At 37.3% G+C, this 144,179-nt stretch overlaps 8 protein-coding genes across 13 annotated transcripts in view; 4 read left to right on the top strand and 4 right to left on the bottom strand.

Annotated features, from left to right (window-relative positions):
• Positions 1-5,158, top strand: part of LOC138321948 (myogenesis-regulating glycosidase-like) — a 10,090-nt gene extending 4,932 nt beyond the window's left edge. Inside the window, 3 exon segments of the mRNA XM_069265995.1 lie at positions 1-470; positions 472-535; positions 884-5,158. The exon segment at positions 1-470 is cut by the window's left edge and continues 925 nt beyond it. Coding sequence (XP_069122096.1) covers positions 1-470; positions 472-535; positions 884-1,149 — 800 coding nt within the window. The 3' untranslated portion in view covers positions 1,150-5,158.
• A 15,896-nt stretch (positions 5,159-21,054) lies between these two features.
• On the bottom strand, positions 21,055-21,873 carry LOC138322341 (uncharacterized). The gene has a single exon (XM_069266379.1). The coding sequence runs from the start codon at positions 21,871-21,873 to the stop codon at positions 21,055-21,057; it is 819 nt and encodes a 272-aa protein (XP_069122480.1).
• A 7,628-nt stretch (positions 21,874-29,501) lies between these two features.
• On the top strand, positions 29,502-36,005 carry LOC138321947 (myogenesis-regulating glycosidase-like). 2 transcript variants are annotated; one of them, XM_069265994.1, is made up of 3 exons: positions 29,502-29,780; positions 33,178-34,924; positions 35,130-36,005. In XM_069265994.1, the coding sequence occupies exons 2-3, from the start codon at positions 33,205-33,207 to the stop codon at positions 35,384-35,386; spliced, it is 1,977 nt and encodes a 658-aa protein (XP_069122095.1). In that variant the 5' UTR covers positions 29,502-29,780; positions 33,178-33,204; the 3' UTR covers positions 35,387-36,005. The 2 variants fall into 2 exon arrangements, with proteins under 2 accessions (XP_069122095.1, XP_069122094.1); XM_069265993.1 differs by having other exon boundaries at positions 29,502-30,553.
• Positions 36,006-40,217: 4,212 nt separating this feature from the next.
• LOC138322340 (uncharacterized) lies at positions 40,218-45,032 on the bottom strand. The gene is made up of 2 exons (XM_069266378.1): positions 44,930-45,032; positions 40,218-41,995 (listed from the first exon to the last, which is right to left on the bottom strand). Exons 1-2 carry the CDS (start codon positions 45,030-45,032, stop codon positions 40,218-40,220), a joined length of 1,881 nt encoding a protein of 626 aa, XP_069122479.1.
• A 3,157-nt stretch (positions 45,033-48,189) lies between these two features.
• LOC138321935 (tudor domain-containing protein 5-like) lies at positions 48,190-101,389 on the top strand. The gene is made up of 22 exons (XM_069265976.1): positions 48,190-49,538; positions 50,576-50,727; positions 51,732-51,788; positions 52,094-52,286; positions 52,569-52,696; positions 53,322-53,430; positions 53,848-53,924; positions 54,360-54,553; positions 56,257-56,404; positions 56,851-56,912; positions 57,618-57,687; positions 58,066-58,146; positions 59,228-59,371; positions 88,839-88,963; positions 92,132-92,246; positions 92,719-92,798; positions 93,071-93,127; positions 96,870-96,972; positions 97,178-97,290; positions 99,198-99,325; positions 99,496-99,644; positions 99,789-101,389. Exons 1-22 carry the CDS (start codon positions 48,521-48,523, stop codon positions 100,521-100,523), a joined length of 4,038 nt encoding a protein of 1,345 aa, XP_069122077.1. The 5' UTR covers positions 48,190-48,520; the 3' UTR covers positions 100,524-101,389.
• Positions 62,693-82,455, bottom strand: LOC138321937 (tripartite motif-containing protein 2-like). Of its 3 annotated transcripts, none has more exons than XM_069265981.1 (2): positions 82,086-82,455; positions 62,693-66,492 (listed from the first exon to the last, which is right to left on the bottom strand). In XM_069265981.1, the coding sequence occupies exon 2, from the start codon at positions 66,478-66,480 to the stop codon at positions 64,249-64,251; it is 2,232 nt and encodes a 743-aa protein (XP_069122082.1). In that variant the 5' UTR covers positions 66,481-66,492; positions 82,086-82,455; the 3' UTR covers positions 62,693-64,248. The 3 variants fall into 3 exon arrangements, with proteins under 3 accessions (XP_069122082.1, XP_069122081.1, XP_069122080.1); XM_069265980.1 differs by lacking the exon at positions 82,086-82,455 and adding an exon at positions 81,854-82,074; XM_069265979.1 differs by lacking the exon at positions 82,086-82,455 and adding an exon at positions 70,923-72,342.
• A 607-nt stretch (positions 101,390-101,996) lies between the features above and the next one.
• Positions 101,997-116,533, bottom strand: LOC138321934 (serine-rich adhesin for platelets-like). The gene is made up of 9 exons (XM_069265974.1): positions 116,483-116,533; positions 112,450-112,575; positions 112,000-112,140; positions 107,449-111,799; positions 106,337-106,534; positions 105,641-106,029; positions 103,794-103,871; positions 103,431-103,574; positions 101,997-103,235 (listed from the first exon to the last, which is right to left on the bottom strand). Exons 2-9 carry the CDS (start codon positions 112,549-112,551, stop codon positions 103,122-103,124), a joined length of 5,517 nt encoding a protein of 1,838 aa, XP_069122075.1. The 5' UTR covers positions 112,552-112,575; positions 116,483-116,533; the 3' UTR covers positions 101,997-103,121.
• Positions 116,534-137,266, top strand: LOC138321939 (serine--tRNA synthetase-like protein Slimp). Of its 3 annotated transcripts, XM_069265985.1 has the most exons (18): positions 116,584-116,665; positions 116,797-117,100; positions 117,537-117,899; positions 118,227-118,331; positions 118,635-118,730; positions 119,213-119,287; positions 119,664-119,709; positions 120,418-120,478; positions 121,639-121,780; positions 124,778-124,813; positions 124,946-125,042; positions 127,371-127,448; positions 127,564-127,616; positions 127,768-127,874; positions 129,119-129,212; positions 134,201-134,308; positions 135,807-135,862; positions 135,974-137,266. In XM_069265985.1, the coding sequence occupies exons 3-18, from the start codon at positions 117,555-117,557 to the stop codon at positions 135,996-135,998; spliced, it is 1,524 nt and encodes a 507-aa protein (XP_069122086.1). In that variant the 5' UTR covers positions 116,584-116,665; positions 116,797-117,100; positions 117,537-117,554; the 3' UTR covers positions 135,999-137,266. The 3 variants fall into 3 exon arrangements, with proteins under 3 accessions (XP_069122085.1, XP_069122087.1, XP_069122086.1); XM_069265984.1 differs by lacking the exon at positions 116,797-117,100 and having other exon boundaries at positions 116,534-116,665; XM_069265986.1 differs by lacking the exons at positions 116,797-117,100; positions 129,119-129,212; positions 135,807-135,862; positions 135,974-137,266 and having other exon boundaries at positions 116,534-116,665.
• Positions 137,267-144,179: the final 6,913 nt, after the last annotated feature.

Here is a 144,179-nt window from a genome sequence, read left to right as displayed (position 1 = left end):
ACTTTGGCATCAAGTCATTCAATTTCCATGGTTGTGAATCAAACTTTTTACCTAAGATTCATAAAACACACAGACTGCTAGCAAATCCAGGAACATTCACTACAGAGTTTGTATCACAAGTGAGTCCGACAGCTGGGGGTCTAGTACAGGTAAGCTGTGGCTATCGCAGCCAACAGTTTCCTGTGTACACAAAATCATCGCGAAAAGAATCTCATTGGTCCCATAAAAACGGACTGCGGAGTGTTATTCCTTCGATATTGACTCTTGGAATTCTTGGCTACCAGTTTGTTGTGCCTGACATCATCGGTGGAACGACATATAGTGTAAATAGAACACTAACCATGTCCAAACCTGAACCAGAATTATACATTCGTTGGATGCAGCTAACAGCTTTCATGCCTGTCATGAAATTTGCCTTCACACCATGGGACTATGATAAAGATGTTGTGGAGATATTTAATAACATGATGGAAGATAAGAAAAGAGAAAGTGATTCCATTACTGCTGAAGGCAATGAGAGAGGCTGAGATGACAGGTTAGTGATAATTCTGTAACCATGTCTGGGCATCTCTGTAACAATATCTGGGCATCTTTTTAACAATGTACATCTTGGCAAAGTTATACGGAACATTTGTATTTTATTTCTAATAATTAGTACCATACATTTACAACAACAGGAGTAAAGTGATACTTCAGTAGAATAGCTTACTGCACCAAAGTTCATATCCAAGTTCAATTAATTTAGATCTGAATGAAAATTGTGTTATCCATTTAAATAATTACATATTAATGATCAATTTATGCAGAGTTTATATCATTGTACGTATGTAAAATTGTTACTTTTGCTGATTGTTATGTACTGCATATATAAATTTTAATTCAGGTGCCCCAATCATCCGTCCAATCTGGTGGGGCTCTCCAAGGGATGAAAATGCACTTTTGGTGGATTCTGAGTTTATGGTAGGAGACTCCCTCTTGGTGGCCCCAATATTGGAGAAAGGTGCCAAAGAAAGAGACATCTACCTGCCAGAAGGAGACTGGCATGACCAGATCCACGATCAACATGAGCAAGGGAAGCAGTGGCTTAAGGCACACAAGGTCAAACTCACAGAAGTGGCTTACTTCACTCGCTCTCACGTACTAGCATAATTAAACTGGCTTAAACTTATGTTGTTATACTAGTCAGGATTTGTATTCTGTTCTTAGAGTTACTTCCCTTGGTTTTTACTCTGTCAGTACTTAGAGTTACTTCCCTTGATTTTACTACGTACTGACACACATTGATATATACTGGAGTGAAAGACAGGGCTCGAATTTTACATTTTTGTCACTTGCTAAAAATAGCAAGTGCCCTAAATTTTTACTTGCTAAAATATATATTTACTTATAATTAATATCCGTATTCAAATTACAGTTTTTCCTTTATTTTTGCATGATGATGTGAAGTGTATATATAAAGTACATGATGTATATCAACAACATTATAGTAAGAACTGGGTCCCCATCTTTTCCATTAAAATAATTTTTCACAATCATCATGCCATTTTTACAGTTGTCCCTGATAAAAAACCACTTGCTGAAATAAGCAAGTGCATATTTTTTTCACTTACTATTCTGGTATATCTACTAGCAAAAAGCAAGTTAAACAGCTTGAAATTCGAGCCCTGGTGAAAGAGGAAGGGATTTAACTGATGGAGTGATACAGTGAAACAAAGGAAGGTAACTCTTAAAGATCGGAATGTTAGTCGGCATTATAGCTTTAAACTATTGGTGTTATTATGCAAAACTTCAGAAATGAAGTGGTAGTTGTAAATTTGTGTTTATATAGGTCATGTAGATATAGAAATCTGTTTAAACTGGATAAAAATTTATAACTTTAAATGTATTTGAAATTGGATCTTTATACTTCATAGAAAAAAGTCATTTCCTACAGATTTTTTTGGTGAGTTGACTTCAGATTAAAAGATGAAAAAAAATCTTTATTTTATTCTAGTCCTGAAGCTTAACAATTGATAGAATAGCAAATATGTGTTATGCAAATTAGACAATAGAATATTTGAGTGTGTGCTTATAGTTTTAAGTTATATGTACAGGTGTAGGTACATCTGTAGTCATTAAACAGCAGTTCGATGCATAATTAAAAAAAAACGAAAACAACAAAAAGCCAAAGTGAAAAAAAGCAATTACAAATACAAACGAAATTATAATTTACATACTATAGGCAGCTTTCACTTGTTTTAATGATAAAAAACAATGTTGTAATTGGTTTAAATTGTTGTACTATATACATGTGAAAATATAGCATCAACCCATGGCTATGTTGTACAAAATTATGTAAAGAGAAGAAGAAAGTAGACTCAAAATCTAATGAACTTGAACAGATTTACTTATAACATATGTATTTTTAAGGAATAAGCTATGTAGAGAGATAGAGAGACAGAGAGGAGAGAGAGAGCTAGAATAGTCATTAATGAAAAAGGCTGGTTTTTATAGCCTTTTTAATGATGCTTATTGATAGGAAAAAAATATCATTGAATTTAGAGTAATGTAGAGTTTACAGAATTCCATATGTTTGTGCTGAGTTTTTTTTTGTGTATTTAAGTTGTTTCATAGTGTAAATATAGTTATTATTGTTTTAACCAAATCTTGTGATATTTATGTGAATTACACCGTATGTATATATAATTTTTACACAATGAACAAAAAACTGTATGTGTAAAAATTGTGATATATTTTGTGTTTATATGTGAACCATATAGTATGTGTAAATGTACAGTTGTGATGGACATGTTACGATGTCTGACAATGATGAGACTTGGTGACTGTCCATCCCTAATTATGAGGAAGGCTATATAAGCTACCATACTGTACTGTATAACAGGTTATTTTTGCCACTCGCTGATATCGTCATTTTTACCTGAGAAATTGAAATTTAATTTTTGCCACTTGAAATTTTCGCCATTGGAGATCAAGTGTTTAAGTTAAAACCATGAGCTGTGTATTGGGGTCTTTGGTAGGTGTTACATGTATAGTGGGGTAACAGTTAAGCAATGATGTATCATAGCAGAGATTTAACCACTGTATCGAACAATGTATAACGTAAAACAACATGTGTAATTGAAGTATATATTTTCTTTTATTTAATTAATTCAATTACCGATGTTCAGATTAGTCGCAGGTGAACCGGCATGTTTAGATTATACATTAATGAAAATATTTACAAGTCTTACTTGTTATCAGATTACGTATATATACGTATATATGCATAATGGGATATCAGCTAAATAATTCCTATATAACTCATATTCGCCAGTTTATATTTTGCCAAGCTATGGTATAGCAAAAATTATACACTGATGAAAAAAACCAGTAATACATTAACTATGGCACATCTTTTAACAATGTTTTATTGATATTTTATGAAAAAATTACTTGAAGAATTGTTTCCATATCGTGGCTTCCTATTTCTAAGGAAATCAAGATTATTGATGATGTACATTAAAGATTTTTTTAAAATTTCTTATAGGGACAGTTCAGTCTAGGGTTCATTAAAGTACATTTCTTAAAGGGACAATTCAGTCTAGGGTTCATTAAAGTACATTTCTTATAGGGACAATTCAGTCTAGGGTTCATTAAAGTACATTAAAATTTGCACATATATCGGAAACAAACCAGTTCTAATAGAAATTACATTTAAGTTGGTTTTATTGTGATATGCCAGAAAAGCCCACTGTAGTGAAATGTATGTGAAATGTTCAAACTCGCTTACTGTCTGCCATTACACATAGTGGTCGGATGTCTTGTTTGGTTTGGTTTGTTTATTTTTACGTCCTATTAACAGCCAGGGTCATGTAAGGACGTGCCAGGTTTGTTGGTGGAGGAAAGCCGGAGTACCCGGAGAAAAACCACCGACCAGCGGTCAGTACATGGCAACTGCCCCACATGGGATTCGAACCCGCATCCCAGAGGTGGAGGGCTTGTGGTAATATGTCGAGACATCTTAACCACTCGGCCACCGCGGATGTCTTGTATGCCGAACCCTGGCTCTTGCCAGTGTAGTAAAGAAATGTTTGTCTAGAACTTCTCAAATCGCTCCTACAGTAGTGTGTTTATACCTTATTAGATGCATGTTCTTTTCTAAAAATAATTTCATCACCTCCTCAGTGGTTATGTATTGTATTTGTTTAATGCGTGTGCGTACATGTTGTACCTGTTTAATCGTAATGATCAACGATTTGGAATTTCAACGGCATCAATCAAAATACTTAACAATGCTTTGAACTTTGTCAATATTTCTTGTTATATTTCTCAGAGGGAATGTAGAACAATACATTTATGTCATATTTTGTTTCGTGGTTATGTAACAGAACCTCACTGAATTGTCCCTTTAAAGGCTCACTACATATCAAAAACAGAAATCAAAAATGTATCAATAACACTTTAAACATCTAACTTTATGACCTGAGGTGAAGTTACAATACCAAACAAATTCATACAAGAATCCCTGTGTAAATCAGCTATGATAACAAAGAATGTTCATTTGGCTAGTTTGTCACGTGGCGTAATGACAGTTAACTACTGTACGGTAATTAAGGCAATGGCAGGAAATATCAGACACCCGGAGTTGTGAAAATTAACATTTAATTTGTCCATTTGATATTGTAATGGAACTTATAATAATTAAGTATACTCAGGAAGCCATTACTTTTTGGGACTCGACAAAATTATCAACCTGATTTTACGGTTACATTTTAAAATAAAAAGCCATTTTGGTTAAGGCGTGTACCTTTAAAGCTTCCTATAATTTCCTGTGAATGTTTCTGTGGTAAGATCTGTGATTGACGAGTGTGACATTTACTGGGTATAAATCTTTGATGATATTAACTTTAAAGTAACCAACTACTGATTAACATAATTAATTATACTAGAGCAGAAGTTCATCACAGTACCATATTATTGTTAATTCATCTCGGATGTAAGTTCATCACAGTACCATATTATTGTTAGTTCATCTCGGATGTAAGTTCATCACACAGTACCATATTATTGTTAGTTCATCTCGGATGTAAGTTCATCACAGTACCATATTATTGTTAGTTCATCTCGGATGTAAGTTCATCACAGTACCATATTATTGTTAGTTCATCTCGGATGTAAGTTCATCGGTACCATGTTAAGTTCATCATCACAGTACCATATTATTGTTAGTTCATCTCGGATGTAAGTTCATCACAGTACCATATTATTGTTAGTTTTCATCTCGGATGTAAGTTCATCACAGTACCATATTATTGTTATTATTCATCTCGGATGTAAGTCCATCACAGTACCATATTATTGTTAGTTCATCTCGGATGTAAGTTCATCACAGTACCATATTATTGTTAGTTCATCTCGGATGTAAGTCATCACAGTACCATTCTCGGATGTAAGTTCATCACAGTACCATATTATTGTTAATTCATCTCGGATGTAAGTTCATCACAGTACCATATTATTGTTAGTTCATCTCGGATGTATTTATCATTGCTGTTACCACAACATGTATGTACCATATATATATATATGTCGTCTCAACACAGTTTATTTGTGAATTTTTAGCCCAACATCATCAGATGGTGGGCGATTCAAATCGCCTTTCATCCATGGTATATGGTTTGTCCTTTAACAATTCTTGTTACCTCAATTTTCAGAAAGTACCAAATGGATCTTTTTCAAATTTGATATGTAGGTTCTCCTAAAGCCTTGGTTGCGCATATTGCATTTTGGGACTGATAGGTCGACAATATTCAAAATATTTGAAAAGCAGAGAAAAGATCCCTCTGTCATTTTTCAGACATAGATCATTCATTGGTGGGCGCCACGATCCTTCTGTTATATGTCAGACATAGATCATTCATTGGTGGGCGCCACGATCCTTCAGTTATATGTCAGACATAGATCATTCATTGGTGGGCGCCACGATCCCTCTGTTATATGTCAGACATAGATCATTCATTGGTGGGCGCCACGATCCTTCAGTTATATGTCAGACATAGATCATTCATTGGTGGGCGCCACGATCCTTGTTATATGTCAGACATAGATCATTCATTGGTGGGCCACGATCCTTCAGTTATATGTCAGACATAGATCATTCATTGGTGGGCGCGCCCTCGTATATTCAGACGATCCTTCGCACGATCCTTAGTTATATGTCAGACATAGATCATTCATTGGTGGGCGCCACGATCCTTCAGTTATATGTCAGACATAGATCATTCATTGGTGGGCGCCAAGATCCCTCTGTTATATGTCAGACATAGATCATTCATTGGTGGGCGCACGATCCCTCTGTTATATGTCAGACATAGATCATTCATTGGTGGGCGCCACGATCCTTCAGTTATATGTCAGACATAGATCATTCATTGGTGGGCGCCACGATCCCTCTGTTATATGTCAGACATAGATCATTCATTGGTGGGCGCCACGATCCCTCTGTTATATGTCAGACATAGATCATTCATTGGTGGGCGCCACGATCCCTCTGTTATATGTCAGACATAGATCATTCATTGGTGGGCGCCACGATCCTTCTGTTATATGTCAGACATAGATCATTCATTGGTGGGCGCCACGATCCCTTCTGTTATATGTCAGACATAGATCATTCATTGGTGGGCGCCACGATCCTTCTGTTATATGTCAGACATAGATCATTCATTGGTGGGCGCCACGATCCCTCTGTTATATGTCAGACATAGATCATTCATTGGTGGGCGCCACGATCGATCCTTCTGTTTATATGTCAGACATAGATCATTCATTGGTGGGCGCCACGATCCTTCTGTTATATGTCAGACATAGATCATTCATTGGTGGGCGCCACGATCCTTCAGTTATATGTCAGACATAGATCATTCATTGGTGGGCGCCACGATCCTTCTGTTATATGTCAGACATAGATCATTCATTGGTGGGCGCCACGATCCCTCTGTTATATGTCAGACATAGATCATTCATTGGTGGGCGCCACGATCCCTTCATTGGTCATTCATTGGTGGCGCCACGATCCCTCTGTTATATGTCAGACATAGATCATTCATTGGTGGGCACCACGATCCCCTCTGTTATATGTCAGACATAGATCATTCATGGTGGGCGCCACGATCCCTCTGTTATATGTCAGACATAGATCATTCATTGGTGGGCGCCACGATCCCTCTGTTATATGTCAGACATAGATCATTCATTGGTGGGCGCCACGATCCCTCTGTTATATGTCAGACATAGATCATTCATTGGTGGGCGCCACGATCCCTCTGTTTATATGTCAGACATAGATCATTCATTGGTGGGCGCCACGATCCTTCTGTTATATGTCAGACATAGATCATTCATTGGTGGGCGCCACGATCCCTCTGTTATATGTCAGACATAGATCATTCATTGGTGGGCGCCACGATCCCTCTGTTATATGTCAGACATAGATCATTCATTGGTGGGCGCCACGATCCCTCTGTTATATGTCAGACATAGATCATTCATTCGCCACGATCCCTCTGTTATATGTCAGACATAGATCATTCATTGGTGGGCGCCACGATCCCTCTGTTATATGTCAGACATAGATCATTCATTGGTGGGCGCCAAGATCCCTCTGTTATATGTCAGACATAGATCATTCATTGGTGGGCGCCACGATCCCTCTGTTATATGTCAGACATAGATCATTCATTGGTGGGCGCCACGATCCCTCTGTTATATGTCAGACATAGATCATTCATTGGTGGGCGCCACGATCCTTCTGTTATATGTCAGACATAGATCATTCATTGGTGGGCGCCACGATCCCTCTGTTATATGTCAGACATAGATCATTCATTGGTGGGCGCCACGATCCTTCTGTTATATGTCAGACATAGATCATTCATTGGTGGGCGCCACGATCCTTCAGTTATATGTCAGACATAGATCATTCATTGGTGGGCGCCACGATCCCTCTGTTATATGTCAGACATAGATCATTCATTGGTGGGCGCCACGATCCCTCTGTTATATGTCAGACATAGATCATTCATTGGTGGGCGCCACGATCCCTCTGTTATATGTCAGACATAGATCATTCATTGGTGGGCGCCACGATCCCTCTGTTATATATGTCAGACATAGATCATTCATTGGTGGGCGCCACGATCCTCTGTTATATGTCAGACATAGATCATTCATTGGTGGGCGCCACGATCCCTCTGTTATATGTCAGACATAGATCATTCATTGGTGGGCGCCACGATCCCTCTGTTATATGTCAGACATAGATCATTCATTGGTGGGCGCCACGATCCCTCTGTTATATGTCAGACATAGATCATTCATTGGTGGGCGCCACGATCCCTCTGTTATATGTCAGACATAGATCATTCATTGGTGGGCGCCACGATCCCTCTGTTATATGTCAGACATAGATCATTCATTGGTGGGCGCCACGATCCTTCAGTTATATGTCAGACATAGATCATTCATTGGTGGGCGCCACGATCCCTCTGTTATATGTCAGACATAGATCATTCATTGGTGGGCGCCACGATCCCTCTGTTATATGTCAGACATAGATCATTCATTGGTGGGTGCCACGATCCTTCAGTTATATGTCAGACATAGATCATTCATTGGTGGGCGCCACGATCCCTCTGTTATATGTCAGACATAGATCATTCATTGGTGGGCGCCACGATCCCTCTGTTATATGTCAGACATAGATCATTCATTGGTGGGCGCCACGATCCTTCAGTTATATGTCAGACATAGATCATTCATTGGTGGGCGCCACGATCCCTCTGTTATATGTCAGACATAGATCATTCATTGGTGGGCGCCACGATCCCTCTGTTATTCATATGTCATTGGGGGGCCACATAGATCATTCATTGGTGGGCGCCACGATCCCTCTGTTATATGTCAGACATAGATCATTCATTGGTGGGCGCCACGATCCTTCTGTTATATGTCAGACATAGATCATTCATTGGTGGGCGCCACGATCCTCTGTTATATGTCAGACATAGATCATTCATTGGTGGGCGCCACGATCCCTCTGTTATATGTCAGACATAGATCATTCATTGGTGGGTGCCACGATCCTTCTGTTATATGTCAGACATAGATCATTCATTGGTGGGCGCCACGATCCTTCTGTTATATGTCAGACATAGATCATTCATTGGTGGGCGCCACGATCCTTCTGTTATATGTCAGACATAGATCATTCATTGGTGGGCGCCACGATCCCTCTGTTATATGTCAGACATAGATCATTCATTGGTGGGCGCCACGATCCCTCTGTTATATGTCAGACATAGATCATTCATTGGTGGGTGCCACGATCCTTCAGTTATATGTCAGACATAGATCATTCATTGGTGGGCGCCACGATCCCTCTGTTATATGTCAGACATAGATCATTCATTGGTGGGCCGCCACGATCCCTCTGTTATACATGTCAGACATAGATCATTCATTGGTGGGCGCCACGATCCTTCAGTTATATGTCAGACATAGATCATTCATTGGTGGGCGCCACGATCCTTCAGTTATATGTCAGACATAGATCATTCATTGGTGGGCGCCACGATCCTTCTGTTATATGTCAGACATAGATCATTCATTGGTGGGCGCCACGATCCTTCAGTTATATGTCAGACATAGATCATTCATTGGTGGGCGCCACGATCCCTCTGTTATATGTCAGACATAGATCATTCATTGGTGGGCGCCACGATCCCTCTGTTATATGTCAGACATAGATCATTCATTGGTGGGCGCCACGATCCCTCTGTTATATGTCAGACATAGATCATTCATTGGTGGGCGCCACGATCCCTCTGTTATATGTCAGACATAGATCATTCATTGGTGGGCGCCACGATCCTTCTGTTATATGTCAGACATAGATCATTCATTGGTGGGCGCCACGATCCCTCTGTTATATGTCAGACATAGATCATTCATTGGTGGGTGCCACGATCCTTCAGTTATATGTCAGACATAGATCATTCATTGGTGGGCGCCACGATCCCTCTGTTATATGTCAGACATAGATCATTCATTGGTGGGCGCCACGATCCCTCTGTTATATGTCAGACATAGATCATTCATTGGTGGGCGCCACGATCCCTCTGTTATATGTCAGACATAGATCATTCATTGGTGGGCGCCACGATCCCTCTGTTATATGTCAGACATAGATCATTCATTGGTGGGCGCCACGATCCCTCTGTTATATGTCAGACATAGATCATTCATTGGTGGGCGCCACGATCCCTCTGTTATATGTCAGACATAGATCATTCATTGGTGGGTGCCACGATCCTTCAGTTATATGTCAGACATAGATCATTCATTGGTGGGCGCCACGATCCTTCAGTTATATGTCAGACATAGATCATTCATTGGTGGGTGCCACGATCCCTCTGTTATATGTCAGACATAGATCATTCATTGGTGGGCGCCACGATCCCTCTGTTATATGTCAGACATAGATCATTCATTGGTGGGCGCCACGATCCTTCAGTTATATGTCAGACATAGATCATTCATTGGTGGGCGCCACGATCCCTCTGTTATATGTCAGACATAGATCATTCATTGGTGGGCGCCACGATCCCTCTGTTATATGTCAGACATAGATCATTCATTGGTGGGCGCCACGATCCCTCTGTTATATGTCAGACATAGATCATTCATTGGTGGGTGCCACGATCCTTCAGTTATATGTCAGACATAGATCATTCATTGGTGGGCGCCACGATCCCTCTGTTATATGTCAGACATAGATCATTCATTGGTGGGCGCCACGATCCCTCTGTTATATGTCAGACATAGATCATTCATTGGTGGGTGCCACGATCCTTCAGTTATATGTCAGACATAGATCATTCATTGGTGGGCGCCACGATCCCTCTGTTATATGTCAGACATAGATCATTCATTGGTGGGCGCCACGATCCCTCTGTTATATGTCAGACATAGATCATTCATTGGTGGGTGCCACGATCCTTCAGTTATATGTCAGACATAGATCATTCATTGGTGGGCGCCACGATCCCTCTGTTATATGTCAGACATAGATCATTCATTGGTGGGCGCCACGATCCCTCTGTTATATGTCAGACATAGATCATTCATTGGTGGGCGCCACGATCCCTCTGTTATATGTCAGACATAGATCATTCATTGGTGGGCGCCACGATCCCTCTGTTATATGTCAGACATAGATCATTCATTGGTGGGCGCCACGATCCCTCTGTTATATGTCAGACATAGATCATTCATTGGTGGGCGCCACGATCCCTCTGTTATATGTCAGACATAGATCATTCATTGGTGGGTGCCACGATCCTTCAGTTATATGTCAGACATAGATCATTCATTGGTGGGCGCCACGATCCCTCTGTTATATGTCAGACATAGATCATTCATTGGTGGGCGCCACGATCCCTCTGTTATATGTCAGACATAGATCATTCATTGGTGGGTGCCACGATCCTTCAGTTATATGTCAGACATAGATCATTCATTGGTGGGCGCCACGATCCCTCGGTTATATGTCAGACATAGATCATTCATTGGTGGGTGCCAAGATCCTTCAGTTATATGTCAGACATAGATCATTCATTGGTGGGCGCCACGATCCCTCTGTTATATGTCAGACATAGATCATTCATTGGTGGGCGCCACGATCCCTCTGTTATATGTCAGACATAGATCATTCATTGGTGGGCACCACGATCCCTCTGTTATATGTCAGACATAGATCATTCATTGGTGGGTGCCACGATCCCTCTGTTATATGTCAGACATAGATCATTCATTGGTGGGCGCCACGATCCCTCTGTTATATGTCAGACATAGATCATTCATTGGTGGGCGCCACGATCCCTCTGTTATATGTCAGACATAGATCATTCATTGGTGGGCGCCACGATCCTTCTGTTATATGTCAGACATAGATCATTCATTGGTGGGCACCAAGATCCCTCTGTCCATTGACCAACATAGATCATTCATTGGTGGGCGCCACGATCCCTCTGTTATATGTCAGACATAGATCATTCATTGGTGGGCGCCACGATCCCTCTGTTATATGTCAGACATAGATCATTCATTGGTGGGCGCCACGATCCTTCTGTTATATGTCAGACATAGATCATTCATTGGTGGGCACCAAGATCCCTCTGTCCATTGACCAACATAGATCATTCATTGGTGGGCGCCACGATCCCTCTGTTATATGTCAGACATAGATCATTCATTGGTGGGTGCCACGATCCTTCTGGGATCTCTGTTAATATGAGAATTATTTTACAACTGATGTACAATTAACTTCCAACAAATTTTAATATATAGATGTTCATGTATGGGTGTATGTTAATTTGTAATGAAAGAATTTGAAATATCACTCAACAATCACAAAATTTACCATACAAATGTGGTTTTTATCAACATCAATAAATTGCATATGATGCAATGGACTTCCGACTTCAATATTTGACCCTAGAAAAAACCATGTCAACCTTATAAGTTACCCACTGATAAAGATGATGAGTGTCAAGTAAGTGTAGTTTTTGTTTATTGAGGAAAAATACTAGTTCACGGTTGTGGGTGAGGTCAGGTATGAATGTTATATGTCATTGACAAGGTTGAAAGTATATTTTTCTCAACACCAAACTTATTTGTGTATGAATGATGTGACTGACATATCTTTCTAGTAAATTTTATGACACTATCATAATATATGATAGTTTAGAAATTGTTTTTAGGTCACCTGAGAATAAGTCTCAAGTGACCTATATATTCTAATCGTCTTTTGTCCGTCATCTTGCATCGTCCGTTGTATGACAATAAACAATTTACATTTTCAACTTCTTCTCCTATACCACTGAACCAAATTCATTGAAATTTTGCAGAAACCTTCCATGACTAAAGGTCAAGCAAAATTGTGAATTATATATGGTCAGGGCCAGCCCCACAGGGACCTGATGGATGGGACCAAAAGGAGTCAAATAGGCTAAAACTTCAAAAATCTTCTCCTGAAATTCTAGAAATGGTAGAATCAAGTACTCTTCATAGATGGAAAGGTCTTGCATGTCTTGTAAGGTACTAATTGTGAGCATTATATACATGTACAGTGGTCATTTGTTATAGGAAATGAGTCAAAGGTTGTCATAATTATCACTATCAGATGGCCATTGAATCCTATTAACAATTTTTATCTATGACTGACCCCCAGGGGCCTTCCGGGTGGGGCCAAAAGGGCTCAAATAGGCTAAAACTTCAAAAATCTTCTGAAAATCTAGAAATGGTAGAATCAAGGACTTTTCATAGATGGAAAGGTCTTAAGGTACTTTACAAAAATTGTGAATGATATGACCCTGGGGTCTCCCGTTCCCCCTGGGTAGGGGGGCAAGTTTACTATAGTTTATATAGGGAAAACACATTTTTGAGCATTATTTGTTCATTTGTAATAGGAAATGAGTCAAATATTGTCATAATTATTATTATGGGTTGGTGGTGGAACTTTGTTGACAAAATTTCCCTGACTGACATGTGCACCCAGGGGTCTGAGGGGCAGGGCCAAATAGGTTTTACATTATGTAACCATTTAAGCTTCAAAAATCCTCTTCTCAAAGTCAATAAATAATTCCCTTCACATATAGAAAACTCACAAGTCTTTTCAAACAAAATTGATTTAAATAAATCTGGGGTTCTGGATGTCTCACCCTTGGGGAGATGGTAAACTTTATTTAGTCCACAAACCATTTTATTGGATAGTAATTAGATACTACATGTAAACGTTCATGATGGTCCTGACTTGACATTTTTTAATACCAAGGTAAAGCAATACTCAGGTGACCTTCAAAGGCCTCATGGGCCTCTTGTTTAACTCTACTGCCTAGAATTATTTATGTGAATATGTGTACACATGTCCAGGGTAAGTCCATAGATAATATGTAAACTCATTATAAATTATTATTATTATGTAGATAGTCGACAAAGATTTTTATTTGCATTGAAGTATAATTAATTTTTCTTTGTTTTCATACCAAATCTGGCTTTCTGATTGGTCAATATTTTTTTTGCATACCACTATGAAAAAAAAATCCGAGAATGGCGCGAAACCCCGACGTTTTCGTGACGTCACAATAGAGACATTGACGTTGCGTATTGTATTCGGAAAAAAGAATCCCTTATGAAAAACCACTATAATGTTAAAAAACAAATTTTATCAAATAGAGTTTAAAATTAATTATAAGTATTGACTATTTTTTAATTTTATCGGGTTATGAAAAAAAAATTGTTTGCAAACTTGTGTGAGAATCCGCTACGCGGATTCACACAGTTTGCAAACAAATTTTTTTTTCATACCCCGATTAAAAATGTGAAAGATAAAATTGTAAAAAAAAATATATTTACTGTTTGATGACCATGTCAAAATGATTTGTAAAGTATAAGCTGTACACTGTTAGAAATAACCTGGCTTTGCATTGCTTGGTCATCTTACTCAAATTGTACCAGAGATGACGTGTAGCCAGGGAGAACAGGATATGAGGACAGTGTGGTATGGTGCAGATCCTCCTGTTGAAGATGCTCCACCGCCGACAGAGTATAAATGATATTCATCATTTGAACAATAATTGGTGTTTATTCGTATAGATATGTGTCTAATTAACACAAAAAATAATATAAAATAATTTGTTTCACCTTTGCTGCATGCGCAATCAGTACTTCATTCTATATAGGCTATAGTGACACGGATTTTGGGATACAATTAATTATTTTTCATATTTTTAACTTAAGTAAAATTGGAAGCTCAAACTTTTCAATGGTGGTAATGGTGTAAAGTAAGTAACTTTTGTAACTGAAGAAAAATACTAAATCGTCTGCTCCTGTTTCTGATAGTGAAAAAATACCATTTGTCAGCGGTGGAGCATCTTTAAGTGTTCAGTCGTATATTGAGTGTAGTTCCACATCCTTGCAATGAAGTTAGGAGGGTATACTGCATGTATACAATGATTGACAAACTACTCATACAGTGTAGAAGTGTGTGATCAATATCAGAACAAAATACTGCCACTTAATTTAGAGTTATGCCCCTTGGTTACAAAATGATCGTCCAACTAACTCTCCTAACTAACTGGAGGAATTTCAACGGAACTTGGTGGCAATAATGCTTATACACAGTGTAGATCAGTGTTATAAAGATATACTTTACTTCCAATATTTTCAGAGTTATGCCCCTTTCTCTGGAAATGATTAACCATCATTTCTTTGTTTTAGATAAATGATCTGAATTTAAATTGGCCTGCTCAAAGACAGTTCTATTTTATAATTACCTAATTAGTCTGTACAGCTATCTATTGTTTATAAATTAAAAAAAGACCACGTTTCTTTAATATTGTTTTATACCAGGAGTGAATGAAAGGTCAGGATGAAATTCTCATATCAAATATGTATATGATATGATGTATGTAATTACTATATGCATTGTTTACCAGAACCTTACTACTTGACATTCCTGTTTGATTTGGTTGTAGCTGAGGAGTGTTTTACACGTTTATACAGAAATTCATGTCTACACTATGTCTGATCTCTATTTTTTCATAAATCACAATTTTTTAATAAATCATCAACAACAGTAAATTCTTATCAGTTTGTTTTATATAAACAGGTTATCGTGAGTTTTGTTTATTTTATTTTTTTTTTTTTTTTTTTTTTTTTAATTTTTTATTTTCAAAAGGCATTTCATCAATACTATACATATATATACAATGTGAAGTAACATATATAAGTATCAAACTAGACTTCATTGATCTGCACACATTCATAAATAAGATTTGGAGAGATATTAATGTATAGTACTGAGTTTTATGGCTGGGAGACAGAGGTAAAGCAAGAAAGTAGTGGAGTGAGCGGTAGGGGGACTGTGATCGGAGAAACAGAGAGAGAGCAGGAGGGGGTGGGGGGTGGGGGGGGGGGGGAGATAAGGGGTTTGATAGTGTGCATCTTAAAACTATTTGTAAATAATAAGCGTCACATCAATAATTTTTCAAAACAAAAATATTTAAGTGGTGGGAAAGTTAATAACATGAATAAAAAGTTGATGTTGGTATATGAACAAAAAAAAAAAAAAAAAAAAAAAAAAAACCGTCAAGGTTAAGCCAGGTTTACTATTTTCATCCACTTTTTCCATTCAAAATTTAATTTCTCTGTATAAGCTTGATCTTTTCCGTATGCGATATGTTTCTGTACAGCATGGAGATCTTTGATGCAGTTTACCAATCTCATTACATTCAAAGAATTTTGAAAACATCTAGTTCTATAAATATACTGTTTAATCACAAGGATAATTTCATTATCAATCCTATTGTATATACCATTTTGTCTAAAAAGTCCAAAAAGCATTGTTTCTTTATTGATTGAGAATGGTAAGTAAAGGATATCCAGTAGACACTCAAAATCAGTTAAAAAAGCTTGTACTTTGGTACATTCCCAAAAAATATGAGTAATTGTCTCCCTTTCTACAGAGCAGAACACACAGTGAGGATTATTAGAGAGACCTACTTTACAAAGATAAGAATTTGTTGTTAAGATGTGGTGTGAAATTCTGTATTGTAGCCACTGCAATTTAGTATTATGAGTAATTCGAAATGGAGTATTATAGATCTTTTTCCATGTCTCCTGGTCATAATCAAATAATTCACCCCATTTACTCTGGCCAGTAATATTCGTTTCATTTTGAATAAGAATTTTATAGAAATCTTGAGATCCACGAGTCCTTTTCAGAATTATTTCCAAATGTAATGGTGTTGATGGAAAAATAACTTGTGTATTACTATTAGGAAAAGGGTGTATATTAAGGTAGTTTTTAATGTTCAAGATTAATCCATGATATTCGAGAAAATTACAAATTCTACCATGAATTTTACAAAATTCGTTAAAAGAGAAGAATGATTCATTAGTGTTATCTTTAATCAAATCCTGTATATACATTATTCCTTTATTAAAAAGTCTTTGATAAAAAATAGTTTTGTTCCCTAATTTTATATTTTCATTATACCATATAGGTGATTTTAACACATTGAATTTATACTTATTAGATTTAAACAATTTACTTCTTAAATTATACCAAGCTTTCAGAACATCAGTCCAAAAGACATTTTTTATCCTTTTCATGATTAAGTTTAAATAATCACTACCACAATTGGCTAATAGATTAAAATTAACTTTAGTTTTCAGAATAGTACACCACTTACATTCTGATCTATAGATTCTCCTTATCCAACTTATTTTAAGTGCATCAATATATGCCCGTAGGTTAATCATTTTCAAGCCACCCTCTAGATATCCTCTTGTAATAATTTCCCTCTTGATTTTATCGCAGTTGCTATTCCACAAAAAATTAAAAAGAACTGAGTTCAATTGTTTGATAAACTTATCGTCAGGATTTGGTAAAGAGATAAAAAGATGATTCAATTGTGAAATAAGGAGTGATTTAATTAGTGTGATTTTACCAAGAGGTGTGAGACTTCTTTTACTCCATCCCTTAATTAAACTCTTAATTTTAACTAGCTTTTTATCATAATTCAGTTTCGGAATTTTGTGCAGGTCTACATGAAAATCAATGCCAAGAAGTGTAAAGGTATTGACGCCCCATTTTAAGTGTAAGTCAGGAAGAAGTGTATCTGCGCTATATTTTTTACTACCTATCCAGATTACCTGAGTTTTACCCATATTAACTTTCAGTCCTGAAATTTTTGCATACAGGTTTAGCTCGTTAACTGCGGATTTCAAAGATCTCTCTGATCCATCAAGTATCAATGACGTATCATCAGCATATTGTAAATTTAATATATGACAATTATCTATGTTTATACCTACAATTTTTTTATCATTTCTTATACGAATTGCTAAAATTTCAGCACAAATAATAAAGAGATATGGTGCAATTGGGTCACCTTGGCGACAGCCCCGCCTTAACTTAAAAAAGGAAGAAAGGTTTCCCCCTTGATTAACTGCTGAAGATGCATTGCTGTGAAAGATTCTTATCCATTTTCTAATATCTATTCCAAAATTAAAATATTTTAATGATTCATCAATAAATTCCCATGAAACAGAGTCAAAAGCTTTTTCAAAATCTATAGTTAGTAACATTCCTGGTATATCATTTACCTCAGCATAATTCATGATATCATATATAAGTCTAGTATTTTCCCCTAAATAACGTCCTGATATGAAACCGGTTTGATCAGAATTAATAATTTTACTCAAAACTTCTTTAATTCTATTAGCTATTGACCCAGAAGCAATTTTATATACAGTATTTAAGAGTGAGATTGGTCGCCAGTTTTGAATGAAATATCTTGATTTATTTGCTTTTGGAATACAAGTAATGATGCCTTGACACTGAGTAACTGATAATTGTCCATGTAAAAAACCATAATTAATTGATCTAACAACAAAAATACCTAACTGTTTCCAAAAACATTTAAAAAATTCAGGTGTATAACCATCAGAGCCTGGACTCTTGCCATTTTTCATTTTTTTCAGTGTAGCTGAAGCTTCCTTAAAGGTTAGAAATCCTTCAAGACTTGAAGATTCTATATTATCTAATTTTTGTACATCAAAATCTTTTAAAAAATCTTTAAATTCACCTTTTCTATATTCTCGTCCTCAGAGTATAAATGTTTGTAAAATTTTTCAACTTCACTCAAAATTTCGACTTGATTTGTTATAATTTCACCATTGTTTGTTTGAAGTTTGGGAATTATTTTGGATGTAAAGTTTCTGTTTTCAAGATTAAGAAAGTAATTTGTTGGTTTTTCTCCCTCTTCAATCCATAATGCTTTTGCCCTTATCATGCTTCCTTTTATTTTTTTCAATCTTATCTCCTGAAGTTCATTCTTCTTATGAATGTATTCTTCACAATCTACCATATTGTTATCTTCCAATGACTGAATTTCAATTTTAAGATTATTTTCTCTCAGATTATTTTGTTTTTTTTTATGAGATGAATAGGAAATGGATCTGCCCCTGATTTCCATTAATAGTGTTTCCAAAAATAGTTGATCATTTATCATAAATTGCAAATCTTCATTCAGAATGTTAGAAATATTATTAATATTATATACGGGTAGACAATATTGAGATTTGATCGAATGAATTGTTTCATTAACTATATTCAAAAAATCTTGATCATGTAACAAAGAGTTATTAAACTTCCAAAGTCCTTTTCCTTTTTTGAAATCATTAAATTTTAATAAGATTTTTGGAAATGAATGGTCAGATCTATAACCAGATTCAATTGAAGTTTCTAGTACACTTGACAGTAAATTTTGTGACACAAGGAAAAAATCTAATCTTGATTGCTTTAAAGGATTGTGCTTCCGCCAGGTGTATCGTCTTACCTCTAAATGTTGTTGTCGAAACACATCAGTCAGATTTAGGTTTTCTATTAACTCAAGGACCTTTTCACGAGCTTTTGGGTTGTTAATGTTTTTATAACTTTTATCATAATCTAGTTTTGGGTCAAGAACAAGGTTAAAGTCTCCACAAATGACATACTTATCGTTAACAAACTCATTAATAGTTTCTTCAATCAGATTGAAAAATGTTGGAGTATCAGAATTTGGACCATAAATTGTTATCAAAGTAATTTTCTCACCTTCAATTTCTAAGTCTAAAGCTAAAAAGTTACCTGTATTATCTTTCTTCTGTTTGAGAACTTTGAAATCAAAATTATTATTAATTAAGATAGCGGTGCCTCTCGAGTTAGATTTAAAAGAGTTAAAAAAACATTTGTAACCCCATTCATTACAGATAAAGTCCTCATTTTCCGCAGTAAAATGGGTATCCTGTAAACAGTATATACTATATTTTTTTTCCTTCAGGTATGTAAAAAAGTCTTTGCGCTTAAATTTATCAGATAAACCATGACAGTTACACGTTAATATGCTAATACCTTCCATTACCTTTTTGTTTGTAAGATACCACGCAGTATTCTAATAAAACAACATATTCGTAAACTTTTTGAAATGCTTCCCATAACGTATGGTCGATCGTAATAGTACACACTATCAAAAGAATAGGAAAGAAGAAAGTGAAAATGGGGAGAAAGAAGGAGTAAAATCATAATGAATGGTCAGTAGAGACCATTGCCTACCAGGCAAGTCATCACCGCTTGTAAAATCTCCAAAACGAAAATGGAAAAAACACCACAACACTATCAATCAGACGCTTGAACTAGCTGACATATAAACGGATTCACGTAAAGCTTCTATATGATACAGACGTTATACTAAAAAACGAAAAGACTTCGGTATCAATATCCGGCCATTAATAATAATGATAAAAACAGAGTACAGAATGTTATTGTACCGCCATATAAAAATAATCGTGTTCTGTCATTTTCATAGCACATTGTTTCATAACATAAAATACAATTAACTCGATTCGATATTATAGATTAATGACCTGAGACAATAAATTCAAGTGGAAGAAAAGCATAATTATATATACATATGTATAACACATTATTCTAAGCTTATGTACATGCATAAATGTAATAATGTTCTGATAATTCTTACATTGGTCTGGTTACATTTACACATCGGATCATTTTGATGCAGTAATAGTATTAATTTTTTTTATTCATTAACTAAATTTATGCATGCAATATTCAACTTATATTTGAAAAAAAAACCATATAGTTTCATACACGTAGTGCCGGCTACAAGTTTTGTTATTTATTAAATCTCTGCACCAATTTTCTGCTTCAGATTATTTCATACACCTGTATACATACAATATAACCACATGTTTACATACTAAATATATACATGGACCATAAGCATAATCAAAGTTTTGTACATATTATATTGATAGTGACTTATATTTAGTAAACCTTCGCAGCTAAATAGAAGACGAAAAAGTTCTTTGAATGAATTTACAGTTCGTGTATCGTCAAGTACATGTATACTCACGTAAGATGAGTGTTTGAGTCCTTTATCACTCACACTAATTCTTGTTGCCCGAACGCGAAACAAAGTTCCCGTCGTCTAATAGGTACTCGTCCGTTAGAACCGTGTTCATCGAGATCCTGCGTATAGTCTCTTTTCCTTTAAGTTTCGCGAAAAGTTTACCATCTACAGACCAAGTATTTTCCACACAGTCTAGGTCGTATGCACGTTTAAGGATTCTCTGGTTTTCCTGTGTTAGGTCCTCGAAAATATATATCTTCTTTCCTTTCAGTTTTCTTCGCGCCTTCAGAACTTCGAACTTTTTTATCCTTCTTGTGAACTTACATATTGTGGATTGTGGGCCAAGTCTGTGTGCAATGTCTATATCTGTGGATTCAATATCCACATTCAGATAATCTCTGAAGAATTTCGCACACTTGTCTATGCAGGCTTCTGCAGTCTCATTTCGGTCGTTCGGCAGGCCGACGATTCGCACGGAATTTTTTCTTCCTTGCTGTTCCAATGAGTTGTCTTTTAATGTGAGCTGCACAATTCTTTCAACAGATAGTTCCACACTATTTTCAAGCTGTTCGATTGTGTCTCGAAGTTTGTCGTTTTCTGTCTCGAGTTTTGTATATTTTAGGTAACATTCAAGTATGCGTTGAACCATTTCTCTATTTTCCTCTCTTATTTCTTCTCTTAGTTTGTTCATTTGGAACACTAAATCGTCCTTAGTCATGAGAGTGGCCAAAGTCTGATAAATATGTTCCAATTTCTCATCAGCAGAACCTGATAGACTGAGAGTCGATTGTCGCCGCTCCGTACCTGTTTTCGACTTGTTGTTTTGTCCAGCATTCGTTTTCTTGTGACTCGACATGTTCAGTTTGGAGACGTATAAGTTTTACACAGAGTTCAAATACACGTGCAGAATATGAATAAAGTATAAATGTACGTACACGTAATTACTGCCTGGTGGCGATGGTCTCTACAAGAGGTGTTCAGTGAAGCATGGAGAACTCAGGTAGATATCACAACAATCTTTTCCAAATATTGAAAAAGATATATACTTTTTCTTGAATCTGTATGATCACATTTTACTATGGGTGTCCAACAGTCTTGATGCTACAGTCTTTTCGTAGAAATAATCCGTCTTATTAGGAAAGTAGCCACATTTTCTACGGAGAACAAACACCAGACTGAACACTTCTTGACCTTGACCGGAAGCTGGGGGGGGTAATCATCGATCACCCTTGGAAAGTTTGGGGAATTGTAATTAATCATTTTGATATTAAAGGGAGATAATCGTCAACTATTCCGGTAATCATCGACCACCTTGGTTAGTTTGGGGAATGGTAATCAATCACTTTTGATCTTAAAGGGAGATAATCGTCAAACTATTTTTGGCTATGTAATAAGTAATGATGTCGTGTATATTTTCTATCAAAAGCATGTTTACAATTATTGCACTTATTTTTGCTACAAAATGTTTTAATATACATATATGTACAATATATATCTGCAAGTTGAACACATGGGAATAACGCTTTCTTCTACATGTTAATTAATTCAGAACATCAGGGATATTGTGGTATTTTGATATCTCCACATATATTCTTAATTGAAATTAATTGACATTAATATGATGAGAGATTCTTTAAAGTCATTTGCAAACAAGACATTTTGTTTACCACAAGTTATCTGTATTACTTGTATCACATCTGATCACAAATTAGTCGACAGATAACAACATCAGATTGGATAAGGAATTACATGTATTCTATTTTGCACCGTCTCCGTTCAATTTGCATTTAGATGTTTGTTTCCATATTTCAGACCAGTCAATGGATAAACGTAAAGCACACTAGCACTATTGCATCACAAACTGTTATTTAGACAGAAGACAAATATCATAATAGAGCTATATCATCAGTGTACGATGCAGGTAAGTACACTTAAAATAATGATGGCGTTTTATCACCAGTTTCCTTGGCTTTATTGGATTTTATGCGATCTTGATTTAGGAATCCTAAAACCAATTGCATGTCCTGGAAAGCTTTATGTAAATAACAATTGGGTTAAGAAGAATACTTTATAGTAAACTTGAGGTAAGATTATCACCTACACAGACTTCTCGTAGCCATCCATCTTCCTAGCTAGCTATCAGTCATAATCGCATTCCAGGAGTTATAGTTTCCTGGTAAAGCTCTAAGCGTTAATTCCTAGGAAATGCACACAGGGAAACAGGGATTTCCATATCTATGTGAGGCAATTAGCTTCTGCAGGAATGGACATCTGCTGTTACTAATTTATTAGGAGCTCATGTTTTTGGACCTTTAAGAAACGAGAAGAAGCTAGACATTTTGACGGTTGATCTGTCCGGACTGTTTTCACACGTCCAGGAAGCGTTTCCTCTCTGTCACGTAATGTTTGGCTGACCGATCCCACGGTATCCTCTCCGTCAACACCTATAATATAGAATACTAGTAAATAATCAAATAATAAAAAAAAAAAAATAAAAAAAATGACATTTACATATTGAAACATGGTTTTTGACGAAAGTCATTATTCAAAATGTATTCATAGATTTGATACAATCATTTTTCTTTAAAACAAAACCAACTCATACAAAGACTTTTTGATGGTTGGGATGTAAGCGTCTTTGAGGGGAAGAAAATCTGAGTGTCCTGAGAAAATTGCAACGTAAACTGCATGCGACTTTAAGCATTTTCTTTTAGAAAATGGCTTTTGTTTTCACAACCATAACCAGGAGAAAAAACAAAGCACTTGTCCTTGATTGACGTTGGCAAAGGTCTTAATACGTGTAAAAATTCGATTCAATCGACAAAACCTTTCATGAACCAGGCTGATATTAAAGAGTCAAAACCCTGGGACCGTCTTGTAAAAAAAATGACTTGGTTTGGTAACCAAATACCCGATTTTGAAGAAGAGCAGTATTGTATAGCGAAAAGACGATATGGTCGTTTCAATTTTCACATTGAACAAATAGGACGATCAACCCGCTAGATTTATTGTGATCTTCGGCTGCATGCTTCAGTTGAAACAGCACTATAAAAAAGTCGGCAACAGTTCCAACTTATACAAGAAGTGACACAACACTAACATACACTCGCATTCTCCCAGGTACACACGGACCTCGTGCAGCAGTATACACGACAAGAACACACCGGCATACATAGCGGAGGCCGTCTACTAGATACATTGACCATAGCTGTTATTAGGAACGTATTAATAAATCAAAACAAACAAAGCAAAAGTGTGGACCTTCGGTATGGGCCATGGCGTGGGAAACTTGATTCGTTGTTGGACAGCCATCATTACGACAAGTTTGGTCTGTCTGATCAGTCGAACATGGTTGATATGACGCTATCCACTCCAGAGTGATGTCTAGCAACCGCTCACGCTGTCGTCCCGCTAGTACGTTCCTGGAGCTTCAATAAGGGATGTCGTACTCGATGGTCCAGTCACAGCTGTAGAAGTATGAACCGGTCCTTTGAGTATCTTACAGGTATTAATACCAGCCCGGATAGCATGATGTATTAATGCTGAATTAAAGGTTTGCATATTGTACAAACAAATAATGGTCCATTCAGTCATACATAAAATGGAAAATCTGGATGCATGGGAACGGGCATTGTTCTACAACCCCTGTATCAAAAGATATGTCTTTCAACCATCACCCACTGCCAATCAATCATTGGGGGCAACTTTTGAGCAGACCGGATAAATGACTTCGATTTAGTGACTGATCTATTAGATGTGTTGTGTTTTTGAATATCAAGATTCTTTACAAATGATTATTTTTGTAGCTTACTTTTTTTCCTTGAGTGTGTGTAGATAAACATCCATTGTTTAGATAGTCCAGAAATGTATTTGTCATTCATGAGTAGATAAAATGTTGTGGAATTGGAATGATATAATAGGTGTCAAGTCATAAAAATAAAAGTAACTATCTTTTATATCAATCTGTTAAAAAAACATCCGTTCAATAGAATATCTGACAATATCCCATAAGGAGGTCAGACATCCAAATGACCTTTATACCGACGTGTACTTTCTGAGCAAATGCAGTTTTTCACCTTACAAGCATCTATTGAAAACGTCTTTTCCGCCGCCCTAGTAATTACAAGTATACAATTAGCTTTGTTAGTGCACTTCGGGCGAGATGAACACTTCATTACACGGAAAAATAATTCTGGACTCAACTTTTTTCAAAACTATTTACGTGGCCCAGGTCATATGATTCCTTCTGGTAGTGTCCGATACTTTGGATTAAGCCATGTTTTCCAAACTAGCTCATTTAGATTGGACGCCGATACCCACTAATGGGCAATGAAAATCTCCAGATCCTCATGTATGCAACGTGGAGTGTAGAATAAAGGAGTCTGTATTTTCAGTAAAATGTTCAGTAGGTTGAGCTTTCGCTGCAATTGGTTGTTGAAATGTCATAATTCCACCTCCATTTAGGGAGCAGTGGAGAATTATATGTTAGAGCTTAATGTTCTGTTGTATGTCATCAGTTCACCTTGTTTCAAGTGTGTTGTGTGGTGTTGAAATGGAATTTTGTTGAACGACCGCTTGTTGAAATGTTCGACCATTAATTTAAGTGTAAATCTTGACGAAACTGCATTTTTCTACACAGACCTGTGAGGAATTTGTCAAAAAGTCGCGATCGTCTGAAAATAATATTCATATGTAGAAGAACAGGCAAAATACATATTCCTGTCGAGTGGCCCGACCAGGAATCGAACCCGGCTCTAGCGACTGAGCCAAAGAAGCATGCTCCATTAGCTGAGTGAGAGAGACCGTATTTGACACTATGTACAAGTCACACCGACCCGCTCCTTTTACACTACTCCCCCTGTTTTTCTTGAGATTTCCTAAATCTCAACCCGAGACTCTTTAACCACCTACCATGGGTTATTTAGTTGGGTGCCAATGTAGAAGAACAGGGAAAATGCACATTCCTGTCGAGTGCCCCGACCAGGAATCGAACCCGGGTCTCCGGCGTGGAAATCTTTGGCTCAGTCGGTAGAGCCGTAGAAGCATGCTCCGTCAGCTGAGTGAGAGAGACCGTATTTAACACTATTTACAAGTCACACCGACCCGCTCCTTTTACACATAAACGAATAACTATCGGGTCTAACCAGTCAAACCGTATAAGCGAAAACGACCCCAATACTAATCCCGAATGCTGAAGTATATTGTTGCCAGAGAATTAGATACAATGTACTTATGCCACTGATTTTTTTCTTTGAATTATTAATATACATGTATTCTAAAAAACTTTAACCGCTTTAAATATATTCGAACGAATCAATGATATCATATAAAATTTACATCGATGGCCTAAGATGAGGTAACAACACCAAACAAATGCAAGAGTACTTGCGTAATCTATGTACTATCTAAATCTCTGGTAACAGTGAAGATTCATTTCGCTCTTTAGTCATCTGATGCAGTGATAGTCAGCTAATCCGCTAAATTAAAACCTGTCTATATTAATAGTTTCTCCTAATACATATTAGGCAAAAAAAAGTAAGAATAAAAAATAAAGCCTAATTATATCGGCAGGTTTAGCGGACTAATAGTGAACTACATGTTGCGCGTGATACTTGGTAACAAGGTTGAATGACTTAAGTGCCTGGCCAGGTTCGATCAACTCTTTCAGCGGATGTTATTTATCAGAGTTATGGCCCTTTAATTTACTGCAAATGTCATTTTTCTGTAGTTTCTGTGTAATAACAAACAAATGTTAAAACTAATATTGTTAAAACTTGGTAACAAAGTTAAATGCCTTAAGGGCTTAGCCAAGTTCGATTGCCACTTTTGGCAGATCTTAATTAGCAGAGTTATATTGCCCTTTGATTTAATAAAAAAGGTCATTTTCTGCCACTTCCGTACAATAACTGTAATAAATATTAACCGATTTTCTTCAAACTTGGTAACAAATTTAAATGTCTTACTTCAGTTTATTTTTTCATGTTTCAACCAAGGTTGAACCTAACCTCAATAGTGTTTACCTACAATATTTCCTGAAAGCGGGGGATGGAAATTACACGAATTTGCTTGTTACGTCTTTATTTCATTCTGTGTCAGAACTCCTCGATCAAACCCAAACATAGTGTTAATTACTTTTTACGTCTTTGTTTCATTCTGTGTCAGAACTCCTCGATCAAACCCAAACATAGTGTTAATTACTTTTTACGTCTTTGTTTCATTCTTTGTCAGAACTACTAGATCAGACCCAAACATAGTGTAAATTACTTTTTACTTCTTTGTTTCATTCTGTGTCAGAACTCCTAGATCAGACCCAAACATAGTGTAAATTACTTTTTACTTCTTTGTTTCATTCTGTGTCAGAACTCTTAGATCAGACCCAAACATAGTGTAAATTACTTTTTACTTCTTTGTTTCATTCTGTGTCAGAACTCTTAGATCAGACCCAAACATAGTGTAAATTACTTTTTACTTCATCGTTTCATTCTGTGTCAGAACTCTTAGATCAGCCCAAACATAGTGTAAATTACTTTTTACTTCTTTGTTTCATTCTGTGTCAGAACTCTTAGATCAGGCCCAAACATAGTGTATTACTTTTTACGTCTTTGTTTCATTCTGTGTCAGAACTCCTAGATCAGGCCCAAACATAGTGTAAATTACTTTTTACTTCTTTGTTTCATTCTGTGTCAGAACTCCTAGATCAGACCCAAACATAGTGTAAATTACTTTTTACGTCTTTGATTCATTCTGTGTCAGAACTCTTAGATCAGACCCAAACATAGTGTATTACTTTTTACGTCTTTGTTTCATTCTGTGTCAGAACTATAGATCAGACCCAAACATAGTGTATTACCATTTACGTCTTTATTTCATTCTGTGTGAGAACTCCTAGATCAGGCCCAAATATATACACGTAGTGTATTACTTTTTACGTCTTTGTTTCATTCTGTGTCAGAACTCTTAGATCAGACATAAACATAGTGTATTACTTTTTACGTCTTTGTTTCATTCTGTGTCAGAACTACTAGATCAGGCCCAAACATAGTGTATTACTTTTTACGTCTTTGTTTCATTCTGTGTCAGAACTCCTAGATCAGGCCCAAATATATACACGTAGTGTATTACTTTTTACGTCTTTGTTTCATTCTGTGTCAGAACTCCTAGATCAGACCCAAACATAGTGTAAATTACTTTTTACGTCTTTGTTTCATTCTGTGTCAGAACTCCTAGATCAGACCCAAACATATACACGTAGTGTATTACTTTTTACGTCTTTGTTTCATTCTGTGTCAGAACTCCTAGATCAGACCCAAACATATACACGTAGTGTATTACTTTTTACGTCTTTATTTCATTCTGTGTCAGAACTCCTAGATCAGACCCAAACATAGTGTATTACTTTTTACGTCTTTGTTCCATTCTGTGTCAGAACTCTTAGATCAGACCCAAACATATAGTGTATTACGTTTTACGTCGTTGTTTCATTCTGTGTCAGAACTCCTAGATCAGACCCAAACATAGTGTAAATTACTTTTTACGTCTTTGTTTCATTTCTGTGTTGGAACTCTTAGACCAGACCCAAATATAGTGTATTACTTTTTACTTCTTTGTTTCATCCGTGTCAGAACTCCTAAATCAGACCCATGGGTAGCTACATGTACGTACATGTATACTGTTGTTGCGGAAAAGATATCACCTTCTGACTGACTTTGATTAGAATGTGATATCTTTTCCGCTACAACAGTAGCTAGCCCATGGGCCTCTTGTCTTATGATACTGTTTTAAGAAACCTCAATTCATTTCTATTGAAGTACCGATTAGCTTGATAGTACAGTACAGAGTATACAGATGTATGTAAGTGACTAACCCAGAGTACAGTGGAATCCGGAGGTACAACCTGTCGACTCCACATATTATTATAAGCTGGGCCTGTAAAGACATTGCCATCACAGGGACTTGTAACGTAGGTTGTGAGAAAGTCTGCTGTGTATACATGTGTACTATATACTATATAAAAGGACAAGGGAACCAACGGCTCGCTTGGAAGAGGTACAGCTGCCTCTACAAAAGTCGCCCGCATTCCGTCAAACATGGATAAATATGTAAATATTTAATACCGATATATTCTTAAATAAATTTGCGACATGGAAAACACAACTTCAAACACGAAATAATATACCTTTATTTCACTATGAACGTGGAAAATGCAGTCAGATATCACCGATGTCGTTTTGCCTGTCCAGTAAACAGGTCGGGGAGAAGTCCTGATTTGGCTATCATAGCCAAATACGGCTATAATAGCCAAATATAGCTATATAAACAGTGGCAAAACGCATTGATTCTTCAAGAAGAGGTATATGTTGCAAAAAGCGAGAGTTTTTGGCGCTATGTACGTTATCCTTGTCCTAAGTTGACACGATAACAAGGTTAAAATGAAAAACTCACCTGTGCATTTTTCTGTAATATCATCGTTTTCTAGCAGGAAATTGCAATTGTTGTCTGCATTTGCTTATTAACCAATTTCTAATCCATCTGAAGGTCACAATAACTTGCACATGTTCTCCCACATTTGTGCCAATCGAGTCAGAGTCGCTTCAACCGGAAGGGGATTTATACGACTTTTTTTCCCCTTTTTGACCGGCGGCCGAAAATGTCAATGGGCCGACTTGGGTATGGTCCGAGTTCTCCTTCAGTTAGAGTTACTCCCCTTTGTTCATTCTGTTATCATGGCGATAAAAACCAGGGATTTTACACAAAATTGCACAGGTGAGTTTTTTGTTTCAACATCGTTTTTGTAATAACTAAGAACATGGATCATATTCCAATTTACTGTAAAACTCGCTTTTTGCTTTAAATACATTTTTCGGCAGATTCCATGTGTTTTGCCACTGTTTATATAGCTATATTTGGCTATTATAGCCGTATTTGGCTATTATAGCCAAATCAGGACTTCTCCCCGACCTGGTAAAATCTAGGTCAAAAGCACTCATAGGCCTATTCCCTTGTAACAAATTTTGTATGCATTCATTTCTCTTTCTGGTGATATTTTCCCATTGCAAATACAAATAGGCTATCTCTGATAACTCTTTCATTAATCCAATCCAACAGCTAAGCGAGGAATCACACTTTTTTTACCCAGCACTCGACTCTTGTTCGTATAATCCGCCATATTGTAATTGATGATGGGTACCTTTTTGGTGTACTCACCCTTACCCGATACTACACTGAAATTCTGTACTCAGACTCTGTATAAATTAAGTTTCACGGTTTAGGTTCTTAGAAGAACCTTTATTTGAGATGCATATATCATTAATTGAAGAATCTAACTTAAATGGAGACTCTAATGTTGTACTTGACCGTTACCACATTGATATTGTAGCTTTTAGTGTACAGACACCGGGTATATGGTGTTTCCAGTCCGGGTCCGGGTATGGGGTACACAATATCCACACAAACGTGTTTAACCTAGATTTCAGTGGACATGCAAAACGACATCGGTGATATCTGACTGCATTTTCCACGTTCATAGAGAAATAAAGGTATGTTAATATATTATTTCGTGTTTGAAGTTGTGTTTTCCATGTCGAAAATTTATTTAAGAATATATTGGTATTAAATATGTACATATTTATCAATGTTTGACGGAATACGGGCGACTTTTGTAGAGACAGGTGTACCTCTTCCGAGCGAGCCGTTGGTTCCCTTGTCCTTTTATATAATATATAGTACACATGTATACACAGCAGACTTTCTCACAACCTACGTTACAAGTCCCTGTGCATATATCTATGCAGCTAGAAAGACACGTCCACTATAACACTGTCATTTGTCTTTATCTCCCTCCTCCGCATCTTCGATATTCCAGGAGTTACTATCACTATTGTTATATCCACCCCTGGCCCCGATTTCTCGAAACCTGACTTACGTCAATTTTTCACATAATAAGTTACATAAGGAGAAAAACTTAAAGGTCCACTACCTTTCCGAAACGGCTTTTAATTTTCAAAATGGGAATGAAAAACGAGATCAATAATTTTGTAGAGTCACAAAAGTTATTTACTTACCGTTAATACTACACTCATCATCATCTTATGAAGAAGAAAAAATTAAAAACAAACAAAATGTTAATTTTCATAACGCGAGTCGTCTTATGTTTCCCGCCGTCGTCCTTAAATACTGCGCGGTAGTTGAATATTACGGCACCTGAGGGAAAAACATTGAAATGAATAGCCACAGTTATCATATATTTTGCAGGAAATTATGCTTATATTCGGTGTTGTTACCTCATCAAAGCCATGGATATGTATTTTCTTATGTTATTAATGTTTTTAAGCAAACCTTTAAATTTTGCTCCGGAAAGTTAGCGGGCCATTAACTTCTGCAAATTTGTCTCGGAACCTTAGAACGAATATACGTACCCGGCCTACTATACCTTTCGGCCTGTGTTATAGTGAAACTGAATGTTTTGTATGTGACAGCAGATGAAGCAGGTAGTTTGGCAATTTGATGTACAACAAAAGAGTCAAAAACAATACACTGTACTTCTTTGTAGGCTACTGATTGGTCAGTTTCTTTCCTCTTGAAATGCCTTCAGTTTTACTATTATATCAAGTCATAGTCCAGGGTTGGATATAACGACAGTGAGAGAGTATACCGGGAGAAAAAAACACCGATCTACGACGAGTATCTGCAATTGACCATGTGATTCGATTTCACGACCCAAAGGTTAAGGACACTTGACCATCGGGACATCTTAAAAAGTCCACAGATATACATGTTTTAATAGTAACGGCGAAATCCATATATATGTACAACGTCCCGAGAAGAGAGACTTTTTATAGCCGACCTATGAGATTGCAGCCGAAGCCTCGCTCATGCATATTATATCAGCCACGAAGCCAGTAACTGTATGAATTTTTAATTAGATGATCTTCAAGGTGTTTGTCATTATAGGTCTTTTATCGTCTTAATGACGTTATTTGTAGATGTGTAGGATGATTTCGAAAGGAAAATGATCGTTCTTTCCAACGGTAGTAACAGTTTTTAATGACATTGTACTAGAAATGTGTTTTTATAGCCGCTAAAGATAGGCGGGTTAGAAATTTGAAGTCTAAGGCTTTCCACCCTTCTCGTATATAGTACCATATGAAGAGTATGATTTCTATCATATTTTAATCTAGACCTCTAAAATGTCTAATAATGGTCTTACATGTAGGTCACTCTGGTGGATCCATGGTCATATAATAATCTGTAACTTATTCTCAGATCCCTGTGATTTTGACCGCAAATTCATTTAAAGTTTATCCACAGGTATATCGCAGACAACACAAGTTAGCATACAGGTACATTATAGCAGAAAATACTTTTCAGAGCTGTTAACAAACTGTCAAACGATAAGACCTTCGGCGACTACTAAAAGTAGTGAGATAACGATACCTTTACAACGACCAGTCAATTACTGCCAACGCAAACTATATTATAGTTTGGGTGCTAGGGGACAAATGAACAGGTAAAAAAACCAGGTAAAACGTAAATTGGATGTAAAAATCAAAGAATTCTTGAGTATTTCTTTAGGGTATACTCACAAGCATTACCGATCTCTGCCAGGTCAGGCACGGGTGTTTGGCTCATATAGACATTTTTCTCGATATATATATATATATATATATATATATATATATATATATATAATACTGTGTCAGTATTATATATAGAGAAAAAATGTCTATAGAGCCAAACGCCTGTAGGTCAGGAGACACCATTACGTGGAGTGTACCGGTTAGTTTAAAACATATCTGTATTACTAGAACAATGGGATATGGGCACGTGGCTAACTAGATACTAGGGATAAACAGACCCTGAAAAACAGCCAGGGAATCATCTGTTGTTTGGCAGGTAATATTTTGTGTTAATGACGTTTTTATTCGATCTAAAATCTGATCGGACCAGTAAAACAACGTTACAAAAGCTGATATATTCAAACGTCAAGATAGATGGTTTGTAAGTCAAGAATCGTGTCAGATAATCGTTAGCATGTGGAAAATTTCTTTAAAAGACATTTTACTCTAGGAAAGTTAAGTTCAATATGTTCAATAATGAAGTAATTTTCACGAAATCTGTTTTAATAAATGCAATTATACAGTTGTTTATTTGTTTATTGCAGTATTTTGGGCTATACTTCAAGGTAGTGATGGGAAGAAGAGCAGCCTTCCTGCTGTTCATAGCTCATTTGGTGACGTCGAGTGACCACGTGGCAGACGTTGAAATAAAGGACGGAACAGAAACATGCAGTAAAGAATCGTGTGGTGGAATGGAAATCCTGATGGACAACAAGAACCACATCATCTTCCGCGATGATCCCTGGTCTGTCCAAGTGTCTACAGCGGAAGTTCTCACGGAGGCAACAGACTGTTTGAATGATGTTGGTATTGAAGGGCTGCGTCTGTGTCGCTACTGGCCGCGTTACGGACAAGTTGAGGTACAACAAGTATCAGGACCTGAGAATCTAGTCTGTCACCAGGTCACGTGGGTGGCGGTCAGTCGCGATTTCCTCCCGATCGACTGTATCAATATGGCGGATTCGCACTGGTACGGAGGGGCGGAAGTTCATAATCAAAGATGGCCAATCAACCAAGTTGAGCTGCCCATGCAACCATTCGTCTCTGAAGATTTATATATACGCCATAAGTCATTCGGAAATGTCTTAGAACCTTTATGGTTTAATTCACAAGGACTTGGAATATTGGTAAGTGATGCCTCGCCTCTCCACGTCAGTGTCAATGAAAATCAGTCGGGTAAAATTTGTTTCCAGTCCAAGGCATCACCGGCGTACCCTGGCAGTAACAGCAACCACCTAGAGTACACGGTGTGTAAAGGCAAACACGTCTTAGATATTGTTACATCAATGTCAAAGATGGCATTTAATCGTCCTTTGGGCATTCCCGATGTTAGAATGGTGACTAAACCGATATGGTCAACATGGGCCAGGTACAAATCTCTCATCAACCAATCAACGGTGCTGGACTACGCCCGAGAAATAAAGGAACTCAACTTTACAAACAGTCAGTTGGAAATAGATGATATGTATACTACAACGTACGGAGACCTTGACTTCGACCCTGAAAAGTTCCCGGATCCCAGCGGTATGATCGAGACTCTTAAGGAAATGGGCTATCGTGTGACATCCTGGATTCATCCGTTTGCGAACCTTGAGTCGGAGGTGTTTCTGGAAGGCGTTAAACACAATTACTGGATAATGGACAGCAGTGGACATGTGCCCGCCTTAGTGAAATGGTGGCAAGGTGTCGCTGCTATAATCGATACGACAAACCCAGAGGCGGTCCAATGGTTTGTTCAAAGACTTAAAGTCATGCAACAAGAATATGGCATAGATTCTTTTAAGTTTGACGCCGGCGAAATGACGTATCTTCCATCATCTTACAAGACATTCAAACCTTTGAAAAATCCTAACTACTACATTAAATCATTTGTAGACATGGTCAGTGAATTTGGTGACATGATTGAAGTTCGATGTGGCTTTAAAAGTCAGAACCATCAAGTATTTGTGAGGATGGCCGATAAAGACTCGAAGTGGGGATATGACAATGGTCTGAAAGCTCTGATTCCTGCCACACTAACGCTGGGTATCCTAGGTTATCCATACATACTACCCGACATGATCGGCGGAAATGGATACGGGGAGGTACTGGCGGTCGATGCGGTACTTCCGGACCGTGAACTTTACATTAGGTGGTTAGAACTGACGGCCTACCTTCCGGCTATGCAATTTTCCTTTGTTCCGTGGGACTACGATGATGAAGTGGTAAAGATTGCGTTAAGATACGTCCATATACACGAGAAAGTCGTTGCACCTATGTTAATGGAAGCTTCAAAAGAGTCCCAAATATCCGGTAAGTAATGGTACAGCCAATGAAAGTGAATCCATTTAATTGAATAAGGATAAACCCTAAAAAAGAGAGGCCATGCAGATGTCGGATGTGTTTTTATCGCTTCACTTTCGTGTTTGGTTCAGTGGTGATTTGTTGATATTTAACTATATATCAAAATTTAGGTTCTTGATTACAAATACCAATAATCCAATCTGATAAATTTTAGGTGCGCCCCTGATCCGGCCCCTGTGGTGGGCGGCCCCTGAGGACCAGACTGCCCTTACCATAGACTCTGAGTTCATCGTTGGGGATGATCTCCTTGTGGCCCCTATTCTAGAGGCGGGAAAGAGAGAGAGGGACATTTACATCCCATCTGGGACGTGGATGGATTTTATTACTGCTGATGTTCTGGAAGGAGGGAAATGGCTGATGAATTATAAAATCGAATTGGATGAGATCGCAACTTTCGGAAAACTCCAATGAAACGTTACTACATTGAATTTTTAATAAGGACACAACAGTTGTATACATTCAGAATATCATCGGATCAAGGAATTTCCAAATAGGAATTGGGATTATTATGATTTGTTAAAGCGTCAGTGTTTTATGTAGACCCTTGTACAACACCTCGTCGTCAAATAATAAGGGTTAAAGCGTCAGTGTTTTATGTAGACCCTTGTACAACACCTCGTCGTCAAATAATAAGGGTTAAACCAGTAGTTTTGCAAATTTACAAATGAAGTCTAATCTTGAAAATATAACTTTAAAAAAAAATCCGTTTTTGCATTTACTGTGTTGGGAAAAATTGACAAACACAAAAACTTCTTTTATTTACCTACTGACAATAGACTGTGCGAGTTATTCCCCTTGTAGTCATGCAGTGGTTTGTACGCAGATTGGTCAATATATATACATTGTCACTGCACAGTGCCTAGCTATATGTTGCTACTATAAGCCCAATGAATGATCATTTCCAATATGAACATTGTCAGTTAGGCTCTGGCTCTCAGAGTTCAAGAGGTCACGAAAAGACTGGATTTGTGTGAGAATTCACTTAAAGAATATTAAAATATTCTTTAAATTTATCAATATGAAAATGTATTCCAATTAAAATATTTTAAATGGATTGAAGTGTTGTATTTATCTTTGTACATCCGCTTAATTGATATGACTATTTCATCAAGTGTTATTGTTTAGTCGGTTGTCTATGGTAATACACCGGGGCACCCACAATTTCCTGCCAATTCACAGACTGTTCCATCAAATGATATTTTTCTATATGCAGACATATAAGTTTTAGGCAATTTTTTTTTTAAAAAGCCTAATAATATAGGCAGGTTTAGCGGACTAGGTTAAAGTAAGTGAGCTACACGATGTTTAAATGGAGTTTCTACAAAGTACGGGTCATGACACCTCCAAAGGAGATTGTGGATGAACACAGTTCTGGGTACTGTTTACCACCACAAGCGTAGATTTTGTGATTTTGGCTTGGTTTTTTAGGTACCCATTAGAGCCGAGACGACATTTCGACCGGACAGGGAAATGTCTGCCTAGCATATTTTTCGTAAATTTCCCGATTCATCAAGCCATAACTTCGTCAATACTTGGCAAATTTTGTTCATCAAGCACTCAATGGAAAGATAAATTATTTCTCTTTAAGGTAAGATATCCGTCAATGTTGTATATAACCTATTTATTAAAATGATCACGGTTTTAAAAAAATAGGTCGGTTTTTCTCGACCGCCGAGTTCATACCCTTGATACTATATATATATATTGGTATACTATTGGTTAAAAATTTTCGTGCCAGGTCCCTGTGCGTGGGTGGTAGTTTTAGGGGCCACTCACTTTAATTTCCCCTGCGAACCATTGATAAATCAAATCCGCCACGTGTATTGATAAGTTTAAACATTTTCACCGCAAGTCGGCGGTGCGGCATTTTCGAACAATTATGATTTTAAATCAACAGTTTTTATATTACAACAAAAACAAACAATACGTCTTTTTTTGCTCTTCCGTATACATTTATGGTAATTCAGTCGACCTGATGTTATAATCATAGATATACCAATTTAAAATGCCATAATCATGTTCTAATTAAAACGAATGTATCACCTGTTTCATCTGTCCCAGTTTTCTTTTTCTGACACAATTAGAACGATGAACAACGTTAACTGGATCGGAATGGTGGCCGTTTGGTGTAGCCCACACTCTAGTCGTATAACTATAACGTTTGATATTCACGCTTGCATAGACATTAATAAATATTCTTACAGACATTGGATATTTATTATTACATGAATGGAACTTGGAGACTTCAAGAACATTACTAAAAAATCACTAGAGTGTATGTTTCTGTAAACGGAGCTAACATCCAGACCCATTTTAGATACTCCTGGGGTTATACTCACAAACGTATTATCCAACCCTTGACCTTTTGATGTGCAAATGATCAAACTACCTGTGTCTTCCGGTGCCTTCAGTTTTACTATGAGATAGGTCTGGTTCCTAGATAAGTCAATATTATTGTTAACTCGTAGATTGTTGTGTTGTTTGTAAATTTGGGCAAAATATGCAAAACATGTATACTCTCTTATTGCAAGTACACAGCTAGTCCGCTAAACCTGCCTATATCATCAGGGCTTTCTTTATTTATTTTTTGGCCTAATATATATTAGACAATAACATAGACTAGGCAAAAAAAACCTAATAATATAGGCAGGTTTAGCGGACTAGTACACAGGGCTCAGTGCATCTTTATGTCACCAAATAACCACGCAATTATGTTTCCTAGTGTTATGGCATGTAGTAGGAGCGATAGTTTGACCGGATTCGATTTTACAAAGGCATATCCATCGAGTCCTTTTGAAAAATAATTAACATTTGTTTGATTATATAAGAGCTGCTAAGGTAAATATGTATAGAATTCTGATGAAATCATGTTCATATTTTTTCGATAGTAAACCTTTCCTATTCTCTTTATCGACCTGCAGCTTTCTAACCCCTGAGGATCACCCTCATCAGTTGTAACATATCTGTCATGGACCTTGGAATAGCAGATCGATCTACACATCCTCTCACTCATGCATTTTTATTGAACTTGTTGTATTCCCGAATACATTATTATTGTATTATTTTCCTTGGCTACTTTTTATCTATCGAATTCGCCCTTGCCTGATAGCCTCTCTGTCCACATCATAAGACATATTACACAGATTTTATGTTATGAATGTTAAATTACATTTGAGGTCCAAAAAGATTCAGTAATTACTATACATGTTGTCCTTTAAATGGTTTTCAAGCAGGATTTCAAAGTCTTTCGTGGTTTCGCGTTTACGGCCGATTCTGGCAAACCGTTCCAGACATTACCAACCACATTCATCATCCCTGTTGTTGGTGGATATTTGTATCTTTGGTGTATATTTTATTGTTTAATATCTTTACCATCGTCGGAGACCCACGGGCGATCGCACTTCACTACGCTACGTACACATATCATCCGGTGATAAGTGTAGCGTGAACGTAGTATAGTGCGATCATCCGTGGGTCTCCGACCATGCATCTTTACTAGCACGGATTTATATTTCACTAAATTTAGACTTCTGTGTGGTACAAGGCTTTTTGGTGTATATGTATCTCGTCGATTCTTTTTCCTCTTGAAACAGATTATTATGATACGTGTTAATCAAGGTCTTGAGGTAATCTCTATACATCATAAATAAGTACAAATACATGTAGTATCATACACAAAATGTATGTCATCATTGTAACAAGCCAAACTATCATGGACCTGTTAATCCACATCCTCGACACTCCAGGGGTTCCGATCACTGACGATCTCTACACCCCTGGACTATCTCATCGTAAAACTGGAGGCAACAGAACCAATCTGATTTAAATACAGATCCTTATTATCACTACGTTAGATAAGAGGATCTGAGAACATCCCATTAGGGGTCACGTCAAGATGACCTTTTGAAATGGCCAATCAAATTGGCACTGCCAGAATCTTGACTGGGGACGAAAGAGTTTGAAAAAGCTGTCCAAATTATTTTCGTGTATGTAGTCATCTCGCCCGGAGTGAACAACAAAGCTAATTGCATATGTATACTGGGGCGAAAAGACGATTTCATTTGATGTTGTAAGGTGTAGAAACTGCATTTGCTCTGAAGTGACCCCTTATGGGATATTGCCAGATCCTCTATTGAGCGGAGTGGTTATAAGGATATGTATTTCAATCAGATTGCAACAGAACAGAACAGAACAGAACAGGTAATTTAGTCCTTTGATGTACATCAAAAGAACCGTATAACGGTACACTGTGGTTGACTATGTGGCTTTGAAGTTGGGCGTCGCTCTCTGTAGTCTCCAAAGGAAATCTTTGCTGGTCTGTGATTGGTCAAATGTTTTCCGCTGAGCTGCCTTCAATTTTACTTTGAGAAAGTTCAGGGGTGTAGAGATCGTAAGTGATAGGAACCCCTGGAGTATCGAGGATGGTTAATCCACTATCACCGCTATCGGTGGCGATAATTACAGGAGGTAGTAGTAATAATCACTAGTATCACAATGGTATACAGGTATGATAGAAATCAAAAAATATCCCAACCCCTCTTTGTAAGTGACGATATAAATCCAAGTTAATTTTACAAACTTACTTCAACGTGTTCTGTTAAACAGTTACTGCCGTTGAACCCTATATCTGTGAATGACGAAAGTACTATACTTATGGCAAGCCAACATGACATTTATTAAAAGAGCAATGTCGATCCTTAATTCCAATGCATATATATAAGATATCTTGATTGCGATATAGGATAGCTCATATAGCATATGAGATATCTCATATATTATATAATATATCTTGATTGCGATATAAGATATCTTATATAATATTTGAGATATCTTATATATATATAGGGTCAAAGAGGTAATATCAACAGGATTTTCCAGATGACACGGGATCCAATCAAACGTAAGTCTGTTGGGTACGAATTACTTTCAAATGGTAAATATGGGACAAGGAAGTAATTCCAACCGTGTGGACCAAACAAAATTGTCAAATTTTCGAGGCGATATGCCCCTTTATCAAGACATACAAAACGAACACGATTACATAATAGGATACAAACAGTAATGCGGGACAAAGTAGACAAATATTAAACTATATAGCACAATGGAGCGCAATTTACCCTTCGGCAAGTGGCAGCCGAAGGCCGGATCTACAAAAAAGTCACTAGGTATCTTCTTATATAATTATATAAGATATCTTATATAATTGATTAAAAAGGGATAGACCTTGCTCCTTCAAAAAATGTTAAATTGGCTTGCCATAGACTATAGTCGACGGAGATTGAAATATGATAGGTGATTCTGAAGTAAGTGAGTGATGAGCTGGAGAGAAGGGAGTGATGGTGTGGACGATGTGGTGTGGAATGTGATAGGTGATGTGAGTGAGTGAGCTGGAGAGAAGGGAGTGGTGGTGTGGACGATGTGGTGTGGAATGTGATAGGTGATGTGAGTGAGTGAGCTGGAGAGAAGGGAGTGGTGGTGTGGACGATGTGGTGTGGAATGTGATAGGTGATGTGAGTGAGTGAGCTGGAGAGAAGGGAGTGGTGGTGTGGACGATGTGGTGTGGAATGTGATAGGTGATGTGAGTGAGTGAGCTGGAGAGAAGGGAGTGGTGGTGTGGACGATGTGGTGTGGAATGTGATAGGTGATGTGAGTGAGTGAGCTGGAGAGAAGGGAGTGGTGGTGTGGACGATGTGGTGTGGAATGTGATAGGTGATGTGAGTGAGTGAGCTGGAGAGAAGGGAGTGGTGGTGTGGACGATGTGGTGTGGAATGTGATAGGTGATGTGAGTGAGTGAGCTGGAGAGAAGGGAGTGGTGGTGTGGACGATGTGGTGTGGAATGTGATAGGTGATGTGAGTGAGTGAGCTGGAGAGAAGGGAGTGGTGGTGTGGACGATGTGGTGTGGAATGTGATAGGTGATGTGAGTGAGTGAGCTGGAGAGAAGGGAGTGGTGGTGTGGACGATGTGGTGTGGAGTGTGATAGGTGATGTGAGTGAGTGAGCTGGAGAGAAGGGAGTGGTGGTGTGGAATGTGATAGGTGATGTGAGTGAGTGAGCTGGAGAGAAGGGAGTGGTGGTGTGGACGATGTGGTGTGGAATGTGATAGGTGATGTGAGTGAGTGAGCTGGAGAGAAGGGAGTGGTGGTGTGGACGATGTGGTGTGGAATGTGATAGGTGATGTGAGTGAGTGAGCTGGAGAGAAGGGAGTGGTGGTGTGGACGATGTGGTGTGGAATGTGATAGGTGATGTGAGTGAGTGAGCTGGAGAGAAGGGAGTGGTGGTGTGGACGATGTGGTGTGGAATGTGATAGGTGATGTGAGTGAGTGAGCTGGAGAGAAGGGAGTGGTGGTGTGGACGATGTGGTGTGGAATGTGATAGGTGATGTGAGTGAGTGAGCTGGAGAGAAGGGAGTGATGGTGTGGACGATGTGGTGTGGAATGTGATAGGTGATGTGAGTGAGTGAGCTGGAGAGAAGGAAGTGGTGGTGTGGAATGTGATAGGTGATGTGAGTGAGTGAGTTTGAGAGAAGGGAGTGGTGGTGTGGACGATGTGGTGTGGAATGTGATAGGTGATGTGAGTGAGTGAGCTGGAGAGAAGGGAGTGATGGTGTGGACGATGTGGTGTGGAATGTGATAGGTGATGTGAGTGAGTGAGCTGGAGAGAAGGGAGTGATGGTGTGGAATGTGATAGGTGATGTGAGTGAGTGAGCTGGAGAGAAGGGAGTGATGGTGTGGACGATGTGGTGTGGAATGTGATAGGTGATGTGAGTGAGTGAGCTGGAGAGAAGGGAGTGGTGGTGTGGACGATGTGGTGTGGAATGTGATAGGTGATGTGAGTGAGTGAGCTGGAGAGAAGGGAGTGGTGGTGTGGACGATGTGGTGTGGAATGTGATAGGTGATGTGAGTGAGTGAGCTGGAGAGAAGGGAGTGGTGGTGTGGAATGTGATAGGTGATGTGAGTGAGTGAGCTGGAGAGAAGGGAGTGATGGTGTGGACGATGTGGTGTGGAATGAGTCCGAGGGGGTCTGATGAGTAGAAAAATGCAGTCGTATCTAGTATGATGTGTAATGTAGACTATTTAGGGGTTTTCACCTACAAGACCTATTGTTTTTTTGTTTTGTTTTTTTTTTTATTATTCTTCTGCACAGAAAGTTTTATACAAAGGATCTCCGAAATGGTACAGTGAAATGCGTTCAAGCGTCCGGAATTGCCTTTCGGATCGTTCAAACCACAAATCACGTGAATAGTTTCAACCAGTCGTACGCGCGTTTATCGGCTCGGGAATAGCGTCAGTCAAACTGTGGGCGGAGTTTAGTAACAGCGATAATCTAACTGAGGGCGGAGTTTACCTGTTATAGCTGTTACACATTCAAAAACTTTCGTAATTTCAATCATTAATACCGCAACAATTTGGCATACAAAATCGTAAAATAAAAACAGCATTACGTGTATGTATATAGTCATGACCTACAGGTACATAGCCATAGTCACAGGTTAAAGTGAGTGGAAATTTGGTATTTGGTATCTTAACTTAATAATACTATTTTATTTGAAATCACATGAGCTAGAGAGTCGTTACTTTATACATGTACATGTATATTCCAAACGTCAAATTATGCTTTCTTGAACTACAATAGAGGATTTTTAGACACAACTTATCATAGGTTTGAATAGAAATCTACATATTTATAAGCATACTTTTAAAGGGACTAAATCGCTAAAAAATCATGTAATAAAAGATAAAAAGAATTATAGGACTAAAATTAATCGTAAAAGTTGTGTACTTTGTGTTAATAACAATATTTAAAAGTTTGTATAGCAATTTTGTTCAAAATGGAGAAAAACTGAAAATAAATAGGACCGACCTAGTCACTATTTCATATTATTATCTTTCGGCGAGTGTAAACAACCCCTATGTGCATGCGCGACGCGTGAACATTCCAAACATCCGATCGCAGGAAATCTCATCTGTCTAATTGACATATCTACTATCGACTGAAAACACAAATTTATCGACTACAGGTTCCTGATTACTGTGTTAATCTAATAAACGTTGAAATGTATGCAAAAGTTTTGTGAAGAGTTTCTAAGTGTAAATAATCCTATACTGTACAGGTTTTTGTAGCCATAAAGAAGGGTTTTCATTATATTATATGGTTTTATACTTGCTTCTACCATTATTTTATTTTCATTTGTCATGATATTATGTACTATTCCGCTAAACCTGCCAATGTCATTAGGCTTTTAAAAAAATGGCCTAATATATAGACTTTATAATAAGGAAAAAATGACAAAAAACTAATAATATAGGCATGTTTAGCGGACTAAGTAAATACGTGTATTTCTTTTATCATTATATCAATATTTGACATTCCGTATACATTGTATATCCTTAGTTGTAATGTCTATCCGTCTAATGGGCATTCCCTATATATCTCTAGTTATAGTCTCTGTCCGTCAAATGGACTTTCCTTATATAGCCCTAGCTAGCTATAATATATATCCGTCTAATGGAAATTCCCTATATATCCTTAGTTATAGTGTCTATCCGTCTAATGGACATTCCCTATATATACCTATAGTCTCTATCCGTCTAATGAACATTCCCCTATATGTCACTAGTTATATAACTTTTTTACATCTGACTTACTTAAAAAAATCAGCCTAACTCTTATATCTAAATTTTATGTGTAGTTTTATGTATTCAAAGCAAAAATATACCTTACATATACATTGTAGACCTATGTACATATATGTTTGCTTAATAATGTACATGTACACCTGTATTCATGTATAATATATACATAATTAACGGGTGAAAATACCTCTCACTTCTTGTCATATTTCCATCAAATACTCTAAAGCTTCATAGAACTATGCTGTTTTACTTGGCAATGTAGATACAGGGGCGTAGGAAGCGGGTGTGGGAGGTGGGGGCGGGGTTGGAAGGGGTCGGGGGGGGGGGGGGGGATTGCCTCCCCGTTTCCCAGGACGAGGGCAAACATTGCTTGTTTTCGCCGACTGAAATGTTCTAAAATTGCACATTTGAAAGATAAAAAGGGTCCTCCTGCACATTTTCGTGAACTAGACTTAAAATGTCAATCAGGGGATTCTACGTACTATTTGAAAAATGTCTCTTAAAAGATTCATCTGTTTATATGACTTAGTAAAACAATTAATTCATTATTATTTTGTGTTAAACAACAATGTACCGATGGTGTGAAGCCAGTATGTTCAGATCGAGTTGCATAGATATGACGGCATTCACAATTACCAATTCTTAATGCAGGTAAATTTAAATAAAAAAGTATTATGTTAAGAACGCTTTAAAATATATCGTAAAACTCATCACAGCCATTCTAAATCTAATATTTCTACCCGGGGGAGACCCTCTTCAGACTCCGCCTTCAGGCGCTCCCACATTCATCAAAATGCATCGTAAAATTCTAAATCGTAATGTACTTCCCGGGAGAGACCCCCGGACCCCTCAAACACCAAATTCTCGCGTCTTCGGCGCTCGCAAATTCATCAAAATGCATCGTTAAACTCATCTTAGCCATTCTAAATCGTAATATTTTTTTCTTGTAGGAGATTGTCGCCCCCCCCCCCCCCAACACCAAAATATCGCACCTTTGGCGCTAGCATGGCAATTTGCGTATTCATTAGTTTTCGTTTATCGACGCCACTGTCTATAAATGTGTACATGTACTGTACAAGGATTCTACTCAACGATATATGAAAAAAGTTTATAAAGTATATATGGTTGTGTGTTGAATTAAAGAATCAATCTCCTCCTGCGGGTGCGGGACGAGGAGGGGGGTCCAGATATTGAGGACCTTTGCACACCCCCCCCCCCCCCCCCACCCCATTACGTTTCTTTCTACGCCACTGAGATACGCTGTAAATGTATCGGCTATTACGCTTAATCAGGCCAATGTAACCGATAAAATATAAGTTGCCTCTTAGTGGTGTTATTACATCTATATCCATTAGCCGGATGAGATTTTCAGCGACCTCGATTCCGAACTCAATGATGCACTCGGTTCTTTCCGTTGTAAACATTCAATGCCGACAGATACAATTTCTTGTTGTGTTTGGCGATATTTTAACGTTGATAAACATTGCCAATAGTTCAAATTAAATGTTGTAATTTTGAAAACTTTCTAATTTCAGGTATAAGAACGTTTGTAGGAAGTCAAAAACCCTAAGAAATCTATGTAAATCTAATGATTTAGTAACTTTAAACATTACGATTCAAACAACTAACAATTAGACGTGGGATGTCTGCTTCCGGATGAAACATCTACATTAGGCCAAGAAATGTCTGTTTAGGGTTACCCAACCGACCCTAATTTTTTACCCCCGACCCTGATTTTTTTCTGTACCTAAAGGGATACTCCAATTAATAGTTTTACTCTAGGCCAATCTAATCTGTTAATACCTTCTTCATTAGTCAAATCTCCAATTATTCATTGTTAAATAAAGAGTGAAGAGTAAAAGACACTAATGTTTAATCATTTTATTGATAAATAGGAGCCATATATCTGTTTAGTAAACAGCTCGCTATTGCATCTGAACTTGACAAAAAAATATATAAATATATATAAAAAAATTTAAAAAATCGCTACCTACCGACCCTTTTTTTTGCCAATGTAGCCCTAAACAAATATATTTTTTGAGCTTATATATACAGCTACAACCGTGTATGTTCTAGGGAACGTTTTACGAAGCTATCAAGATATAGTGTTGTTGTCTTTCGATGGTTATATGGTACTATTGAATTAAAAAAACATGTTTGAAACCTTTTATCCCCAAGTGTATGCTAACAATTTTTTGGTACAAAGGTGTGACCAAGTCAAATCAGTAGATTTCTATGAAGTCAACATTGTTTGCGCTACACTACATGGAGTCTAACCAATCGAGGTAACTTCCCAGAGATTTCATTGGCTGTCGTAACAAAATGTTACAACATTTGAGGGAGGAGTCTAATCCGGACGCTTGAACGCAGTTCACTGTAAATGATATGCCTTTGAACATATCACCATATTGTAGGGCATGAGTTGAAGGTGTGACAGCAGCATTTTTTTAATGGTCAAAAATCCAATATAGCCACTATATGGCCTTACTTCCGGTTTTAAACTTATGTCAATATCCCGTTAACGGCTTGACGAATTTCTTTCTGTTTTGAATATACTATGTAGAATTAAAAACGTAGCAAATAGATAATACACTTTTCTGTAAAACGCCAACTTCCGGTTCGAAATAAGTGTCAAAGTTCAAACGTGGAATTTTTCGAGAAAAAAAAACATTAAAAAATCTTCTCAAGTTCTAGAAGACCCCGAGGCCTAATATTCAGCATGCTGACATAAATGGCTAAAAAAAGTTTGTTATTATGAATGACTGACCTTCATTCAAGGTCACATGGACCAAAAATCCTAAAATATTCAAATGACTTCTTGTGAAGTTCTAGATGGCCCAGAGACCTAATATTAGGACTGTAACATGATGACATAAATGCCTACAAACTTTGATAATATGATCGAATTTGACCTTCATTCTAGGTCACCAAGATAGGCAAAAAATCCTAAAATCTTGAAGCGAATAGTCGGAAAACAAAGGCTAAAGTCGGTAAAAATGGTATACAAGTACTTTTGGAAGGCCATAGAATGCATTTAGACTTTAGAAGACATTTTTCCTTTGCCCGACTATTCGCTTAAATGTCTTCTGGAAGGCCTAAAACTTAATTTTAGGCCTGCAGGATGCTGACATAAATGGCTACCAAGTTTGTTAATATGAATGACTTTGGTCTTTCATTCAAGGCCTCAAGAGCCAGAATATCCTAAATTCTTTTATATCTACTTCTTGTCAAGTTATGAACGGCCTAGAGACCTTAAATGGGACTTGTAGCACGTTGAGCCAAAGGGCTACCAACTTTGACCTTGAACGAAATAGTTTGAAAATATCACTGTATATCATCACTGTTGTTACGGTTATAACTTATCAACATTTAGGTACGAATTAAATTATACTCTGAATACACCTACAATACTAAAAGTGTCCAGAAACGCAGGGACGACAACTCTGATTTTTAGTAAATTTATTTTGATTTCGCATAGATCTACTGCCTCAAGGACGTAATAAATCCTTCACTGCGGAGTGCCTCATTGTAAAACCAGAAACATTTATATGTATAAATAAATATAAATTTATATATGTATAAATAAATATAAATTTATATGTATAAATGTTTCTGATAAAATGTATCAAAAATTTAAGCTGAGTCGCAAGAAAAATGATGTACATGTAAGAAGTAAACATGAAAAAGGATATATAGTCATTGGTGATCTATATACCCAGTAACATGAATAAAGTGGTATTTTGTTTTATCATACAAATATCTATATATGCAATAAAATGAGTATTGTACATGAATCACAAATATGGCAAAACATGAAAATTACGTATAGAAACGGTCCTCGGATATAACGAAAACCATTTAGCATTTTTAAAAATACAACAGTTTTGTATATTGTTGTATCATTAGAAATTAAGGACAAAAAAATCAACAGGATTGAGACTACATTCACCCCATTCTCGGTAACCCAGGCGATATATACACTAACGTTGATAAGTGTAGCGTAGTGTAGTGCGATCACCCGTGGGTCTCCGACGATGCATTCACCCTAGTATTACAGAAAACATATTTTTTTATGATTTTTTTCTATTTTCAGTCAGCAAATGAGTACGGATGGTATATTTCTAGTCCGCTAAACCTGCCTATATTATTAGGCCTTTTTTTTATTTATTTTTTTTTTTTTGTTTAGCGGACTAGTATATTTCAAGCTCAAATATCTAAAAAAAGTAGTTCGACAACACCCATTTTTCTATACAGATTTGAAATCTGCATGAAAAATGCAAGAAAATAAGACATATTAGAAAAAAATGGCATGGGTTTTCTCAAAAGTATAATAAATTGATATTGGAAAATTTAAATATGTAATGTTTTGTAATGCAAACCTTTAATTACATCATGGACAACTAATTGTATACACGTAGTATAAAATGTTCTACATTGTCCAGCCTAAAATTGCTAAGATACAATTTACAATATAGGCTAGTACACTAACGTACACATTATCGTTTCTAACATCGTCTGGTTCCGGAAATATATTCGGTTCCGTTTTTTAGAAACCCCCGTTAGTGTGTGCAGACACACTTTCGTATTTTTATATATTATGGCAAGCAGACGGAAGATTGCTCAAGAAAGTGATATCCGAAGATGTAGTCATACAAGCTTGACAGCTGTGTTTTCTAGTGCTATTATTTTGTTTACTGAGTTCTACACATGAATTGCATAACTTTGTTGATGAATGTATCGCATTAAACTTAAGATTACGTAACTTGTTTGTAAACTTCATAAACTCATAATACACGTGGTCACGCGCATCCAAACTGAAAGTAGAAAGTGGCGGGAAGCACTGTCATAAACTAAGTGCTGTTATATGATGTGTTAACATTATTGTTTATGCAGTATATAGAGTAGCTTCATAATGGCAGATAAGGCACAGAAGAAGGAGGAAACGAAGAAGCAAGTGAGAGCTCTGCTTCTATCCGCTCCAGCTGCACTAACAGTGAATGAGTTGAAAAGAGACTACCATGACTTTATGGGCGACCCTATCCCATACAGGGAGTTGGGCTATACGACCCTGGAAGATTTACTTAAAGACATGCAAGATGCTCTCAGGGTGTCATGGAAAAATGGTGTTATGTGCCTGGAACCAGTGGCCCAAGAGGCTTCTGTCCACATACAGAAGTTGGTGTCAAAACAGAAAGTAAATAATAAAAACAAATGGGCAACTCTGCGACAGGGCGGACCATCCGTTCGGACAAGGAGGCCACCACCACCCAGATTCCATAGGACACACAATAATAATAGATTTCCCCAACAGAACCGCCCACCACTGATTAAGCAGCTTCCTCCGCCTAGTATCTCCGCTTACATACGAAAACAGATTTCAGAACTTCTAAAGTCTTATCCAAACGGCTTGCCCCTGACACATTTTGACACTGCATTTTCACGTCGCTTCGGTGTTCCACTCAGCCCAACAGGACTTGGGTTTAATTCCATGAAGGAACTTTTAGCCTCTCTGCCTGATATTGCCAAATTAAAAGAATTTCTAGGTGGTGAGTGGCGTGTAGCACCGGCATATGTCGAACAGAATAGATCACAGGAACCGATTCCACGATACAAACCTCCACGTGCGTCTGACAGGAGGTCAGAGACAAGCAAAGGATTCCAAAGACAACGTGAACAATCTAGGAATTCCAATACAAGCAGTGCACCATTTAGAAATCCTAATCAAACATCAAAGTTAGACAAAACGAAAAAAGTTGATAAATCAAATGTAAACTACCAGCCGGCTGGAATAGAAGATGAAGATTTTATGTCTCCACAAGATATTCAGTGTGAAATAGAAGATTTTATTGCTGTTCCAAGGAAAGAAGTTACAGGCCATATCTCTCCTGTTGACAATAACATCTCTGTTCCTCATGCCCCACGAGGAAGAGGTAATAACAGATAACTGCAATAAGTAATATCTTATGTTGTAGTTACTAAATCAGTGGCCAGCAGGAATGTCCGATATTAGTTCTGGTGACGTTGACCCTTCTTGATTTAAGTGTTCCTTTCTTTCCACATTCAAAGTACAATGTAATCAAATTATCTTCTTTTGATGAAGCGTTGTAATAAATCACGAGACAAAATTAACAAAAGATTCCTTCACCAATATTAATTAAAAATACTGTAAACAACTGATCACAGGTTATGTATTAAAAATTGTGAAATTCAATTGACTTCAAAATGATTAAAATGCATATTAAATACAGAACTAAAGAGGTCTCTGATTGCAAAATTAAATCATCCTGGAAAAGTTGTTATATGTAAAAATGTAAAATTACTTATATGTGAAAACACAAAATTAGTTATATGTGAAAACGCTAAATTAGTTATATGTGAAAATGCAAATTTAGTTATATGTGAAAATGCAAAATTAGTTATATGTGAAAACGTAAAATTAGTTATATGTGAAAAAGCAAAATTAGTTATGTGTGAAAACGCAAAATAGTTTTATTAACTGTTCATGCCTTTCGCACCTGAAATGTATCTAGCCTCTTCTCATTGATCCAATCAAATATAGGACTTCTGTTAGTCCAAAAGACAGATCTAAAAAATTAAAAAGCTTCTATTTAGTTGTAACCATGTTCTTGAGACACAGGTCTATCACTAGTAAGTAAGTAACTGCTCCAGTTTAGCACGATTACCTGACATTGAATAACCATTTTTGTAATTCATTTATATTCAGACTGAATAGGTACACGAATATGGAATGTTATTACAGTGTGTAAGAAGGCAGCTATTATTGTATTAAGAAAATAAGAGATGTTCTCGTACTGAAGCTGCTAGAGATATATACACCAAATATTTTTTTGTAGTAACCACTTGGGCAGTTTAACATCTAGAAAAGTTACTGTATAATTCCGAAGTTACAAACTTCATAGAATTTTTGGTATATGTTCATAAAGACGTTGAGATTTAATGTTTGCAGGAAGAAGAAGAACTGGAGACCGAGGGGAGGAATCTCGGGGCCATGACAGTATATCGAGTGGCGGGTCGATGGAGGCAGGCTCCTCTCCTAGATCTGGTGACAAGTTTGATGTCAGCATCATAAGTGAAGTGGTTCAAAACAACATTCAACAGGTACTAATTCATCCAACTTTCCATTGCTTGTATAACAGTTTGCTTTGTGTGTGGTTTGGGAGACTTTTTACAGTATTTTTGTGTTGTGTCTCCATGTAATAACTAATTGTGGACATTTTCCCCAGTTTTAGTAAGACCGATGTAAATACAAGACACAGTATGGGTACTGCAGTATTTTCTTTAGTATACCACAGATTTAGTAGACACATTACATACAGCACTGACAAAGAAAAACTTTTTTTTTAGAATTATCTGCTCCTCAGTGTATACAATTTATTTTGTTTTTTTACAGCATTAGTAAAAGTATATAAAAATCACATTATTTTGAATTTCTTTGAAAAAAACAAGATGTTTTGCTTACAAACACATGACGTCACAATCAGAATCAATGCTGTACTGTACGTTGAGATAACTCTGTATGACATCACAATCCATGCTGTACTGTACGTTGAGATAACTCTGTATGACATCACAATCTATGCTGTACTGTATGTTGAGATAACTCTGTATGACATCACAATCCATGCTGTACTGTACGTTGAGATAACTCTGTATGACATCACAATCCATGCTGTACTGTACGTTGAGATAACTCTGTATGACATCACAATCCATGCTGTACTGTAAGTGGAGATATTTCTGTATGACATCACAATCCATGCTGTACTGTAAGTGGAGATATTTCTGTATGACATCACAATCTATGCTGTACTGTAAGTGGAGATAACTCTGTATGACATCACAAATCAATGCTGTACTGTAAGTTAAGATAACTCTGTGTGACATCACAATCAATGCTGTACTCTAAGTGGAGATAACTCTATGACATCACGATCAATGCTGTACTGTAAGTTTAGATAACTCTGTGTGACATCACAATCAATGCTGTACTGTACGTTGAGATAACTCTATGACATCACGATCAGTGCTAAACTATAAGTGGAGATAACTCTGCACCAAATACAAAATTGATATTTTAAAAGCATGATATCATCTATCGACAGATTCTGGAGGAGAATCGGACAGGAGTATGGGCGATACAGCTGCCAGTTGTCTACATGGTATGTTCCATTACTTCTCAGGTCAACTGTATTATAAATGGTCAAACAGTTTTATCTGGGCTGTGAAGATCACATTGACCTAAAGGTTGTAGTCAAGGTGATGTGAGGTCAGACATGATATTGAGCAAAGAGGGAGAATGATTAATCTTCTGTGACAGTTAAAAATGGAAGGAATAAATGCCTGGTAATTCCTTTAATATATGGTTTAAAGTACATCTTGTGCAAGACTATCTTATTTCAATAATAAGATAGCTTATTTCTTTAATAAGATTCATTAATATTTGAGTCCTAAACTTTCTATATAGAAACGGTATGGGAAGGAGCTATCCTTCCGTGACTATGGTTACTGGAGTTTGGTAGAGATGTTAGACTCGCTGCCTGGCGTGCTGCGGTTAGAGCGTCCCACTGATAATGGTGACTGGCTGTGTTTTGATGCTCGACTGCCTGTACAAACAAAGCAAGTGGTTCAAAAACCGGAGAAGGCTCCACCAAAACAAGGTCGGTGTTCTTTAATGAATATACAACATTTTTGACTTCAAATTTGAAATTTAAAATTGCATAAACTAATCAAAAGTAACAATTCAGGCATTCAGCTAATTTTACTGCTAGATTAGAATGAGAATTCGCAGTAACGTGGTTGAGTACTAAATGTGGAATTGAGTGCACAGAGTTCCAGCGGTAAAGAGAAATATTTCAGATTGAGATGGTGTAATGATTTTCAAATAAGTTTAGATAAGTTTATGATATTGGACATTCTGACATAGTCTTCTATCACCATAGAAACAGTTTCTAGAGGAAGATTCAGCAGCCGAGGCGACTTTGACTCTCAGATGGAGGAAAAGATAAGACAAGTTTTGCAGTGTAAACCTGAAGGCGTTCTACTCTCAGACTTCCCTGGCTTTTATAAGGTGGGTTGATCTCATACAGATCAAAATGTATGTGTAGTGTTACATGGCGTTTTCCCTCCCAAGATTTTCAGCCAAATCTTGGCTTTTTATCAACAAAGCTGATAACTTTGATCCTGTTTGATACATTAATTACCTCTTTCAAGAGAAAGTAGTGAAGTACGATATTCACCATAATTAGTGCCCTCCCCCTATAAGCATCTATAAGAAGGCCTGAACATATTAAACTGTGACAGATAAATATGCCATGAGATAAAACATATAAGTGATTTTAAGTGATTTTTTTCTTCTTTTACTGCAGCATAACTTTTTTATCCCCCAAATAAGCATGCCCTTTTGTACAATTCTTTAGTGTCCTTGGAGCTAATTACAGCAAATACAGTATGTAATTAAAGTACTGAAGACATATACTTTTAGTGGTAAATGATCATTGTACAGCACTTTGTACCACAATTCTTGTGCTAAACTGTGATAGCCCTAGTTCTGTATGTGATTAATGTGGTAATTATTGTGAATGTGTTAATTCATAGTTGTGCTAACTTTTACTTATTGACTTTAGATTGTTGTATATCTACTGTTGACTAAGTCATTTAGATTGTTGTGTATTTACTTATGTTGAATGTTCCAGAAACTAACAGGAGAGGTGTTGCCGTTTAAAGAACTGGGCTATGAGAAGATCGAGTTTTTCATGATACCCCTGGCTGACAGTGTTGTACACTTAGAATACAAGGGAGATGGTAAATCACTAATGTTTTGTTTGGTTAATAAAAATTGAAATGATAAGGATGTACCGTATTTGGCCTAATAAGCGTCCAGGGCGTTGAAAAAATGAAAAGGTGCTTAAGAAAACAAAATTATTGCAAACCTATACAGTTTTTATAGTTTTGGTCTTATTCCTGTACAATTGAATTGAGGCCTCAAAAAGGGGAAGGGCTCTTATAGCGACATGTTGATTTATTGGATCAAATATGGTCTGTGATTATGTTTGAGTACCTTTTGTCACATTGACTTGTTGTAAACCCACAACTATCAACTATCACTTCAAACGTGTCTTTAAAGCAAGTTGTCAAATGTTCTTTCAGTTAAATACTTACCTAAGCATTTCATAGCTATAATCTTTATATCTATATATAATCTCTATATATACTTTTTAGGTTGTATGTTGGTGTATGCCCTTGACAATGGAAAGCCTCCCCGCACAGATCTCCTCATCAACACACCAAGAGAGGAGGTTAGCTGTAATCAGTATCACACTTGTTCAGTCCTTGTGACAGAATGTTAATATGTTAAAATAAAACAGTATAAACCTTGATCAGGTTATAGTTCAAATCTGGGTATCAAATGGTTTGTGTTCAGATCTGTAAGACAGCCCAGTTGGACATCACAAGTTTTGAGATCAAATATAGTACATGTCTATACACAGTGTGAGAACTGAAAAGATTACTTCTGTGTATGGAATTGAAATATCTACATCACCTTTGAACCCAACAATATATTAATGTATTCCAATTTATGGATGCATTTCTTTAGTATTAATTCTATATGATTGATTAAATTTTTCAATGATATTCTATAATCCTGGGGTGGTGTAGATATTCATCAGAAATAGCCAGGTTTTGGTAGACTTTAAATAACCTGTGTTTTCTGCTTGTCTTTTTGTGCCCAGGACAAAATGAAGAACAGGAACGTACCATCAGATGCTGTTGGCCCAAAGGTTTACTATAAACCACAAGAGTTACCTCCCCTCCACGAGTATTTTGAAATCTTTGTGTCCAATGTTGTATCTCCTGGTCTGTTCTGGATACAGGTCCGCGGTAAAAAGTCCACCATAGCCCTCGACAAGTGTATGAATGATTTGGAGTAAGTAAAGAAGATATACTGTACTGTTGATGTTGAATTTATACCATTTCAAATGTTTCGCCTTTTAAATGATAACGAAGATTGATGGTCTGCAGTTTGATATAAAATCCTGTAAGTGTGTATGCTTCAGCTATGCCAAGAATTTCCTGACGTCATGCTTTACATGCAGCATTATCTTATGCTTGTGTCGATATCTTGATTGATATTTATTTGGTATAAATCTTTTAAGATGCTCCATCGCCGACAAATGGTATTTTTCTCTGTCAAAAACAGGAGCAGACAAATTAGTATTTTTCTTCAGATACAAAAGTTACTTACTCAACACCATTACCAACATTTTTAGCTCACCTGGCCTGAAGCTTATGTCATGGCGCGGCGTCCGTCGTCCGTCGGCGTCCGTCGGCGTCCGTCAACATTTCCTTTAAATCGCTACTAGTCATAGAGTTTTAAATCGCTACTAGTCATAGAGTTCTGAATGAATTGTAACCAAATTTGGCCAGAAACATCCTTGGGGGAAGGGGAACAGAACTTCTATAAATTTTGGCTCTGACCCCCAGGGGTAGGAGGGGCGGGCCCAATAGGGGAAATAGAGGTAAATCCTATAAATCGCTACTTGTCCTAGAGTTCTGCATTGATTGTAACCATATTTGGCCACAAACATCCTTTGGGGAAGGGAAACAAAACTTGTATAAATTTTGGCTCTGAGCCCCCTGGGGGCAGGAATTTTGGCTCTGAGCCCCCTGGGGGCAGGAGGGGCGGGGCTCAATAGGGGAAATAGAGGTAAATCCTATAAATCGCTACTTGTCCTAGAGTTCTGCATTGATTGTAACCAAATTTGGCCACAAACATCCTTTGGGGAAGGGAAACAAAACTTGTATAAATTTTGGCTCTGACCCCCCTGGGACCAGGAGGGGCGGGGCCCAATAGGGGAAATAGATGTAAATCCTAAAAATCGCTACTTGTCCTAGAGTTCTGCATGGATTGTAACCAAATTTGGCCAGAAACATCCTTGAGGTTAACAGAATTTGTATACATTTTGGCTTTGACCCCCTGGAGCAGAAAGAGTGGGGCCCAATAGGGGAATTAGAGGTAAATATTCAAATTTCTTTAGAAAAGAAACAATGAACTTATATTCAGAACATTACATAGCATTACAAACCAGGTGAGCGATACAGGCCCTCTGGGCCTCTTGTTTCTAATAGTTATAAAAAAAAGCGGCAATATTTTGAGTATTTCCGACAAAGAAAATCGACCATTTTCTGACCTGTAAACGTTTTTATTAATTTTTGAAGTCCTCATATCGAATAACATTTGGAAATGATAGCATCACTGTATAGTTTGATTCATTTTGAAGCAACTTTTTTACCAAAACATTTCTCAAAAATAAATATGAAAGTAAATAAATCCAACTTTAAAAACGTATTATCAATCCAGACTGAAAACTTCAAAAAGTGCCATTGAGATGGTGCATACACTTGACAGATGTTGCAACAATGTTCCTGTTGAACATTATATACTTTCCTCATGGAAGCCTGGTGATGCAGGCTACTAGTTTGCATGTGGTAAAGGGATAACTTATGCTTTGTCGGTGGTGGAGCATCTTTAATAAATAAATCTGGGAAGTTTTGATTTTTGATGCGTCATTGACAAGCAAAAATAACTATTGAGAGTAGTTTGATATACAGTAACCTCATTTGTTACAGGAAGTTATACTGTAGCGCTGAGGGTGACCAGTACAAAATACCAGACTATCTACTGACCGTTGGTCAGACTGTGGCGGCCGTCTTCCCTGAGGACAACAACTGGCACAGATGTGTTGTCACCGGACTTAATGTGGACAAATACGTGGAGGTGAGTTACACCAAAACAAACGTTTCAGCCTACCTGGACGGAAGAGCCGATGAGCTTATGTCATGGTGATCTATCCATCATCCTGTCAATATTTCTTTCAATTTCTACAGTACCTGTTCATAAACAATGCTGTGGAATATTGCCAAATTTGACATTTCTACTATTCATAAACAATGCTGTAAATTATTGCCAAATTTGACATTTCTACTGTTCATAAACAATGCTGTAAATGTTGTCAAATTTTACCCAATAAAAAGAATCCTTAGGTAAAGGGAATCAAACATTATAAAAACAGTAGGTCTGGTCACTCTTTCAGATGCTAAATACTTTTGTGTTTGTAGTGCCTTATTCAGTGTGTTATTGTACACCAATTAATACACTTGATAGAACAACAGATTTTGGCTGGGGTACTGAAAAGCTTGACTATATAAAGTTTTTGTTTACAGATGTACTTTGTTGACTTTGGGAACACAACTCTTGTACACAGAAAAAATATTCGCCTTCTTCGGTAAGGGATGCCTCAGTCCAACGTCTTCAGATATGGAGCCATTTGAAATTATTTGCATCCGTAGTTCAGTTGTTCCATCTCTCTCTTTAGATGTTTCTTGTTGCCTGTATTTCTTTGTCAGAGAGTACTGGTGGGATACCTTCAACCGGCTAAGGCTAGTCCAATTAGGAATGATAAACCCAGAGGTTGTGGGATGGACCTCTCAACACCAGGGTAATAAAGAACCTTTAAGATTTGATTCCACCATACCTGGGACTTGAAAAGTAGAATCCTACAACCTCTAAGTTTATCACTCATAATTTTGACTTGCCTTAGCCAGTTAAAGATATCTTTATCAAAATCATCATATCTAGGTTTTTCCTTGGTCTTTTGTTGTGTTGATCATATTCTACAGCAAATTAGACCCACACCATGTGCCCACCCAGAGGAGAAATAAAGGTCAAAATTGGTGGGGTTCTTATTTGCAGACAATATCCCTTATTATGAATATTTGTAAAATTAGATGGGTCTGTAAAAGTAACTGTTTCAGATATTATTTACCATTGTTTTGAACATGTTTGAAAAGTCCTAAACAAAAGCTTATGTCATTCTCAAAGATATTCGTGTTTAAGTTGAAAAATACATCAGATTACAAAAAGAAAAAGAAAAATTGCTAGTATTGATTATGGGGTATGTTGTAGTAAAATGCTGATTTTATTTGTACAGTTCCAATCAATTGAAGTTACCAGCTCAGGCTATACAGGCTCGCCTTGCTCACCTACAGCCCCACGAGGAGGTAGATATCTTATAAACCTACAATAGGCTACACAACAGACTTTCAACAGTTCAACATGTTCTATAATTCAACTTATTTTTCTCAGCGATAGTATTTGTTTTCAATCCTAGCGATTTGCCAAAGACAATTTTAATCACACAATTTACAATTTAAATGCTTTATTTGACTTGTAATTAAACCGTTTTTGCAGTGATTTATTTTTATTCATAATTGCCCACAAAAGATGTGAAATTGAACACGAGGCATGCGAAAATAATTTGGTTCAATTTAAAAATTTAAAATGAGGGGCTAGGTTTGTCAGGTTGACTATTCTGACATAAGTAAACATGTAATAAACATGCCAACCTTGGAAGTAATGGTTTGGTTATGATTTTACAGATGTGGACATTGAATGCTAGAAACAGATTGCTGAGCTTAGTCAAGAACAGACCTCTCATTGCTCTGGTTAACTTTGAAAAGGTATGTATATCACATATAGACTCAGATTTAAATTTAAATAATTTTTGTTTTACTTTAATGATAGTGTTGAGTGATATTGAATTCCTTGTTTTTACCCCAGTTGGTGCCTGTTTATGTTGACCTTTGTTTTAGGATTGTGTCCTGTCACTTGTCCTTGACCTTTGTTTTAAGATTGTGTCCTGTCACTTGTCCTTAACCTTTGTTTTAGGATCGTGTCCTGTCACTTGTCCTTGACCTTTGTTTTAGGAATGTGTCCTGTCACTTGTCCTTGACCTTTGTTTAAGGATTGTGTCCTGTCACTCGTCCTTGACCTTTGTTTTAGGATCGTGTCCTGTCACTTGTCCTTGACCTTTGTTTTAAGATCGTATCCTGTCTCTTGTCCTTGACCTTTGTTTTAGGATCGTGTCCTGTCACTTGTCCTTGACCTTTTTTTTAGGATTGTGTCCTGTCACTTGTCCTTGACCTTTGTTTTGGGATTGTGTCCTGTCACTTGTCCTTGACCTTTGTTTTAGGATCGTGTCCTGTCACTTGTCCATGACCTTTGTTTTAAGATCTCGTCCTGTCATTTGTCCTTGACCTTTGTTTTAGGATCGTGTCCTGTCACTTGTCCTTGACTTTTGTTTTAGGATTGTGTCCTGTTACTTGTCCTTGACTTTTGTTTTAGGATTGTGTCCTGTCACTTGTCCTTGACTTTTGTTTTAGGATTGTGTCCTGTCACTTGTCCTTGACCTTTGTTTTAGGATCGTGTCCTGTCACTTGTCCTTGACCTTTGTTTTAGGATTGTGTCCTGTCACTTGTCCTTGACCTTTGTTTTAGGATCGTGTCCTGTCACTTGTCCTTGATCTTTGTTTTCGGAACATGTCCTGTCACTTGTCCTTGACCTTTGTTTTAGGATTGTGTCATGTCACTTGTCCTTGACTTTTGTTTAAGGATCACGTTCTATCACTTGTCCTTGACCTTTGTTTAAAGATTGTTCCTGTCACTTGTCCTTGACCTTTTTTTTAGGATTGTGTCCTTTCACTTGTCCTTGACCTTTGCTTTAGGATCGTGTCATATAACTTGACCTTGATCTTTGTTTTAGGATCGCGTCCTGTCACTTGTACTGGTAGACACCTCAACCAAGGTTGATGTGGTACTCAATGATTTACTGGTCACTGAAGGGTACGCCCGAGTGGAAGAGGACAACTTCCTTACAAACTTCACAGGCCCAGCTGGACATAAGGAGGTCAGTTTTATAGTACCAAGTGACCTAATCATACTTTGTTTTCATGAGCTGTCTGTCTTACATTATCTGTCATCATATATACAGAGTTTACATTTTAGATATTCTGAAAACCTCCAGACCAAAATCATGAAATGTTGCAGAAATCTTCCATGGCTAGAAGTCAAACTAAAGTGTAAATATATCGTCATTTTGTGCGAATGGATGTCTAACACTTATTGCCACTAGCTCCCAACTCTTGGTTCTAATGGCTAAGTGGTTAAGGTGTCCAACACTAACTGCCACTAGCTCCCAAACTCTTAGTTCTGATGGCTAAGTGGTTATGGTGTCCAACACTTATTGCCACTAGCTCCCAACTCTTGGTTCTAATGGCTAAGTGGTTAAGGTGTCCAACACTTATTGCCACTAGCTCCCAAACTCTTGGTTCTGATGGCTAAGTGGTTAAGGTGTCCAACACTAACTGCCACTAGCTCCCAAACTCTTGGTTCTGATGGCTAAGTGGTTAAGGTGTCCAACACTAACTGCCACTAGCTCCCAAACTCTTGGTTCTGATGGCTAAGTGGTTAAGGTGTCCAACACTAACTGCCACTAGCTCCCAAACTCTTGGTTCTGACTGCTAAATGATTAAGGTGTCCAACACTCCTATCCACCATTTTGATGAAAACCCTAAAGTGAGACAGTTCTAGAATACAGTCTGCTATTGTCAGCTGGTTAGGCTGATGGATGTACAGTTGATGAGTGCAGGAACCCACGACCATCTTTTCTAACACATTTAATTTTTACATTAATAGATAATATGTAATCTATGCTAAGTAACCAGGAATATCGACTCACAATATCAATTTCACACCTGACTTCATTACCAAATGACTGCTGTTAGACTATAGACCTTGTGGGGAGAAAGCGTGGATATTGATTCATTTACCTTTATATAGACAGCTTTCCTTTGTGTCAGTATGTGTGAATAATTATTTTTATACCAATATGTGAGATTTTATTATCGTGATTGAAGTTATTAATGACTCACTAGTTGGTACCCACAAGTAATGATAATCATTATTCTCCTACCAGTGAAGTTTTCATCTCTTTCTGCCAGAGTTTGTCAGTGTTCTACCGACTTCATTTCCTCATAAATTGTCATCAAACATACATATAAAGAATCAGGTTTGAGTTTGTGATATCAGGGTTAAGATCACAGATATCACGGATACTATTTTTAAGGGCTACCAAATTTGTGCAAATGACCTTGACATTCTTTCAAACTCACTTGTACCAAATAAGCTAAAATCTTCAAATAGTTTCTCAATAACTATTAATACTCACTAGATGTGTTTTCCCTGAAATATACGAATTCTGAATACCAACAAAATGTTAGAAAATTCATTGACATACATGGGAATAATTGTTGAAAGATTTATAGGAATTACTGAACCTCAAAAATTGACTTCCGCAATTTTTGCTCCATACAGGAAACTGCAAAATATTGACCGCAGTATTACTTCTGTTACAATTTCAATGGAAGTTGATTATTGATTGATTAATTTGTTCTAATTGATCAATATTTAGTTTACCGATCATTGACTGATTGATTTGTTCTAATTGAACAATACTTAGTTTACCAATCATTGTTTGATTTGTTCTAATTGATCAACACTTAGTTTACCAATCATTGATTGATTTGTTCTAATTGATCAATACTTAGTGTACCAATCATTGATTGATTTGTTCTAATTGATCAATACTTAGTGTACCAATCATTGATTGATTTGTTCTAATTGATCAATATTTAGTGTACCAATCATTGATTGATTTGTTCTAATTGATCAATACTTAGTTTACCAATCATTGATTGATTTGTTCTAATTGATCAATACTTAGTTTACCAATCATTGATTGATTGATTTGTTCTAATTGATCAATACTTAGTGTACCAATCATTGATTGATTTGTTCTAATTGATCAATACTTAGTGTACCAATCATTGATTGATTTGTTCTAATTGATCAATATTTAGTGTACCAATCATTGATTGATTTGTTCTAATTGATCAATACTTAGTTTACCAATCATTGATTGATTTGTTCTAATTGATCAATACTTAGTTTACCAATCATTGATTGATTGATTTGTTCTTATTGATCAATACTTAGTGTACCAATCATTGATTGATTTGTTCTAATTGATCAATACTTAGTTTACCAATCATTGATTGATTTGTTCTAATTGATCAATACTTAGTTTACCAATCATTGATTGATTTGTTCTAATTGATCAACACTTAGCTAACCAATCATTGATTGATTTGTTCTAATTGATCATTACTTAGTTTACCAATCATTGATTGATTTGTTCTAATTGATCAATACTTAGTGTACTGATCATTGATTGATTTGTTCTAATTGATCAATATTTAGTGTACAAATCATTGATTGATTTGTTCTAATTGATCAATACTTAGTTTACCAATCATTGATTGATTTGTTCTAATTGATCAATACTTAGTTTACCAATCATTGATTGATTGATTTGTTCTAATTGATCAATACTTAGTGTACCAATCATTGATTGATTTGTTCTAATTGATCAATACTTAGTTTACCAATCATTGATTGATTTGTTCTAATTGATCAATACTTAGTTTACCAATCATTGATTGATTTGTTCTAATTGATCAACACTTAGTTTACCAATCATTGATTGATTTGTTCTAATTGCACAATACTTAGCTAACCAATCATTGATTGATTTGTTCTAATTGATCAATACTTAGTGTACCAATCATTGATTGATTTGTTCTAATTGATCAATACTTAGTGTACCGATCATTGATTGATTTGTTCTAATTGATCAATACTTAGTGTACCAATCATTGATTGATTGATTTGGTCTAATTGATCATTACTTAGAGTACAGATCATTTATTGATTTGTTCTAATTGATCAATACTTAGTGTACCAATCATTGATTGATTGATTTGTTCTAATTGATCAATACTTAGTGTACCAATCATTGATTGATTGATTTGTTCTAATTGATCAATACTTAGAGTACCAATCATTGATTGATTGATTTGTTCTAATTGATCAATACTTAGAGTACAGATCATTTATTGATTTGTTCTAATTGATCAATACTTAGTGTACCAATCATTGATTGATTGATTTGTTCTAATTGATCATTACTTAGAGTACAGATCATTAATTGATCTGTTTGTTCTGATTGATCAGTTCTATGTGTATTTTTGTGTATTCTATCATCACCATGTTAATAGTGGGATAAGTTTGACGTTCTGTGATAATCAATCTACAAACAACAAATAATACAGTTAGGACTGAAAGACTTTTAATTCTTCACTATTTCATGGCATGAAATATAACAAAATATTCTAACAACAAACATAACTAAAAACATCCTGAAATAATACACAGATAATAGGTTTTAATGCTATTACATTGAGTCTAATCCAAATTCTACAGGTCATGAGTGCAGATTATCAGTTGTCAGAGCCAATACAAACACCACCTGGATAGGTTAATGAACAGGAACTTTGACAAGGCCAATTATGATAAACGTTCGGTTATTAGTTAGAAATTGATTAAATATTGATAGACCAGTTTGAATTATCTGAAGCATCAACAAACTAAGATGAGTTTGAACGATAACAGTTGAAATCAGTCATTAATAATACACATGTACCTGAATATGCCTGGCAATTTGATGTAAGACAGAAAAGTAATTGGTATGGTCATGCACAAAACAATTTGTTATACAAGCTTAAAATTCAAAAATAGCCTTTGATTAATTATGCAAAAAAGCGATAACTTGATTTGTGAAGGTCCTCAAACAGTATAGTCCTGAAGAGAGATACAGAATGAGATATCTCACTTAAGGATATATCAATTACTACAGAATACAATTCAGTAGTGGTTTGACATTCTGCTGGAAGATTTCAATATTGTCAAGAATCAGTCGTTACTGCAGTCTGTACAGAAAGAATGGAGAGAGAAACGGTTAAATTTGTCGTGATGAACTTAAAAAAATGAATTGAGAGATCACTATATATATTATATCAGGCACTGTACATACACAAGGTACTGTATAACTGATCATCCATGGGGGTCAAAAGTTCTGCCATTTTACCATAACTAAAAGTTAAAATGAGATCTTTGAAAGTGTAATTTTCATGATTTCAGGCATTCAGAGTCAGTATGACTATTATTTTGCAATTAATTTGAAGGATTAAATTTTTGTGTTCATAGCAGTGTTTTGTATCCAGCTATACAATATTTAACAATGAATACTTTTAATGAGGTATATAATGCTAGATAAAGCCATGACAGAGTTGATAATATACCAACTGTTAACTTCTGATGTGACTGCCTTCATCAAACGTTATCAACTAATTTAAACATTGACTGATGATGCTAACTATTATAACATGGACTAGTATCATAACAACCACAACTTAATTTGGCTGGTAGAAAAATCAGAAAAAATTCAAAAAATTGTATCCTAAACTAAAATGTTATTCAATTTGGTTCTATTTGCCGAATTCTTTCCTAAAATTAGATTTAATTTGATTCCAATGTCGTGATCGTAAGAGAAATAATCCGTTTAATAGCATAAGTGCTCTAGTTTTTGCAGAAGTGATCTTTTGAAAAAGAATTCCAGATTGTGCTTAAAAGTTGTTTCCTTAAAATTTAGAAAATCAATATTGTAATTATAGTTGAAATCTTTGAAAGGTTGGTGAGCTTTTCTTTTCTCTTATTATTTTGCCATTTTGAAATCAAAATGATAAGACACTTATTGTAAACAATCCAAACTTTTCAGTAGTAAAGATAATACATCAGGAGAGATGTTTATATCACAAAACTGGGTAATTACAGATACTCATAGAACTTAACACTACCGTCGGTCATGGCCGTCATCAGTAGTTTATCCGGAGTGGCACCCACAAACCGCGGGATATCATCCATATAGAAGGACTTCTTCAGATCACCTTTAGAGCTGAGGATATCAATGCGTCCTTCGCGTTTGTCGGTGACAATGACATTTCCGTACTTGTCAAATGTCACCATATCTGGTCCTTGATACACCTCCTCCTCTGTGTCTGTATTACCGTACTGAAACACTAGTTGTCCATCCTGGTGGAAACTGATGACTGAGTGACTGCCCGAGTCTGCCACATAAAACTTGCTGCGTTTGTCATCACACACAACACATTGTGGCTTTTCAAGTAGGTACATACCATCCTCTTGAAAATCATCGTTTGTGATTCGCTTCGTCAGATGGCCATCTTGTTCAAACACTGCAACATTTCCTCCGGACTTTGCAGATTTGCCGTGACTCTTGCGAATCTGTGCGTAGCGATTTGATGTTATCATCAGTCTGCCATTCTTATCGGCTGTCACAAAGTTTAGTCCAAAGCTCTCCACATGAAGATCTGCTAGAGCATGCCCAGAACCATCATTTGTAAGGACTCTGACTTTAAAGCGGTTGTCTCCCCTTGGTACAGTTAGGGCCACTTTGCCATCACTTGACACCGAGTGAATATTCCAGCCATTCTCTACAGGAACCTGTCCTCGAAGGATTCCGTGTTTCTCCAACACGTAAATGCTCTGGCGGTTGTTAGAAGTTGTTCCAATAATGATGTCGCCATTGTTGTTGACGCCCATGCCCTTGAAACATTCACGCTGTATTCCTGGGGGAAGGACAAACTCACGTTTTGGATTTTCCAGATTGTATCCTAAGTCTGTTTCATATTCTGATTCCACAACCTCTTCACTGAACTTAACATTGCGCATGTTTTCCGAGTTGTTGCTCACTCCCAACATATCGGTGTCAGAGCCACTCTGAGATTGACTCAGCATACCATTGGCAATTGCTGAATTCATAATCTCCACTAACTCTGGGTCATTGTCGCTGCCATGGCCAGAGTCCAGAGCATGTGACAAGTTGTAGCTGGCAGACAACGAGTCTTCCAGACCAGGTGGCTTTGTTTCTGGGGCACCAACTTCCTTCAGCTCCCCGAACATATCACAGATAGTTTCCACGGTAACATGAGGCTCTGTCAGCTTCAAGTCCTGTATTTCCTTAGTCTCTGGTAGTAGTGGCTCTTCGCAAAGTTCACGGATTCGAAATCCAACTTTCTTTCTCATGTAAACTTTTTCTTCATATGTTCCATAGTTTCTGAGTGTTTCAGTGAAACCCTTCACCCCTTTGATAGCTGACAAATGAGTCTTGATATCATATTTCTGGTTCTTTATTTCCTGAAGCTGCTGATGATGACGTTTGCCTATTTCCTCGAGAAGCAGACGTTCATAGTTCTGTATCAAATCACACAGAACTTGAGTTCTCCTTTTGACATTGTCCTTCAGACTCTTTTGTTGTTTATCTGCTGCCAGCTGCTTTTTGTCAAGATTTCTTAACGTTTCTTTCAAAATGTCTTCATCATTGTCTAGTTCAGAGAGTGGCTCCTGAATTTTCTGTTCAAAATTACTAGCAACTGCCATGAGTTCTGTGCATCTGTGTTCTCCATGACTGGCTAGGTGACAGTCTGCACAGATAGACATATCACAGTCAACACAAAACAGGGCGCCAATATCAATGGGATCATAGTTACTACAGCAGATAGGGATTATCTCCCCTTGTTTAGGATTAGATGGTGTTCTCCGGTGATAATCGTCCATGGATTGTGTCTTGTGGGCCGCTGTTTCATCCTGAGAATCATGAGAATCCGTACAAGTGTTACACAGGAAGTTGTCACAGCTTACACAGTAACACTCCGCTTCCACAAAATGTCCACCGTTTTTACAAATACTGCAGAGTGTCTCACATGTGGCCTGTTCTGTGACTGGGTTCAGCAGTCTCATCGCTAAAATGTTGCTGGGTAAATTCTCAACAGCCTCCGACGACAACGTGGTTTCAGTAGCGCAGGTTGGGCAGGGGAAGTAACCCTCGTCATCGGTGTTCGCCTGGATGTGGTCCTCAATACATTTGAGGCAAAATGTATGGAGACAGGGTAAATACTTAGGTTTCTTAAGGTCATCGTCGCACAATTTACAGCACAGGAACTGACGAGGAATGACGAGCTCGCTCTGCTCCGTCTCCATGATGCTGTTACTCTGAAATATACAAATAATAGCTCATATAACACTAACTTAAAAACACATTGGTGCAAAAGAATTGTCTATCATTGCTCATCCTACTTAAAGTTTAACTTGTAAACAGGATTATTCAGGAAAATATTCACTAGGCTTATTGAAGCATTGTATGCTACCTAAATATTTTCTTAAAAAGTTAAGCTTAAAAAACCGGATTTATTCAACATAATGTTATTGCCCTTTACAAAAAATAATTATAGAACCAGATGTTTCAGAAAAGTTATTGAAGTCCCCTTTAACACAAGTGTGTCACAATTTAATATTCACATATTTTTTTACTGCCTCAGTCACCAATTTTTTGGTTTTATTAGCTTAACATCCTATTAACATCCAAAGTTATGTAAGGATGTGCAAGCTTTGTTGGTGGAAGAAAGCTGGAGCATCCAGAGAAAAACCAACGGCCAGTACCTGGTAACTGCCCCATATGGGATTCGAACCCGCATCCTAGAGGTGGAGGGCTTGTAGTGATATGTCGAGACAAACTGAAATCTTACAAAGATCATAGGAAAACAATGATAGTACAGGTAACAATTCAGGAAGGAACTTCGTATTGTACCTGTGCTAACTTTGTATTGTACCTGTGCTAACCTTGTATTGTACCTGTGCTTACTTTGTATTGTACCTGTGCTAACTTTGTATTGTACCTGTGCTTACTTTGTATTGTACCTGTGCTAACTTTGTATTGTACCTGTGCTAACTTTGTATTGTACCTGTGCTAACTTTGTATTGTACCTGTGCTTACTTTGTATTGTACCTGTGCTTACTTTGAATTGTACCTGTGCTAACTTTGTATTGTACCTGTGCTTACTTTGTATTGTACCTGTGCTAACTTTGTATTGTACCTGTGCTAACTTTGTATTGTACCTGTGCTAACTTTGTATTGTACCTGTGCTAACTTTGTATTGTACCTGTGCTAACTTTGTATTGTACCTGTGCTAACTTTGTATTGTACCTGTGCTAACTTTGTATTGTACCTGTGCTAACTTTGTATTGTTCCTGTGCTTACTTTGTATTGTACCTGTGCTAGCTTTGAATTGTACCTGTGCTAACTTTGTATTTTACCTGTGCTAACTTTGTATTGTACCTGTGCTCTCCTTGTATTGTACCTGTGCTGACTTTGTATTGTACCTGTGCTAACCTTGTATTGTACCTGTGCTAACTTTGTATTGTGCCCGTGCTAACTTTTTATTGTACCTGTGCTAACCTTGTATTGTACCTGCAGTGCTAACTTTGTATTATGCCTGTGCTAACTTTGTATTGTACCTGCAGTGCTAACTTTGTATTGTACCTGTGCTAACTTTGTATTGTGTCTGTGCTAACTTTGTATTGTACCTGTGCTAACCTTGTATTGTACCTGTGCTAACCTTGTATTGTATCTGTGCTAACTTTATATTGTATCTGTGCTAACTTTGTATTGTACCTGTGCTAACCTTGTATTGTACCTGCAGTGCTAACCTTGTATTGTACCTGCAGTGCTAACTTTGTATTATGCCTGTGCTAACTTTGTATTGTACCTGCAGTGCTAACTTTGTATTGTACCTGTGCTAACTTTGTATTGTGTCTGTGCTAACTTTGTATTGTACCTGTGCTAACCTTGTATTGTACCTGTGCTTACCTTGTATTGTATCTGTGCTAACTTTATATTGTATCTGTGCTAACTTTGTATTGTACCTGTGCTAACCTTGTATTGTACCTGCAGTGCTAACCTTGTATTGTACCTGCAGTGCTAACTTTGTATTATGCCTGTGCTAACTTTGTATTGTACCTGTGCTAACTTTGTATTGTACCTGTGCTAACCTTTTATTGTACCTGTGCTAACCTTGTATTGTATCTGTGCTAACTTTGTATTGTATCTGTGCTAACTTTGTATTGTACCTGTGCTAACCTTGTATTGTACCTGCAGTGCTAACCTTGTATTGTACCTGTGCTAACTTTGTATTGTACCTGTGCTAACTTTGTATTGTACCTGCGCTAACTTTGTATTGTACCTGCGCTAACCTTGTATTGTACCTGTGCTAACTTTGTATTGTGCCTGTGCTAGCTTTGTATTGTACCTGTGCTAACTTTGTATTGTTCCTGCGCTAACCTTGTATTGTACCTGTGCTAACTTTGTATTGTACCTGTACTAACCTTGTATTGTACCTGTGCTAGCTTTTTATTGTGTCTGTGCTAACTTTGTATTGTACCTGTGCTTATTTAATGTTTTACATGTATCGACACTTATATCAAACAACTATCAATTAAAGTCTGGTTTATAATTCAGTTGTCTCCAGGGACTCCTACCGTCATGGGGACGACCACTGACCTAGATCTAGCATCAGGTATTCTTCAATATTGGTCGGCAATTAATGCATGGCTTTGACAGTATGGCTTGGAAATTGATTAAAAGTGTTACTATTAACTTGGGGATATTGTTGACTGTGTATAGGATATGTGTTAGATTTATAAAGTATCTCTAGATCAGTTTTCAGACTAGTGTAGGCGTTATGATATGAATGTTAAAGCATATATTACTGGTGTATGTGAGGGTGGGTGTGTGTGTGATCTAAAATGCCAGTAAAGGTAAAACAAGATCTTGGAGAAACGCCAGCTGTCCTTTGTCAGGGTTCCTTTTAATACCAAACTTGAAATTTGTACATCTTAGAGTTCATGGATACAATAAAACACCTTTATAAAGAACATCCAATGTGATGACGTAGTGATTTTCATCCCTCTACAAGGTTCCTATACTAGGTCTATAATATAACAAACTATGTATATAACAAAGAGATTTCATTGGTCCCTATAGGTTCGTTATAACCGTGTTTCACTGTACATTGAAATTGTACAAGTTCCCCACTGAACCATAATAAACAACAAATTAATTCTATATTAAGACACAAGATGTACTGGCATTTTATGGCAGATTCTTGGAAACAGAACTGCACTGGCCATGATTAGTGAACATTGTCTGTGATATTGGTTACTTTGGTAATTAAGGTGTTGATATTTGATTGGAGTAGAGAACCCTGTGACACATATCTAGGACTAGCAGGTGATTAGGTAGGTAATGGTGGTTTGGATGAGATTCTCCAGATTAGCTGTGAATCAAGATTGATAAAGCATATATATTATTGATATACAAACCGAAAGTTCATTAAGTCTCCCAGTTAATGTCAGTCAGGTAATTACTGCCACTCGTCTTTGTATCCAATCATAGCAAGTCTAGTATGATATACATGGTGATGGTAATAGTGATTGAGTTGTAAAGTCACATGACTGTATCTATAGAAAACTACGAGTTACATTCTATAGATGTGGTAATACAGCTCCTTTTTATTTCAGTAATCAATAATTGTTTCTGGTGTATAGTTGCTGCATCCATTAAAGCAATTGAGTAAGTGAAATATTGGATTAAGAAAACATTTTCAAAATATCTTAAAGCTAAACAATTTATAGACCTTTCTAAATAATCATATAATTCAGAAATCTTTCGCTATCTACTTTTCCCTAATTATAATCCTATAACATGTAGAAATTACACATTAACGAGGTCCCTTCTATGTTTTCCTGTAAGTAGGTATAAAATACTCAAGTGAGATATTTATTAGAGACATGTTTGGACATTTAAAAATGTCCGGAGTATATACAGTTGTGTTATCAGATGTCAAACATTTAAAACAAGTCAACATAAAAGACCTTCCATATATAGAATGGTTGGCTGTGTGTAAATACTCTGTATTGTTCATTGTACCTCTGTAACCCTATCGGTTTACATTACGGTTTGGCCGACAATCTTAACTGGCGACAAACTCTACTTTTCCTCTAGCCGCAAGTCAACAACTTAATTTAAGTGGTAAGGTTTAAAAGTCTTTTTACAAATATTGTATATGGATGATATTTTACACTCTTTATTTCTGGTATAGGATCAGATGGTTTGTAGTATGTATATACTATTATCGTACGTACTGAATATTTGTCTAGATTTTTAGTCTACCATCATCATCAGATAACCACTTTTCAAATCTCCTTTTGAAAAAAACTTTTTATCAGAATACAAGAAAAATGTACTTATCAAAAAATATGTCCAAAAATATTTTTCAAAGAAACAAATTATCTCTTCAATAGGAAAGATCAATAAAAATCTCTCTAAAAATATTTTTTAAAGAAACAAATTATCTTCTGAATAGCAAAGATGGATTTCAAGACTTTTGCAGACGTTAATTACCTTTAAGTTCCACCAGTTCCTACCACACTGGCTTTTACAAAGCATGAAATATGGATGAATATTTCAGAGATAACAAAGATTCATTCTCACAATACTATTAGATATATAGTGTTTTACAAATGTGATAAGGAAACATAAAATATTTATCTAATTTTGATGGTTGAACCTGCAATGTGCACCTTACCCGTGAGAACAGTCTCTGCCCTCCCTCCTCACTCACACTACACATCCTTATATATCCACTGACGGGATGTAGGTACCAGATTGATCACTAAGTAGTAGTAGTTCTATAAGGCCTCAGTCACACTATACATCCTTATATATCCATTGACGGGATGTAGGTACCAGATTGATCACTAAGTAGTTCTATAAGGCCTCAGTCACACTATACATCCTTATATATTCACTGACGGGATGTAGGTACCAGATTGGTCACTAAGTAGTTCTATAAGGCCTCACTCACACTATACATCCTTATATATCCACTGACGGGATGTAGGTACCAGATTGATCACTAAGTAGTTCTATAAGGCCTCACTCACACTATACATCCTTATATATGCACTGACGGGATGTAGGTACCAGATTGATCACTAAGTAGTTCTATAAGGCCTCACTCACACTATACATCCTTATACATCCACTGACGGGATGTAGGTACCAGATTGATCACTAAGTAGTTCTATAAGACCTCAGTCCTGATCATGTATCAGAAAATCTCCATACAACTCACATCCCAAAAGTGTGATCTCTACTCCATTGTTAGGGAGTGGGATAAAAGACGTGTAGACATCTAACAAATCAAAATTATAAAAAGTATGTTGTGTTCATCTGGTGTTAGACTCAGGCTACCAGAAATACAATAAACATCCCTCAGAAATTAGTCAAACTTTGAATTATGACAAATTTGACAGTTCAATTCTTCATAGCAAAGCTCTAGGTCAATCAGGGCTCGTGAGAACTGAACAGGTATTCCTGATATAAGTAAATCTCCATTAACATGTCCCAGCTTTGTTTCGCTTTGTTTCCCAGCTTTGTTTCCCAGCTTTGCTTCCCACTTCCCAGCTTTGCTTCCCAGCCTTCTACATTTGCTCTGAGAATTCTCATAGTATCACACCTGGATGTGGTAAGTTGTCTCCTGTACTTGTGGGCATTAGCTTAGTGAAGAAGAGCTTCGGATGGTGATCAGTATTGTATCCTACTATTTATTCTACCTCCAGATAATATTATCTCTGTGCTTTGTGATCGCAGGTTCTGATGTCATACAAAGCTGTGTAAGTATAATCCTGGTCGTAATATTTAAATAAAATCATCTATGGTAATATAAATGTTTCTCCTTTGAGACTACAGTCAGCTCAACGGTAAATAACTCCGTGCTATTCTCCGGTAAATGGCATGCAGGCTCCGTGCTATACTCAAGGTATTGGATATATACATTTATATACCTAGCAGTGTCACCGGTGGGACCCTCCGTCAATACTGTGATCAAATGGTCAATACCACTCTGATTTCTCTCGGTGTGTGGAGGTAGACTGTGCATGAGTTTATGTCCATACGGGGCTGTGTGTTAAATAGGTGTTTCACACGGAAAGGGAAAGTGATCAGTCAAGTAAAGGGAGATTTCTACACAGAAAGGCTATCAAAAACGGATTGGATTTGCTCCAAGTCAACAAATTTATTCTAAAGGACATATACGAAGTGATGATAAAAGTACTGTAAAGGCCTTTAAACATATTTACTTAACAGTACGCTGACTTATCAACGACAGTAATGGCTTATTTACACCGAGACCCAATGAACACTTCAAACCGTTAGATCCCATGGGATCCAGAGAACCTGTGAGGTGCTGAAACTGATCTCTCAGTTATTAACAAGCTTTTAACCAAAGCAAGCCCTCATTAACAGTTATTAAACTCCAAATGTACTAAAAGTTGATTACGAGAAAGGCTACAACTATAAGTCAATTATGTTACTAATGTGAATGAAGGGTGGAACAAAATGGATTTGGCAATTTCTGCAGAGTCATCTTCATCTCAAAGTAATGGGATCTTCAAAATTGTACCGTTGGAGTTGTTTTAAGAGCATTAATCCACTAATGATAAAAAAAGTTAAGACAACCAAAGTCAGACATTATAAAGCATTACCAGTACTGAGTGTAAAGGTCACGAAAGTCGAAGATTTCTAAACGAATGATTTCTGGCTCTGATAAATTATTAATCTATAATTATCACTTTGTGGGGGCTTACAGAAACAGAAATGTTATTTCATAAATATGGATTAAAAGCTGTTTGAGATCCCGTACCCTGATACAATGTCAGTATTTCAATTGTCAGCGAAGCCTGGACAAACAGTCAGCGTGTGGTAGTTATATCAATATATACTTAAACGATAATGTGTGATCCACATAAATAATATAGTTATTACTACTTAATGTAAGTCCTCTGTTACACCTAACTAGGCACATCTTGTGTGTAACTACACACTTCATTATACTTCACACTGGCTGCAGATAGTATAAATGTCACCACACATTGTGTGCTTCGATCCCCAGTTTTTGTTCGGCTAGGTGATTTGAGCAATGGTTTGACTCGGACAGTACTGATGTCTGACAGTGTTGTAGTTCAATATTGGACAAATTTATAGCTGTTAGTCATAGAGACTGGTAAAATTAGTGATTAAAGACTTATTGTAATGGTTGAGAGAGATTTCTATAGGAGAGGGATTAACATAATCCTGTAATACTGCTAATCTGCAGGTAAACAACTGTAAGGTGACCAGGTATTGTTTAATATTGTGTCACACACTTGTCTGAAGTTAGAAGGTGTAAGTCTCCTAGTCGTGTACAGTTTATAATGGTAGAATGACCTTTAAAATGATACAAGGCTATCTTTATACACTGCCTGCAGGGCAAGGAAATTACCCCACATCCCCAAAGACAGTCTTTTTAAGAAAATGTCATACAATTACACTGCTATAGAGAGGGTTCTGGATTAGACGAAAATGCCATACAATTACACTGCTATAGAGAGGGTTCTGGATTAGACGAAAATGCCATACAATTACACTGCTATAGAGAGGGTTCTGGATTAGACGAAAATGCCATACAATTACACTGCTATAGAGAGGGTTCTGGATTAGACGAAAATGTCATACAATTACACTGCTATAGAGAGGGTTCTGGATTAGACGAAAATGTCATACAATTACACTGCTATAGAGAGGGTTCTGGATTAGACGAAAATGTCATACAATTACACTGCTATAGAGAGGGTTCTGGATTAGACGAAAATGTCATACAATTACACTGCTATAGAGAGGGTTCTGGATTAGACGAAAATGTCATACAATTACACTGCTATAGAGAGGGTTCTGGATTAGACGAAAATGTCATACAATTACACTGCTATAGAGAGGGTTCTGGATTAGACGAAAATGTCATACAATTACACTGCTATAGAGAGGGTTCTGGATTAGACGAAAATGTCATACAATTACACTGCTATAGAGAGGGTTCTGGATTAGACGAAAATGTCATACAATTACACTGCTATAGAGAGGGTTATGGATTAGACGAAAATGTCATACAATTACACTGCTATAGAGAGGGTTCTGGAGAAGACGAAAATGTCATACAATTACACTGCTATAGAGAGGGTTCTGGATTAGACGAAAATGTCATACAATTACACTGCTATAGAGAGGGTTCTGGATTAGACGAGGGCTGGTTTGGACAAGTTGTTCTGTGTATGATAATTGGTCATAATGGACAGAAGGTCCAGGTCTATAGATGTGATGTAACTGTCTGGTTCCTTGTCTGCATGTTGGTGCTTTAAATCAGGTATTGGTATATTTTGATCTGCTAAAAATCTTTATGATATACCACACAGGAAATTAACGCTCTTGTGATATATTTAAAAATTCTTGAGCAAATTAAAGAAATTTACATAATTTGTAAAGTGATATGGAATGATTTTAGAATTTGTATTTTACTTTTCAAATGACTTTTACGCAGGTTAGATTTAAATGATTCGTACATCTATGTTAACGAAGTAAAATCACCTGTGATACTGCTGTAGTTCATCTAAGTCAGTGAAAACAATGTCTGCTGATGACCTCACAAGCATATATGGAAAAATAGAATCTGCACTGACTATGGATCCATAAAAGATGTTAAATCAATACTTGTGTGTTAACAGTAAATTTGTAAATATAGATTTACTTGTGGTGTGAATGTGAGCCAAGCAATAGGTACTGGGATACACCTCAGCCTCTCTGGTCCAAGTACAGGTAGCGCCCCGACAACACAGGAAATCAGCTTCCATGTAAATCAATATATATATATAGATATAGAGCCATTGAATATTGTCATGGTTGGCCAGGTTTGACTATACAGGCTAGACCAACATGTTATTCTCTGATTTTCAATAAGATTCGTCCCAACATGTCTCCTTTTTTTTCCCCCACCAATAAACTGGAGAGGAGAGGGTGTGTATATACAATTTTTGTCTGTTCTCCTGTGCCGTCATGTCCAGCTTTGATAAGAGGGGCATGATCTGATATAATAGTATGAAGACAGGTTTACTGGTTGTATGTCACATTGGTAGCCCTGAACATCACTTACATTGTGATTGAATAGTCGATTAGTCCGATTATGATAAAAAAGTCGAATGGTACAAAGTAATTGGCATGATAAAATACAATTAGAAAATTAAATAAGACGATGGGTAATTAACTAATGTCAATTTAATTCCTACCGTGATGATATTAGACAGGCTTATCAAATAATTTAACTCGATAAGAAATGCCCATTGTATAGAGGTTTCAGACCCTATAGAGGAACACGAGCATAAAACAACCAGAAAAAGCATGGAGACTTCTGAACGTTGTCCACCATTGTGTTCCCTGTCATCACACTTGGCCATGATGGACAGACCAATCCAATTAAACATTTCCTGTTATAATTAGTCCAGGTACATGTTTTATTATAAACACTCCCCTGGTATTAATTAGCTGTCAAAGACTATAGACCACTGTCTCAGTAAACCTAATGTCTGTCTATACATTTATCATAATCCTTGTCTCATTGGGTGTCAATGGATGAGTCAATAGAAATATTACTTATTTCATAGTTTAATTTCTGCTTAATACACGGCTCAGCAACTGAAGCATGTCATGTAAGATTTCATGTTTGACAGATAGATTTATTTGATCCTAACAAGTTACCTGTATAATTGATAATTGTACATGTATTATTGTTTCCAGCACCTGATATGTATACCAGTACCCCCTGTTATGTTTCCTAATGATTAAATTCATAAACTAATTATACCCACCCACCCCCACCTCCTGCATTGAAGTTAGATCCCTAAAGCAAGACACTTTACCCCTGGTAGGAGTAGGACAAGACACTTTACCCCTGGTAGGAGTAGGACAAGACACTTTACCCCTGGTAGGAGTAGGACCAGACACTTTACCCCTGGTAGGAGTAGGACAAGACACTTTACCCCTGGTAGGAGTAGGACAAGACACTTTACCCCTGGTAGGAGTAGGACAAGACACTTTACCCCTGGTAGGAGTAGGACCAGACACTTTACCCCTGGTAGGAATAGGACAAGACACTTTACCCCTGGTAGGAGTAGGACCAGACACTTTACCCCTGGTAGGAATAGGACCAGACACTTTACCCCTGGTTGGAATAGGACAAGACACGTTACCCCTGGTAGGAGTAGGACAAGACACGTTACCCCTGGTAGGAATAGGACAAGACACTTTACCCCTGGTAGGAGTAGGACAAGACACTTTACCCCTGGTAGGAGTAGGACAAGACACGTTACCCCTGGTAGGAATAGGACAAGACATTTTACCCCTGGTAGGAATAGGACAAGACACGTTACCCCTGGTAGGAGTAGGACCAGACACTTTACCCCTGGTGGAATAGGACCAGACACTTTACCCCTGGTAGGAATAGGACAAGACACTTTACCCCTGGTAGGAGTAGGACCAGACACTTTACCCCTGGTAGGAGTAGGACAAGACACGTTACCCCTGGTAGGAATAGGACAAGACACTTTACCCCTGGTAGGAATAGGACAAGACACGTTACCCCTGGTAGGAATAGGACAAGACACTTTACCCCTGGTTGGAATAGGACAAGACACGTTACCCCTGGTAGGAATAGGACAAGACACTTTACCCCTGGTTGGAATAGGACAAGACACGTTACCCCTGGTAGGAGTAGGACAAGACACGTTACCCCTGGTAGGAATAGGACAAGACACTTTACCCCTGGTTGGAATAGGACAAGACACTTTACCCCTGGTAGGAATAGGACAAGACACTTTACCCCTGGTAGGAATAGGACAAGACACTTTACCCCTGGTAGGAGTAGGACAAGACACTTTACCCCTGGTAGGAGTAGGACAAGACACTTTACCCCTGGTAGGAATAGGACAAGACACTTTACCCCTGGTAGGAATAGGACAAGACACTTTACCCCTGGTAGGAATAGGACAAGACACTTTACCCCTGGTAGGAATAGGACAAGACACTTTACCCCTGGTAGGAATAGGACAAGACACTTTACCCCTGGTAGGAATAGGACAAGACACTTTACCCCTGGTAGGAGTAGGACAAGACACTTTACCCCTGGTAGGAATAGGACAAGACACGTTACCCCTGGTAGGAATAGGACAAGACACTTTACCCCTGGTAGGAATAGGACAAGACATTTTACCCCTGGTAGGAATAGGACAAGACACGTTACCCCTGGTAGGAATAGGACAAGACACTTTACCCCTGGTAGGAGTAGGACCAGACACTTTACCCCTGGTAGGAATAGGACAAGACACGTTACCCCTGGTAGGAATAGGACAAGACATTTTACCCCTGGTAGGAATAGGACAAGACACTTTACCCCTGGTAGGAATAGGACAAGACACTTTACCACATAGAGCAAGACAATTTACCTCAAAGAGTAAGACACTTTACCCCATAGAACCAGAAGAGCAAGACAATTTTCCCATAGAATAAGACACTTTACCCTATAGAACAAGACACTTTACCCCATAGAGCAAGACACTTTACCCCATAGAGCAAGACACTTTACCCCATAGAGCAAGACAATTTACCCCATAGAGCAAGACAATTTACCCCATAGAACCAGAAGAACAAGACAATTTACCCATAGAGCAAGACACTTTACCCCATAGAGCAAGACACTTTACCTCATAGAACAAGACACTTTACCCATAGAGCAAGACACTTTACCCCATAGAGCAAGACACTTTACCCCATAGAGCAAGACACTTTACCCCATAGAGCAAGACACTTTACCCTATAGAACCAGAAGAACAAGACAATTTACCCCATAGAGCAAGACAATTTACCCCATAGAGCAAGACACTTTACCCCATAGAACAAGACACTTTACCCCATAGAGCAAGACACTTTACCCCATAGAACCAGAAGAACAAGACAATTTACCCATAGAGCAAGACACTTTACCCCATAGAGCAAGACACTTTACCCCATAGAGAAGAACAAGACAATTTACCCCATAGAGCAAGACACTTTACCCCATAGAGCAAGACACTTTACCCCATAGAGCAAGACACTTTACCCCATAGAGCAAGACACTTTACCCCATAGAGCAAGACACTTTACCCCATAGAGCAAGACAATTTACCCATAGAAGCAAGACACTTTACCCCATAGAGCAAGACACTTTACCCCATAGAGCAAGACACTTTACCCTATAGAACAAGACACTTTACCCCATAGAGCAAGACACTTTACCCTATAGAACAAGACACTTTACCCCATAGAACAAGACACTTTACCCCATAGAGCAAGACACTTTACCCATAGAGCAAGACACTTTACCCATAGAGCAAGACACTTTACCCCATAGAGCAAGACACTTTACCCATAGAGCAAGACACTTTTACCCCATAGAGCAAGACACTTTACCCATAGAACACTTCCTAGAACAAGACACTTTACCCATAGAGCAAGACACTTTACCCCATAGAGCAAGACACTTTACCCATAGAGCAAGACACTTTACCCCATAGAGCAAGACACTTTACCCCATAGAACCAGAAGAACAAGACAATTTACCCCATAGAGCAAGACACTTTACCCTATAGAGCAAGACACTTTACCCCATAGAGCAAGACACTTTACCCCATAGAGCAAGACACTTTACCCAATAGAGCAAGACACTTTACCCATAGAGCAAGACACTTTACCCCATAGAGCAAGACACTTTACCCATAGAGCAAGACACTTTACCCCATAGAGCAAGACACTTTACCCCATAGAGCAAGACACTTAACCTCATAGAATAAGACACTTAACCCATAGAGCAAGACACTTTACCCCATAGAACAAGACACTTTACCCCATAGAGCAAGACACTTTACCCCATAGAGCAAGACACTTTACCCTATAGAACAAGACACTTTACCCCATAGAGCAAGACACTTTACCCCATAGAGCAAGACACTTTACCCCATAGAACAAGACACTTTACCCCATAGAGCAAGACACTTTACCCCATAGAGCAAGACACTTTACCCCATAGAGCAAGACACTTTACCCCATAGAGCAAGACACTTTACCCCATAGAGCAAGACACTTTACCCCATAGAGCAAGACACTTTACCTCATAGAACAAGACACTTTACCCCATAGAACAAGAACAAGACACTTTACCCCATAGAGCAAGACACTTTACCCCATAGAGCAAGACACTTTACCCCATAGAGCAAGACACTTTACCCCATAGAACCAGAAGAACAAGACAATTTACCCATAGAGCAAGACACTTTACCCCATAGAGCAAGACACTTTACCTCATAGAACAAGACACTTTACCCATAGAGCAAGACACTTTACCCCATAGAGCAAGACACTTTACCCCATAGAACAAGACACTTTACCCATAGAGCAAGACACTTTACCCCATAGAGCAAGACACTTTACCCATAGAACAAGACACTTTACCCCATAGAGCAAGACACTTTACCCCATAGAGCAAGACACTTTACCCATAGAACAAGACACTTTACCCCATAGAGCAAGACACTTTACCCCATAGAGCAAGACACTTTACCCATAGAGCAAGACACTTTACCCCATAGAGCAAGACACTTTACCCCATAGAGCAAGACACTTTACCCCATAGAGCAAGACACTTTACCCCATAGAACCAGAAGAACAAGACAATTTACCCCAAAGAACAAGACACTTTACCCCATAGAGCAAGACACTTTACCCCATAGAGCAAGACACTTTACCCCATAGAGCAAGACACTTTACCCCATAGAACAAGACACTTTACCCATAGAGCAAGACACTTTACCCATAGAGCAAGACACTTTACCCATAGAGCAAGACACTTTACCCTATAGAACAAGACACTTTACCCCATAGAGCAAGACACTTTACCCTATAGAACAAGACACTTTACCCCATAGAGCAAGACACTTTACCCCATAGAGCAAGACACTTTACCCCATAGAACAAGACACTTTACCCCATAGAGCAAGACACTTTACCCCATAGAGCAAGACACTTTACCCCATAGAAAAGACACTTTACCCATAGAACAAGACACTTTACCCATAGAGCAAGACACTTTACCCCATAGAGCAAGACACTTTACCCCATAGAGCAAGACACTTTACCTCATAGAACAAGACACTTAACCCATAGAGCAAGACACTTTACCCCATAGAGCAAGACACTTTACCCCATAGAGCAAGACACTTTACCCATAGAGCAAGACACTTTACCCATAGAGCAAGACACTTTACCCATAGAGCAAGACACTTTACCCCATAGAGCAAGACACTTTACCCCATAGAACAAGACACTTCCATAGAGCAAACTTTACCCCATAGAGCAAGACACTTTACCCCATAGAGCAAGACACTTTACCCATAGAGCAAGACACTTTACCCATAGAGCAAGACACTTTACCCCATAGAGCAAGACACTTTACCCATAGAGCAAGACACTTTCCCCAAAGAGCAAGACACTTTATCCCATAGAAGCAGAAGAACAAGAATAGAAGCAGAAGAACAAGACAATTTTTCCCTAGAATAAGACAATTTTCCCCTTGGAGCAAAACACTTTACCCCATAGAGCCAGAAGAGCAGGACAATTTACCCCTAGAATAAGACAATTTTCCCCTAGAACAAGACACGTTACCCCAAGGTATAAGAAACTTTACCCCATAGAGCAAGACATTACCCCCATAGAATTAGACATTTTACTTCATAGAACAAAACACTTTACCCATAACAAGACACTTTACTCCATAGAACAAGATACTTTGCCCCATAGAACAATACACTTTACACATAGAGCAAGACACTAGAAGAAGACACTTTACCCCATAGAACAAGACACTTTACCCCATAGATCAAGACACCTTAACCTTAAAACAAGACACTTTTCCCCATATAGCAAGACAATTAACCCTATAGAACGAGACACTTTACCCTATAGAGCAAGACACTTTACCCCATAGAACAAGACACTTTACCCTATAGAACAAGACACTTTACCCTATAGAACAAGACACTTTACCCTATAGAACAAGACACTTTACCCTATAGAACAAGACACTTTACCCCATAGAATAAGACACTTTACCCCATAGAACAAGACACTTTACCATATAGAACAAGACAATTAACCCCATAGAACAAGACACTTTACCCTATAGAACAAGACACTTTACCCTATAGAACAAGACACTTTACTTCTATAATTTTAGATGGTATATGCTGTTCTGTCCTCCCCTACGATGTGTAATAAGTAAAGTTTGCCACCAGCGGTTTAATAGTTACTGTCTAAAATGTGCTCAAAGTATCAAGACTAATCATTCAAATCAGCCTTACAATCAACAAAGAGATTTGTTTATCAAAGTTTGATAGGATTGTATTACAATTATTTACCCTCCCAATACTACCAAACAAGTGTTTTACAGTAGGGTCATTGGCGGCCACTGCTCCTTCTATAACCCTAATGAGCTGGACTACAGAGAATTTCCTTTTGTTCTACACAGTAAAGCTGTCCTTGACAAAATATCTTATAGGAACTCACCTAAGTTAGAATACTTTTATAATCCGTCAAATACTGGACATGGGAATATTGGAATATTGAAGCGGACAGTGTAGGATTGTCCTGGCAGTAAAGTCCAATGTCAACAATACAATGGCACATGAAGCGGAGCCCTGTATGTGGTGGGCAGCCTGGCTTACAATTCACAGGTTGATCTCCTCATAAACTCCAATTTAAACATTAACTAAGAATGGTGACAACAATCCTAACATACCTGTAAGCTGTCGCTCAGGTGTGTCCAGGTATATGCAATCAGGCGTGGCTCAGTGTGGGGGTATTGGTCCGATATAGATCTGTCCCCTCATGGATTTGGATCAATGCCTTATAGAGAGTTGGCTCACTGGGTTTTCATAATGTGCTAATATGTCAGTTCAGACATACTACCATATACCAACTGTTAACGTTAGACATTCAATCACCTAGATAAAAGATCATTTGAAATTGCCACTAATCCTGTGTATGTTCTTGTGTCGGTATGCGATATGTTTGTATTGGTGACGACCAATTTTTCACTGCCTGCGTACTCTATTTGAGTGTAGACTTTCATTACATACACAAGTTTGCTAGTCTACATACTGGCTGCAAGGACGTTTAAACTCACAACAATTAATAAATATTGGACTTTTCCAATACACACGGTATGCTGCTCCAGTGTTTTGTGTATACCTATACTTAGGCATTGTGCTAAAAGTCCATTGTCAGATCAGTATCAAGGCAGGTAACTCTGTCACTTCATTGTGAGTTAATACAAAGAATAGTATTATGTAACAGGAGAGAATGTAGTAGCCAGACCGGGGCTCAAACCTGGGACCTCCGAATACTAGACACTAAGAATTCTAGATCTATAATTTTGACTTTCACCAGAATGAAGATGGTTGGGATCAAACTTTGTTCAATTTTTGTTAATTAAAGTTTTGTGATAGGTAATTAATGGAGTGAATAGATTTAAAATCAGTTTGTAATGAAAGGCATTGATCATCACATTGTAAACATTGTAAATTGTGTTCTATTATTGTTATAGTACTGTGACACTTAAGGTCAGACTCTAACAATTAGTTTTGAGATATCTGCACTTTACATTTCTATAAAGTTTGGATCTTTGTGCTGTCACTAACTGCTTTGGTTTACTAGATGGTGAATGGTTGTCAAACTCTTAAGTATTTTGCACTCTCTTTACCAAAGCAAATAAGTTCACAAATAGTTAAATAAGTATATATGAGTTAAATTCAAACAGGGATTCTTTATCTTATAGGTGTGGAAGGCACACTGAACAATGTCTGGGTATGGTGTTTGAAAAAATGGCTTTGAACAATGTTTTAGGAGAAAAATGTGAATTGGCAACGCCAGTCTGGTGTTTGAATTTGAACCTTCCAAACTTTATGTGTGAGCTACCTGTCAAAAACATTCAAACACAAATAGGTTTGCCACATGTGTAAGATGTTTTGTTTTAAGTCAGCTTTACATAGGTTTCATGTATAACATGGGCCTGTGAGCCTACTTATAGTGTTTCCTCTAGGCTCTTGTTTTTGTGAAGTTGATAAAAGTTGTCCCTGGATCTTGCGTTAATCTTGTTTCATTAACCACTTACAGCTATCGGAACGCCCAGCCCTGAGTTATTTACTCAGCGGGAGCGAGATTGATGTTATTGACTAGCAATCATGTATTGGAGATCAATGATAAGAGAAAGTGGGTCACATCAGGTATTGGCTTTCTATGCATACCTGTACCTGTATACATATTGGATGCAGTGAAGGAGATCAGAGAACGGAGGTCGGGTAAATTAGTGTGAATATTTTACATCAGATATAATAAACTCTTTCTAAGTTAGGCTTAGAGGGACAAAAAAGGTTTCCCTTTCACAATTGTTCATGATTTAAATTTTAGCCATTATTAGCTCACCTGGTCCGAAGGACTGAGGTGAGCTTATGGGATACCGCAGCCTCCGGCGTCCGTCGTCCGTCGTCCGTCGTCCGTCAACAATCGACTTCTTCTCCATAACCGCTGGTCGGATTTCAACAAAATTTGACTGGTAGCATCCGTATTGACCACTAACTGAAAATTGTACAAATGATGGGGCTGATCCCCCGGGGGCCTGAGGGACGGGGCCAAAAGGGGTCAATTTGGCTATTTCCATATAAACGACTTCTTCTCTGAAACCAAGCATCGGATAGCACCCATAATGCAATGGTAGCATCCTTATAGGGTGGGGATTCAAAATTGTACAAATGATGGGGCTGACCCCCCGGAGGCCTGAGGGGCGGGGCCAAAAGGGGCCAATTTGGCTATTTCCATATAAATGACTTCTTCTCTGAAACTAAGCGTGGTATAGCACCCATAATGCAATGGTAGCATCCTTATAGGGTGGGGATTCCAAATTGTGCAAATGATGGGGCTGACCCCCCGGGGGCCTGAGGGGCGGGGTCAAAAGGGGCCAATTTGGCTATTTCCATATAAATGACTTCTTCTCTGAAACTAAGCATGGTATAGCACCCATAATACAATGGTAGCATCCTTATAGTGTGGGGATTCAAAATTGTGCAAATGATAGGGCTGACCCCCCGGGGGCCTGAGGGGCGGGGTCAAAAGGGGTCAATTTGGCTATTTCCATATAAATGACTTCTTCTCTGCAACTAAGCATGGCATAGCACCCATAATGCAATGGTAGCATCCTTATAGGGTGGGGATTCCAAATTATTCAAATGATAGGGCTGACCCCCGGGGGCCTGAGGGGCGGGGTCAAAAGTGGTAAATTTTCATATAAATGACTTTTTCTCTGCAACTTAACATGGGATTACGCTCATAATGCAATGGTTACATCCTTATAGGGTTTGGATTCAAAATTTTGCAAATGATGGGGCTGACCCCCCGGGGGCCTGAAGGGTGGGGTCAAAAGGGGTTAATTTGGCTATTTCCATATAAACGACTTCTTCTCTGCAACTAAGAATGGAAGAGCACTTATAATGCAATGGTAGCATCCTTATAGGGTTGGGATTTGAAATTGTACAAATGATAGGGCTGACCCCCGGGGCCTTAGACGGCAATAGATGCAAGGTCAAAAAGGTCAATTAGGCTACTACTTTCATATAAATTACTTTGTCTCTGAAACTATGTATTGGATAGCATATTTGTATGGTATCAATAGCATCATTGTATGGTTGTGATTCAAAATTAAACTTTGGGAGTCAATTTTGCTTGTTTTTCTAATTGTCAGAGTCTTGTGATAATTACTAACAAAAAACCAGGTGAGCAATACAGGGTACTAATATTGGTCCTGTAGCATGCTGAGATGAAGGGCTATCAAGTTTGTTCAAATGAATGACCTTGACCTTCATTTAAGGTCACAGGGGTCAAATTGGCTAAAATCTTTATACCACTTCATCTCAAGAACCAGAAGGCCCAGGATATTCATATTGAACCTGCAGCATGCTGAGATGAATGGGATACCAAGTTTGTTTCATATGAATGACCTTGACCTTCATTCAAGGTCATAGGGGTCAAATAGGTTGAGATCATTAAATGACTTCTTGTGAATAACTAAGAGGCCTAGAGACCTGGTATCGGGCCTGTGACATGCTGGGATGAAGGGCTACCAAGTTTGTTCAAATCAATGTCACAGGGGTCGTTTAGGCTAAAATCTTTAAACGACTATGTTGTATTGTGTTAATTGAGTCCAATGATCGTTACGCAGAAATGTTAACCTTTGGTGACCAAAAAGAGGTAGATTTTTTACTCAAAAGCGGTAGCATTGCACGCGGCATTTTTCGTGGCTTGTCAGAGATATATAAATATCAGTAATATGCAAAATAATTACAAAAACATATTTTGTGAACAAATTACGTTTTAACTTTGATTATCACCATAGGCCTTGGTGGCTCATTTTGCATTTTTTTAATGTTAATTAAGGCTTACATTAAATTTAGAAGATGCAAAATGCCAATAAATATATTGTATACTTTTATTTCAATGTATTTATCACTTTTTTTTATCCCCTGCCCAACGCAGTTGGCGGGGGATATACATATGGGTTCCGTCCGTCCGTCTGTCCGTCCATACGAATGGTTTCCGGAGCATAACTCTAAAACCAGTAGAGATATTTCCACGAAACTTCATACACACATTGGTCTTATGGTCTAGTAGTGCCTTTTGCTATTTTAAGGTTTTCACTTTTTGTACTTTTTTCTGTAACCATGAAAACATTGCTGAAAATGGCAGATTTTTGTGTAAGAATCGTTTCCGGAGCACAACTCTAAAACCAGCAGAGATATTTCCATGAAACTTCATAGACACATTGTTCTTATGGTCTAGTAGTGCCTTTTGCTATTTCTAGGTTTTCATTTTTTGCACCTTTTCCGTAACCATGAAAACATCGCTGAAAATATCATATTTTTGTACCAGGTTCGTTTCTTCAGCATCACTGGAAAACCGGTTGAGATATATGCACGGAACTCCATAGGCACATTAGTCTTATAGTCTAGTAGTGCCTTTTGCTATTTTAAGGTTTTCACTTTTTGTACTTTTTTCTGTAACCAAGGAAACATTGCTGAAAATGGCAGATTTTTGTGTAAGAATTGTTTCTGGAGCACAACTCTAAAACCAGCAGAGATATTTCCATGAAACTTCATAGACACATTGTTCTTATGGTCTAGTAGTGCCTTTTGCTATTTCTAGGTTTTCACTTTTTGTGCTTTTTTCTGTAACCATAGAAACATTGCTGAAAATATCATATTTTTGTAGCAGTTTCATTTCCGGAGCATAACTCTAAAACCAGCAGAGATATTTCCACTTCATAGACACATTGATTTTATGGTCTAGTAGTACCTTTTGCTATTTTTAGGTTTTCATTTTTTGCACTTTTTCCTGGGTTTTTTTCATACACATAAGTCTCCACAATCAAAAATACTTCAGCTTTGATATCTCCATTGGCGGGGGATCTGAATGACTATGTCCTTGTTAAATATACATTTTGTCTATTTTTTTTCCACTTTTTTTTAATACATGCTGGACTCATTTTCTTTTGATTTATGTAACAAAAAATACAAATATTTGTTTCTAAAATGTTCACCAATATTCTAGAGAAATAATCCCCCTGCAAAAAAAAAAAATGTTTTTTAGTGAATTCCTGAAATTTTATACCAAAATCTGGCTCCTTTATTAGAATCACCTCATTCCAAAATGGCGGCCATTACGATTGCAAAGTTTATGACTTTCTGCAGACACTATACGCCTATTTTACATTAAAAACGTGAGTAAATCATTTCAATTATAAGTAATGTTTGTTTTTGAAATGAAGCTTACTAGTTTTAAGCACAAATTTTATTGAAAAGCCAGATGATTGTTTCCTTACGGTAGGCCTACATAATACACATCGTTGACTCAGACACGTGAAATAAGTGTCAAAGTGACACCGCCAAGGTGGAACTAGCCCCAGGCTGTTAATTAGCACCAGTGGGTGTTGGTCAGGGTGTGTTCACACCTTCTTTGTTACTTAATGATCAAGCCAGTCCCGCTACACTGTCTGGTATGCATTTTGAAGCCACTATGGCAGCCCCACCCGACTATAAAAATTTCAGAAATTGGAAGAAAAAAAATAAAGAAGATGTTTTGCAGAAATCGGAATATTTGGATATTAAAGCGGTAGGCGGAATATCAGCTTCAAAAGCGGTAGACTTCCACCTGAAACGGTAGGGTTAACATGTCTGCCGTTAAGAGGCCCTTGGTCCTCTTGTTCATAGGATATTTATTCATGGAGCTGCTGATATGGGTTATACAAGCTGAATTAATGAACATGTCTATAGATATAAAGCATCTTAACTGTTTAACACATTCAGTTACCAAGAACAGAATACTTAACTTGAAAGATTTCGACTGATTTACTGAACAATGCTTGCCAAATGTTGACTAGCCAAAATCTTTTGCGAGGGTTAAAATATCCTTATTTACCTGGCAAACCGATAGGTTTTTTTCCCTCTACTTAAAAGGAAATATATGTGAATTGTCTCCCTTGACGCCACCTCACTTTTGGCCTTCTGTTGAGCACTTGCCCCTGTGAGGCAGGCTCTGGGTTCTGTCCCCTGGCCGAGACACACCAAAGTCTATCAAATTGGTAGTTTATGCTCCTGCTTAACATTCAGCATTAAGGGAGTATAGGAAGACTGTTTCACCAATCAGCTGTTGTTACAGTATAATGTCACTGAATGGGGTATGTGTTTTGCTTTTTGTCTTCAGCTACATGCTTCAGTGATATAGTAAAAAGTGCAAGAGTTCCACTATACAAAAAGATGTGTACCACAAATATACCACAGTCTCACAAAACACTCACCTCACACTTTACATACGTAATACATTGCATACACGGAAGACTGTCCTTAAATGACCCTGGGTGTAAATAGGATGTAAATTAAATAAACTAAAACAAATCAAACGTGATACCAGTTGTTCATAAGCGTTATCAGAAGAACCTTGTGAGCCTGAATTGATTCTCTATAATGTGTACATGAATATGGGGCTATTGGACACTCTCCCCTGTAAAATTGAGCGTAAGCCTTCAAACATCCAAGTTAGCAATTAGTGTTTCGTAGGAAGTTAAGAAATGGTCTGGTATGTGCTGCTGTGATTGTGTCCTTAGTTATACACTTTACCTTAGGAAAAGACCCTTTACACCTAGTATAATAAACTTTAGAACAAGACCCTGATATTTTTTGACGGTTAATGCTGTTCTGTCCTTCCATAGAATTCCAGCTGTTTTATAGGGATCTGTTTGAAAAAGAACATACCTCAAATTATTGAGGCAAAAAAAAACAACTTGATGAATATTTGATAGATGATGCATGATTTGTCATGCATGGTCTCTAATAAACTATGGTTGGTGTTAGGTTTCCATTGGTTTACAGTTTTAGTATGAACCTGATCACTGTGTATTGTATGATACATGTTTTTATAGATTGTTGTTATACTTTCATTTGACCAGGTACCAGACTATTCCCATGTCTATGGAGAGGGATTTGAACCCAAAGTGGAGGCAGGGCCTTCATCTAAACCAGCAGTACAGAACAAGGCTGAGGCAGAGGAATCGTCCAGACGTTATGTACAGCCGTAAGTTTCTAGACTTTATATGTACAGTTGTAAGTCTCTAGACATTATGTACAGTTGTAAGTCTCTAGACATTAAGTACAGTTGTAAGTCTCTAGATATTATGTACAGTTGTAAGTCTCTAGACATTATATGTACAGTTGTAAGTCTCTAGACATTATGTACAGTTGTAAGTCTCTAGACATTATGTACAGTTGTAAGTCTCTAGACATTATGTACAGTTGTAAGTCTCTAGACATTATGTACAGTTGTAAGTCTCTAGACATTATGTACAGTTGTAAGTCTCTAGAATTATGTACAGTTGTAAGTCTCTAGACATTAGTACAGTTGTAAGTCTCTAGACATTATGTACAGTTGTAAGTCTCTAGACATTATGTACAGTTGTAAGTCTCTAGACATTATGTACAGTTGTAAGTCTCTAGACATTATGTACAGTTGTAAGTCTCTAGACATTATGTACAGTTGTAAGTCTCTAGACATTATGTACAGTTGTAGTCTCTAAAGTTGTAAGTCTCTAGACATTATGTACAGTTGTAAGTCTCTAGACATTATGTACAGTTGTAAGTCTCTAGACATTATGTACAGTTGTAAGTCTCTAGACATTATGTACAGTTGTAAGTCTCTAGACATTATGTACAGTTGTAAGTCTCTAGACATTATGTACAGTTGTAAGTCTCTAGACATTATGTACAGTTGTAAGTCTCTAGACATTATGTACAGTTGTAAGTCTCTAGACATTAAGTACAGTTGTAAGTCTCTAGATATTATGTACAGTTGTAAGTCTCTAGACATTATGTACAGTTGTAAGTCTCTAGACATTATGTACAGTAGTAAGTCTCTAGACATTATGTACAGTTGTAAGTCTCTAGATATTATGTACAGTTGTAAGTCTCTAGACATTATGTACAGTTGTAAGTCTCTAGACATTATGTACAGTTGTAAGTCTCTAGACATTATGTACAGTTGTAAGTCTCTAGACATTATGTACAGTTGTAAGTCTCTAGACATTATGTACAGTTGTAAGTCTCTAGACATTATGTACAGTTGTAAGTCTCTAGACATTATGTACAGTTGTAAGTCTCTAGACATTATGTACAGTTGTAAGTCTCTAGACATTATGTACAGTTTGTAAGTCTCTAGACATTATGTACAGTTGTAAGTCTCTAGACATTATGTACAGTTGTAAGTCTCTAGACATTATGTACAGTCCTAAGTCTCTAGACATTATGTACAGTTGTAAGTCTCTAGACATTATGTACAGTTGTAAGTCTCTAGACCTTAGGTATTGTTTGTAAGTCTCTAGACATTATGTACAGTTGTAAGTCTCTAGACATTATGTACAGTTGTAAGTCTCTAGACATTATGTACAGTTGTAAGTCTCTAGACATTATGTACAGTTGTAAGTCTCTAGACATTATGTACAGTTGTAAGTCTCTAGACATTATGTACAGTTGTAAGTCTCTAGACATTATGTACAGTTGTAAGTCTCTAGACATTATGTACAGTCGTAAGTCTCTAGACATTATGTACAGTTGTAAGTCTCTAGACATTATGTACAGTTGTAAGTCTCTAGACATTATGTACAGTCGTAAGTCTCTAGACCTTAGGTATTGTTGTAAGTCTCTAGACATTATGTACAGTTGGAAGTCTCTAGACCTTAGGTATTGTTGTAAGTCTCTAGACATTAAGCACAGTCGTAAGTCTCTAGACCTTAGGTACAGTTGTAAGTCTCTAGACCTTATTTACAGTTGTAAGTCTTAGATATTATGTACAGTCGTAAGTCTCTAGACATTATGTACAGTTGTAAGTCTCTAGACATTATGTACAGTTGTAAGTCTCTAGACATTATGTACAGTTGTAAGTCTCTAGACATTATGTACAGTGTAAGTCTTAGACATTATGTACAGTCTAGTCTCTAGACATTATGTACAGTTGAAGTCTCTAGACATTATGTACAGTTGTAAGTCTCTAGACATTATGTACAGTCGTAAGTCTCTAGACCTTAGGTACAGTTGTAAGTCTCTAGACATTATGTACAGTTGTAAGTCTCTAGACATTATGTACAGTTGTAAGTCTCTAGACATTATGTACAGTTGTAAGTCTCTAGACATTATGTACAGTTGTAAGTCTCTAGACATTATGTACAGTTGTAAGTCTCTAGACATTAGGTACAGTTGTAAGTCTCTAGACATTATGTACAGTTGTAAGTCTCTAGACATTATGTACAGTTGTAAGTCTCTAGACATTATGTACAGTTGTAAGTCTCTAGACCTTATGTACAGTTGTAAGTCTCTAGACATTATGTACAGTTGTAAGTCTCTAGACATTATGTACAGTCGTAAGTCTCTAGACATTATGTACAGTTGTAAGTCTCTAGACATTATGTACAGTCCTAAGTCTCTAGACATTATGTACAGTTGTAAGTCTCTAGATATTATGTACAGTTGTAAGTCTCTAGACATTATGTACAGTCTAAGTCTCTAGACATTATGTACAGTTGTAAGTCTCTAGACATTATGTACAGTTGTAAGTCTCTAGACCTTATGTACAGTTGTAAGTCTCTAGACATTATGTACAGTCGTAAGTCTCTAGACCTTAGGTATTGTTGTAAGTCTCTAGACATTAAGTACAGTTGAAAGACTCTAGACATTAAGTACAGTCGTAAGTCTCTAGACCTTAGATACAGTTGGAAGTCTCTAGACCTTATTTACAGTTGTTAGTCTGTAGATATTATGTACAGTCGTTAGTCTCTAGACATTATGTACAGTTGTAAGTCTCAAGACATTATGTACAGTCGTAAGTCTCTAGACCTTAGGTACAGTTGTAAGTCTTTAGACATTATGTACAGTTGTAAGTCTCTAGACATTATGTACAGTTGTAAATCTCTAGACAATATGTACATGTGTAAGTCTCTAGACATTATGTACAGTTGTAAATCTCTAGACAATATGTACAGTTGTAAGTCTCTAGATTATGTACAGCCGTAAGTCGCTAGACATTATGTACAGTTGTAAGTCTCTAGACTTTATGTACAGCCGTAGGTCTTCAGATGTTTTAAAATGCCATGAGTCTCTAGATGTTTTGCACTGCCATAAGGCTCTAGATCTTGACTGATGTTACTTCCATGGAGGTATCTTTCCAAATTCATCTTCACTACTCTATTGTTTTCAGAATCCAGCTTACTGGAGAATATGTTGTGAATTTGATCAACCTTAATGATACTGCCTACCTCATGTCTACAGAAGTTTCAGCTTTCTTTTGGGAGGCTGACATCTTGACAGGAATGGTGAGTTACCTCCCTTACCCAATATCTACGGAGGTCGGGGTAATCATGTATGTATGAATCAATATCTATCAAAGAATGGTGAGTTACCTCCCCTTAACCTCATATACATTAAGGTACAGTGAGTTACCTCCCCTTACCCCATATCTACACAGGTCAGGGTAATCATGTATGTATGAATCAATATCTATTAAAGAATGGCGAGTTACCTCCCCTTACCTCATATACATTAAGGTACAGTGAGTTACCTCCCCTTGCCTCATATTGACAGCGATCTGAAAAATTAACATACATTATGGTATGGTGAGTTAATACTTCCCCTTACCTCATATCTAGAGAGGTCTGAGAAATCAACATAACATTACTCATTGATTTTCTTCAGACTTGGTCAAATGACATAGTAACAGCATAATGGATGCTTATTACTTATATTATTATTGATGTATCAATATCTTTATCATTATTTTCTTTTCAGCTGGAACAACAAAACATCTGTGTCAACAGACTGACTTTGAAGCAGGAGCAATACCCAGAAGTGTTTGAGGACCTCTGTCAGTAAGTCCTCCCCATATAATACTTGGGATCTTCTACATGTTTCAAAGCCAAACTCCAGTCCTACATTCTATATACCACATATTAATGTTTCAGATTGCTCTATGATACTTCAAGACTGGGTGACTTATTATCAACGTATTTGTTTCTCAGTCTGACCTAAGAGGTAAATAGCATGTACAACAAAAGGAAAAGACTGTTTCTGTTGATTTGATGTCTGTTACAGTGAAGTGTTGTCATGAATGTGTAAGTTACAAAAATGATTTACTTTGTAGATGTGGTGTTATTGAAGACCGTGAGAAGAAATCCATCACCTTGTATGAACTCAGTCGGTAAGTTTGACTTGTAGTGTTTGTAATATTGTGTTACTTCCGTAATCTTTTCTGTTAAAATGATTTTGTCTTTCAATAATTTCACAGACAATTTTAGGTGATGTCAGCATACATCATGTTCTTTCTATAACATGTGTAGTAAAAATCAGTAAAACATGGTTTTAGCGAACCTCTGGGGACCAACAAAATGACTTTGTATAGTTTGTTATACACATAATTACAACTATGTTAATTGAACCGTGATGGAGAATGAAAATTACTGTTATGACCAGAATTTGTTGTAAGAGTGTTAGTTATAAGGGTGTTTTACTTTTATTCAGCACAGTGTCTGAATTATGCGAGGGATTTATTTTTGCTTTATTCATGTTTTGTTTTTGTTTTCTGAAATCTGCAAATTTAAAAAATCTCCAATGAAATATTTTGAAGTTCTCTTCTGTTATGCAAAATTGTTAATATATTGCAAAATGAGGAAGTGGTGAAATTTAAAAAGTCATGAATATATTCTGTAACAAAACAGTGGAATATTCATTCATGAATTTAATGCGCTATACAATAATATGCAAATTCTGACCTTTGGAATCATAATTCTCAGATCAATGTTAGCAAGAGCTTATTTTAAAGGAATCCATTTGTGTTGAAGTGTTCCTTACTTTTGTGTTGAAGTGTTATTTATTTTATGCTTACTTTTGTGTTGAAGGGTTCCTTACTTTTGTGTTGTAGGGTTCCTTAATTTGGTTTTGAAGGGTTCCTTACTTTTATGTTGAAGGGTTCCTTACTTTTGTGTTGAAGGGTTCCTTACTTTTATGTTGAAGGGTTCCTTACTTTTGTGTTTAAGGGTTCCTTACTTTTGTGTTGAAGGATTCCTTACTTTTGTGTAGAAGGGTTACTTACTTTGTGTTGAAGGGTTCCTTACTTTGTGTTGAAGGGTTCCTTACTTTGTGTTGAAGGGTTCCTTACTTTTGTGTTGAAGGGTTCCTTACTTTTGTGTTGAAGGGTTCCTTACTTTTGTGTTGAAGGGTTCCTTACTTTTGTGTTGTAGTGTTCCTTACTTTTGTGTTGAAGGGTTCCTTACTTTTGTGTTGTAGGGTTCCTTACTTTTGCGTTGAAGGGTTCCTTACTTTGTGTTGAAGGGTTCCTTACTTTTGTGTTGAAGGATTCCTTACTTTTGTGTTGAAGGATTCCACATATTCGTGTTGTAGGGTTCTTTACTTTTGTGTTGTAGGGTTACTTATTTTTGTGCTTACTTTTGTGTTGAAGGGTTCCTTACTTTTGTGTTGAAGGGTTCTTTACTTTTGTGTTGAAGGGTTCCTTACTTTTGTGTTGTAGGGTTCCTTACTTTTGTGTTGAAGGGTTCCTTACTTTTGTGTTGTAGGGTTACTTATTTTTGTGCTTACTTTTGTGTTGAAGGGTTCCTTACTTTTGTGTTGAAGGGTTCCTTACTTTTGTGTTGAAGGGTTCCTTACTTTTGTGTTGTAGGGTTCCTTACTTTTGTGTTGTAGGGTTCCGTACTTTTGTGTTGAAGGGTTCCTTACTTTTGTGTTGAAGGGTTCTTTACTTTTGTGTTGTAGGGTTCCTTACTTTTGTGTTGTAGGGTTCCTTACTTTTGTATTGTAGGGTTCCGTACTTTTGTGTTGAAGGGTTACTTACTTTTGTGTTGAAGTGTTCCTTACTTTTGTGTTAAAGGGTTCCTTACTTTTGTGTTGAAGAGTTCCTTACTTTTGTGTTGAAGGGTTACTTACTTTTGTGTTGAAGTGTTCAGTACTTTTGTGTTAAAGGGTTCCTTACTTTTGTGTTGAAGGATTCCTTACTTTTGTGTTGAAGGGTTCCTTACTTTTGTGATGAAGGGTTCCTTACTTTTGTGTTGAAGTGTTCCTTACTTTTGTGTTGAAGGGTTACTTACTTTTGTGTTGTAGGGTTCCGTACTTTTGTGTTGAAGGGTTCCGTACTTTTGTGTTGTAGGGTTCCGTACTTTTGTGTTGAAGGGTTCCTTACTTTTGTGTTGAAGGGTTCCTTACTTTTGTGTTGAAGGGTTCCTTACTTTTGTGTTGAAGGGTTCCTTACTTTTGTGTTGAAGGGTTCCTTACTTTTGTGTTGTAGGGTTCCTTACTTTTGTGTTGTAGGGTTCCTTACTTTTGTGTTGAAGGGTTCCTTACTTTTGTGTTGAAGGGTTCCTTACTTTTGTGTTGAAGGGTTCCTTACTTTTGTGTTGTAGGGTTCCGTACTTTTTTGTGTTGAAGGGTTCCTTACTTTTGTGTTGAGGGTTCCGTACTTTTGTGTTGAAGGGTTCCTTACTTTTGTGTTGAAGGGTTCCTTACTTTTGTGTTGAAGGGTTACTTACTTTTGTGTTGAAGGGTTCCTTACTTTTGTGTTGAAGTGTTTCTTACTTTTGTGTTGAAGGGTTCCTTACTTTTGTGTTGTAGGGTTCCGTACTTTTGTGTTGAAGGGTTCCGTACTTTTGTGTTGTAGGGTTCCGTACTTTTGTGTTGAAGGGTTCCTTACTTTTGTGTTGAAGGGTTACTTACTTTTGTGTTGAAAGGTTCCTTACTTTTGTGTTGAAGTGTTCCTTACTTTTGTGTTGAAGGGTTCCTTACTTTTGTGTTGTAGGGTTCCGTACTTTTGTGTTAAAGGGTTCCTTACTTTTGTGTTGTAGGGTTCCGTACTTTTGTGTTGAAGGGTTCCGTACTTTTGTGTTGTAGGGTTACTTATTTTTGTGCTTACTTTTGTGTCGAAGGGTTCCTTACTTTTGTGTTGTAGGGTTCCGTACTTTTGTGTTGAAGGGTTCCGTACTTTTGTGTTGTAGGGTTCCTTACTTTTGTGTTGTAGGGTTCCTTACTTTTGTGTTGTAGGGTTCCGTACTTTTGTGTTGAAGGGTTCCTTACTTTTGTGTTGTAGGGTTCCTTACTTTTGTGTTGTATGGTTCCGTACTTTTGTGTTGTAGGGTTCCTTACTTTTGTGTTGTAGGGTTCCGTACTTTTGCGTGAAGGGTTCCTTACTTTTGTGTTGTAGGGTTCCGTACTTTTGTGTTGAAGGGTTCCTTACTTTTGTGTTGAAGGGTTCCGTACTTTTATGTTGAAGGGTTCCGTACTTTTGTGTTGAAGGGTTCCGTACTTTGGTGTTGAAGGGTTACTTACTTTTGTGTTGTAGGGTTCCTTACTTTTGTGTTGAAGGGTTCCGTACTTTTGTGTTGAAGGGTTCCGTACTTTTGTGTTGAAGGGTTCCGTACTTTTGTGTTGAAGGGTTCCTTACTTTTGTGTTGAAGGGTTCCTTACTTTTGTGTTGAAGGGTTCCTTACTTTTGTGTTGTAGGGTTCCGTACTTTTGTGTTGAAGGGTTCTTTACTTTTGTGTTGTAGGGTTACTTACTTTTGTGTTGTAGGGTTCCGTACTTTTGTGTTGAAGGGTTCCTTACTTTTGTGTTGAAGGGTTCCTTACTTTGGTGTTGAAGGGTTACTTACTTTTGTGTTGTAGGGTTCCGTACTTTTGTGTTGAAGGGTTCCTTACTTTTGTGTTGTAGGGTTCCTTACTTTTGTGTTGTAGGGTTCCTTACTTTTGTGTTGAAGGGTTCCTTACTTTTGTGTTGTAGGGTTCCGTACCTTTGTGTTGAAGGGTTCCTTACTTTTGTGTTGTAGGGTTCCGTACTTTTGTGTTGAAGTGTTCCGTACTTTTGTGTTGTAGGGTTCCGTACTTTTGTGTTGAAGGGTTCCTTACTTTTGTGTTGAAGGGTTCCTTACTTTTGTGTTGTAGGGTTCCGTACTTCCTGGACTTGTTTGACCATCAGTCTGAAGAGCTAAGAACAAATGTGAGGGAACTCATTCAGATGTTTGACCCATCTGACCCCTTCTGGAAGGTATGTAATCTAAAACATTGTTCAAGTAAAAATTGATAGGAAGTGTTGAACAACGGTGCTACTTATATACACTGGAATCTAGGAATACAAACATTGAGATTAAAAATATTAAAAATAGGTTGCTATTAGTTTTCTGAGATCGGTAGGGGACATGTATACATCAGCAATACTTAGAATGCTTGTTTGATTTCATGTTTATTTTCAGGGCGAAGACTACCCAGACTCTGACAATGCTAGTCAGGCCAGTGAGGATTTGTCCGACATTCAAGTCAGTCTGGAGGACATCCAACTCAGCCTTCAGCTCTTACAATTCAAACGGTAAGTATAGTCACATCCAACTTAGTCTTCAGCTCTTACAGTTCAAACGGTAAGTATAGTCACATCAAACTTAGTCTTCAGCTCTTACAATTCAAACGGTAAGTATAGTCACATCGAACTTAGTCTTCAGTTCTTACAATTCAAACGGTAAGTATAGTCACATTGAACTTAGTCTTCAGTTCTTACAATTCAAACGGTAAGTATAGTCACATCGAACTTAGTATTCATTTCTTACAGTTCAAACGGTAAGTATAGTCACATCAAACTTAGTCTTCAGTTCTTACAGTTCAAACGGTAAGTATAGTCACATCAAACTTAGTCTTCAGCTCTTACAGTTCAAACGGTAAGTATAGTCACATCAAACTTAGTCTTCAACTCTTACAGTTCAAACGGTAAGTATAGTCACATCAAACTTAGTCTTCAGTTCTTACAATTCAAACGGTAACTATAGTCACATCAAACTTAGTCTTCAGCTCTTACAGTTCAAACGGTAAGTATAGTCACATCAAACATAGTCTTCAGTTCTTACAGTTCAAACGGTAAGTATAGTCACATCGAACTTAGTCTTCAGTTCTTACAGTTCAAACGGTAACTATAGTCACATCGAACTTAGTCTTCAGTTCTTACAATTCAAACGGTAAGTATAGTCACATCGAACTTAGTCTTCAGTTCTTACAATTCAAACGGTAAGTATAGTCACATCGAACTTAGTCTTCAGTTCTTACAGTTCAAACGGTAACTATAGTCACATCAAACTTAGTCTTCAGTTCTTACAATTCAAACGGTAAGTATAGTCACATCGAACTTAGTCTTCAGTTCTTACAATTCAAACGGTAAGTATAGTCACATCGAACTTAGTCTTCAGTTCTTACAATTCAAACGGTAAGTATAGTCACATCGAACTTAGTCTTCAGTTCTTACAGTTCAAACGGTAAGTATAGTCACATCAAACTTAGTCTTCAGTTCTTACAATTCAAACGGTAAGTATAGTCACATCGAACTTAGTCTTCAGTTCTTACAATTCAAACGGTAAGTATAGTCACATCCAACTTGTTCTTCAGTTCAAACGGTAACTATAGTCATATCCAACTCAGCCTTCAACTCTTACAGTTCAAACGGTAAGTATAGTCACATCCAACTCAGTCTTCAGTTCTTACAATTCAAACGGTATGTATAGTCACATCAAACCTAGTCTTCAGTTCTTACAGTTCAAACGGTAACTGTAGTCACATCCAAATTAGTTTAGTTCTTACAATTCAAACGGTAAGTATAGTCACATCCAACTTAGTCTTCAGTTCCTACAGTTCAAACGGTAACTATAGTCACATCCGACTTCATCTTCAGTTCCTACAGTTCAAACGGTAACTATAGCCACATCCGACTTCATCTTCAGTTCCTACAATTCAAACGGTAACTATAGTCACATCCGACTTCATCTTCAGTTCTTACAGTTCAAACGGTAACTATAGTCACATCCATTTTTGGGTCACAAGGTCTAATATAGAGGTCACTGTCACTAAAAGTAGATATTTGTTTGTCAAAATACAGCTCACATTCACTAAACAGTTATGTGACGTCATCAAAACATGCGATGTGCATTGTCAATGACGTCATTAATTTTGATGCATAACGACATTCCTGTGAAAATGGCATGGTGATAAAGTTGAAAAGAAACTGAAATTTAATTTTTTTTTCCTACAAAGACGTATGGAAGAAAAAGAATCAAACATTTCAACCCTCATGAAAGATGTCTGTCAACCCTTGGCAAGCCTCGGGTTAACAAGCTAAAATCTTTCACTCATGTTGAGATACATGAGTTATCCCTGTCCAGTTGACAGACCCATGTAAGATTATATTAGTCACAAGAGAATTGCCTTTTGATTAAATGTATCTTTATCATTTGATAGGAAAAGAATTCTTCAAAATTTGATGACTCATCCAGAAAATATGGAGGATAATGTGAACCAACTGAAAGAAGTTGAAGACCAGATTAATGTACTGAAGGATATGCAGGACCAGCGCCGACAACGCAAAGGTGAATGCCATGATCATATTCGAACTGTGACCAAATTCTGTTATCGTTTGTGGCTTTCTAAGTGACATCTTAGTTGTGTTTCTGGGTGACATATCTTGAATTATTAATGTGGAAGACAAGGACATATCTGCTCACTGGTAACCCTGTTTAGTGTTTATTTTGATATTTAGCACTGGATCCAGACAGTCCAGAGAAGAGTGTAAAGAAAACCTGCCCCGGTCCAACTGATGCTGCTACGAACGACGACAAGGTCAAGGCCAGTGTGTCTGAGGGCATGTTTGAAAGAAGTCGTATGTCTCCGTTGAAGGGTATGCCACAGGTAAGTCTCAGCTTTGTCCCAAACTTTCTTCTTAGTTTTCAGACTTCCATGTAACAATTGTTTGGATAATTTCTGTTATTTGTGAATCTGTAATGTGCTGTTTCTTTGATGTTCTCCTCATCTCATTGTTATTTTCCTTTGCAGGCTGGTACTCCACCATCGAATGTGTCTCCAATAAAAACCAACGTCGTCGCTCCAATGCAGAATAAAGGGAATCTGATCAAACCTGTGGTGTCCAGTCAGTCCCAACCCAGTTCTGCCACCAACCAGGAACTTATAAACACTTTGGCCCAACAACAGTTGTTACTGCAGACCATGATGATGCCTCAGCCGTCCTTAGGGGCTCAGATTCCTAGCCTTAACAATCAGTTTGTGAGGGGTTCAGTGCCTTTTCAGCAGCCTCAAAGCACCACGGGCCAGCAGTATGCCAACACCCAAAGACTCCCCAATGTAAACATGCAATATCTGGCCACAAACCAGCAAGCTATGAATTCACAAATACTAAACCAGCAATTTGCACCCACAAGTCAAGCAGGTATGCCACAGCAGTTAATGAACCAGCAATTTGCTGCCTCCAGCCAGGCTGGTATGAATCCCCAGCTTATGAACCTGATGCAGACTAACCTAGGTGGCAATCCATATCTGCTGGGAATGCCACCCTTCATGGGAGGATTGCCACAGCAAACCCAGTCACAACTACAAGTCAATATGCCCCAGGCTAATGTACCTCAAGTCAATGTGCCACAGGCCAATTTGCCACAGGCTACTGTGCCACAAGTCAATTTGCCACAGACTAATGTGCCACTGTTGTCTGGACTGTTGCCGCTATTACAAACACTGAACATCAAACAGGGTTCATCTGAGAAGAAGCCTTCATAAACTTGACTTAACAACTCCCGTCATGTTAAATGACGTTTATTTCATTTTTACAACCGTTTTATGTTTTTATTGCTACAAAATTGCATCGGACAATATGCGGGCATAGATGACTGAGTATGGTTGATGACATAAATGTGTTGTGAAACAATACTGACCACACTATAACTGTTATATTTTAGTCAGTGTCCCTATTACACTTGTTATTGTAATGCTGAGTTACTACAAGGTTTTTCCTGGTAATGTACCATAGAAGCCACGTTTAGAGACGGGGGTAGTAATACTGGGTTATGTTAGAGTCTAGTGCTAAAGGAACACCTACCCTGTAAAAGTGCTATATGAGAGTTGTGGTTAGTTCTCAAGCCAGCTGTGTGTTCTACTGGTGCTGCAGACTTCCGTATGACTGGTGCTAAAATTCAATGTTTATTCTGAGAACTAGACTAGTATTGAGTTGACAGATTGACAGAGTCATGAATCTCATATTTTAAGCCTTTTTTTCTGTCATTCTCCAAATATTACCATGATATTTCTTGTATATACAAAATTGTAAACTAGTGCAAGGCCGTTTGTTTATGCCAATTAAGAATTATGCAAGTTTCATATTATATGTAACACATAATTAGTTACTGCTTGTTTTTTTCCATGGCCATATCAGTAGGGAAATCCTCATGTTACATGCGTTTTCCATGGCCATATCAGTAGGGAAAGTACTCATGTTACATGCGTTTTCCATGGCCATATCAGTAGGGAAAGTACTCATGTTACATGCGTTTTCCATGGCCATATCAGTAGGGAAAGTACTCATGTTACATGCGTTTTCCATGGCCATATCAGTAGGGAAAGTACTCATGTTACATGCGTTTTCCATGGCCATATCAGTAGGGAAAGTACTCATGTTACATGCGTTTTCGATGAAAACAATTTTAACCAATTCATTGCCAGTACGTTTTATTTAATAATTTTTAATTTTACATGTATCACAATATGATAATGTGTTGTTAATTTTGAATAAATTTTGTTTTACGCTTTGAAATCGGCTGGTATTGCATTTATATTTCATTATCATGTAAAATTAAAAAAAAACAAAAAACAAAAAAACACGCGCAGTGTGGAGAACTTTTTGATAGTAAATAGAAATTCAGTACTTTGTTTCAGCAAGGTACAGCTAGTATAAAATCACCATATGAATAAGAAGGTATATATGTTGAGTATCTGTCGACGGGACCACCATGTTGCCATAAAGCTAAATGTTTACCACAGAATATGACATAGTACATCTACACACGTACCACAGATTGATATTAGAGTACTTCTACACACGTACCACAGATTGATATTAGAGTACTTCTACACACGTACCACAGATTGATATTAGAGTACTTCTACACACGTACCACAGATTGATATTAGAGTACTTCTACACACGTACCACAGATTGATATTAGAGTACTTCTACACACGTACCACAGATTCTACACGTACCACAGATTGATATTAGAGTACTTCTGCGCACGTACCACAGATTATAACTTAATACTTCTAGACACGTTCCACAGATAAGAATTTTAAATTATTTCTACACACTACCACAGATTATAACATTATAGCATTTCTACACACGTACCACAAATTATAACATAAAAATTTTTACACACGTACCACAGATTATGACATTATAGCATTTCTACACACGTACCACAGATTATAACATTATAGAAATTTCTACACACGTACCACAGATTATGACATAGTACTTCTACACACGTACCACAGATTATGACAGAACTTCTACACACGTACCACATATAAACTTTCAAGTTTTGTCAGGAGAGGGAAATATTCAAACAGATTGTTGTCAATCAAATAGTGTTTGTTTGTGGCTCAGCTCTATTTTCATTTTTTTCTCAACCTTCAATGAGATTGTAACAACATTTGCTTGTATTCATTTTATTACATAAATATTATAAATAAAGCAAGTTTTACATTAGCATTTACTTTATATAACAACATTATTTACATGAAATATGATTAGCTTTCTACACAAACACACATAAATACCATGAATTGTAAACCGTCATCAACACTGACGATAAAGAACACGTATCGACAGCATCATCCTCTTATTGGCATCACATCAGACAATACTGCATTTGCGGCATCAATTGGAATCACAAAACATGGACGAATTCGAGACGAATTATGAATCGAGTATCTTTCCATTGATGAATAGTCACTATTAGCCATTCAAACACATTCCACGGTCTTGAGTCACCAACCACCCGTCTCGCCGAGAGGGAGTCAGTCTTTAGTAACGAACGTGTTCGGGCTAGGTAGATTTATTGATAATGCCTCTTCTCTCACCTTGTTCTGGTGCGTCGCCTCTAGATAGACGCCATACATCTTGTGGCCGTAGTCAACTTTCCAGCAGCTGTGATTTATATGCAAGAATGCGTGACGTCGTCCACAGAAGAAGTGGAATACCTCGTGCAGTGACAGGACCATTTCAGATCTAAAAGTAGCGTGTGGGTGATTTAGCTATGATCGCTTAATGTGGCAGTGTTTGACCACAATAGTTTTAACATGTCCTCGTGCCATACCGTTTTAGTTAGAATGCATGGATTTTGCAGTGGTATGACGTGGCATAAGAATCTCTTTTGCCACTTTTCGGAAGAAACATTTTACTACCAAACCAGCCTGGTAGATAGGAGAATCCGTCTAGAAATAGAAATATGATTTAGTTAGTGTCACAATCTGCTTGATTTATCCAAGTAAATTTTGAAATATTACGAGATGCATTTATACACTTACTCAATACACCTGTGTTATTAGTAACAAAAGTTATGGTAAATGTCGGGACTCGATCATTTTATATATAAAGCTCTGTAGCCACATGATTATTAAATACATTACCTTGTGGTATAGTCTGCAGTTGTCAAACACAAGACGAACATCTAGGAAAAAGTCCCGCAATTCTTCATAAATATTACACCGCAACTTGTAACCGATTATGTCAAAACACATGCCTCTCTTCACGATTTTGTAGTAATCGGGAATCTGAAACAGAATGCCTATGAGTATTGAAACGGTTAACCTTTTGCTAAACGTTTCCAACTTTTAAAATAAATGTTTCTCGTTTCATTATTTTGGTTTTCATTATTTCACAGTATGGAGAGCTTTGTCAGTATGAAACAGAAAGTATAGCGAAGCGAACGTTTATGGTAATATGTGGACATGTTATAGAAGAGCTCTCAACAAGGGTACGGTGATACTTACATCCTTCGATTTTATTTCGTGACGAAAAGGATCACTGAATTCATGGTTGTAGACTCTATCAAGTATCCGCAGGCACTCCTAGGATGACAAATACATGTATTACACTACTAATGACATCATAATAACGCTTCATTTTGTTCTTTTTTTAAATTAAAAATTCATCTAAGAGCTACTTTTCTCCCTTTATAACCTGCCAATTTAATTTGAATCAGACACTCGCTTTACACTAGCTTTAGCAAGTGACTTTTCGGAATCAATTTAAGAATTAACTAACGAGAGTTTAGATAAACATAATTAATGATAGTCACGTGTTGGAGGACTTGTTTATCCTACGACTTTGTCTCTATCTTACCGTGGTGATCTGTTGTTTCGTTTACATTCAAGGAATCTTACTACCACATACTGTGTCATAACATCTTTCCGCGAAAAAAAATATAAATTGTAGTACATAAATAAGGAACCAATATTGTTTATACTTTAGATAGGTAACTACACATGAAATGAAATGCAGTTTTAAAAAATGCGCAATATAAAGTAATCTGAAGTTGAAAGGCAATCGGAATCAAGGGAGGTTGGACACTGGCCAATGAGAGGCGCTGTAAGCATAAACGATAACCAACTGCTACGGAGTTCACCACGGGTTTTTTCCATTGTGAGATATGCATAGTTATGGAATAAAACAGCTTCTACCACAATAGGCGGTGTTATTCAACTCTCAGGACATTGTATAAACACTGCAGCTGTTGATTAACAATTTGTTTATACCACACGTGGTATAAACTCTGTACGCATTCTGATTGGCTGACACGGTGAACTTTGACCGAACTACTTATTTCTCAGTGTCATATCACCCTTGTCAACGTCATCAATAATCAAATGACGTCATTATATGTTGTGATCGCCGCTTGACGTCCAAAATTGCAGTTGGAAAGCGTATGCGTCGTGGTTGTTGTGTCATGTTAAACTGACCTTTAGTACTTATAATACATCTTGACGGATAAGAATATTACTGATGGGTTTCGTAGATTTAACATGTTTGAAACGAACTTGATCTTGATGGTAATATGGCTTGATGTTTATCTGGTGGAAAATTGACGATGCCGTGTCGTGCGAATGCTTTTACATGTATACATGTAGTCCGACATTGAGTTTTATGTTCTGAAGGCAATGAAGATTTGAACTCAATAAGACGTTACAGGAGTATTATTTAACCTTAAAGATGTTCCCAATTAGAAGAATTTGATATTGATGGATTCTTTATCAAACGATGACTTTTGAATACTAATTAGTGTCTTTTTGCTGATAAAAATATTACTACACCTTATTTGCATATTTCGGTAAATACATGTTAGGCCTACCGTGTCCTTGCCGTATTTCTATCGGCTAAAAACGAATATGATTGTGGTAGAAACAGGTAACACTACTCGTGGTTGTTGAATATTTAATTTATTCCACACTCGTAAGTTATTTTTTAAAAGTAAAAAAAAGGCACGAATTTTTTTTGTAACTTTTAAAGAATAACTCACTTGTGTGGAATAAATTCAATATTCAACAACCACTCATTGTGTAACCTCTATTTAAAACAGCCTACACGATGATCAGGGTACTAGGACCCCACTGTTTTGAACGAGTACAATGACGTTATTATACAGTTAACGCTGATATTAACTTTAATATAAATGATATATGATGAAAATACAATACCTGTATATTACTTTATACGGCTTGAAAAACAAATTTTGATGCTGACATCCATTTTAAACTAAATGAAACAAAACATACTACACTGATTTGATATTCTTTACATTTATAATAATAATTATCATCTCACTGCTGCTAACACTTACCTGTTTCCACTGAAAGCCACGTTTTCGTCCTTTAGGGATGTGCTCTTCTGAGGAAGAACTAACCACAGGCTTTTCGCTCTTCTTTCGCCGATGTCGTTTCTTCTTTCTCTTACCCCCTTCTCTCTCTAGACGATCCCCATGGCCCTCCCCGTCGTCACAGTGCACTAGGTCCGACCCCTGATCACTGTCGGAGGACTGGCTTCTCGATACGTCTCTAGACGTCGGAAGAACAACTTCTCTGACTGCCTTTTGGCTCTTTGATGGTGTTGACTGTAATACTGTCTCGCGTGATTTCGATCTCCGCACAGCTTCAAGTGGGGGTGGCATAAGTGAATTTCTCCATGTGGTAACCGGAGTGTCACTACACTGTTCTTTATCACTACAACCGTCTGCGTAAAATAACCATCACAATAATCGTCATTTGTGTAACTCAAATATAATTATATTTTACGGCATAATGTATATTCATTCACTGGTTACTCAAAGTGTGACATAAACATAATCTGGAAAAGCATATCACTTGTACAATTTTGTAATACTGGCCTATCTGAAAACACAGAGTGCACTCTGATTCGAGAATGTTATATGTTATATCTCTAATGCATTCCGACCTCGAGCATTAGATCATATTCTTTTCATGTAGTAAGTAACACATCAGTATCGTGTCTCATGATGTTCAAGCATGTATGGACTAACCTTGTATTGAATTCCGTATCTCGAGGTATGTTTTCAGACCTGGTCGGTCACACCGTGAACGCCGATGGCCTTGTTGTTTCCAGAACTTGGATGTATTAGGAACAGCGAGTTTTGGCAGATCCTCATCGTCCTCATCATCACTGTTAACTGTTCCATTAACTGAACTTGTGACTTTGTGCTGATTCGCCCTCAGGCTCTCTGTAAAGCATGGTCTCGTCGTTAGTCTTTTATCTTTAGTTTTATCTCTTTTTGTCCCCGTAACAGATTTCTTTTTCTTATATAAGTTTTTCACTTTTCGTAAAATTGTGTTATTTGTCATCGTTTGGGTCCATTTTGTGTTAGTCATCCTCGGAGAATCGTGTCAAGTAAGCTTAACAAGACTCTACCGCATGTGTCATGAATTTGTTATTTCTCTTGCTTAAATGAAACCCTCAGGCCAACCGTGGTCATACACACTGTCTTTCGTGGATGGACCCGAGTGCAACTAACGTGAAGTATAGAAGATAGAGTGTAAACGCGCAGACAGACAATGCAGATAAGGATGGAAAGACGGACGGACGAAAAGACTGCTAATATGCTAACCTACCCACCCACTCCGAGGTTTTGTCGACTACTCAAATACTGCAGCAATATTTTTCAACCTGGCATGTGAAATGTAATCAGAATGATAGCATTGTATGCAAATGACGAATAGTTAGTGCGGAAAATAAGCTAGTTCTAGCGTAAGCTTATTGAAGAGCTGGGTTTTAATCTGATTCGTTCTAGTTAACATTACCGTCAAAACACTTATACGTTTACCGAAGTGTATTTTTTATTTAGTAATAATGTAAACGTGGATATTTTCACGAAGGTTTTAACATATCGCGATTTGAATACATAAAACGTTCACGGTGTTGCTATTTTCATTAAAGATATAATTTCACACTGTTTACAACAAAGTTCATGTGTGTACAAAATATTTCGCGCGGGGATGATTTTCGCGACCAAACGACTTTCGCGTGATTAGCGTAAATTTCCACAGTTACAGTGTAAATTGTCTAACAGATATTCAGTCTTTCACCAACCTATGTCCATTAAGTATACAATTCGATACCTATCTGATATTGACTTACCAATAATATCTGCTAGTGGCACATCGTCATTGTCACTGTCGGAGAAGGAAAGACACCTAAATATCTCTTCGTCTCGGGCAAGGCTGCGCTGTGAGTAGGTTTCATCCTTTTGATTGAGTAGATCGACATGTTCTTCGTCATTCTGGATTGTGCTTGAAGGAATGTTGTGATATAATGTTGGTATGAAAAAATCTTCATTGCATTTTCCTATAACATTGGATGTTATACCTAGATCGTGCGTGTGGTCAGCATTACAATGCTTCTCCATTGAGGAATTTTCTGCGTCAGAACTCTTAGTTTTAGATGGTGCACATTGCTGTTGTAATTTATTGGACGGGAGAGGTTTGCTTTGTTGCGTATTTTCAGTGTCATTTGTTGTGGGTTGTGAGTCATCCTTTCCTTTCCGACTTTTAGTGGTGTCATTAGATCTTCGGTTTGGGTGATCTATTGTTGTATTTTTATCTTTAAGATTCGTTGGGTTTACTTGTCTGGCTTGTAATGACTTGCCCAAATCCTCGTTACCACTGCGCTTCTTTACGTCGAAAGACAAACCCCTTTTAGTTTTATTGTGATCTAATGTGTTCCCTTTTTTCACTTGATCGCTTTCTTTGCATTTGTTAGGTGTCTGCTTTTCTCCTTTAGTTCCAGACAGGACACAGATGTCAACAGACACCCTTCCTTTAACTTTCGTATCTGTTGTCACGTCTAAACGTTTTTGAGACTTCTTGTTGGAACTCCTGTGATAGCTACTAGATCTTTGATGTGGATCTTTGTCACTAGTACCATAGTTTGAATGGTATCTACTCCTCCTTGAACTGCTCTTGTCTTTCCTATCCGAGCTTTGTTGGGATGATGGTACAGATGACGACCTCTTTGTGGAAGAATGAACGGCAGAGGATGTTTTCTGTTTATTTTCTGTAGTTAGCATTGTGGATGGCGCAACCATTGAAACGTTGTCAGATTCGTTTTCGGATGCAGTTAACATGTTAATTCCCTTCGTATTTGTTGCACCTCTACTGTCTAGTATTTTTGACTTTGTCGCAATTTTAATGTTTTGGTCTGATAGAGAAGTGACCATCACTTTCCCTTGATAACTTTTATCACTGTTGGCTGTCGGAGTGTCCTTCGATGTATTTTCTTTAACATAAGACTGTGGAAGCTTTCCAAACTGAAGTTTTCTATATTTACAAGGTGACTCAACTACATTCTCTCCAGTCTCTAGAACTGAATTAAACAGATTTCTCTTCTCTTTGGATGACTTATGTTTGTTGGTAGATATCTTATTTATACTTTCGGCATCTCCAGAATGAACGAGTTCTTTTTCGTTTGGGTCGTGTTTGTCGTTCTTCGCGTCATGCCATTGGTTATCAGATATTTTAGCATTCTGCTTCTTCAGTTGCTCGTGTCCTTTTGTTTCCAGACCGTCCTTTGTTAGTTGGGTTATCATACTTGATCGCTGCGTTCCTTCAACAGAACGAGCTGGTGTTTTCTTTTCATGTGATGGAATATGATTTGATACCGATGGAGTATTTGTTGTATCCTCGTTCAGTTTGTTTTGCTTACCAAAAGTTTGTGAAGTAGCAATCAAAGAACCATTTTCATCACTTTCACATTTATTTATGTTCCTTTCGTATTGAAGACCATGTTCATCTTCTGATTTAGTGGCGGTGATACCCTCTGTTTTTATCTTTAGCTCACACATGCTGGTATGGTTACCTTTTCCAACTGGTTTGACATTCTTTGTATTCACACGATTTCCGTGATGCTTACTACCAGTAATTTCATAGCTTTGTAACTCAGATTCCTTTTTCACGACCTGGCATTTAGTGTCTAGTGTATTTTGATTTACAAATTCGTTTCCCTTGTCAGACTGGTCTTTAGAAGTTGAAATAGTCGTCTTTGTAGACGTCTGTTCCTTAATTAGCGACTGACCTCTAGATAAATCGTTGACATCAGTTGACAACATGATTTCGTTTCTATGTTTCTCCCGGTCAATTGTTATTTCTTTTTGTGGAGGTTTTCCCGTTATACTCTCACTCTCAGAGTTTCTTTCTGACTCATTTAAACTTTTTGTTTCTTCTAAATTACAACTAGATACACATGTTGCTTCTGCTGAATATTTCTCAAATATTTTACAATTTAATGCGTTCAATTTGCTTACACTGCAGTTATTACTGCAAGCATCGGAAGTATCGCGAACATTTTCAGAAGTATCAATTGCTGCACACGTCTTTGCTCCAGGTGTCATTTTAGATGATGTCGCTCTATGAACATCCGCGGTATCTGCCATTTTTGAAAATAGTTCTGTCGTCTGTTCACTCTCAGTGCTATCTAATAGATCACTGCATATAGCGGATGCAAGGTCGGCTTGTTGAACGAGAATCTTAAGGACACCGGTCAACATTTTTGCTGACAACTGGTAAGGTCCCTTTTGATGCTTTGCCGATTCATTTATTGTTATCAATGCTTTGTTTGCCATTTGACTGCAGATGAGACTAGTGGCATAACTTTCCCGAAATCCCCTGAACAACTTGGTGTCATGTAAGGGTAGGTCACGGTCCTTACATTCATCAGCCGATTCATGGTTTGAAGTTTTTGATAGGTTCTGTTGACATGACAGTTGTTCATGATCATTATCTGTTTTACCGAGACGATAATTATTTACCAAATCAGATTTAGAATTGCTGGCAGAAGACAACTGGCCCTCTGTGCTCATAACCGATAGCGATTTTTTTGCTTTTGTTGTTAATTCGTCCCCTGCAGATACTGACACCTCCGATGGTGGCTTGGAAACAATCACAAGTCTGTCCTCGTCACTATCATCGATTGGATTATAATACAGAACTCCGGATCTATCCAATATACTGTCATCTAATGATATATCGCCTTGTCCACATTGTTGCATTGGCGTTTTATGACATTCAGGGGGGTCATTTTCCTTCTGTGAGTCTTGTAATAGATTCAATGAGGTACAACACTCTTCCAATGATTTTGGTTCTTTTGCTAAAAGCGTATTAGACAGTGATGCAGGGAGGTTATAAATTTCCTTGTTTGTCATACATTCTTTGTCTTTTGCATCACTATCTGTTAGGTTGTGGTTCTCTAGTTCAAGTCGTGTACCATCACTCTCACTGTCACCCCAATCCTGAACTTCCAAGCTGGGATTATCGTTGCTTTCAAGTATATTGTTCAACTGGAAATCATCGAGGGACATCGGCGAACTAAATCTACCGGATGAGTTATATGCGTCTAAAGATGTCGTCGGTGACCTCGGCAGAACATCTTCCGCAGACAAACCGTCATCATTCTCGACAATGGAAAAGATGTCCACTTCACTAATTCTAACCGTTGGCAATCTATGGTCCTCGTTATTGTCAACAATTTGGTTTCCGTCTTTACAAGTTGACATTTCATTAGGTCTCCCCACAACAAACACATCCTCCTCACCCATTTTGTTATATGTCATTTTTACCTGCTGTTTTACCTCTGTTTCTACTTTAATGCCCAACTTTTCCTCCTCCGTTTCACTATCACCAGAGACGTTTTCCTCCAGTTCAATAGTATTCGTGGATAGCTGATCCTTTTCTTTTCTCGTAAAAATAGAAAGCGAATCTTTCTTGTTATTCACATTAATTGGTGATAAATCACCTCTGTCTTCTTCTTTGCACACACGTGCTGGTGCTTTAATGGAGTCTGGGTTTGATGACTTTTCTGTCTGTTTTTCAGCTCCCATGGTTTTGTCACCTGTAGTGTCTGCTGCATCTAATGAATTATCATTTCTCGACTTTCTCCTATCCTCTTTGTGTTTCTTTTTCTTCTTTGATTTTTTATGCGAACTCTTGTGTCGATGGCGTGACTTTTCAGATCGTTTGCTTCCATTATCATACTTTGCTGTGGAACTCGATTCTGCATCCATGCACTGCCCACAAGTCGATACAAGTGTCTTGTGTGTATGAGTCGAGTGATGGGAACCTGGAGGCTGCTTCAGATCACGTGTTTCTAGTGGATTTAAACTGGAACTTTCCAAACACAACGTTGTCTTTGAATAATTTCGAGTCTGTTTTGGGTCCTCTGGGGTTATCCTTGGCACGTCTTCAGAAGATTGGGGGTCATTAAGTTTATGCACAATGTCATTTGAATATCTAGTCCAATCTAGCTCCTTTTTACACTGCGGTATATCATTACATGACCCATTACTTAGTTTATTTTGAATTTCCGGTTCCTTTGCCGGTAAGAAGACGTTTGCTGGAGAAGAGTGTGTGCGGTATTTGTAATACTGAAGGCAGACATTTGAAGTGCCATCCTTGTCTGTGTGTGACCTCTCGAGCTTGTCAGCAGTGTCTGCTTTTGTCTGGAAATTAAACGTCACGTCGGTATTAATTCATCAGAAATTTATATCATAACAAACCAATTACGAAAAGATACGTCATATGAGTACCAATAGTATTATCAGTATGCCTTCAGATGTGGCGGCAGATAACTCAGATAGATGTCCAGTATTACTTAGACATACTGATAATGATACCATACTGGTGGATCGAGAATACTCACCGATCTAAACAGTTCAGGGTGGCTTTTCAATAAACTGTGTCCATCTCTGCTTTGTTTATTCAGAACAGTCAGGGTGCAGTTGACACAGTTGATTTCCTCGCTATCGTTTCTCTCAGAGGACAGCCATTGTCTTTGATGACACTTCAATAAGAAAATGAAATTGTTTTAACATGGTCTTATCTATCAAAACTACGCTTAATAGTTAAGTGTTTGTTTAACAAGGTGTTTTAGTATTCATTTTCGAAGCATATATATGCCTAATATCAAAAATAATTCAAAACGTGATATTCTAAACAGGTTTTTCGAGAAGCAATATTCAAAAACCTTTAATTGAATTTCTTCTTTCACTTTGGACTTTTTCACTATTTCGAAATCATAAGAAATCTATTTTAAGATGACAAGATGGTATATAGATAACGTGAAGTTTTGTGTGCATAGTGAAATATCTACCGTGAAACAGGTATGATGACCACAGGACATCAGGTTCTGGCCCGTAGCAGCAGAACACTTTCGTAGACAGGTAGAACAACGGTCAAATCTGCTCAAATTCATTGTCCCAATGGTGATGACGACATTCTGAAAAAGTCGAAGATACGGTTTCTCAGATATGGGTTACAGCGCCGTTACAACAAGTGTTCCTATTTACATTCATTCACTCGATAGACACGTTGGCTGGTAGCTGATCTAGTAGGCTGGTAACTGATGTAGTAGGTTAGATTTTAGCTGGCATGTAACGAAGGCACTGATTGGCTGAAGCATCGCGACTGATTGCCCCCAACTGACAAGATCGCCGACAACATTGAGAAGTAGACGGAGCTAGCGGATCTTAGATGTTCATACCCGACTCTGTCTGTTGTACAATGCGTTGGATCACGTTGTGTACTATTTAATTGTTTACAATGTATACATTCAATCAAAGTATTAAAAATTCTTCATTGTTTTGTTCCACTTATTAAGCGAATGTTTTGAGGATGTTTTGTTCATAAATTATTGGCCATTTCTCTCGCCTTCGGGGAGTATTCATACTGTAGCGTAACGTTATGCATCTAATCTACCAACGTTCCAATGGATCAAACTTGTCATCGTGTTTGTTAATGTGTTGGGTTTAGATCTATTGTATCCATTGTAATATTACATGTAATGTCACAACCAAATCTAGCTACTGTTGTACCTTCTGACTGACTCCCGCTGCAAGGTCCGTTTGGTGTGGAAAACAAATCAGGTACGGCTGACAATAGATTATGTCTTATCAGAATATATTCCGATCAAACACGGTTTTGATACATACCTGGATGTTAGTAGGGGATGTTATTCTAGTTGTAGACGTCGAGTTTTGATGCATTGCCTAATTACTTATACATTAATTTGATTCATATTTGCGCGACCATCACAAGTAATGTTCTCGGAGGTTGGTGCATGCGCGGCGGTAGTTTACAAAATGTCGGTTGATTTTAGACCGAGAAATTTGTCAACACTAGATTCAAATGCATCTCTCTGTATTAAATACTGGTGACAAAGTTTTAAATGATCTACGCCTACAGCTGGAATAGCATCCCCTATCACTTACATCCAGGTATGTGTCAAAGGACGTGTTTTTATCGAAATATATTTTTTACAAGACACGATGGTCGGGCATCCGAACTAAAAATAGTTCCAAAACCAAAAGTTAGAATTCGTGTATTTTTCCATTCAGTAACATTGAAAATAGTGAACTTCAAAACGATTTCCAGAAAGACTCTAACTACAGCAACCAGATAATTTCATTACAGTCAAAACTTGTTCGTACCAAAATTACCATCTCCAAAATATCAGAAAAGTGTGCAAAATTACAAAGATCAAACGAAATTCTAGAAGAGGAATGTGCGCGCGTCAAAAATGTGAATATAACCAATTATGTGTCTCAAATTAAGGAACTAGAAAAAGCATTGGACAACAGAAAGAAAATTATGAAAAGCAAAGACGAAACAATCAGTACATTACAAACAACCGCGAAACAAAAAGAACAGACACAACGACAGATTGCGAATTTAAAGTTCAAAATTTCGGAGAAGGACGAGGAATTAAAACAGAAACAAAACATAATCACAAGCCTCCAAAAACAACTTAGTTACTACAGCGCTCCAAATACTACCAGACCGAATACTTTTCCCGGACCACGAAACCAACCACAAAATAATTCACGACGCCAGCGACCACACATTTCCTATGAAAACCGAGCGAATAGACTCCATCAAAACAGAGGACAGTTTAATTAAGACGCGGGACGCGTCTTTCCCGGAGCGGAAGGAAGTTATCACAAAGAATTTTGTGATAAATTTTAAAGTGCTTTGAACTTTGCGTTAATAGTTGCTAAATTTTAACATCAATTATCAGTAAATACTATTGTGTGTAATTTGACATTCCTAAGGTTATATTCTTGATCATATTTACGTTTGTGACATTTGAGATAAAATCCTTATGTGTGATAACTGTGTATATTCTCTGGCAATTTACTTTGATACCTTTTCTGAAAGATTTTAAGTTCCATTCTATTACGTAACCGGATTAATGTCACGGCCATCCTAATTGCCTAAAGGACACTGACCACGGCTGATTAATCTGCCAATTAGCGATATCTGTCAATCATAATTCTGTAATTTTATTGTATGTACATTATTTAAGCATGAAATATTTTATTTGTAAAGCAGTTAGGTCTCCGACTTTGTACGGAACACAACGGCTATATTCTGGACACTCCAGAATAGCCATCCGTCAAGTCAAAGTTATCATCATTAAATTCCAAAGTTCAACTTCAACATTTTCTTTCGTCATCTTTACATCGTGACAAAACGTGCGGAAGTTTCCGTATGTTACATCTCTCTGATTAAATACTGGTGACAAAGTTTTAAATGATCTACGCCTACAGCTGGAATAGCATCCCCTATAGCTACTTACATCCAGGTATGTGTCAAAGACGTGTTTTATCGAAATATATATTTTACAAGACACGATGGTCGGTCGTACATTGTACCCGATTTGGTTTTCCGCACCTTGCGGTAAAGTTATATTTGTCAGAAGCAGGTGATTTCCTTTCCGTACAATTTCTGACTGACTTTTCCTTTACAACAGTAGCTCTTTCCATACGTACTTCACTGATTAGCGCTGATTCAGAGTCTATACATGAGGCAATTAAAATGTATTTGTGTAATCTTTTTACATTATGAAGCTTACGATGCCGATGATTTTATGTATATATACTGCCTACTGGTACAGTGCACGTTTCTGATCTTAGTAATCGACGACAGATATTTCCGACTGTTTAGCTCCGCCCCTACATTGAAGCGACAGCCAATGAGAGCCGTGCTTACACAGCGTATTGAATGTCGTTGGCAAACATACTACATATAGCTACCAATCAACGGAACCACCTACAAAATAATGTACTAGACTGGCCGTCACACGTACGCTTATTGTAACGGCGCTGTAATGTGAAAAATCGAGGCCAAGTAGTACATAGTAGTTTGAAGAGGATATCGATATTCTACAGTGGCTGACATGAAAAATAAAAAAATTATTGCGCGCTAACTTAATACTTTAAGCGTCTGAAAGCATACTCGTCACGAAAATATTACTATTGCGTGAGCTCACTCGCATTAGTTTTGCGTTCTTTTGATTTTCTGTGTCCTTTCAGCCACCGTATTTTCCTTAGCTAGGGGATAAATTTTAGATGTAAACTATATTCTTATTTATTCTTATATTCTTAGTAGTTATATACTGTTTGTTTGTCATTTTGTTTTTGCCTCAAATGCTTGAGCAAGGGATGGAGAACTCTATCCACGGGAGTTGTGTTTGTGAGTAATGGATTTTGAGGTATACTGGGGTATTACAGTTGTAACTGACAAAACTAAACCACTAGGCCTAAGTTAGGTATAAGAGGAAAAGCTATTAGGCCCCTACTGGTGGCAGTAGGCCTATGTGGAAGGGGAGGTGTGACTACTGAGAGTGCTCATCATCAATCTTTATTCCTCAAAAAATGAGAGTGTATTTTGTTTCCGGAAATCTACATGATAGCGTCTTCTATCAGAATATGACTGTGAAAATTCCTGTGTAACCGAACAAAAACACATGCGATGGCTTGGTATATCAAAGTCCAGTCCGGATAGTCCGACGATCATGCTACATAAATTTGTGGACATACAATGATACAAACGTATACACATGTAGTACTAGCAAAAGCACAAAAACAGTATAGGTCTAGAGAGAAGGGTTAGACCTATTTCTTTTTATTTTAGGCCTATCCTAGACTCACAATATGCATTTATTTTTATTGACAGAAAGTCAAGTTGGCGGAGATTGATTAGAATTTTTTCTGTTTTTCATTTGTTATACTTCATTGACGAATTCTATAAATAATTGGCAATTATTACATAATTGTTTACAATATAAACGTAATCATGATCCTTATTTACCTTTGAAATGCTATATTGGTCTTGTTTAGGCTTACCTGTATCTTCCGGAAGTTGTGATTTGAAATTTGCCGCTCGTGATCACTCTTGCGACCTTCACCGCAAGGTCACGGTTCAGTCTCGAAGCCTCGATTTGAAAGTGTCATGGCTGCGCCCATATAGACTAAACGTGACCTGTCAAATATTTGTTTACAACCGGCATTCTGAAAACAACCTCGAAGGTATCTATTGCACGACGTATTTAGTTTATGAAACTGTTCCACTATCTAGTAATCAGCAGGAAATATACAATGAAATATAGCTATACTTAACTTAATTATGGTCTCATTGACAATCATTTGTTATTTGACAGGTTCAGATTGACAATGTCGAATTCGCTCGCCAAAGATTATAAGACTCTTTCATAAGTGGATATGAAGGATAGGGATATTCTACCCGAGGGTCACAAAATGTAGTAAAACCCGAGGCTCGCCGAGGATCCCGAGTATTTTTCTTTCATACCTCCACGTTTTATTGCAATTTTATAACTATAATATCCCGCTATTTTGAAATAAATTCGATGAAATCCTAGACTTGAAGTCAATTTTATGGGTAGCCATGCAATACAGCCGCAGGCGACATGAGTGTATTGCCCTGGACCAGCCAGTATTACATCCGTGGGTATATATCAATATATGGTTGTATAACTTATTAAGATTTGAGTACGTACATTTAACGTTCTGTAAGTAACATGATATATCATGCAGTGTCGGATATCCGTTAGTAGTGGATCATTTTAATGAAGAGAAGTTGGTCAAATCTCAGAATGATGCTCAAAACCTTGATGTTGAATGGTAATAACATTGTTAGAGTGATTAACATGTCAAGGAGAAGTCCTGATGCCACTATTATATACACATCCAGCATTAACCATGAATTGTACATGTACATACATGTATGTAAATATAGAAACTGGTGATTCTGATCATATGCATGTGGATATACATTGAAGCTCAGTTGCTAGAGAATCTAGATATACACTGGTTGAAGGTCCCTTGTTCAAACCTCGGTCTCATTTGATAAATGCTGATCATGACTCTTCTTTGTTGGCAGACAAGCAAGTCTGACAAGATGTGGCTGAACCCAGTGTACCAATATGGCAGACGCACATTGTGTAGAACTTGTATCAGAAGAATTGTGTCCAATGGTCACCTGAAACATCGAAATACTGACCAAGTGTTGTGGAACACGTCTGCTCAATCTATTTTCTATACTGCACCTTCAGACCGGCCCAGTACCATGTCCAGTAGCTCCAGGCCGGAGTTTGAATCCTCTCTATTCGTCAGTGCAATGTATCAAGATGACGTTCTGTTACTTTCACTAGACTTGGATTTTGAAGACATGTTACATGACTTAGATGAAAACCTAAACTTCAGAAAAAGTACCAGCTGGAGCAAAAGTCTTGTCATGGAGTTTGTAAGTTTTAGCTATCTTGAATCGTATACCAAAGGACTACACTATACATGTAGAAACCTTTATGTATGGTTCATAAACCCATCAATGTTTTAACTTAAAGGTGTTAAGAAATTGAGTTTTTGCATATGAAATATTTGGCACATCCCTTGTGCCTTGGTAACTATTCAATGTATGTATAAATTAAACAAACAGTGCCTTTATTTTGATACTAGAGACTGATATAAACATTGATAAATATCTATTTACTGTCAGTAATACATATATACATTGTACATTTGTATACTTAAGTGTGTAGTTTTACATTTATGTTATTTTACATTCCAACAGAAAAATAAATGTCAAAGATTAATGGAGAATAAAGAAAAGTTGAAAAGCATACAGAACGACCAAAATAGGATATCATCAGCTTATAAAGCCATTGCTAAAAAGGAGGTGAGTTTCTGTTTATCTTTTCTTGGTAATTCTACTAATGTAAAACCTTAAAGCTGTTGGTTAATTATCTGTTATACCCTAAAATCATATACAAATATTACATACTTTTCTCTGAATAATTCTTTGAAATATGTTACCTTCATATAAAACAACCAAGTTGAAATTTCATCTATACAATGATATCTTTGGGTAGTTCCTGTTTGAAAAAGAAGCCAATAGAATAAAATGATACACAGCTTTGATTGATAAATGAAATAGTTGGTACTTAATAAATTTGTCTGAAATATTTTTTCTGACACTAAGAAAAACTCGAGTCTCTCTAAAGAGGAAGCTGCCAAGCAGAGAGCAGGTCTGAAGGACCAAGGGAGACAACTCAAAGACCATCACAACCACATCATTGTAAGGGAAATTAGACATCAATGCCAATATAAGTTCCTCAAGTTCATTTAATTTTGTTTGGGATTTTGGCTTTCCAACATTACTAACAAAACTTTACTTGATGTTAAAAAACACAAACAAACAAAACAAAATAAATTGATAGTTCATGATCATAAAGACAGTGATCATCAAATTACAATTGTATTACCGTATTCGACCCAATAAGCGCCCATATCCCTATAAGACCCCCTCCTCCTTTTTGAGGACTCGATTGTCCACACATAAATAGAGACCATAACTACAAAAAACTGTCTAGATTTGCAATAATTTCGTTTTATTAGCACCTTTTCATTTTTTCAATTTTTTAAACGCCCTGGGCGCTTATTGGGTCGAATACGGTATGTGTCAATTATCTGTGTAAAAACTTCTTTCTTTTCAGATTTGTAAAATTGCATACTGGTATTTTTGAACCTCACATGGTTTGACATACTTTATTTGTTTAGGCTGATTTTCACACTCTGGAACAAGAAGTCTTCTATCATGCTTTGAAGATACCTAATCATCTACATAAAGACACAGTGAGTAAACAGGTCATGTAATAATGACCAATGGCCAAGGTCACTGTAAAAAGGTCAAGGTCATTGTTAAAAGGCAAAGGTCACTGTAAAAAAGGCCAAGGTCAAATTCTGGCATAAATTCTGGCGTCTCAGCTGGTAAAGTATATATATATTACTTTTGATGCAGTCATTATCAATTTTGTCAAATACTCTATATCATACTAGATCATATTGACCAGCACTAATTTGTAATACTAACAAAATTGACTCGCAAAAAGTTATTTAAAATTAGATAACCAACATGTAGGATAAAGACTTTGTTTACAGTGTATAAAACCTGATTGAATAAATAGAACAGTTTGATAGCCTAAGGAAATCTGAAGTGTTTCTATTGTAGCCAACAGTGGATGAGGTAAAAGAGCTCAAAACACATGGTTGTCCAGGTAAGTTTCTCCGAGAAAGAGTTCAGGGCCCAGTTTCATGAAGTTGAATATTCCTTAATTTTAAGAAATCCCTTAACTTAAAATTCTTCATAGCAAAGAATTACAGATTTTAAGGAAGGCTCCTTAACTAAAGATTTTTCCTTAACTTATGTAATGCTTTCCTATGGAGAATTTTAAGTAAGGAATTCCTTAAAGTTAATTAAAACATGGCTATGATGTCATCTTATGTTGTCACCAGTGCTCTATTTAGACTATTTTCTGAGTACTTGTTCTGTCTGTAGATCAGTACATCTTCGGGCCTTACAATGTCCATTATCTTGACTAATCTACAGTTTGAGCTGTTTCTCCAATACAGAATGTTTTAAAACTGGACCCTGATGATATTGGAATAAGGTTATAATTGCAGCTAAAATTTTCAGAATGATGTAGGTTTGTTATTCTTGTTCAGAAGATTCATCAACGCTACAAAAGGCTAAAAACATGACAACATATGAGAGACAGTTTTTTATCGTCTAAAAAAATCTCTATATATATATGTTGATGACTGAGGTTTTCTTAACTTGACTTTTTATTGGTTGATGGTACCCTTCTCAGAGTAGAAGAATTTAAAATTGAATTTGTGTAGAAATGTTGTAATCTAGTTGTTGAGAACTACATTGTAGGAGAAAAAATGTAGTCTTGTTTATATAAGGAAATGTTACATTTCAGAAAAAATCAAGATTTCAAAAGAAAAACTGCAGTCAGCTTTGAGAAAATGTGTGAAATTCAGGTACAGAATAGCAATTGTGTTTCTATGTATATGATATTAATATATGCAGGATAATTAAACTATATATATACACAAAATGTAACTTGTACATCAGAGAGTATACTCTCAACTGATTAAAGTCAAAGTCCATATATCGTACTATAAAATTGTGAAGCATATTTCATATTCTTTTCACATGTCATAGTAACACAAATACATTTTACTAATATACCAAGCTAAGTTCTGCACACTTTTAGCAAAATTTATGAATTCAAACATCAGAGGTCACACTGATGTTAACTTTTGTGTATTATCAGTAATATAGGTCAGAGGTCATACTGATGTTAACTTTTGTGTATTATCAGTAATATAGGTCAGAGGTCATACTGATGTTTACTTTTGTTTATTATCAGTAATATAGGTCAGAGTTCATACTGATGTTAACTTTTGTGTATTATCAGTAATATAAGTCAGAGGTCATACTGATGTTTACTTTTGTTTATTATCAGTAATATAGGTCAGAGATCATACTGATGTTTACTTTTGTTTATTATCAGTAATATAGGTCAGAGGTCATACTGATGTTAACTTTTGTGTATTATCAGTAAAATAGGTCAGAGGTCATACTAATGTTAACTTTTATTTATTATCAGTAATATAGGTCAAAGGTCATACTGATGTTTACTTTTGTTTATTATCAGTAATATAGGTCAGAGGTCATACTGATGTTAACTTTTGTGTATTATCTGTAAAATAGGTCAGAAGTCATACTAATGTTAACTTTTGTTTATTATCAGTAATATAGGTCAGAGTTCATACTGATGTTAACTTTTATTTATTATCAGTAATATAGGTCAGAGGTCATACTGATGTTAACTTTTGTGTATTATCAGTAAAATAGGTCAGAAGTCATACTAATGTTAACTTTTATTTATTATCAGTAATATAGGTCAGAGGTCATACTGATGTTTACTTTTGTTTATTATCAGTAATATAGGTCAGAGGTCATACTGATGTTTACTTTTGTGTTTTATCAGTAATATAGGTCAGAGGTCATACTGATGTTTACTTTTGTTTATTATCAGTAATATAGGTCAGAGGTCATACTAATGTTAACTTTTGTTTATTATCAGTAATATAGGTCAGAGGTCATACTGATGTTAACTTTTGTGTATTATCAGTAATATAGGTCAGAGGTCATATTATCTGATGTCCGATGCTGCACTTAAGGAGCAGGAACTCATCAGAAAGATGTCGTCAGATCTCAGAGTAGCAGGATTCACACATATGGTTTGTCCCGAGATCTTCAGGACAGTACCTATAGTGAGTATCTATCAGAGCGACACGCTTCACACTGTATAATCACACTTCTGTACAATTTGTATCCATGTACAGTGTAACTTCCCAAAACCGAACCTTCTCAAAACCGATCACCTCTAGAAACCGAACATCGGGATAGTAAAATGTAACTAAAATACACTTCTGAAAACCTTACCTGAGCGACACCGATAGATTGCATTGAGGTCTGATCAACCGACCGTGAAATACACACATACCTGTACCATAGTTGTCGCATGCCATGTCCTGGGGCATGTATACAGATGTGAAGGCTATAGGTACACGGTATTTATACCCGAGATGGTAGTGTAATTATTTAATCATGTCTATTGTTTAGATATTTAACGAAGGTCTACCACGTGCACACGGTTTGTTTACTGTAGGAAAACAAGCAGAGCTAGTAATAAATAGAAAGTTTCGTATTCAAATCACACAGGTTTTTAGCCCACCATCATCAGATGGTGGGCTATACAAATCGCCTTTCGTCCGTGGTCCGTGGTCCGTCCGTCCTTCCGTCCGTCCGTCCGTTAACAATTCTTGTTACCGCTAATTCTCAGAAAGTCCGTTAACAATTCTTGTTACCGCTAATTCTCAGAAAGTGCTGAAGGGATCTTTCTCAAATTTCATATGTAGGTTCCCCTAGGACTCTAGTTGTGCATATTGCATTTTGGGAACGATCGGTCATCAAGATGGCCGACAGGCGGCCATCTTGGATTTTGATAGTTAAAGTTTGTTACCGCTATTTCTCAAAAAGTGCTGAAGGGATCTTTCTCAAATTTTATGTACAGGTTTCCCTAGGACTCTAGTTGTGCATATTGCATTTTGGGACTGATCGGTCAACAAGATGGCCGACAGGCAGCCATCTTGGATTTTGATAGTTAAAGTTTGTTACCGCTATTTCTCAAAAAGTACTGCAGGGATCTTTCTCAAATTTCATATATAGGTTCCCCTAGGGCCCTAGTTGTGCATATTGCATTTTGGGACTGATCGGTCAACAAGATGGCCGACAGGCAGCCATCTTGGATTTTGATAGTTAAAGTTTGTTACCGCTATTTCTCAAAAAGTACTGCAGGGATCTTTCTCAAATTTCATATATAGGTTCCCCTAGGGCCCTAGTTGTGCATATTGCATTTTGGGACCGATCGGTCAACAAGATGGCCAACAGGCGGCCATCTTGGATTTTGATAGTTAAAGTTTGTTACCGCTATTTCTCAGAAAGTACTGAAGGGATCTTTCTCAAATTTCATATGTAGGTTCCCCTAGGACCCTTGTTGTGCATATTGCATTTTGGGACCGATCGGTCAACAAGATGGCCGACAGGTGGCCATCTTGGATTTTGATAGTTAAAGTTTGTTACCGCTATTTCTCAAAAAGTGCTGAAGGGATCTTTCTCAAATTTCATATACAGGTTCCCCTAGGACCCTAGTTGTGCATATTACATTTTGGGACCGATCGGTGAACAAGATAGCCGACAGGTGGCCATCTTGGTTTTGACAGTTAAAGTTTGTTACCGCTATTACACAAAAAGTACTGAAGGGATCTTTCTCAAATTTCATATATAGGTTTCCCTAGGGCCCTAGTTGTGCATATTGCATTTTGGAACCAATCGGTCAACAAGATGGCTTGGATTTTGATAGTTAAAGTTTGTTACCGCTATTTCTCAAAAAGTACTGAAGGTATCGTTTACAAATTTCATATGAAGGTTCCCCAAGGACCCTAGTTGTGCATATTGTTAATTGGGACCGATCGGTAAACAAGATGGCCGACCGACGGCCATATTGGATTTTGATTGTTAAAGTTTGTTACCGCTATTTCTCAGAAAGTACTGAAGGGATCTTTCTCAAATTTTATGTGTAGGTTCCCCTTGTACCCTAGTTGTGCATAGTACCTTTTAGGACTGATGCATAATGCCTTTCGGGACTGATCGGTAAACAAGATGGCCAACCGGCCGCCATCTTAGATTTCATTGTTGAAGTTTGTTACCACTATTTCTTAGAAAGTACTATAGCGATCTGTCTCAAATTTTATATGTCATGTGTTTGAAAAAGTTTGAAAAGCAGGGAAAAGATCCCTCTTTCCATTGTCAGACATAGATCTTTTTTTGGTGGGCGCCAAGATCCCTCTGGGATCTCTTGTTTATTTACATATGTAGTTGTCGGATAACGTTAATTATCTGTATGAAGAAGCCGAAGCCATGTATTGTTTTAGAAAATGACTATGTCATATAATGACAGGCATCGACTGATCATCGTGTAATTAGACCATATAATTTGATTCTTGACGTAACCGGAAGCGATCGGCCCTATCTAGGTTAGTGCAGACGAGAACATCCCCAAGAACATTCACGCAACTAACTAACTAAACTACATTTATAAGCGGTATCAAAGTCAAGATTGTTGTAATCTATTCCTTTATAACGTATGATTCTCTCTTTTGTGATAATATTCACATTAACAATTAATATTGGTCGGTTTTAACGAACACTAGGCATACATGGGGTACACTAGTGTAAAAAAACGACTTCCGATCGATTAAATCCGGATCGTAATGATAGGTATTCGGTTCACTTCTCCAAACCGAACCCTCTCTAAACCGGCTGAAATTACATGCACCGACCATGATCGGTTTTGAGAGGTTCCACTGTATATAGATAAACATTGCGATCCAGAAAATTAACAATTGGTCACTCTGATCATGTCAGGATATCAGGCTGCCCATCACTTTGCCATTGAAACATCCTTGTTTGAGAATGTGGATGTGGTCAGTGCTGCAGATACGTTATACTTATCGTTTGTCTAGGTGATTAGATGCTATTGATCGTTAGTTTTAGGCCTGGCACGAGTCATGAAATTGTCTGTCTTTGTCATTTGTGTTTCTGAGATTTCATACCTATTATATAAAAAATATTCCAATGTCAAAAACATTTATACATGTACCAGTATTTCAAATCTTAATTTTTTTTTTCTTTTCATTTTTCTTTAGGAAGGTGCTGGTATTTCTCCACTAAATCCCAAGGAGGTAAGATTGATACATGTGTGCACTTCTCTGGTGAAGTAATCAATGTGACATGAATTTATATATAAATCTGATTACACATTTACATAGATTAGGTTGAGACAAGCTTCTAACATTAGCAATATTTATTCACAGGTTTATCACCTGGAGGTCCAGGAAACAAACAAGGACAAGGCCCACATTCTGCCCTATAAGGAGTACATTCGAGGGACATCTGTAGTACCGTTTTTAGGTCAGTCCAACAAAAATACAGCGATGACAAAGCTTTCACAGGGGATGATGTTTTTGTGATTTCATATAGAATGTTGAATTTATTTTAAAAGTTATATCTGTAAATAATCAGTCATGGTTAAACATTATCTCCACATGAAGCTAGATTGGAAAGTTTTATGTTTGTGAACATTTTATTGTTTGATGTGAAATCACAAAATTTTGTACTCTAGAAAAATAATTGGCTCTAGATTTAGAGTATTTATAAAATTTATGTTTTTATTTGTTTGGTACATAATATAAATAATATTATTTTAATGATTACAGTAAAACATGTTTATAACAAACACGCTTACAACAAATTCATGGTTATAACAGAGTAAATGTCATTACCCATCATGGTTCCTATAATATGTCTGTAACATGTGTATCACGAACTATGCTTATAATGAAGTGATTTATTGGTTCTCTGGGGTTCGTTTGTTTTACTGTACTTTTTCCTATTTACTTACTTAAAGAGTAACTGCCCTGCAAGTAAAGATTTTAGAAATATACCTTTGCATGATCGGTGGCTAAATTTAGGATATTATCTATTCTCTTCTTCCGAACTGACTTTCTTCTTCCTACCATCTCCTTCAACACCGCATCGCTTTTGGACATTCAGATGAAGGTTCACCCCTGTGAGGGAGACTTTGAGTTCTGTCCCCTAGGTGAAAGACTTTGCGTTCTGTCCCCCTGTGAGGAAGACTTTGAGTTCTGTCCCCAGGGAGGAAGACTTTGAGTTCTGTCCCCTGGGAAGAAGACTTTGAGTTCTGTCCCCTGAGAAGACTTTGAGTTCTGTCCTCTGGGAGGAAGACTTTAAGTTCTGTCCCCTAGGAGGAAAACTTTGAGTTCTGTCCCCTGGGAGGAAGGCTTTGAGTTCTGTCCCCTGGGAGGAAGACTTTGAGTTCTGTCCCCTGGGAGGAAGACTTTGAGTTCTGTCCCCTGGGAGGAAGACTTTAAGTTTTGTCCCCTTGGAGGAAGGCTCTGAGTTCTGTGAACTTGGAGGAAGACTTTGAGTTCTGTCCCCTGGGAGGAAGACTTGAGTTCTGTCCCCTGGGAAACAGACTTTGAGTTCTGTCCCCTGGGAGGAAGACTTTGAGTTCTTTCCCCGCAGAGGAAGACTGAGTTCTGTCCCCGGAGGAAGACTTTGAGTTCTGTCCCCTGGGAGGAAGACTTTGAGTTCTGTCCCCAGGAAGGAAGACTTTGAGTTCTGTCCCCTGGTAGGAAGACTTTGAGTTCTGTCCCCTGGGAGGAAGACTTTGAGTTCTGTCCCCTGGGAGGAAGACTTTGAGTTCTGTCCCCTGGGAGGAAGACTTTGAGTTCTGTCCCCTGGGAGGAAGACTTTGAGTTCTGTCCCCTGGGAGGAAGACTTTGAGTTCTGTCCCCTGGGTGGAAGACTTTGAGTTCTGTCCCCCTGTGAGGAAGACTTTGAGTTCTGTCCTCTGGGAGTAAGACTTTGAGTTCTGTCCCCTAGGAGGAAGACTTTGAGTTCAGTCCCCTGGCTGAGACATAATCATTTCTGCTCCTACAGCCACAGAAAGTGTACAGGCATTCACACACACAGCCCTTTGCTTACAGTGGATGCTTTAATTGACCTTAGTTGGTAATATCCAATTAAGAGTTACCTTCTAAATGTCTGTATTTCTGTAAACTTACTTATTTTAGCACAGTCAAATGTTTGCGTAAATGCCAAAAATTATTATTTATAAAAGCGGATATTGATAAGCTCAATCGATAAATCAATACCAGAAAAACCCTTTTACAAAATTAAGCGCTGTGACTTAATTAGAGCTTCAAAGACAGCATGAAATGCACTAAAATAAAACTATCACTAAAATAAAACTACCTCTAAAATAAAACTATTACTAAAATAAAACTATTACTAAAATAAAACTATCACTAAAATAAAACTACCGCTAAAATAAAACTATCACTAAAATAAAACTATCTCTAAAATAAAACTATCACTAAAATAAAACTACAGCATGAAAAGCTAAAATAAAACTATCACTAAAATAAAACTACCTCTAAAATAAAACTATTACTAAATTAAAACTATCACTAAAATAAAATTACCGCTAAAATAAAACTATCACTAAAATAAAACTATCTCTAAAATAAGTGTTTTTATAGTATTTCGGATCTATTACATCATTATATGTATCTATATACAATCATATTTCATATCTATTACATCATTATATGTATCTATATACTATTGTATTTTGTATCTATTACATCATTATATGTATCTATGTACAATCAATTTTTAATATTGATATTGATCAATTAAGCGTTTGTATTACAGCATACTTTACGAAACATCTTGTGGCCTCAGATGATTTGCCCAGGAAGTTCTACACCATTGGTCGGTCCTACGACGTTGGTGAGTGTCATCTCCCTGTTGTATTTAGACCTCATGTCTCTGTACTGCTCTAGCTTCCATCAACTGTTACTACATGTATGTACACTAAGTTGTAATTCTCTCTTTTTGTTTATAGAACAAGAAAGAAATCCCTTGCCTGGTCTGTATGGAGCTCCACAAAATATTTGTGTAAGTTTTGTTGTGTTATATTGAATGAAATGTTTTCATTTTGAAAGAGTAAAACTTCAGTTACTGTATATATATGTACATTTTCATCCCACAATCATTTTGTCATTAGCTGACCTCTCAACTTTTAATACCCTGTGTTTTTATCTTACAGGCAGAAGTGGCAGCCATGACCAAAAACAGTCTCCAGAATGAGGCTATGTATGATGAACTGCAAGCCACGTTGTGGAGCTGTCTGATGGCCATGGATATCCCCGCCAGGTACACATCACCATCCCACAGTCCATACACTCTAGATTTATATCCAATCAACCGAGTACATTCCCCTGCCAACCCCAAATCTAATCGCTTTCAGATACTCTTGTATATTCTGCAAATCTCCTCTTCTCTTAATTATCCTTATATAATCTTCTTTCACCTATATATCCATATAACACAACAATTTGTATGATTGCTTAGATGTCAGAGCTCTCACAGTAAATGCAGTTTAAACACTTTCATTACAGAATGGTGCTAATATGTGCTGTTCAACACTTTCATTACAGAATGGTGCTAATATGTGCTGTTAAACACTTTCATTACAGAATGGTGCTAGTCTGTGCTGTTAAACAGTTTCATTACAGAATGGTGCTGTAAGCTGTGCTGTTAAACACTTTCATTACAGAATGGTGCTATAATCTGTGCTGTTAAACACTTTCATTATAGAATGGTACTATAATCTATGCTGTTAAACACTTTCATTGCAGAATGGTGCTAGTCTGTGCTGTTAAACACTTTCATTACAGAATGGTACTATAATCTGTGCTGTTAAACACTTTCATTACATAATGGTGCTAGTCTGTGCTGTTAAACATTTTCATTACAGAATGGTACTATAATCTGTGCTGTTAAACACTTTCATTACAGAATGGTGCTATAATCTGTGCTGTTAAACACTTTCATTACAGAATGGTACTAATATGTGCCATTCAACACTTTCATAACAGAATGGTGCTAGTCTGTGCTGTTAAACACTTTCGTCACAGAATGGTGCTATTATATGTGCTGTTAAACACTTTCATTACAGAATGGTACTATAATCTGTGCTGTTAAACACTTTCATTACAGAATGGTACTAATATGTGCTGTTAAACACTTTCATTACATAATGGTGCTAATCTGTGCCATTCAACACTTTCATTACAGAATGGTGCTATAATCTGTGCTGTTAAACACTTTCATTACAGAATGGTGCTAATATGTGCTGTTAAACACTTTCATTACAGAATGGTGCTAATCTGTGCCATTAAACACTTTCATTACAGAATGGTGCTATAGTCTGTGCTGTTAAACACTTTCATTACAGAATGGTGCTAGCCTGTGCTATTAAACACTTTCATTACAGAATGGTGCTATAATATGTGCTGTTAAACACTTTCATTACAGAATGGTGCTATAATATGTGCTGTTAAACACTTTCATTAAAGAATGGTGCTAATCTGTGCCATTCTACACTTTCATTACAGAATGGTGCTAGTCCCTGCTCACTCCCTACACTGCTCGGAGAGAAAGAGGACAGAGATTCAGTTCTGGTCACCAAGTCTACAACAATATGTTCAGGTGATAACCTAGTCTTTGTCACTTGGAATCAAATTGACATCTTTATATGATTAATGATTTCATACTTCATAAAGCAGTTTGAAAACTCGGCTTGTATTACTATGTACCTTTTAGTGGTGATTGGTGATCTATGCTCTCTTTTTACCACATGCTGTCTATACATTTGATGTTCAATTTTGAATCTTGAAAGAATCTTTTCATATTTTAAACAATTTATCATTTGGAGTCTCTCCATCAATGTTAGTTAAGTGATCTCCCATGATACCATCACACCAATGTAGTGAGATACAAGATTTATATATACTTTGTGTTTGAAGCATCTGTTATATAACGCCTTGCTTTTTATCACAGCTCCATGTCTTGATATCTGAATAATTACACCTATTTTAGTAAGGTGGATTTTGTTAGTTTAACGTCCTATTAACAGCCAGGGTCATGCAAGGAGGTACCAGGTATGTTGGTGGAGGAAAGCTGGAGTACCTGGAGAAAAACCACCAACCAGTGGCCAGTACCTGGCAACTGATCTATTTTAGTAAAATAAAGAGGTGTTTTGATTCTTTCTTTTTAAGAGCAGCACTTACTGAGATACTTAATTGACCCTAGATGTGTTTAACTTAAGTGTGACTGTCGCTTGAGGACATCTCAAGGTCAATGAAAGTAGGAGTACTTGGATGGAAACCTTAGAGTTATTTATAGTACATAGCAACGACCCCATTTGGGTTTCAGACTCGTAACACAAATGTATAGGGTTTGAATGAAAGTGATCAGACTCATAACACAAATGTATAGGGTTTGTATGAGACTGATCAGACTCATAACACAAATGTATAGGGTTTGTATGAGACTGATTAGACTCATCTCATAACACAAATGTATAGGGTTTGTATGAGACTGATCAGACTCATAACACAAATGTATAGGGTTTGTATGAGACTGATCAGACTCATAACACAAATGTATAGGGTTTGTATGAGACTGATCAGACTCATAACACAAATGTATAGGGTTTGTATGAGACTGATTAGACTTATAACACAAATGTATAGGGTTTGTATGAGACTGATTAGACTCATAAAACAAATGTATAGGGTTTGAATGAGACTGATCAGACTCATAACACAAATGTATAGGGTTTGTATGAGACTGATCAGACTCATAACACAAATGTATAGGGTTTGTATGAGACTGATCAGACTCATAACACAAATGTATAGGGTTTGTATGAGACTGATCAGACACTCCAGTACTGTACCTAAAATGTTTTGGTATATCTCCTCCCTACTAAGATAGATAACTGTTGGTGTTTTGGTATATCTCCTCCCTACTAGGATAGATAACTGTTGGTGTTTTGGTATATCTCCTCCCTACTAGGATAGATAACTGTTGGTGTTTTGGTATATCTCCTCCCTACTAGGATAGATAACTGTTGGTGTTTTGGTATATCTCCTCCCTACTAGGATAGATAACTGTTGGTGTTTTGGTATATCTCCTCCCTACTAGGATAGATAACTGTTGGTGTTTTGGTATATCTCCTCCCTACTAGATAACTGTTGGTGTTTTGGTATATCTCCTCCCTACTAGATAACTGTTGGTGTTTTGGTATATCTCCTCCCTACTAGGATAGATAACTGTTGGTGTTTTGGTATATCTCCTCCCTACTAGGATAGATAACTGTTGGTGTTTTGGTATATCTCCTCCCTACTAGGTTAGATAACTGTTGGTGTTTTGGTATATCTCCTCCCTACTAGGTTAGATAACTGTTGGTTGTTTTGGTATATCTCCTGCCTACTAGGATAGATAACTGTTGGTGTTTTGGTATATCTCCTCCCTACTAGGTTAGATAACTGTTGGTGTTTTGGTATATCTCCTCCCTACTAGGATAGATAACTGTTGGTGTTTTGGTATATCTCCTCCCTACTAGATAACTGTTGGTGTTTTGGTATATCTCCTCCCTACTAAGATAGATAACTGTTGGTGTTTTAGTATATCTCCTCCCTACTAGGATAGATAACTGTTGGTGTTTTGGTATATCTCCTCCCTACTAGGTTAGATAACTGTTGGTGTTTTGGTATATCTCCTGCCTACTAGGATAGATAACTGTTGGTGTTTTGGTATATCTCCTCCCTACTAGGTTAGATAACTGTTGGTGTTTTGGTATATCTCCTCCCTACTAGGATAGATAACTGTTGGTGTTTTGGTATATCTCCTCCCTACTAGGATAGATAACTGTTGGTGTTTTGGTATATCTCCTCCCTACTAGGATAGATAACTGTTGGTGTTTTGGTATATCTCCTCCCTACTAGATAACTGTTGGTGTTTTGGTATATCTCCTCCCTACTAGGATAGATAACTGTTGGTGTTTTGGTATATCTCCTCCCTACTAGGATAGATAACTGTTGGTGTTTTGGTATATCTCCTCCCTACTAGGATAGATAACTGTTGGTGTTTTGGTATATCTCCTCCCTACTAAGATAGATAACTGTTGGTGTTTTGGTATATCTCCTCCCTACTAAGATAGATAACTGTTGGTGTTTTGGTATATCTCCTCCCTACTAGGTTAGATAACTGTTGGTGTTTTGGTATATCTCCTCCCTACTAGGATAGATGATAACTGTTGGTGTTTTGGTATATCTCCTCCCTACTAGGATAGATAACTGTTGGTGTTTTGGTATATCTCCTCCCTACTAGGTTAGATAACTGTTGGTGTTTTGGTATATCTCCTCCCTACTAAGATAGATAACTGTTGGTGTTTTGGTATATCTCCTCCCTACTAAGATAGATAACTGTTGGTGTTTTGGTATATCTCCTCCCTACTAAGATAGATAACTGTTGGTGTTTTGGTATATCTCCTCCCTACTAGGATAGATAACTGTTGTTGGTGTTTTGGTATATCTCCTCCCTACTAGGATAGATAACTGTTGGTGTTTTGGTATATCTCCTCCCTACTAGGATAGATAACTGTTGGTGTTTTGGTATATCTCCTCCCTACTAGGATAGATAACTGTTGGTGTTTTGGTATATCTCCTCCCTACTAGGATAGATAACTGTTGGTGTTTTGGTATATCTCCTCCCTACTAGGATAGATAACTGTTGGTGTTTTGGTATATCTCCTCCCTACTAGGATAGATAACTGTTGGTGTTTTGGTATATCTCCTCCCTACTAGGATAGATAACTGTTGGTGTTTTGGTATATCTCCTCCCTACTAGGATAGATAACTGTTGGTGTTTTGGTATATCTCCTCCCTACTAGGATAGATAACTGTTGGTGTTTTGGTATATCTCCTCCCGACTAGGATAGATAACTGTTGGTGTTTTGGTATATCTCCTCCCTACTAGGATAGATAACTGTTGGTGTTTTGGTATATCTCCTCCCTACTAGGATAGATAACTGTTGGTGTTTTGGTATATCTCCTCCCGACTAGGATAGATAACTGTTGGTGTTTTAGTATATCTCCTCCCTACTAGGATAGATAACTGTTGGTGTTTTGGTATATCTCCTCCCTACTAGGATAGATAACTGTTGGTGTTTTGGTATATCTCCTCCCTACTAGGATAGATAACTGTTGGTGTTTTGGTATATCTCCTCCCGACTAGGATAGATAATTGTTGGTGTTTTGGTATATCTCGTCCCTACTAGGATAGATAACTGTTGGTGTTTTGGTATATCTCCTCCCGACTAGGATAGATACCTGTTGGTGTTTTGGTATATCTCCTCCCTACTAGGATAGATAACTGTTGGTGTTTTGGTATATCTTCTCCCTACTAGGATAGATAACTGTTGGTGTTTTGGTATATCTCGTCCCTACTAGGATAGATAACTGTTGGTGTTTTGGTATATCTCCTCCCTACTAGGATAGATAACTGTTGGTGTTTTGGTATATCTCCTCCCTACTAGGATAGATAACTGTTGGTGTTTTGGTATATCTCCTCCCTACTAGGATAGATAACTGTTGGTGTTTTGGTATATCTCCTCCCGACTAGGATAGATAATTGTTGGTGTTTTGGTATATCTCCTCCTTACTAGGATAGATAACTGTTGGTGTTTTGGTATATATCCTCCTTACTAGGATAGATAACTGTTGGTGTTTTGGTATATCTCCTCCCTACTAGGATAGATAACTGTTGGTGTTTTGGTATATCTCCTCCCTACTAGGATAGATAACTGTTGGTGTTTTGGTATATCTCCTCCCTACTAGATAACTGTTGGTGTTTTGGTATATCTCCTCCCTACTAAGATAGATAACTGTTGGTGTTTTGGTATATCTCCTCCCTACTAAGATAGATAACTGTTGGTGTTTTGGTATATCTCCTCCCTACTAGGTTAGATAACTGTTGGTGTTTTGGTATATCTCCTCCCTACTAGGATAGATAACTGTTGGTGTTTTGGTATATCTCCTCCCTACTAGGATAGATAACTGTTGGTGTTTTGGTATATCTCCTCCCTACTAGATAACTGTTGGTGTTTTGGTATATCTCCTCCCTACTAAGATAGATAACTGTTGGTGTTTTGGTATATCTCCTCCCTACTAAGATAGATAACTGTTGGTGTTTTGGTATATCTCCTCCCTACTAAGATAGATAACTGTTGGTGTTTTGGTATATCTCCTCCCTACTAAGATAGATAACTGTTGGTGTTTTGGTATATCTCCTCCCTACTAGGATAGATAACTGTTGGTGTTTTGGTATATCTCCTCCCTACTAAGATAGATAACTGTTGGTGTTTTGGTATATCTCCTCCCTACTAGGATAGATAACTGTTGGTGTTTTGGTATATCTCCTCCCTACTAGGATAGATAACTGTTGGTGTTTTGGTATATCTCCTCCCTACTAGGATAGATAACTGTTGGTGTTTTGGTATATCTCCTCCCTACTAGGATAGATAACTGTTGGTGTTTTAGTATATCTCCTCCCTACTAGGATAGATAACTGTTGGTGTTTTGGTATATCTCCTCCCTACTAAGTTAGATAGATAACTGTTGGTGTTTCAGGTAGGGACATTATCCTGTTATGGGGATTTCTTTAGTAGACGTCTCATGTTCAGACAGAGCCAGGACATTAACAAGCATCACGTTTCCAAGTCAACACCTATCTATACAGTAAGTACTTTGTTTTACAGTACAAACTTCTAGGGACCAACCAAATCACTTCGTTATAAGTATAATTAGTTATTCACATATTACAGGTATCATATATCAACTGCAACGAGAAATAAATATTGCTATGTTGAAACCTTGAATTTGTTTTAAGCCTGTTTGTTTTAAACATGTTTTAATGTATATGTTCCAAGGTAAACTTGTCTCACATTGGTTACTATTTCCCTTACATACCAATACAAATCTACTACATAATAATCTGTATTGAAATGTGCTGTTACAGCCAAGTTACTGTTTCCTGAAGTACACTACTTGGATCAAGGATGACAGATCCAAGAATTTCCATTTATCAAAGAAATGCTTTATTTATTAAAAACTGAGACTACAGAAAATGCTTGATATTTGATGTCATTGTGTAAGTTTTTAGGTCATCATGCACCGTCCGCTGTCGTCTGCTATCCACCGTCCGCCGTCCGTAAACTTTTCATTCAAATGACTTCTGCTCAAGACCCAGAAGACCCAGGGTACTGATATTGGGTCTGTAGCATGCTGGGATGAAGGGCTACCAAGTTTGTTCAAATGAATGACCTTGACCTTCATTTAAGGTCACAGAGGTCAAATAGGCTAAAATCCTTTAAACAACTCCTTGTGAATAACTAAGAGGCTTAGAGACCTGAAATTAGGCCCGTCACATGCTTGGATGAAGGGCTATCAAGTTTGTTCAAACGAATGACCTTGATCTTCATTCAAGGTCACGGGGGTCAAACAGGCTTAAATCTTTAAACGACTTCTTCTCAAGACCAAAAGGCCCAGGATACTTATATTGGGCCTGCAGTATGCTGGGATGAAGGGCTTCCAAGTTTGTTCATGAATGACCTTGACCTTCATTCAAGGTCACAGGGGTCAAATAGGCTAAAAACTTTGAACAATATATTCTCAAGACCAAAAGGCCCAGGATACTCATATTAGGCTTGCATTATGCTGGGATGAAGGGCTTCCAAGTTTGTTCATTCAAGGTCACAGGGGTCAAATAGGCTAAAATCTTTAAACAGCTTCTTGTGAATAACTAAGAGGCCTAGAGACCTGATGTTAGGCCTTATCCTGCTGGGATATAGGGCTACCAAGTTTGTTCAATTGAATGACCTTGATTTTCTTTCAAGGTCACAGGGATTAAATAGGCTAAAACCTTTGAATGACTTCTTTTAAATAAATAATTATATATAAAAAGGCCTCGAAATTGGATATTGGACTTGTAGCATGATGGGAAATCAAAGGACCGTCATCTTTGGTCTAATTAATCAAATATATCAGAACCTGAACTTCTGTTAAAAGAGTTCTATTGTAATGCCTTAATTGTTTGCCCTACTATATATTGTGAGGTGTTATATTATGCCAATAGTCAGATGAGAGTTAAGGCCCATGGGCCTCTTGTTTCTGGTTATCAAGACAGGAATAGTTATAAAGGTACAGGTTGGTAATGGTGAGATTCTTTTGTTTGTAGATACACGGGAGATGGGCCAACATCACTAGACTAGTGACGTTACACCTAGAGTACAGGTAAGGGGTAACTTTATTGTAAAAACGACGTTGTCAATGAAATGTACTATCGATATTCTTTGGACATGTATGATCCTTCAGATCTTTAAATAAAATTTGATTTCATTACAGTTGTCAATTTCCTAATAATGGCTAACTCATCTGACACATTCAGCAGTAAAACCAGCCAAAGCTTCCTTAGGATGTGATGGTCTGGACAGGAAGTGGTATGACAACTTAGCTCTTAATACAGGAAGTGAAAAAAACCCAATTTAGTTGTATGGACAGGAAGTGGTACGACAACTTAGCTCTAAATACAGGAAGTGAAAAAAAAATTTAGTTGTATGGACAGGAAGTGGTATAACAACTTAACTCTAAATACAGGAAGTGAAAACACAACCTAGATGTGTGGACAGACAGGAAGTGGTATGACAACTTAGCTCTTAATACAGGAAGTGAAAACACAACCTAGATGTGTGGACAGACAGGAAGTGGTATGACAACTTAGCTCTTAATACAGGAAGTGAAAACACAACCTAGATGTGTGGACAGACAGGAAGTGGTATGACAACTTAGCTCTTAATACAGGAAGTGAAAAAAAAAACAATTTAGTTGTATGGACAGGAAGTGGTATAACAACTTAACTCTAAATACAGGAAGTGAAAACACAACCTAGATGTGTGGACAGACAGGAAGTGGTATGACAACTTCGCTCTAAATACAGGAAGTGAAAAAACCCAATTTAGTTTTATGGACAGGAAGTGGTATAACAACTTAACTCTAAATACAGGAAGTGAAAACACAACCTAGATGTGTGGACAGACAGGAAGTGGTATGACAACTTAGCTCTAAATACAGGAAGTGAAAACACAACCTAGATGTGTGGACAGACAGGAAGTGGTATAACAACTTAACTCTAAATACAGGAAGTAAAAACACAACCTAGATGTGTGGACAGACAGGAAGTGGTATGACAACTTAGCTCTAAATACAGGAAGTGAAAAAACACTTATCTGAATAAATTGAGTTTGCCCTGTGATCTGGCAGATATTTTACATGTGAAGACAGTTGTTACTATGATAATTGATGTCTACAGACAGGAAGTGAAGAGACAACTCATCATATAGTGACCAGGAAGTTTTACGACATTTTAGTATCAGTGTGAACTGGTAGTATAATGGTATAACAACCACACAACACAGGATGCTTATTTACCTCAAACAACATGTGCCAATAAATTCTAGGATGAATGACGCACACAGAATGACAAACCAATTTTATATTGATGTGATACATGGTAGGAATTAAAGGCTTATTTGAATTTATGTGATAAATCTGCAAGTGATTATGATTATTTTATTTAATTTAAAAATTTAAAATTTTGATCTAAAATCTTGTTAAAATTAAATAAAACATTGACCAAAACCTGATGCCTTGGATAATTATTTTTCAAAGTTTAAATTGCTGAGTGGACAATTTTAGGAAATATGATACAGTTTTGACATGCTTTTATTTTTAGGTCATCTGACCCAAAGGGTCAGGATGACCTATTGTCGTCATGCACCATTCCTCGTCGTATGCCATGCGTAAACTTTTCATTCAAACGTCTTCTTCTCACTAGCTGAAATGTCCAGGGTACTGATATTGGGCCCATGACATGCTTATATGAAGGGCTATCAAGTTTGTTCAAATGAATGACCTTGACTTTCATTCAAGGTCACAGCTGTAACATACTGGGATGAAGAGCTACCATGTTTGTTCAAATGATTGACCTTGACCTTCATTTAATGTCATGGGGTCATTGTCAAAAAGGCTAAAATCTTTAAACAACTTCTTCTCAAGAACCAAATAGTCTAAGATGCTCATATTGGGCCTGCAGCATGCTTTGAAGAAGGACTACCAAGTCTTCAAATTGATGGCCTTGACTGCCATTTAAGTTCACGGGGCAAATAGGTTAAAATCTTGAAACGACTTCTTGAGAATAACTAGGAGGCCTAGAGACCTGATATTCGGCCTGTGACATATGCTGGGATAAAGGGCTACAAATTTTGTTCAAATGAATGACCTTGACCTTCATTCAAGGTCACAGGGGTCAAATAGGTTAAAATCTTTAAATGACTTCTTGTGAATAACTTAGAGGCCTAGAGACCTGATATTGAGCATGTGACATGCTGGAATGAAGGGCTACCAAGTTTGTTCAAATGATTAACCTTGATCTTCAATTAAGGTCACAGGGGTCAAATAAGCTAAAATCTTTAAACGACTATGTTGTATTGTGCTAATAGTCAGATGACTGTTAAGGCCCATGGGCCTCTTAATTATGTTTTCCATCTGAAAAACCAATAAAGAAAATGTAGCCAAACATGTACAGACATCAACAGGGCAAGCTTTAGCTTGCTGTTGTGAATGGGTGAGTTATCAGTACTTCAAAGACGAGGGGAAGACAAGGAAGGAATGAACTGGTCATCAAGATAAATTTACATTTACATTTCAATCCCACTATGTAACATTACCAAGCACAGCTGGCATCAATCAATCTATATAAATGAACTGCCATCTGCTTATTATGATGTCAATATCATTAAGACGTCCCAATTGTCATGCCAGCAATCATATAAAATGACTGTTCCGTCCTTGACAATAACAAATTATTATTCATTATAGATGCAAAATCTCTTGAGATTTCATCATGAATTTATTATCAAATGTAAATATAAGCATTGAATGTCTTTAAGTTGGCTTATTTAGACGATATGAATGCTAACTGGACAGAGACAAATTCAATATGAAGCACTAGCGCTTCATGTGTCTGTAAGATAGAGGCTAAAGAATCAGAAGCATGAACCCACGGGAGGAGTGAACTGGGTCTGTAAGATAGAGGCTACCGAATCAGGAGTATGAACCTACGGGAGGGGTGAACTGGGTCTGTAGGATAGAGGCTATCGAATCGGGAGCATGAACCCATGGGAGGGGTGAACTGGGTCTGTAAGATAGAGGCTACTGAATCAGGAGTATGAACTCACGGAGGGGTGAACTGGGTCTGTAAGATAGAGGCTACCAAATCAGGAGCATGATCCTACGGGAGTAGTGAACTGGGTCTGTAAGATAGAGGCTACTGAATCAGGAGCATGAACCTACAGGAGGGGTGAACTGTGTCTGTAAGATAGAGACTACCGAATCAGAAGCATGAACCCACGGGAGGAGTGAACTGGGTCTGTAAGATAGAGGCTACTGAATCAGGAGCATGAACCTACGGGAGGGGTGAACTGTGTCTGTAAGATAGAGGCTACCAAATCAGGAGCATAAACCTACGGGAGGGGTGAACTGGGTCTGTAAGATAGAGGCTACCAAATCAGGAGCATGAACCCACGGGAGGAGTGAACTGGGTCTGTAAGATAGAGGCTATCGAATCAGGAGTATGAACCTACGGGAGGAGTGAACTGGGCTTGTAAGATAGAGGCTACCGAATCAGGAGTATGAACCAATGGGAGGGATGAACTGAGTCTGTAAGATAGAGGCTACCGAATCAGGAGCATGGACCCACGAATGTTTAACAAACGTGTTGCGTTAACCAAAACTACTGTATAAATATGGCAAAAATTGACATATTTGTCTATTATTTCCTGTCCGTCGAGAAGTACAGGTGTAATAATGGGTCATCGGCAATAATACCAATGCAGCGTAACAATGTTATCCAACAACATATTAATCTACTTTTCAAGTCATGAAATTGTTTCAAAGACAGAAAAGAAAAAGTTGTCTGCTTTGATTTGAATTTGAAACACACTGGACCTTCTTTGTATCTGGAGGAGGTAGGATGAAAGTTGCAGCTTGCTTATCTTTATTGCAGTCGTGTTGTTGTGAAAAGCGATATCGAAAGGCCCGAGCGCGCTTCTTATACCTCCGTAATTCAGATGCCTTACATGCGCAATACAACCGTTCTTTCCGCTACATCTGCGCAATGCAATATTAATAGATTCGTAATATCTCCGTAGCAATCGCAATAATTCCGATCTGTTTCCTCAATTTATGCGTCCGTTATCGTATTCGCTTGTATTCGTGAAATATCCGCATTTGTTCGTAATAAATTCGCAGAACGTTATTAATATATCCGTAATTTATGCTTGAAAATTTGTTATTTTAAGCCAATTTTTAGCGGATGACAACATACGACCAAAATTTATAAACTAAATTCATCCTTAATTAATCCGCTCTTCAGTGGGACCTGGCCTTAAGCTTTTCATGACTCTTCTTATCTTCTGCCATTCCCATCATGACAGAGTTGATTGTCCAGTCAATCTAGGAATTATCTCAATTTTTTTAAATAGAATTTGTTTTTGATTTTTTTATAAAGATTTAAGTATGTAAAATATATAGATACAGGGGAAATGATGCAGGGCTTTTCTCTAGGCGCCTTAGGATCAGCCTTTAAGCCCGACAGGGTGTGTGTACCACTGGATACTCGTTAAAACGACAAAACTGGAATGTAAGATAGTCCAGATATTAACTATATCCAAATTCATTGAGCAAACGACACAACTCAAATCTTACATTTGTATATAGATTTGCTGATAACCAAGTATCGATGAACTATCAGACAAGTAAATCCTGAACTTATATAGAACTGCTAATAACCAAATATTGACGATAGCAGACGACAATATACTGAACTTATATAGAACTGCTGATGACCAAATATTGATGATAGCAGACGACTTAATCCTATTTTTATGTAGATTTGCTTATGACCAAATATTGACGACAGCAGAAGACTAAATCCTAATTTAATGTAGATTTGCTGATGACCAAATATTGATGATAGCAGAAGACTAAATCCTAATTTAATGTAGATTTGCTGATGACCAAATATTGATGATAGCAGAAGACTAAATCCTAATTTAATGTAGATTTGCTGATGACCAAATATTGATGATAGCAGAAGACTAAATCCTAATTTAATGTAGATTTGCTGATGACCAAATATTGATGATAGCAAAAGACTAAATCCTAATTTAATGTAGATTTGCTTATGACCAAATATTGATGAAAGCAAACGACGAGATCCAAAACTTAAATAGAACTGCTGATGACCAAATATTGATGATAGCAGACGACTTAATCCTATTTTTATGTAGAACTGCTTATGACCAAATATTAATGATAGCAGAAGACGAAATTCTAAACTGATATAGAACTGCTGATGACCAAATATTGATGATAGCAGACGACTTAATCCTATTTTTATGTAGAACTGCTTATGACCAAATATTGATGATAGCAGAAGACGAAATCCTAAACTTATATAGAACTGCTGATGACCAAATATTGATGATAGCAGACGACTTAATCCTATTTTTATATAGAACTGCTGATGACCAAATATTGATGATAGCAGAAGACGAAATCCTCAACTTATATAGAACTGCTGATGACCAAATATTGATGATAGCAGAAGACGAAATCCTCAACTTATATAGAATTGCTGATGACCAAATATTGATGATAGCAGACGACTTAATCCTATTTTTATATAGAACTGCTGATGACCAAATATTGATGATAGCAGACGACTTAATCCTATTTTATGTAGAACTGCTGATGACCAAATATTGATGATAGCAGAAGACGAAAGTTTATATAGATAAATCTGCTTTGACCATCGTTGTTTCGTTCCATGAAGAGTGTAAGAGAGACACAATAAAGACCATTATAGTGTCAGCTCGCGGTACCTCTTAAAAATGTGAAATCGTAAGACAGATTTGGCCTACGCTACGTCAGCGGCATATTTCTAATATATCGTCCATGCAATGCCGGGAAAACGTACACATACCTATATATTGGGATCTTATGTACTCCACTGCCCCCATGTTACATCCCATTTATGAAATTAAACAACTCTGCACAATGAAATACTTCCGAGACCCTTCTATTTCACACATTTGTAATGGCCGCCGTATACACATTTAGTAGAGCAAAAAAATGAAAAAGCCTTATAATATAGGCAGGTTTAGCGGACTAGTGTTACCCATGTCCTGCGCATTCTGATTTCAATTGGAGACTGGATTGTTTGATGTCTAACAGATACTTCTGCAGTGCCTTTTCCCTAAAACGTGTAAGTAAACAATTTGGGGTAGGGGTATAAATAAAGGAATCATTTTCCTCGAGACCTCAGTTGAAAACACAGCGTAATGGGCGTATTTGACGGCCCTCCTGTGGTATTGACCCGTTAAACAGACGGCCACCTAGGCTTACCAACACCTATAGACGTTATAAAATATTCACAGTATGGCAGCATGCCGTTTATACCGCACCATCTCCTATTCTTCATATACAATGCTAATTACATTAATCGGAATTAACGAAATCACACTGACCTATGTCCAGCTAAATGAATTACCATGTGGCCGAAGTGACAGACTGACCGACCGGACACTAAAGTGGACACAGGATGTTACCTGTAGAACTGGACACCGGAGTGGCCGGAATAAAACTCGAATGTTGATGGGTAACCAACGATTCACCTCTAAGGTCGAAAAGTTCCGAAAATGGTCATTCTCACAATACAGGCTTATTTCTGAGAGCCATTTCCCTGTGATCGCCCTGACTAAGTGCCTTACGTAAGTGGAGACGTGGTAAGTAAAATGGGAATCATGAGTTTTATAACGATTTGTTTATTTGGCGTATTTATTATTTTTCGTTTTATACGTCAGTCTTGCGTTAACTGTATTAGCGTACACATAATGTATAATATATATACAATCAGATTTTTATAATCTGTACGACAACACGTTGCTGTGATATACAAGCTATATATTTGATTTGGTTGCATGGTTATTGTGTTTTGACACATTCATTCACTTCTGTGTCGCGATGTCCGCGTAAGAAAAAAATATGAACAATATTTAGATACAGACTACTATATATATACACACAGTGTCATTTCCCCATGCTTGTGTATTTGTCATGAAGGCCGAGTGGTCCCCCGCTCCACCAGCACCTCATCGGGGTTAGAAGTGAACGTACATGTAGGTTGATGTCTTTTCTTCACGTACTCCTACTTTACCCCGATTCAGACTTTATAGATTCATAGAAAGCACCAATCAATGATTTAGTTCAGATTCCTATAAAACACCAACATACGATTACAGATAGAGGGAAACATTGGATGGAATTTCATACAACTTTAAAGAACCGTTACAGATCAACACTATATTACCATTTGGTGGTGTAAATTACTGTTGTGCTCGGCCGATAGCAGACAGTCACCCATGTGATGTAATCATTTATCTATGAAATGAACACTACTGGTTCTATATAAATAATTTATAACATCACGTAATTATTATGAGTTTCTATCTATTAGGATATTCATGAATCACGCTTGACTTAGTTTGCGGGGTCACATGCGTAAAAACATGGACAGTTTCAGTGATACCGCACTAGAATATCGAACATTAAATCTACAGCTCACAGAAAATGAACGGGAACCAAGTAAATTGAGTTAAATTTTGTATGTCTATACAATATACTAGTACTTATGAAATTATTATGTATAATGATATGTAATGTTGAGAGTTGAAATACATGAGTGAAAACAGATTACAGATATATGCATTTGTAGCTTTGAACAAAACATATTTTACAGATATTATGTACAAATATAAAGCAAATCTAAATGGTGTAGGGACGTATATGACAGATAGGATTTTGTTAAATAGACTATTGGTAATGGCTTTAAAAGTCTTTAAGACATTTGACATCACTTAAGTATTGCCGTGACATCACTTAAGTATTGCCGTGACAACACTGAAGTATTGCCGTGACATCACTTAAGTATTGCCGTGACATCACTTAAGTATTGCCGTGATATCACTTAAGTATTGCCGTGACATCACTTAAGTATTGCCGTGACATCACTTAAGTATTGCCGTGACATCACTTAAGTACTGCCATGACATCACTTAAGTACTGCCATGACATCACTTAAGTATTGCCGTGAGATCACTTAAGTATTGCCGTGACATCACTTAAGTATTGCCGTGACATCACTTAAGTATTGCCGTGACATCACTTAAGTATTGCCGTGACAACACTTAAGTATTGCCGTGACATCACTTAAGTATTGCCGTGGCATCACTTAAGTATTGCCGTGACATCACTTAAGTATTGCCGTGACATCACTAAGTATTGCCGTGACATCACTTAAGTATTGCCGTGACATCACTTAAGTATTGCCGTGACATCACTTAAGTACTGCCATGACACCACTAAGTATTGCCATGACATCACTTAAGTATTGCCATGACATCACTTAAGTATTGCCGTGACACCACTAAGT

The sequence above is a fragment of the Argopecten irradians genome, chromosome 4 (genome assembly GCF_041381155.1).
Source record: "Argopecten irradians isolate NY chromosome 4, Ai_NY, whole genome shotgun sequence".
Lineage (NCBI taxonomy): Eukaryota > Metazoa > Mollusca > Bivalvia > Pectinida > Pectinidae > Argopecten > Argopecten irradians.
This window is presented reverse-complemented; position numbering and strand designations above follow the sequence as displayed.

Bases quoted from the DNA above. Each gene is read 5' to 3' on its own strand.
- LOC138321937 (XM_069265979.1), bottom strand. From the start codon at position 70,967: ATGTGTAGTGTGAGTGAGGAGGGAGGGCAGAGACTGTTCTCACGG. The intron at 66,493-70,922 runs GTAAGGTGCACA...TGTATATTTCAG, and splicing joins GGCAGAGACTGTTCTCACGG to AGTAACAGCATCATGGAGAC.
- LOC138321934 (XM_069265974.1), bottom strand. From the start codon at position 112,551: ATGAATTTGAGCAGATTTGACCGTTGTTCTACCTGTCTACGAAAGTGT. The intron at 112,141-112,449 runs GTAGATATTTCA...TTCTTATTGAAG, and splicing joins GTCATCATACCTGTTTCACG to TGTCATCAAAGACAATGGCT. The intron at 103,575-103,793 runs GTAAGTATCACC...ATTCTGTTTCAG, and splicing joins ACGAAATAAAATCGAAGGAT to ATTCCCGATTACTACAAAAT.
- LOC138322341 (XM_069266379.1), bottom strand. From the start codon at position 21,873: ATGTCGAGTCACAAGAAAACGAATGCTGGACAAAACAACAAGTCGAAA.
- LOC138322340 (XM_069266378.1), bottom strand. From the start codon at position 45,032: ATGTTTACAACGGAAAGAACCGAGTGCATCATTGAGTTCGGAATCGAG. The intron at 41,996-44,929 runs GCAACTTATATT...TCTACTCATCAG, and splicing joins TGTAATAACACCACTAAGAG to ACCCCCTCGGACTCATTCCA.
- LOC138321947 (XM_069265994.1), top strand. From the start codon at position 33,205: ATGGGAAGAAGAGCAGCCTTCCTGCTGTTCATAGCTCATTTGGTGACG. The intron at 34,925-35,129 runs GTAAGTAATGGT...GATAAATTTTAG, and splicing joins AAAAGAGTCCCAAATATCCG to GTGCGCCCCTGATCCGGCCC.
- LOC138321939 (XM_069265984.1), top strand. From the start codon at position 117,555: ATGTGGCTGAACCCAGTGTACCAATATGGCAGACGCACATTGTGTAGA. The intron at 121,781-124,777 runs GTGAGTATCTAT...ATTTTTCTTTAG, and splicing joins TCTTCAGGACAGTACCTATA to GAAGGTGCTGGTATTTCTCC. The intron at 129,213-134,200 runs GTGATAACCTAG...TTGGTGTTTCAG, and splicing joins GTCTACAACAATATGTTCAG to GTAGGGACATTATCCTGTTA.
- LOC138321935 (XM_069265976.1), top strand. From the start codon at position 48,521: ATGGCAGATAAGGCACAGAAGAAGGAGGAAACGAAGAAGCAAGTGAGA. The intron at 50,728-51,731 runs GTACTAATTCAT...ATCTATCGACAG, and splicing joins TTCAAAACAACATTCAACAG to ATTCTGGAGGAGAATCGGAC. The intron at 58,147-59,227 runs GTATGTATATCA...TCTTTGTTTTAG, and splicing joins CTCTGGTTAACTTTGAAAAG to GATCGCGTCCTGTCACTTGT.